This window comes from Anopheles arabiensis, chromosome 2 (genome assembly GCF_016920715.1).
Source record: "Anopheles arabiensis isolate DONGOLA chromosome 2, AaraD3, whole genome shotgun sequence".
Classification (NCBI taxonomy): Eukaryota; Metazoa; Arthropoda; class Insecta; order Diptera; family Culicidae; genus Anopheles; species Anopheles arabiensis.
The window spans coordinates 46,915,244-47,022,029 of NC_053517.1; the positions used below are offsets into that span (position 1 = coordinate 46,915,244).

At 46.9% G+C, this 106,786-nt stretch overlaps 2 protein-coding genes across 10 annotated transcripts; one reads left to right on the forward strand and one right to left on the reverse strand.

Moving 5' to 3' along the window:
* Positions 1–14,133: 14,133 nt before the first annotated feature.
* On the reverse strand, positions 14,134–103,306 carry LOC120896982. Of its 9 annotated transcripts, none has more exons than XM_040301542.1 (7): positions 103,252–103,306; positions 97,782–97,987; positions 94,839–96,283; positions 58,014–58,058; positions 25,575–25,709; positions 21,935–23,207; positions 14,134–16,493 (listed from the first exon to the last, which is right to left on the reverse strand). In XM_040301542.1, exons 3-6 carry the CDS (start codon positions 95,362–95,364, stop codon positions 22,006–22,008), a joined length of 1,908 nt encoding a protein of 635 aa, XP_040157476.1. In that variant the 5' UTR covers positions 95,365–96,283; positions 97,782–97,987; positions 103,252–103,306; the 3' UTR covers positions 14,134–16,493; positions 21,935–22,005. The 9 variants fall into 9 exon arrangements, with proteins under 9 accessions (XP_040157476.1, XP_040157471.1, XP_040157473.1 ...); XM_040301537.1 differs by lacking the exon at positions 103,252–103,306 and adding an exon at positions 102,634–102,762; XM_040301539.1 differs by lacking the exon at positions 103,252–103,306 and adding an exon at positions 102,617–102,760.
* On the forward strand, positions 39,515–42,736 carry LOC120896981 (aminopeptidase N-like). The gene is given in 5 exon segments (XM_040301535.1): positions 39,515–40,025; positions 40,027–40,275; positions 40,348–40,650; positions 40,741–42,391; positions 42,479–42,736. Coding segments are annotated over 5 exon segments (2,820 nt in total). The 5' UTR covers positions 39,515–39,594; the 3' UTR covers positions 42,665–42,736.
* Positions 103,307–106,786: the final 3,480 nt, after the last annotated feature.

Consider the following 106,786-nt stretch of genomic DNA (forward strand, 5'->3'; position numbering starts at 1 on the left):
CCTAATGCCGGTTCCCTCCCCCTGGTTCAACTGTAGCGCAAATGCATTTGCACACCGGTCGCTTTGAATACGATTGCAACTGAGCACGGAGCCCGACCACGTCAAGGGAGATGCAGTGCAGCCGGGAGACAGCGAAATAACCGCGCACCGGCTGAGACAGTGAAATTATTCATCTCCCTCGTTCGCGGGCCGCTCGTTGGCTGGGCCGGCCGATGACCGATTGCCGTCGAAATGCAAATGGCTTAAAATGTATCTACATTAGAATTAGATATTATTAGGCTGTCATGTCACCGATGCGATACGGCTGATTATTTTCCTTTCTGCAATCTGACCTCGCGCCATCGCAACGCGGTGAACTGCGTTGCGGATCATTGTGCACGGCCATCCGGCGCGTCTTTTCGAGGAAGTTTAGATCAAAGGGTCTGCAAGGAAGCAGCAGTCTGTTGAGTGTCCGAGGATGGAAATTCAGGATAGGATGGTGCAATTACAAAAAACAGCCCTTTTGAGGGGTTGGCTACAGAGGATTTTTCCATCGTTCGGTAGATGAGCCTGCTGACCTTGACGGTTGCATTCGGTTAAATCTGGAAGTGAAACAGTATTGCTACCGGTATGTCATTACACCCTTGAATAAGAGATTTGTAAGCTTAAATGTGTGCGTATGTAGTGGAACAAAACAGTACGAAGTTAGACGACAGGAAGATATCATGAGGATTAATATCATAGGAATAGACTATTGGTTAATCGAAATCTTGTACACCTGGTATTTAGACACATGTACATTTAAATACTACTACAAGAAATTTACAGTATTGTATCTTCTTGAAACCGAGCAAAAGCCGATTTGTTATTTATGTGCTTTGTAACTTCATAACTTAAATAATTGAAGCATACATAATTGATGGGTTTTTAGGTATCTCAAAACCAGGATGTAAAAGTAACATAGTCAATACATAGGTAGTTCTTTAAACATAGATTTCAAGTATAACACATTTATTACGCATTTATGATTTAGTGCTCTATACTCCTTTTTCTGGTGTGAATTGGTTTCTGATGAACAGTGATGGTCTATTACATGAATACGTCGGAGATTCTTTCAAAAACCAAATGGGTTCGAATCTCCGTTTTTCCTTTTAAAAACTCACCTTCCGATTGCGACAAGCATTCGTTACGTGTAGGTGGTTATGTCAAGAAGAAGATTCATTGATGTTGAAAATGATTTTAATATTTATTCTTTTTTAGTTCTAAACCGCTGTAGGCAGCATTTGCAAAAAATAGTGACTTTTGAATCTCTGTTTGTTGGTACGTGCTGTTTAAAATAAGTCTCTCTACACTATATTTGAACCATGTTATATGTGCTTCAAAATTGAAAGAATCAGAGGTTTTCAATCAAAGAATTCAAAGAAATACATCTTTTTACATTGACTTCGCATGATTTTACACCCAATAGCTTAGCAAAATAATTGTTAAAAACGCAACCAAAGCTTAACTAAAAAAAGACAGTCAAATGTCACACCAATTACATATTATAGTCTCAAAACAAAAGTGTAGTAGAAGCTTTTATATGTTAACAAACTAACTGACACAAACTTTCACACCAAACCGGCGACGGGAAGCTCACTGCCGTTGATCACAATATGTCCCGAAGGTGAAGCGTTCGAAGCGACATGACAGTGTGAGCCGCACCAATCAACAGAGATGTGACGGCCAACATCACTATCACACCTGTGTAAGCCGCCCCGGGAGGCCACCTCATGTGTGTCGCGACGCAGACACAAATAATCCATAAATCATCCATCTGCCTTTGTCGCTGACAGGGCGGCCGCTCCGGCCGGTCTGTGCCGCACGATCGCCCGGAACGATCCCGGGACAACGAAACACGCTCTCTTACCGTGTACCCGGGGACGAGTGATGGTGATTTCACTTTCAAGAGCCTTTCTGCTGACGACATTTCTTCGATTGGCATAGTGTGTAGCAAATCTAAACAAAATACAAAAAAAAAAACACATAAAAATACAAAAGACAACCTAAACGATCGATCGCCGGAATTTGCATCGCGCCGTGCTGGATCAAATGTTAGGAGACAAGGTTTCCTCGATCACTGATCGGCCGACACGAGTCGAATGCTAATTTGATTTTGATTATTGGAAGATAATTTATTTCTCATTCTTTCGCAGGCCCATCGCCGGTCGATTTAAATCGTGTGAATCGGCCTGTCCCCTGTCGACAAGACGAAATCGAAGATCAGCAATCGGTGAGCGATGTTCGAAGAACTGAGGCAGCATGTCGTTCACCCTTGGCAAGATGGGTTGAATGGACGCCAGAGAAATGCGAATTGGCTTCTTCAGAGTGAAGTTTGTTTTTATAAAAAATATAAAAACGAACAATTCTACAAGTATTCAGATGTAGTAAATTAAATTTTCGTTCCCTTTCGTGCGCGAGAATAGAAAAAGGATGCCAAAACCGAATACAACCGACAATACGGTATTAAACAACAACAAAAAGTGCTGCTCCTGTTCGGTTTACAGTTCGAAAACAGGTGGAAATATAATGAAAAATACAAAACCGATATTTGCCCTGTCGCTGCACACTGAACTGCAGTTTCACTCAAAGGGATGACACTTTACCTAACCGTTTTCATATTGTGGACAATCGAAATTCACGCGACCACTATTCAAACGACGGGACAGAATTGAATGCAATTGTTTTGCACGCTTGTAACGCTGCAGCACCGTTTGCAATTTGTATGTAAAACTGATAATACAATTTTTCACTTTTCCCTTTGAATCGAACGTTCCGGGAAGGTGGGATGAAAACATAAAAAAACGGAAATGCAAAGAACACTCCAATAACTACAAACGTCGGGCGAGAAATGAAAACAAAACGACAGGAAAAATAGAACAAAAATGCGCGTAATACAAGCCACGAGCGGTTTGTTTTTCGGGGCAGGAGGAACAAAATAAAAAACAAAATCAAATAAAAACAACAGCAGCTACAGCAAACCGAACGAGTGACACAGTTTGCGCCGGTACGAGTGACTCACGTGCACACGTGGCACGAAGGCCGGGCGCTGTGTGAATATGGATCCAATCAAACATTTATAAATTATTAATTTATTCAATTTTCCGTTTCCCTGCATCATCGGGAACTGATGAAAAGCTTTGTTGGTGACATTGGGCTGCCGCCCGAAACCCCGAGCGCCGCCAGATTGAGCGCCGGTTAACGCCGCGGGCCACGCCGTTCGCCGTGTCCGTTGTTTATGTAAATGGACAAGTCTCTGGGGAGCGTAGGGAAGGAAAACTCTCAACATACGTAAAATACACATGCAAACACACACACACACATGCACAAACGGGCATGTCCATCGGATTCTCGCCGAAACTAGCCGGCGGCCAAAATCTGCCCCTGATGCGACGACCGGTGGCGTTTACGCACTCGAGAGCTCACGGAATGCCCTCACACCAGAGCAGACAGTGGAACGCATTGTACACGCAGCATATGTGGATCTTATAGGGCCGATGGATGTGATTGTTTTCGGTGCGAGTGCATCGTGGTGCAACCTTCAGATGTTCTTTTGATACGGACGCACTCGTTTTGCTGGGGCCGCCGTCGACGTAGAATCGAGAACATCCCACACACGGTGGGTCCGTTTTGATCGGTCGACCTACGACTGGGAAATCGAATTATTTCTTGCATGCGGGGCAAATGCGTCCGTTAGGGTACCGCGCGTGAAATGCGGGTTTGAAGTTTTAATCAAATTATTCAAATGCTCGAAATGCATTTTTCGAAGTGTGTACTGTTCAAAAGAATGCTGTACCAATGTCTTGATCCTGCTGCTGACGGCTGGCTGCGGCGAGTGGACACAATTCGATTAGATTGTGCATGCAGTTGAGTTTGATGGTGCTTGATGTTTTCTTTTTCTCTTTTCGTTATGGAAACATCAACAGTGTAGGGAAACAGTGTGTAATTCCATTCCATCCCATTTGCTGCACCGTACACATCTCATCTGTTCTCGCTTAGAAGTTGAGAGCTACTACTCGAGGGACTGTAGGGAATTGAGTGATGCAAGGTTGATTAAATGAATATGGAGGAAAACTGGTTAGTTTTGGTAGTACATTGGCTTACCTGGACATTCCTTTTTAGAAGTTAAGACATGAGTGTGGGTAAAAAGAGAACAATAATGTTGGTTTACGACAGTGTTTGCATTTTGACAACTATATTTGCTTTTAAATTTTCTGTAATTGATTTGGAATTAGGCACTTAAGGTAAATTTTCTTAAATGGTAATATTAACCAATTCAGTGATTTCCCCGAGTAAGACTCTGACTGTGCTTTTGTTCTTCGTTTCGATTCAATCGTCGCGTGGGGGGGAGGGTGATAAAAACAATGATAATACACATTTTGCACATAATCTTTTAAGTAAAGCAACAGATTACAGAAAGGGCCAAATTATTTTTTTTAACTTTATGCTATAATTTCAATATAAGTTTATGAATTTTCTAAAAATCGTGGGACTGTCAATGGGTTAATTTATTAAAGATCAGTGAAGGCATGAAATGTATTAATTCAATTGCTAGTGTCCGCCCAAGGCTTAACTTTATTTCATTTATATTAAATAAGGAGAAGAAGGAATGAAAAGAAGAAAGAGAAGAAGAATAATTTATCATTAGTCTAATAATCATCTATATATTGTAATGAGTTTCATGAAATAATAAAAAAAAATATGTATAAAAAGGAGAGCCATTTAGATAATCAATTAAGGCAGACACAAACGCTGCATGTTGTAAAATGTATTATAGCAGGTTTTTACAAAGAGATTAGTTACATAACCAAAATAAATAGTTCAATTATACAAACATAAAAGCGATACAATTGTATCCGATCAATCTTATTGTTCTATTGTCATCTCGAATCAATTCAACGAGGTGGGAAAATGAATTGCAATGTGAACTTTTTCGTACAAATCAACACAAATAAAAACATTAGTTGACGTCAAGATGACGTCAATATCAATAATAGAATAAGTCTGCAAATAATGTATTATTCGGACAAGTTTTATTATCATTTAATATGTTGTAGTCTGCTTTTTTCATGTTTAGTTATACTAATACTGAGGATGATGTATTTCTGAGGTCGTTTCTAATCCGAAAAGCTAAAATGGCAAAAAATGAAACAATGAGCTTCATTTTCATTAAATAATCGTTGATGTAACCTTAAATTTAATGCACTTCGTGATTCATAACTATTAGTCGATGGTTGTACTTGCGTGTGAGTTTGTGTAGTAAATATTATTTAAACAGCATGTAGTGCATTCAGCTCGTGCACACACATATGCACTCACAACTATCTAAAGCACCACTAAAATTGATGATGTCTGTACAATTAAAACTTATCATTTGCCTGCCCATTTGTAACATTGTGCCTGCCGCAGCGTTATGTCCACGCAATAGTTTGAGTGTATTTTTATTTCACAAAATTACCGGCATTACGAAGGGTCGTAAATTTTGTCTCATTTTCCACTGGCAGAAGTGTGCGTTCGGCTTCCGAGAATAAAATCTTCGTCGCCGTATAATGACCACCGACAAATATTGCAATTATAAATGTGAACGCAAAACAAAGACAGAAATGGAATACTTTCAGCTCAAAGCATGCGTTTTTCCACCATCACCACCTCGAACCGTTTTCCCGAAACCACCTGTTCTGTTTGCAAGCTGCGCCCGGCAAGATGCTCTCTCAAGATAGTCGGCTGCATTTATTATTATTTAAATTAGCCTAATAAAAGTGTGCAAATAACTGTGGCCGGTGTGGCGAAAAGCTCACTCGCTGGCCACTACCACCCGGGACCGGGACCGCAGGCATACGAAAGGCAAAAGATCCGCCGCTTTTCAACGGTCAACGGACGCGTTGCCGGGCGGCGGTAGGTGTACACCCCATTACCGGACGCCGTAGGACCCTTTCAAGCGCGGTGCGAAGCAATAAAAGTTCCTCCAGCCTTCGGCTCATTCAGCATTCGACAAGTTTTATTGGCAATTTCTGCCGGCAACTTCTTGGTTCACCAAGCAGCGCTCCCCCATCGGTGGCCACCGAGCCGATTCGCTGCTAGGAGCGGAGCAGAAGCGGTACATTTCCGTTGCTGATTATCATTCAATTAAGCAGGGAATCGTACGCGCTTGTTTGCTTGCCCAAGGTGCGGCCAAATGCAACTGCACTTTTGCGGCCTGGCGTCGAGGTATGGGGGACTCGCTCGCGTACTCGACACGCACGGACAGTGTTGATTGATTTCTTCGGCGTTGTAGTGTATGGAGCGCGTAGAGCGCTGCGGGAGGTGTTACAATGTAAATAACAAAACTGCTCAAGTGATGTGACAGAGGCACACAGCCGAACAAACATACAAACAAACAAACAAAAAATGGGATTACACACCGCGACGGCAAGTAAACACACAGTGGCTTACAGTAGCGCAGAGTGAGAGTGAGAGAGAGCGACCAGCAAACAATTGCGCATTCTTTGCGCCGATTCCAACCGATCCCAGGCACAAAACACTTCTAACAGTGCCTTCCTTCCCACCAGACAGTAACATTAATCCGCTTAAAGGCTTCGAATCCTTCGCTAAATCCTTCCACAATCCCTGCCAAACAATGGGCAACGAAGCCGACAAATCGACTCTGAACTGCTGGGTGGCGGTCCTGTATGTTTGGTCCTGCAGCATCACCAGGATAACAAAATACGTGTGGAGAGCTGCCAGCACCTTGGTCGAATTTGTGGCGATGATGCTATCGGTTTGAAACAATTCAATCGGAATCGTTTTGCACATCTCTTTCCAACGGATACCGCTCGCTTGACATGGAGACAATCCCGCTCGTCCGCGTCGTTCGTTTGGAGGATAAAAATTGATACACCATTGAAGGGTTCTGGTGGACAGTGTTTTGGGTATTACCTCGTTCGTGAGCGTTTTTTTTGTATCGTTCCAATCAACCAAGCAACGGTGGTGTAACTGTTGGTTTGGTCTTCCTGTTTCGAATTTCCAGACCGAAACAGAATCTGGTACAGCAAACGAAAGGGAGAATAAAAAAATCCACCGTACAAGCCACAGGCGCCACCGATTTGTGCAATGTAAATGAAGAGGATAAGCGAACATTGAGAAGCAGCTGCATTTCAAAAAGTCATAAATATAATTGGTATGTTGATGATTTATGAATCGTTTCATTTTCATCTGTAAACTAACTCTGAAAAACTTATTCGTAAAGCTGTTTACTGTCTTTTGAATATGATTTGTGTAAAGGCCGTTTCAACTAAATCTGATCGCTCTAATTAAGTAATATTTATCCTCAGGTTGCGCTATTAATACAGACCAAGAAGAGTTGACCAGTACCTAAGTCGAACTTATTGGTTTTTAGCCAACATATAGCTTATTTTTGTGTGTTCTTTAGATGGTAGGAATTATTTGATTTTACTACTAGATTTGACCACTAGATTAATTGTTTGATAAAAATCTGACTGATTATAGAAATTTTTAACCTTTTTGAATGGTTTATACTAACCAATAGTGAAATTATATAGACCAATAGTGAAATTATTTTACATTTGACATTTGATGTATCAAATCAGTACAATTTTCTCAAAGAACATGTTTAGAATACCGCTTATCTCCAAATTTGCCTATAGGAGATATCGTGTATCTCGAGGACTACCTGGTCGAAACAAATTTGTATTTAGCTTTAGTGAATATCCAGGAAATGTATTAAACAAATCTTATAAGTCTACAAAACATAAAATATCAAGTAAAATATTATAGTTTGTTTATTTAAAATCCAGTAATAGAGCACACAAGCCTTGGCTTACCCCGTTTAAAATAAACTTAAATTGTATACAGCCACCAATGGCCATATAACAAGGACAGGAATAAACAAACTGGTGTCTATATTAATGACTTATTCCAGAAAGATCTTTAGATTGGTCTAGATTAGCCATTAACGAATTTTTTGAAGTATTTACACCGGCATTCACAATCTCATGACAGCTACTCGGTATTCTTGCAAAATTCCCCTAGTCGATTGCAACACTCCGCTATATGATTGCAAACTTCCACAGCTTGTAAGCAACATTCCCCTACTGATTTGCAACATTCCTCTAAGTGATTGAACTATTCCCTTATATGATTCGAAACCCTGTAATGTACCTTTTAAGCTGCAAGGTTTGTTTATGTCAAAACATTTAATGGAATGTGTTTATAAAATTTAATTTTCCCTGCTAATTTCTAAGTATAGGAGACATTGTCTGGTTATTTGCAGGTTATTTGCGTGTAGCATTTATATGCATTTCAAATGGAAAGCAAGCAGCAGCTATTCTATACATTTTTTGTTGCTCTTTTCAAATGCTGCTCGTTCAAGTATAGTGTTCTTAGCATATTACCTGCAAACATTCAATAGCAAAATGTGTAGCTCACGTGAACATAGCAAATCAGGATATGCGATCATGGTTCAAGATTTTTATTTAAATAATTCATTGCAAGACTAGTATGACTGAAAAATCTGTTAGTTTACTTGTAAAGTAGTACAATACAAACCGAAACCAAACGTATCACTCAACAAAATAAACATCCCATTTGATATGACCAAACTTGAATTAAAGGAAAATGTAAACAACATTTACTCACGACTTAATAAACACGGAATATTTTGATCAAAGGTAAAAGGTACAAACAAATGGATAATAAATCCATTTGCCGTAACATTATGACCAATTCCACCCATCAATCGCTGTAACACTGTCCACTGTGAGCCGATGGACGACCACAGCCGCGAATGGGCCAATGGTTTGGCATTTGTCCATCCAATTGTTACCAAACCATTTCGGCATAAACAGAATCCGCGAAACCAATGGCTGGGGATGAGGATGGACCAGCTAGGACGGTGGATCCTGCCGGAATCCCGGAATCCCACCACAAAGGATACGTTGATTATGTTGGTCAGCATTCGCCGCCGGCGCACACCCACCGATCCAGGCCGGGAGCATGTGTTGTTGTTGATATTGTTGTTGGGATTGGACGGACGAGTCGAGCGCCAGCGACTTTCCGGTCCGGTCGCATAATGCCGTTCATAAACAATTGAAATATAATTATTTGGATTGGATTTAGTTAGTACTACATTTTGTGGCCAGCCCAGTGCCCGCCGTGTTAGTTTCTGATGGCTCAGGCGGCTGTGTGGTTTGTTGTTTTTTCGCCCCTGATGACGACGGGCGTGGATGTGATTTTTGTTTCTCTCTCTGTGTGGGTGTGTTTTTTTTGTCGCACTGCATGCCGGTGTGATGTTGTCGCTGATGGGCGTCCAGTTTTACAGTTCACTTTCGAGCACCATCTGTCATCGGGTGCTTCCAGTTCCGGCGCTTGATACTTCCCTGCAGGATCCCTTCCCGCGGCACCTGGACCTGACAGCTCCCAATCCCGACCCCCACGGCCATATGTTGAACTAAGCGACGGTTGGGAAGGGAGGAAAGAGAGTATGATGGACCGTGGAACGGGTTTCCGTTCGTTCCGGCGCGGTGGCGCTCGAGTGGAAGTAAGTGATTTTTTGTCCCCGACCCGAACTCCAACTGCAACTGCAACATTGGAACCAAACCAAACGCTCGTCCGGATGCGTTAGACCGTGCACCGAGTAGCCCCGCGGGATCCAGCCACGATAGCGCACGATAGGAGCAGGAGCAGCACAGTTGCACGCCAAAAACAAAACAAAAAAACAACAACAACATGTATATATTTAAACCGTGCAATTCCAACTGCGATTGTGCGTTTGGTGTGTGGTGGGAGGCCGGAACGGCGGCTCTTGTCATCCCCAGCATCCAGGACTCTGGGTGCATTTTTTGCCGCTGTTGCTGTTGTTGGCGTTCGTGTCCCCTCCGTTCTGTTCGTTCGCTGTGAGAACGGATGACATTGAATTGGAGTTGCGGCGACTTCCAAACCGGACTGGATCACGAGGCGAGGCCGCCCAGTGGGTGCATAAATTGTAGGTAGATTGTTTATCGCGCATCGAGTGACAATGACAATCACAACATAATTACGGCTACACACAAACACGGACTCGCACACACTACTGGCACCCCGTACGGATGTGCTGTCGCAGAGAGGATTCCGTTCGAATAATTAAACACAAATATTGGAAGCGTTTAAGAGAGAGAGCGAGCGTAAAAAAGTAAAAGACTGCACTGGCCCGCACCGGAAGATGAGTCGACGGGTAACAAAAATCGGCGGTGATGGGTGCTGCAGCTTGCCCGTTGATGGACATGGCCCGCCAGGTCCGCAGGTCGAGATGTGGGCAAAGGATGATGAAGATTGAACGCGCTTCACACCTTTTCCATTCCCGTCAAACACCCGGCGAAAAGTATTGAAATGTAGAATAAGACAAAAAAATGGGAGTGTAATGTACGGTCGCTTCTGTCATTTTATTTCGAATTGCTGGACAGTTGGTGGGACAAGGTGCAAGGTGCATAATAGCTTGTTTCAATGTTCCAGTTCCCCTTTTCCGAAGTTTTTGCATATTTGCCAGTACACACCATTTGATGATCCGCTTTCCCTGGCGTACATCAAATCACCCGAGGACATCGGATTATGTTCTCCCGTCCAGTTCACGATTGTGGTGTTCGCTCCCAACCCACTCTAGTCAGTTTTGTCGCACAAGAGTAATTATAAAACAATTTAAGGCAAACTACAAACACTCACACCCACACACACACACGTATATACTACAAAATGAAACACAAATAATGTAATCTATTTTCCACCGAGCCGGGATGATCCGGGTTTGCTTTTTTGTTGCACCGCCTTCTTCTTCTTGTTCCTCTCCGGGGAATGCATTTTGCTGCAGCTCCCCCTTTTTCGCCCTGCCCGGTGCTCAGTACAGTGGGGTGGGAGATAGAGATGATTGGGTGCATCAGCAGAAATAATGCAGTAGCAAATAGAACGCTAACGGAGCGGAAGCAGACAAGCAGGCGTGAGCGACGGCAATGAATCAGCTATCGGGAAGATAAATGTTATTTAAGAATTTGAATAAAATCGATTGGAATATGATATCTCACCTCTTTCTCACTCGCTCTCCATCCCCCTCGAGCTCAATTCAGACCGTGACCGTTTGATCGGAGTTTTTGTAGTTGCCGTTGTGTTTGCCAATGTTTAATTTTGCCGGTGCCGATCAATGACGATTATTGTGTGCGCGCTGGTTGTGGGCGAAACTTAATAGCAGCCGCGTGGATAATGTAGCGTTTCTGGTCTCTCTGCACCCCGGGCATCCCTGCTTCAAGTGATTAGCCCTTGCTGATTGGAGCTGCGTTTGCCGAGGCGATGTCGGTTGATGATGGCGTGCCGGTAATCCCTGCAATTGATGTCGATCGGTTGTGTCGAGTCGGGCAAGCCAAAATCGCTCCAGCCGGTCCGCGTTACATCGTGTGCGATCAACGTCGGGTATGTATGGATTGTTGAACGGTTGATTAGCGAGATTTGCCGAGCGAGAACACGTACGAATCATGGTAATGTTGTGTAGGACCGGGGGCAAAGGGTGCGCAAAATCAAAATTATCGTACATCAAAAACATGGCGTAATTTATGTATTCATCAACGGCATGTAATGGATGTAATGTTATTTTTTGAAAAAATGTTAGCGTGTAGAGTGTAATTAAAAATCAATTTTCAAGTGGTTTAATGCATGAGCTTGGCGTTTAACTTGAAAAATAGCTGTAATTTTTTAATTAGACAGAATAATCAAAATATACCTTTCTGAAATCAATAATGTACCGTGTGGTATGTGATGAAGAAACAAAAAATTGCAATAGCATAAAATGTATTATATTCTTCAATGTTCAGTCATGAATTTAAACACTATTGACCATCATGCTACGAGCTAACCAATCTGCATATGAGCATTTGAGATACAAACCTAGAACCAACGCGATTCTCACGCGGGAATTCAGCTACTGTACCATGGATAGATAGACACTGTTAAAACGAAGTAGCTAGAAGAACAATTTATTCTATGATAAAAGTACACACATACCCTTGGATATCCCAGTATCCGTGAATTGTTCAGGAGCTAAGTTGTTATTTTATGAAAAATAAAACGGTAATTAGTAACCTATAAACTTCATTGAAATTTCTAAACAATTGTACAGATTTTAATACAAGGGAGATGTTTTACCACTGAAATGTACTTATTGAATGAAATTTATGTAGCTGAAACATAACATCCTCTTTGTTCGCTATCTGCAATAAAATGTAAGTAACATGCGATTGTAAGAATATTTTTGCACACTTGCACACCTAGCAACGAAAACTAAACTCTAGCATCTTAGTGCACAACACTGGTGAAGCATTTTGCAGACAGTTTTCAATGATATCGCTCGTCAAACGTTTTCTCGCCACTATCAACCTGTCTCGCAGCACGTTCCCGTGCAAGAGATCTTATCACGACCCGCTCTTGCAAAGGAATAGGGTGAAACGTAATGAAATTTTCCTTCCAAAAACTTCCCTCAAAAGAAGGTTTAAAATTTACCCCATAGCCCGCACAGCCAACCAACGTCGCTTGGAAAATGAGCTTCACTATTGTTCGGTCAGGCAAGGGACCGCACGGTTAGCAATTGCTTCTTGGCGCTTCACTGTTTCGTTCTGTAGCCGGTTAGTTGCCGACTCCTTTAACCCATCCTTGATGAGCTGCATGTTTATGTTTGCTCCGGCTTTGCGCCCTGGCACAATCGATTGCTGGAGTTTCTTATCGTATCGATGCTTCCCATTTCACAGCACCCACACACATGCTCACGTTTGCGACGGTTCGTGCCTGAGCCACGCTCTCGGTACCGTGCTGCATGATTACGGGGTTTCCACGGCACGAAGGACAGACTCCAATTGAGAGAGAAATAAAAAAAAGAAAACTTCCCGAAGTATGAAAGCATCAAGCCCGCGTTCGCTGGCATCTTTCGGTGAAGCGTACAATGCACAGTTTTGTTTTCCACCGTACCGCTTGTCGCATTTTATGGCAATTTTCCCCGTACAGTGCAAAGTGAAGATTCGTTCTCGCGCCACGGATATGCAGCATCACGATCTCAGCATCATGATTGCCTGTACTTCTGGTAGTACTTTGCACACAACGACGCAAGGGTGAGAGAAGACAAAACGGGGTAGAAAACCACCTATTTTCTACCTTGCAGAGGACCGTTTCAGAAAGGTAGAGGGCCAAGGACCGATTACCGGGTATGGAGACTGGATGGAACCGCATCAGCACGACTCATCTCCGCCACCATTCCGGTTCATATCCTTGCACAGTACAATGCGACCGGCTCAAACTGTGGCTCATCCAGCTGGGAAGAAGAAATCGCGTCTACGAACGGTGAAACCATTGAAAACTCTTCTCCTCCGCTTTGCTAAACTAGTCAACCTAATTTTGCCATCCTCACAGCGTCCTTACTCCGATGGAAAAGGGAAAAGTGCATCACCCTATTCGAGTCCCGCTGCCAGGATTGATAAAACTATGCCTCAATACCGACGACCGTAATTAAATGTTGTTTGGATGGCAAAGTTCAGACTGATCCGATGAAATCAAAGAGAGAGAGAGAGAGAGAGAGAGAGAGAGAAAGGCGGTGGGGAGACAGAGAAATTGACGCAGCGTTGCGTTCAGCTACTTATTTCTTGAACTTCACCACCATCTGGTTGTTGGTGGTAAAAATAACTAAATAAACACATCGTTTCGGACGCATACATTGGCGAGCAAAGCGACTCGAAATACAGCACGCACGACGGAGTTCAGTAATAATATTAATAATTTATTTATGTTTGTTTGTTTGTTTGTTTGTTTGTTTGTTTGCTTTGTTCCACTTTATTTCTCTTTTACCGGAGGTTGTTTCCCTCAAACTTACAGCAGTAAAACAGCGTTTTGCGGCGTTTGACGAATCAAAGATACTTTTCCTTGGGTCTTGCTCTGAAATTTTCTTCTTGCTATTTTGCACATGCTACACTTGACGTTTAGCATGTGTGTTTTCGTTAGCTGTGCTGCCCATCGCTTCCATTAATCACGTTCTACTTACTTCATCTTTTGTTAAAACATTATTCGCAGCACACGTTTCGTCATCAATAGATGGTGTACTGGAGCCGGATAAGGGTGTTTTTTTGTTATTTTGATTCTTAACTGTTGCTGTTGCATTTGCATTTACACGCCTCGTCTCATTACTCCGTCATCAGCGGACGGGACGTTTTTTCATTTTATTTTGATATTGAACCGGGTAAAATGTACATATCGTGTTGTGACTCTATGCTATGTACACCTTTGCTGTAACTGTTTTCTGTTGGCTGTAACTGTTTTTTGTTCTCCCCTTTGTTGAGATAATTATGTATGGTACACGTGCATTTCTAGCTTTTGATTTAAGTTTAACGTTTTGTTTCTTGTTTCTTTCTTTGACTGTCCTTCTTGTTGGAGTAATATTTTACAAGACATGGTTTGTGCAAAGCGAAATGTTAAGGTTTTTATTCTCTCAGAAAGAGCTGACTGCACACCAGTATATATGCACATTGTTGTTTTTTCTTTATACTCAGAAATAAACATACATTCACGCGGCACCACTGATGTTACGGTTGTGTTAAAAAAAGTCTCTCGAACAGCGTATCAATAGACATTGCCAGTTCTATGTAATTTGATCTATTTGTTTTCAAGCTGGATGACGAACATGCATCAAATGGTTTGCTTGTTCTACTTTTTCTACATTATAGTACAGCTTGCAACAGTGTGTGAAATGTGAAGGACTAATGAAGGTTTGATGAGTGGAGAAAATGGGATTACATTGTATTTCGCTGCGTAAAATATAGCTCTCAGCTGTATATCTGCCTTGTAGTTACATTAGGTTTTCTCTTCGCTTTTCAATTGGAACATTACACCCTTGCTTCTACAACTGTCTTCTGCCTGTACAACACCTTTTCCATTTCGTGCACATTCGAGGGGCCGGGCGCAGGAACTCCTTGGGGGTTTATTTGTTTCGTAAAGGTGGACCTGTTTTTTAATGTTTAAATTCGACTGCAGGATGGCTAAAGCATTTTGACTTCCAACCCCTAACCGTACCCCCTTTGCTCATCTGCCCTGCCCCTGTAATTATCTTCCAATCTCGTTCCTGACACTGCTGCTGAACATAACGATAAACGAATCTCTCTACAGACTAACTTAGCGAACTAGAACCAATCAAACTTAGCGCAAACTAAACCATTCGTTAACTTGTACGATCGTGTGCAGCTGTGTGTGCGGGTGCGCACATAAAACAAAAGCAATATAATTACTTTTTTTGTAAAACGAAAGAGCAAGAAAAAAAGGCACCGAAACGAGAGTACAGCAACATGGGATATCGCTCCAAGTGGCGGGGTCTATCATCCCGCCCCCGGATCACGGGACACGAGCACGGCGATCTACTACAAGCTACAAATTGAACAAATATGCAGTACTGCGCACGTATCACAATTCAATTTTTTACTAGCCATAACACAATCGCTCGCCGTTGTAACAGATTTGCCTTCGAATTTCTTAATCTCTTTCCGTCATCTTCCATGGGAGATGAACATCTGAATTTCCTGCCTTCCATTCGCACACGAGAGAAAAACGCAGACATAACAAGAAGGTGATCTGCTTTCCCAACTTCGCAATTCCGGTGTGTCTGCCTTTCTGCCAATGAGTTTCTGTTTGCTTTTTTTTTGAGATTTTGGTTCCAAGTGATCGAACCATGCTACACACAACACACACCCGTTTACTATTTTCATTACGTTTTACACTATTAAAAACAGGTTCGAATTTTGGTGGGAAATTGGGCGCCAAGTAAAGAACGCGCGCCATTCGTTTCGATGAAGGTTTGGTTTTAGCTTTTTTTCCAACAGCAATGATCGTAACGGGGCGTTACTCACAGAAAATGGGAAACCGTTCGCCACACACATAATCACATACGATCACACACACATACACGCTCACATTGATTGATTTGACATACAACGAGCCGTGTGCGTACTGTTTCGTTTTGTTCGGTTTGCCTTGTTTTGTTCCTACCGTTTAGCTGTGTTTTTGTTTTCCAAACAAAAAAATCTAATATTTATCCTGTACACAACATTTTGTATCACAGTGTAGACCTTCGTTGCACGATCGAAAAATATCAATAATCATGTTTTCTGTTCGACAGGGGTTTCTTTCCCTTCCCGCTGTTCACTTGCGCCTCCGGCAATGATTTTGTTGTTTCATTTGCTTCTAGTTTGTTCTACCGCAAAGGGCGAAGGTAATTTAACGCTTAGATAGCACTTACGAGGGTGGGAGTTTCTCCAGTGCAACCCGCCGTTGACGAGTGGGTTGGATTTTTGTTTTGTTTCCGGGTGCGCCTTTTGTGCGCATCGATAAGGAACGAAAGCTGGATCTCTTGCAAAGCTCCAGTAGCAACAGCTGGGGACGACTAGGTAGCATCTTTCGGGCTTGCAGATGATTGATGTGAAATTCCAATCGATCTGTTTTGAAGAAACGAAAAATAATTGAAAAAGGTTAATTGGTATGATGATGAAAATGCAAATTATTTGAAACACTCGAAATAAAACTACAATTTAGAGGGAACGGCTTAATGTAACTTTGCGATCTAGTGATGTTTGATCTGATGATGATTTTTTCTGAGATTTTTTGATTTTTTCTAAGTTGATATCTAATTTTAAAATAATTCTTATGATATACAAGGTAAGTCTGTATTCATGCGTCAGATTTATATATTTCCAATATTCACGTTAAATATCCACCTCAAATTTCTAACGTTCAACATTAAGTTTTGGGAGTGTTTACAATACTAGACCATGTGATGTGCTGTTCAACTATCAGTTCATACAGCAACGTTGTTACTACATACATAGATTGACATCTTTTCTGGTCATAGTTGCTTCAAACATTACATGAAAACATTAGAAATATTTTTTCTTCGGGATATATTTAGGGTCGGAGCTGTATAAATCTTGTGAAAACATTGGGACTGATTTTCATTGCAAAGTAGATCACATTCTCGTAATATTTGCGTAGTGCATAAGCTGTATCATTTCACGTCTTTTAATATTAATTTGGACAATAGGTTTAATAATATGAGTTCTGCGCATAGTTGTATAGATCATAATCTTTATACATCTTGTAGCATCTTTAATCATCTTTTAAAATGGATAAAAAAATTATTGCATAATACCTTTCATAGTACTGAACGATATCCATCACAATGATTAAGGTATGAGGTTTGTGTAAGTCTGTGTGTTGAAGGACTGCAAACTAAATTTACAGCCAGATAAACCAGACGCATATAGTTATCGTTTTTTTGTTTTGTTTTCTGGGTTTGTCATATCATCAAGCACAATGCACAAAACCGCTCGAACAAAGGAACGAAACTGCTGAAACAACACACCGGCCCAGAAGAGAGACCTCACAGCCAGTTGAGGCAATAAAAAAAGCAATTCCCACAAATGGAAACCCATAAAATTATCTCTGAAAACTAGTAAAATTCACTAGCCCGTAATGGCCGATCAGTACCGGAACCGGTTCCATTACCTTCTGCCCTGCGCACCGTTGCAACCGTTGTTCGGCCACGATGGAACGGTGTGTCTTTGGCTAAAATCCATCTATGGCGTCTTTTCATCGGCACCACCGCGGTAACAAACGCCGGCGAAGAAGTTGATCCCACCCCACACAGTGTGCAACATTAGTGGAGTTTGATGCGCCAACTGCCAGCTCGCATCGCTCGCATTCCGTGTTTCATGCCGGTTATGTGTATGTGAGAGCTGTAGAAAAACCGCAACTACACCACGGCATCGCGCACCCGCCGTGCTGCAGTGCGAAACATTTCGCACAACGTCCGAAAAGGCAGGACGCTTCACAGCTCGTCACCGCGAGTCTAACAATAATCATGAGTTGATCGCCCGGAAATGCTCCGGGTTTGTCTTGTAACAGTTTCGCAGTCTGGCTCGCAAATGATTGCCCCCCTCCAACTTCCCTCCCCCCTAAGAACAACTAGGAACTTTTGCCAGGCGTAGTTTTTTAATGCGTTTTTCATTATACAAAGTAGCTTGTAAATTATCTGCTCACAGATGTCCTCCAACTTTTATTGCTTCGGCGCTGCGGCCACAATGTTGCTCCACGACGTTTGCCGTTGCAAGTGGTAGCGTAGTACGGCATGCTGCTCTACCTCTAATCGCGTCATGACGGTAGTGCGGAGTGCAGATCCGTTTGCCAAACCGCTACCAGGGCGGCCGGTTCCCGTTCGCTGCGGATTATCGTAAAATACCGCCGACGATACTGATTGGAGACATATCGGATCTTCCAAGAACAGGTAGAAGGCTAAGATGAGCGGTGGACTGCGTCCGTTATCGTGCTCCATGCGACAACTTGCACCCCAAGTGCACTTGCACTCTCAGCTGGAAACTATGCCATGTCGGTGGTGGAAAAATTTAGCATAAAAATTAGCAAAATGCACCCTGCGTGCGTGTCTGTTTCGGTCAGCAAAACGCGTCCGGGACGGTTCGGATCGGGCCCCGGTCTACTACAAGTGCATCACGAGTGGCAGCCGTTGCGCCGTACGCAGTGTGTGTTTGCGGGATCTGCTCTTTTGCAGAAGGTATGCTGGCAAAGATATTTACGACCTAGTTTACGACCGTTGTAAAGTTGCATTTAGCGCGTCTTGTAAGACGCTTTTTCTCGCCACCATTCTATGGCCTGCCAGTCAGTCAAGTCAGTCAGGCGAGCTGTTATTCTAGTTGCGCTCTCTCTCTCTCTCACTCTCTCGCGCTATCCCTATCTTTCTCCCACACATTGTATCTCACCTCATACAGCTCCTCCTTGCCAAAACGCAACGCACGGATTGTCGTCTACGATGTTGGTCCACACGGTGCACCTTGGCGTTGGTCTTGTCCCGGGCCCGAGGAGTATCGATCATCAAAAGATGCAAAAGATTCACGATAAGCGCAGGGAACGTGTTTGAAACCCTGGAGGTGGTTGGTGGGTATGTCTTCTCTGCCTCTCCTGGCACAGAGCACCACTCGCAAAGCATCTCCCCACGAAGGGCAGTAAAATGGAAAATTATTATTGCCTGGAATATATATTAGTTCCTAATGTATTGAGCGACCTCGCGAACTGGTCGAAGATGTGCGCCATGCGGTCCGGCACTGTGCAAGGAGTGCGGCAGAGAGGGGTTTACTTTTGTGTAGCCGTTTGCTGCGGCTGCGGCGTTACCTTTCGCTGCGGCCTCGATATATAATACCGTTTTACGAGGAGTCGTTAAATCCCTGTGTGCAACTTCCCCGGCGGTTGCATCACGAACTTCGAACAAAACACCACCGCCGTCAGCGCATAATGCATTCCCGGTGTGCCGTGGAAACACGTGAGAGTGTAGGATGGTTTCATTGCAGAAGGCAAAACAACACTCGTTGATGATTCGGTGAAACGTTACGATCAGCGCAAAGATGCACATTAGAGGCTCTTTAAACCTATATTAAAGAAAGAGTTTCCGATATTGCTGTACCTGCGGCTAGCAAGCAGAAGGAATGCAAATGAATTCGATTCGAGCACTAGCAGGAGGATACTAAAATTAATTTCTAATCGGTAAATAATAGATAGTTTTTTATCTTCTCTGTGCAATTAGACCATAAAATTAGAGAGATATTGACGTTGATTTTCAATGCGAGCTATGTCGTACATTTACTAGAACTAGGTTCGGAAATTAATTATTGTTTGTGAGCGACGAAAGTCAGGGGCACTCAATAAACAAATAAGTAGATAAAATACTAGAAACATCAAACGTTCTAAGCGTTTCTGCTTAAAGCTTTGAAATACTGATTAAAATACTTCAAAGAACAGAATGACTTTTTCATTTGTTGGAAGTATGTATTAAATTCAGTACTAAATATTTACAATATAATTAGGCATAATGAATAGCTCCTAGAGCTACCTGTCAAAATGATCGGCCTAGTAAATCTAGCATTTAAGCTTGCTTTCATCGGATGATAGCTTACAGTCAAGCGAACAAACGAGCCCTAATCAAACAATTCGTTTCAAAGTGTGCCACACAAAATTAGCTACCACGGAAGCGGAATGCAAAAATCACGTTATTTACCGATCGGCACACCCGGGGCCGACTGTACTGCCCATAGCGCCCCATAACTGACCGGCTGCCATTAATGATACATCAGTGGATAACGAATGGAGTAAATTTATTCATAACTTGTTCGCCGCCCGGTTTGCTACAAAACCTTTCGTCAACAATCCGCGTCCGTGCACGATGTATACGGCAGAATTGGCACGAAACGCCTTTCTTCTGCTGATCACTCTGCCGGGATGTTGCTGTCGTTGGGCATGGAACGGGTGGTCAGTGGTGCAGGGGGCGGCGAGCGCTGGCATCCGAACTGCATACTGCACCGTGCCAGATTAAACAAACGGTCGCCCGGCCACATACACGCAGCCACGCACAAACAGCGACGGAGTTAAGCAGGCGAATAAAAATAGCCACCAAAGTGCGAATGCCGAGTGTCAAACCGATCGCATCTCGTAATACGCGCATAGTTTGTCGTTCGATACTTCTGGCTACCCCGCTGACAGAGACCCTTTCTCTCGGCCCGTCTCTCTTTTTCTCGTGCAATATGCATATTTACAATGCATGTGCATAGACTGCTAAAGTTGCACATCGCCAAAGTGCCGAAATTGGACGACTGGTTGCCGGCTGCCGGTGGGTGGCAGGGTCGCGAGATCAGACGGGAGGTTTGTTTTGATTTGTTTATTTCCGCCTGACGAATGCAGGGGTCTCCAGGTTGTTTCACTCGTGTCACTGCAGCTCCCGCTCGCTTTATGTCCCTACGTCGAGCGCGGAATGGTCCGGGAGTATTTGGCACGCCACCCTTTACCATTATTACATTGATTGCTGCCGGTGGGTTTGAGGTGCACCGGGGGGGTAGGTCGGACAATGAGGGTACCCCACCGGGGAATACGTTGCATATTTTGTGTATAAATTTTGAATAATCGAAACAGCTCGATTCTTTCTATCGATTTGTTTTTTTTGTTGTTTTGTGTTCGTTTGTTGGTTGCTCCAGAGCGCCATTTTCAAACAACACCACCTGCCTGACTGACTGGGTGCAGTGTGCAATTCGGTGTGTGTCGGTGCAAATCAACATTTGCCGTAAAAAGGTCCCCCCGAAGGCAATGGCGACCAAAGCGGCAGTGGAGTGAAAAATAGGCATTGGAAATCAGGCACGCTCGGAAAAACGGGCGACACAACGCGTTGCATTAGCCAACCTTCGGCCACGACCGCTCACCGCTATTTGCACCACAGTGTCCATCGTCCGTCCATACTCCGTCACACACACACACACGTGCATGCACCCATATTTGTGTGTGATTAAAAATAAATATAAATAGGAAATAAATTATTTGCTTCGCGACCCGCATGGATTATTTTTATTTAGAATTTTGCAGCACATCGGCTCTGGTAGGGGGCAATGAGGGTGAGCGTAAGGTGCAGAGTTTCCAGTATCCAGTTCGATGGAGTGTGCCCGTTTTTTTCGTTTGTTTGCTTCCTCCTGCCCATATCAATAACTAAACGTTGATTTGGCCATGAATGATTTATTTAATGCCGAGCGATACCAAGCGATGATCGATACTGGCAGAAGTAAAGCAGCCCCCAGGGTGGCAGCGGAACCAATGTTGACGACAACATATTGGCGTTTTTCCTCTAATAACGTCCCCAGCCCGCGGAAACAGTGTGAAGATCAAAGAATGTCCGAAGGCCATTTGCTTCATTCCATTTTGTCGCGATGATTCGTGCTACCGTCCCTTGTCTGTTGTGTCTGTTAAAGTGACCAAAAGGGCTGTAAATTTGCATCCCCACTGGCCTACTGTCTAATCTACCCATCCTACCCTACCGCATACTGCCCACACTTACCTTTTTGTACAGCGGTACACTGCACTGTCCGCGGTACGCTGCAGCAAACAGCGAGTGGACGCAGTGTGGATCTAATGGATGGTAGCAATGGAAGCCTGCTGGGCGGTGAGCGAATTTTCCACCGCACTCGCGTAGAAAAATGCACCCTTCGGTGGCGTAAGCCGGTTGCTGCCCGGCGAAGACGACGACGTCGGTTCCTTTGGTTCGGCCAATCCCTGCTGCTGCTGCTGCTGCTGCTGCTGCTGCTGCTCCTTCCGATAGAAGTGCTCGACGTGGGGCAGCTGCAGCGGCGGCTGGTACCCGAGAAAGTGCGTGTGGAACATGGGCACTGTCGTGGACTCGCTGCTAACGGACGGATACAGACTGGACGGCAGGAGCTGGGCCGGGAAGGGCGTCGAGTAGAGCGTCCGGTTGACCGCCTCCAGCCCGGGCAGCAGCAGCGGCAGGGCAAAGTTGTTCGGCTCGATCCCGCTGTACTTGTACATCGGAAACGTCAGCCCGTTCGGTTTCTTCAGCAGATCGAGCCGCTCGAAGGTGCTCTTCGGCAGCGAGTACGGAATGCGCGGCTCCTTCTCCTTCTCGTAGCCCGTCGGCTCCTCGCCCGACGCCTCGCTGTCCTTGAGCGCGAAGCACTTTTTACTCCGCCGCACCGACTCCAGGTACGCTTCGTAGGGCTGGGCCGGGGTCGGCTCGTCCCGCTCGTCGTGGGGTGATGCTTTCCGTGCGGCATGCAAATCTTCCGCCTCCCCCCGGGGCGGGCTGAAGGTGCGCGTCTTTTTGCTGGCCGCTTCGACCAAGCTCTCGTACACGGACACCGACACCACCGGCTCGTCGTCCGGGGCGGGCGATCGACTCTGGGCGGCCGCCATGTGGCTCCCGATGTGCTCGGCCGGGAGGGTGTGGTACCGTTTCGAGTGGCTGCGGCCCCTGCTACCGGTGCTCTGGGCCGTCCGCCCGTGCCCCCGCACCACCGAGGCACTGTCGTCGAACGCGCTGCAGTCACCGTCGTCCCGATCGCAGCCGGTGCTGCTGCTGCTGGCGGATGGTTTGAATTTGGTGTCAAGGTTCAGGGCCCGATCGTCGGCCCGGGGAGTTTCGGCCTGGCGCGAGCAGGACCGGGACCGCGACAGCGAGCTGGACCTCGACCGAATAGTGGAGTTGGTGCGGGTCACCGAGATGTTCTCGTCCTCGTCGTCGTCCTCCGTCAGCCGGTCGCTGTTCGGATCGAGCGATGACTTCACCAGCGCTTCGTAGGTCTTAATGTGTCGTTTACCTTTTTGGGGGTTACAAGGGGCGGTGCAAAAGAGAGAGAGAAAGAGAGAAAGGGGGGGTGGGATAAAAAGAAAGCGGAAAATCGATTAGCAAAGTTCGCATTCAGCCCTCGTCGGACGGCGTTATGGTGGCGACCGTGACTCGCTCAAAGGCCGTCTTACCATACCTTCTGCACAGATTGATTGATTGTAGAGTGGAGTGGAAAGTGGTCTGCTCTAGATCAGCACCGCGCAAACGGTAGTGATGTAGCGCAAGGATTTTTCTTTTTGATTGATGTATGTGTGTACGCAGTATTCTCGCATTTCCCCGCCCCCGGGATTATTGGAAATTCCCATTTTGGCTAAACAACTGTGTTACGGAAAACAAACAACGAACATTTCTACTGCTCTTTTGTACTCTCGATCTCGATCTATTTCTCTCTCGCCGTCTCTTTCTCTTTTTTTTGCTAATAACACACACGCACGCACAATTGCACACCATCGGTACAGGCTGTTGGTTTTGATTGGAGAAGGTGACGATGGCATGTGGGTCGCGCCCGTCAGAAGGGTCGCCTCAGATCACCCTACGGTGGCGCGGACAAAGGTTCATTTTTAATAAAGTTGTGGCACGATAACGATGACGATGTTGACTCAGGTATTGGTTGAACGATGGTTGGAAGGTTGATTGGTGACGAAACTAGACTAAACTATTCGCTACTAGTGGAACACAGGTTGCTCTCCTCCGCCTTCTACTTTTGCTTCATTTTCATTTTCATTTTCATTATGCACTCTATTACTCCTTCGCTTTTCAGCACACGCAACTGCTGCTGTTTCTCGCTAAACCTAACACACACACACACACTTGGACGCCCAATGCACGCTTTCGACACTTCGAAGGGCATCCTTCTCTCAGAGCAACGCCGGAGCTACTACAGTGGAGCCCGGACTGTTTTGCAGGGGCATGAGCCGAGCCGGTGCATCCCTGGACGGGGTAGTTCCAGAGGGGTAGTGTTGGAGTGGACACACTGTGTGGCGGCCATTCGCGCTTTACACCGTCGGCGCCCGATCTCACAAGTATAGCTACACGTGGCAGCCCCAGAAGGGCTGCAGGTCAAAGTTGTCCTCAAACCGTATGTACACTGTATGTGCCGGGGTTTTCGGGGTTTTCGACGCAATTACGTACCCGCCGGGGCGTGGGCCACATAGAAAAGAACGCAAAGAACAAGAAATATACAGATGATACAAAAGGGGTGTGATTCATTTTGTCGATTGGTTTTTGTTTGGTTTGTTGGTTTGGTTGCAGAGATTGCATGGGAGAAAGCGGGCTTGTGGCAGTACGAATACCCACGATCGGCGGAACGCTACGCAAGTACGCGCGAAGCCGTGCGTCCAGAGCGTTCGAGGAGCAGCGACCACCGGCTCTAGGATCTACTATGTACAAACATGCTGCAGTGTTTTCTGTGTGTGTACAGGCCGTTTCTTGAACGGGACGACCACTGTTTTGTTTTTGCTGCTCCGATTTAACACTAGAAATTCCCCGCCCTCCCCCCGAGACGCCGGACGCACCGCACCAGTGCAGCTAGGCTGCCAACCCATTCTGCTGCCCTTCTATACCGTGGTGCGGCTCTCTCGCTCCACTCCTTAAACACTAGTTTGAACTTATCGGCATCAGTTGCGCACGCGGCTTGATTTAAAATAGCACAGAACTATTGAATTCGTTTCACCAAACACACATACACACACACCCACATACAAAGATACGGACAGTTACAGTGGTGCGGAAAGTTTATCATCCACTCTGACGGGTGGTATTGCGCAACTCCACGCCATCAAACATGTTCAGATTATGCAATCGTGAGTATTCGTTGACCACCGCTTGACCTGTGTTAAACATAAATGAATGGAAAGGTAAGGCTTTGAAGGTCACTGCTGCTGGCTGACGGAATTCACAATTTTGTTTTTGATTTTGTATTTTTTTTATATCGAATTTTGAAGTCAGTGAACGTGGCATAACACCATATGCCGCTACCTTCAAGATGCAGATACTCCTAACTTCTCGTGTCTGAGCTAGCTAACTTAACCTGTTGGATTGAACGACATTTCAATGAGAACAGTATAAATAAACTAGCCCCAGACGATCAAAACATTCTTGGGAGTTGAGACGACAATGTTAAACACTAATACGCAGGTAACTTAAGATCATCTTATCCTAGGAAAAATTGCCTTCATCTGAAACCTTTCCTTAACAGCTGCATCATGAGGTAGAGTCTCTCGCAAAAAAGAACACGTTTTTGCTACACCCTGTGACCACTGGACCCGGTGCTAGGCACAGTAGATGTCTGACACGGTGATGAAAGTGATGTCGAACGACACCATCATCGCCAGCTTACCTTCGTCGATCCGCTGGTGTGCTTTTTGTACATCGCCATCGGCGCTCTTCAGTATGACGTACATCAAGGGCATCATCTCCCACGGGTAGCCGAGTTTCTCCAACAGCCATTGGGCTCGCTTCACTAGCTCGTCGTCTGAAACGGGGCGGAAAAGGCAGAGAAAGCATTAAATACATTTGTTTTCCTGGCGGGGGACAATAAAAAAAACTTCTGCATCTGATTTTCCAGTTCGAGAACGGGCTCTCGGGCTTTAGAAAATAGGTTCTTTTCAATGCCACGTTCCACAATCCCACTTCCCACCTACTGCTGTGGAAAGCGTTTCTTCTTCAGCCCAGCAGCACACGCTCACGAGTGATTGCAATCTTATCGCTCGTGGCAAAGACAAGACCCTGTCCCCTCTCCTTTAGCTCATTATGTGCGTCTTATCGAAGGTGTCAATCGTGGCAGCGAATGAGAACACACGATGTTCATTAGGATCGTTTTTGTGTTTGATTTTTTCCCACCATCTCCAGGCGTTTCCAATCATTCCTGAAGATCGTAGCATCAGCAACAGCAGCCAGAAACGAACTGGACTACGCGCCCTGACCACTCGGTGAAAAATGACTTTCCCATCAGTGCGCGCACAATAACATTCTGCGATCCGTGAGTCCCAAGACTGAACGGCTCAAACCGCTGTACCGTTCCGTACCACGTTGCCACTCCAGCCCCGATCTCGAGGTGTAGGAAATTCGAACCGTTGAAGTTATTTTTTCAAAACAAGACACTATAATAAATATTCCATAATCAATCACAACGCATAACGGACGTCCCTCCGAGAGTGCCGGCGGGAGCTCCGAAGCTCCGAAGGTGTCTCCCTTTTGCATGACCCTGCCCGACTAGCTTCCTTGCTTCCAGACGGGCTTATAGTAGCCACGCACCACCACACAAAGCTTACGGAAGATTTATTTTATATTTGCACTATTATCATCATCATCATCAACAACAACAGCAGCAACAGCAGCAGAAGCAACATCGTCTTCGTCATCGTTACTGGCACTGGAATAGAACCGCTGTATCGACTTCAATGCCCGAGGGCAACCTTAAGCCAGCTCTTTCACTCCTTCTCTCATTCCCATCCTCTACCTTGCCCTCTGAGGTTGCTCGTTTGCATGCGCGCACACACCGGGGCAAAATTGCGCTGCATCCAGCTAGTTTGCGAGTGCAGCCATTCTGACACTTTGAAAAGTCACTTCAGTCATGCTAATCTCGTGCTTAATTTAGCTTCAATCTTCGCGGAGAAGTTGAGCACACTATCTTTGCATTGCCGTCTTCACAGTGATGCTTCTTCTTGCACAGTTTGCGCTCATCTCCCCTGCCTGCTAAACACAAGCGCACGCGCCCGTTTGTCATTTGATCACGGTGGAAATAAGCGTCCTCCTTTGGCCCCGGCTGGAGGGTGGATTTTGTGCGATTTCGCGTCATCCGTCGACTGGAAATGGGTATTGCATCAGAGCTGTCAAAGTGTCAATCCACCGGTAGAGCCACCATCACCGCCGTCTCCCCGAGATTGTGCCGAGGTGGATCCTCCGAAAAGCAAATCCTAGCGAGACGCGCGCGCATGAACTAGTCAATAGATCATTGTCGATCTTCCTCTATCTATTTCTGGCATTTTCAGTTCGCCGTGGGTTGTAGTAAAAGGGCATCACTTGAAGCGCTTTGTCGATGACACGAAGCTGGCTGCTCCAGTACCGGAGAGAATGGGAATACCAGAATAGTAACTTGCAAGCAGCGGCACGCATCGACCGATCGATGATCATGACAAAACGATCGGTGCTAGCTGTGAAGAATTAAATGCAATATTTTGTGCATGTTTTGCATCGATCGTGAAAAATTACGTATCATTATTCTTCGGGTTGAAGGGCCCTTGGTTTCGCTAGTTCCAACCAACTGTTGAATATTCAATCTTTTTTTTATTTGCAAAAAAAAGTTCCTTTCTGCAATTCTGTGCGTAAAATTAATCTGCGTAATTGTAGTTTCTCAATGTTATGATGCTATTTGTGGTGAACACATTTCCCAGACATGAATCACCTGAAATTCCATTCACCTTCACAATACACATTCATTGTTTGTGCTTATCAATTTCGTGTCCTTGCAATTCCTGGACGTACTACATTGCCCGCTCAAGCTCATAATCCATCGATTATGAACTTATTCTTGATCGCCATGTTAACGCACGCTTCGCAATTATAAACCAACTTGGACCAATCGTTTGTTTGTACAGTTATGGCTCGTGTTTCGTGTCCATCCATGCTGCAACATCTCGATTCGCGGATGCGTTGCACATTTGCCAAGCGGGCAACCACAACATATCAACAAGCGGGCCAGAACAAACACACAAATGCACTGGCAGACGATAGTATCGATCGCGGAACAGACCTGCACAGAACGGCGGTTTCAGTCCTGTTTGCCACTGCCGGGCCCAGGCCCGCGATAAATTGAATAATTGAGCAATATTTTATTCATCCAGACTAAACAAACCATAATCGAGCAAACGATCGGCGTGCGCTACTGGAATGCTTCGGTGCAGAATGCACCTTTCCAATGCGAGCGCAACAACCAACCCATTCCCGCCCACTGCATGACTAAGCAAGGCTAGAGAATCGCGTACATCGCGACCTTCAACGTATTAGGCACGGGCACTCCACACCAACAGCTTCGTCCCGCTAGCAAAAGATGAATTTTCGATTCATCCCCACCGAAACACACACACACATAAACCCACACACACATTTCCGGAGCTGATTTTACGATCCGCGCCTGTGTAATGGGAAATGATTGTAGACGATAAATCATACTTTCATAGTATGCGGTACCGGTAGCGGCAAAACCGATCTGCCACCCGCTAAAGGCGCAGCAGCAGCAATTTGTACCAGTCGCCGATGCGGAAGAATCCATCGAAACCGGCGGTGTTGCAAATAAACTTGCTAATTGATGTTGATTGCTTTCGATTGCCTCAACGCCCCCGGAGCGGTGCGCGTGTGTGCATCTGGTTTCGGTGCAGCTGAAATCCGAGCTTCCGATGCACCGAGCTCCACACGGCGGGTGCCGAAAGGGCACGAGGATGCTTATTGCAGCGTGCATACTTCTTACCTTCTTACCAGCAGCATACTTATCCTTTTTTTGCCTACAATAACGCAAATAACGCTACCCCCGAGATAAGATCCCTCCTCCGATGCAGCCCGCCGCGCCGTACCACATTCGTAGGGGAACTAATTTAAATAATCGCCCGGTTTCTCCTTTTAGCTGTCACCTCGTTCGCTTAATCTCAGATAAGACCGGTGCTGGTTGGTCGTTTTCGCGAACGCACGTGGCGCGATCGAAGCCACCCAACGCTGACGTTCATACCCCTGCACAACCCCCATCCCTACTGCAACTCCACAGCCGCAAGACTGCAACTGCATCCGGCTAACGAATCAATCGGATCGTTTATCACAAGCCGTGCTCGATTGATTCAATTATTTTTATTTAAGTTTGGTGCACGACTTGCTTAGGTACGCTTCATGTTTGGCGCGTATGCGGACATGACCTTGCGTGAGGTAACATGGTTGTTACCGTACATGGGAGGAGAGTCGCTGCACCGTGTACAATGTCCGATTCATAGTCGGGCAGGATTAAATTTATGGGCGGCATTAATAAGTATATGACCCGTCAAGATGTTAATCAATCTTTTCGGTGGGGCTGGTGGGAAGTATGGAGCGCCATAGGAGCGACATGACAAGTAAATAGAGGTGCGCAATGCCATACAGGTTGAAATGTTACTTTCAAGGCAAACGTAATCCAATGAGTAAAACAATCAGTCGACTGATTAAACTGCACATAAAGATACATTCAATTCAAACGTAAACCAATATGCCGTTTGAATGAAACTTTAATAAATCGGAAAAATATGGTGTGATTCTACTGTCCTATAAAAAATCATAAAAAGCTTTTGGCATCTGCTTGTTTCAACATTGAAACATGGCGTTAGTTAGTTAGCTAACACATAATTTCTTTATGACATTTTTTGCGTTATCAGGAAATTTCAACAACAATAAGAAGTGCAGTCATTTTATTGCAATAATAGTTTTATTCACATAACTTAAAATAACAGATTATATAAAAATAAATACTTATTTGTGGGTTTGTTTTCATTGAAGTAAAAAAAAAAAAATAAAACAATGTTGTAACACACAAGTAGTAACAAACAAGTTTATAAAGCATTGAAACAAGTTTGATGATTTAACATCTTTCTATTTATCTTTTTTGCTATTTTTTAAAGTAATTATATATAAGTATAAATAGTAAATCCCAAGATAATAAAAAGGACTAACATCACTACATGACTAAATCTCTTTTAGTGCTCTTGGTGAGTGATGAGGATTTCTTTTATTTGGTACTACCAACAAAGCGCGCTATTTAACGACTTGTTCCAACATAAATCCGCCGTGTAAAAAACGATCTTGACTACGTTGTTCATTCGATGAGCAGATCCTACATAAAGCTTCTACTGCTCCTATTTTCTTCAGCCCTTTTCCCAGCTCAGATACCAACTCAGATTGTACCCGTTTATCGTCCGTTGTTTTTTTCCTCCTAACCTTTCGGTGCTATGCAGCCTTCCGGTGACTTGTCTTTATGTGCTTTTATGCTATTGTGCGATTCTACCAACGGGCATTAATCGAGAGCAACGTTTTCCGGATAGCTGACTGCCTTTGGACGAGGTACTCGTCATCGCTGCGCAAGCAAAAACGCCCCATTCGAAACGCAAACGTTCTTTTCGTTTGCCCGAATGCTCCATTGCTAATCTCACCCGAAAGCGCTCAGAGCGTGTCTGAATTATTCGCGCTAACATAAACATCCTTGTTTCCTACGAACGTGCTGCTCTCCCAAGTATGTACCGCTAAATGGTTCTTTTCCTGTCGTATCCGCGCATTGCAGTCCTTCTTTCCATGGTAAGGTTTAGGAAACAGGCGAAAAAAATAGTCTTTCCGTTGATAGAGAAAGCTCTTCTTTTTCGGTTTAGACATACGTGGCGAAAAGCAGCACTAAAACATGTTTTCCCCCAGAGCCGAATGGTATGTCGGTGTGTGCTTCATCGTTTGAAGAAACCCTTCGCCGTTGGTAGATAGTTGCTGCTTCTTCAAACAAGCAGCGAAATCGTTTGTTGATTCCCTCGGAAAAGCGGCCTCCTCTCCGCTCCCGAACTGATGGTGAAATTTTCCGACACACATTTTCGGGCTTGCTGCTTCTTCCGCCTGCTTTTTGCGGAGTGCTCCGATGTAACATCGTGCTGCAACGCCCAAACTTACCGCCGAAGGGATGCACAAGATACCGTACCGGATGCACTGGGACAGAGTGAGAGTGAAACGTTCGCAGCAGTTTCGCCGGAGCATAAAACCGCGACGACACCGACGATGACGACGGTCGAGGGTGTTCGGCTTTCGGTGGCACAACATAACGAGATGCTGTATCTACACACACACACACAGTTCGACCGATGTGCCAGGAGACGTCCACATCCACCGGTTGGCGCAGAAATGTAGATAGAGGAACCACGTGCTCGGTCGGAATTTGTGCCGCAGCCAGTGGTGGCAAAGCCGCACGTGCAAAAAGGTGTGTGGAACGGCTGCAACGCGCTAGAGCGAGTCGGAGACCTATGCTCGCGCGCCACCCATCAGAGCGGGAGCAACAGAACGACCGACGAACGCAACCAATGGTAGGGTTGACTCCGCCTCTGTCTTATGTTTCGCACGCGCTCTTCCCGTCTCGCTCTGGCGGCCCAAAACATGCTCATGGGGCGCAACATCGAAACATGCTCACCAACACCAACCGCCCCCCCCGTAAATCTTTTCGCTATGCGCTTCGAGTGCATAGCTAGTGCTGGGCGCGCGCGGGAGGGTTTGTTGGCGTCGAAGTTTGCTCCCTCGAGTTTGCTCTTTCTATCCGTTACTTGCTTTGATGCTCGCCACGCCGAGCATTGTTGATTTATATGTTTATTTTTTTACAAGCACATCTAGTCGCGCGCACTAGCACAGGTTGGTGTAGATCCAGCCCAACTAGACAACGTCGTGCTCGTGACGGTGGAGTTTCAGCGATTCGAGCGATCGCACCGGTCTCGAGCATGGGGTGGTTTCTTTTGTTTTATACGAAATGGTTTCCATCTTCTGGAGTGCCCACACACCCATTACACACTATTACAGCAGCCCGAGCCAATCGAAAGCCTCGAGCAATATTGAGGGGATCTGGAAAATTCACCCCAACACCGACCATTACACCCATATCGCGATGGAAAAGTGTGCAAGGGTCTCTCGTATACTATGCCCGCTCTGTGTGGGAAGAATAGGGCTTTTCTTGTACGGGTGTTCTCACACTCGCTGTTGAGAATCGGCACGAAGCATGGGGAGAAAGGGCAACACAACGAATCATGCCACTCGGGTGTGCAGAAGGTATATAATAACTAGTTTTATGATTAGGTAAAAGCATAACACTACTACTACTGACGGTGCTGCGGGTAATGTAATAATAGCGGTAAAACACCGCATTAAACTATTTCTTCTTCTTTTCACGTAATTATGTGGCAGCATTGAATTGATTTTAATGTAGGGAAGGATGGAAGCTAGCTGTACTTTACGCCAGAAGCATAATGTTATGATTCTATTTATTTAAATTTCTACATTTAAATGTATTAAGCACAAACTACGCAAATGTAAATTGTATCTATCTTATTAGTGTGGGGATGAACAATTTCCAACTGGCCAACAACAAGTAAAGTTCTAAATTAGAAAATCACATCAATGTGTGTGTTTCTTTTAAAATTAAACTATCATGCAACATTAGACTTTAATATCATAAATAAATGTATTGTTATTGAACACTTTACTCTTTTTCAGCTTGGCGTTCTGTGACTGATTGGAACACTTACAAAACATAGTTAATTTTACATAGAAGGATGTTGAACACATTTACTCGAGCTTTTAAAAACCAGCTTTTGCTGAAACCGGAATTTGCATGCGACAAGCTATTGCATGCGTAATTATTTGTTGAATTACTGCTAGCGAATTGCTTGTCGCAGCTATACAAAATTATATTGAAAAGGAACATGTACGAATGAGTTAAAAAAATACTTTCCACACTTCCGAAATAAAACTTCGTTCGGCATAATGAAGCAATAAATGCGATTGGTCGTGTCGCGGACCACATGAGACCGTTCCATTGACAATGCAGCATCATAAATGAGGATTGTTGGACACCACCAAGACATGCGTTGGAAACATTCCTCTGCTCGTCCCGGCCCTTTGGCCACTTTATTTTATTTTGATTTACAGCAACTCAGTCAAACGAAACCTTGACGGAACAACAAATCGCATACACGAGTTTATGACACTTCCCATGCCTCAACGGTAAAAGGGAAGGATGAAAAAAGGCATGTGTGCAAAACTCATATCCGCTGATTCAATTTCCATCGACTAGCATGCCCAGACCAGTCTGCCTGTGTGTGTCTTACAACACCCCTTTCGCATCGTCCCGGTTCTTGTTCTACAGCTAATTGGATCATAAAAGCTACAAAACCGCAATTTTGTATCCGGACTCTTCGTTTTCCCTCAGCCTGTGCGTGTGTGTTTGTGCATGCAGTGGCGCAGTTATTTTACCAATTCGTTACTAGCTTGGTGTTTTTGCACAACAAATCTTCACAACCATGATTCACGAAGAAAAGGGAACCGAAACCGATCTTGGGCGCGGTTCCTTGCTCGCCAAAGCGGCTCGCAATTGCGTTTGCACGCCACTTCACGAGCAATTGTAAAATAAAATAACGAAATAAAACTGATGACGAAAGCGATACAGAAATTATCGCAGCAGCACACAAACACACACACACACTCTGACGATAGTTCTGGTGCAATGCTTTTATTTGTTGAAAATGAACGTTATTAGAGTGAGTCTCCGCTGGGGTACAATTGTGCAAAGCTTCCCCATTCTCCAAAGACACCCGTTCCTTTCGACTGGAAGGAAATATAAAAATAACAATAGCACCAAAGGCATACACACACACCCTGAGCCATGTCTTGTCGGCGCCCAGTGTGTCGGTGCACGGCTGGGGAACGGAAAGCCATATAACATTATAACAAATTACGAACGTCTCTCAGCCGGCCTCGGCTTATGCTACGCTAAAATGTAATAAAAATCATATTATAATTTACGATCCTTGCGCGCCCGGCCGCTGGCACCGGTGTCCCTTTCCCTGCGCCGATCGGTTCGTGGTTTCGCGTTTAACGAGTGGATTTTCGATGCCATCAGCGACGGATGGGCGAGCGACCGCGCGGAAAAGGGAACCAGTGGAGTGAGGTTTTATGACAGGCTGGACCTCTTTTGGAATTGAAATTCACTCACGCTTACGCTCATTTGCACGCGTTCGCTGCACAGAGCGAAGAAATGTGTTCGAAACCTGACAGATCGCACAGCAATTGGCACAACGAAGGGAGGTATTTAAAAAATGTAAAATAAAAACTAAAACCCCACCCCGTGTTGCCCGTGTTCCGCGCCGAACACGCTGTGGCCAATTGGTCCAAGTACAACTACACGTCGTTACGCCGTACCATTAGACGCTTTTATTGCATTTTGTAACGATTTGCTTCAAATGCAAAACTAACCCCGCTGAAGAGCAGCTGAAGAAACACCCTCTTTCTCGTTAACGAGCAAGTAAAACCCATTCTCGACCGGGCACGCTATGAATATGTGTTTCAAGCGATTTCAATTTGTTTTTAAAGCCTTCACATGTCGTTGGGATGAATTGTGCGATCTGGCGGACATACACACGCATGCAAGCAAAGGTGTCTTTAAAGCGCGGTTCCACTTCACTAATCATATGCATCGTCAACTGCTGGACGTATTGGTTACATTGTCGTTTAAACGGAGCAAGACCACCGCCGTCATCACCACCACCGTGTAGTAGATCACACTTGTGATGGGCCACTGCATTTGATGTGCGTTTGCTATCCTCCCAAAAAAAAAACAACTCCCGATGACGTTGACGACGACAAATGCGAGTTTCCAATTCATTTCACTGACCGTCTTTGTAGATTTATGACGCATTCAAACATCTTTATCGTTCCCGGTGTCTGCGCTTTCGATTCCGTTTTTCGTGCTTCCGTGTTCCGGTGCAGATTTGCACCGACCTTCGCCAGCACAATGCGCTGGACGGCGGCGCCAAAACTCTACTGGAAGACATCAATCCACTGCAATGCTGCGAAGACGTGCCCCGCACCGTCCACCGTTCGAGATGGGGTGCGCAGTTATGTTGGACGTGCGGTTCGTTACGCGATTTGCTTTTCGCTCGATTCCTGCTGGTTTGCCTGGTGTGCCTTTTGTCAGTTCCATCGTTTCATAAACAAAGTCGTAAAAATTTACCAAATCAGCCAAAATTTAAAACTCATCAAAAACATGCAAGCCAAGGTTCGTTGGTTCGCAACCGCTGCTCGCTGGGAAGATGCATCTTACCGGGAGGATGTCTACATTGCACTAGCGTACTGGTCGGAGTGTGGAAAAAACACACACACACACATGAAGGCCCTCCCAAACAATGATTTGACCATCCTAAGTCGTACACGAACTTGGCTTTTTGTCAGTCAGTGCTTTCTTAAAATGCCACCAAAGAGCATGCAGACAAACAGGGAAAGGAAGCATCAAAACTTATTAGTTTCCATCACAAACTACACACACACACACACATAAATCAAACAGGCGAAACAACAGTGGTTTCGAAGACGAAGAACAGAGGCAACGACTCGCATCTCGAAAACGCTAACGAGCGCCGCGCAATCCGTTCCACAGCAAAGTGGTTGAGCGAGGAAAATGAGAAAAACTTTTCCAAGCTCGTAAAACCAAACATGTTTTACTGCCCCCGGGGGCAGCGCCGTGCTCGCGCTCGGCCACGGATGATGATTCACGGATTAGTTTTGGGACGAACCGCTGTTCAATCTTTCAGCCCGCCAGTCTCTCTCCGCCACCGTGCTAGACAGTGACGTGACCTCCGAGGGGAATCTACGTGTAACTTTCGGGCGGGCTGGTGAGAACCGCACCGAAACCGTACCGAATTTTCGGAGAGGTCGTAAAAACTGAAAATGCGCATATTTTCCAGCAGCGTTTTTCGACAAGCACACACACACACATACATATTTCGATTGAGTGAAACTTATTTCCTTGGCATTATGTGTGAGGTAGTTGTGTTGAGATCACGTGCATCAGATGAGTCAAAGCATCTTGAAAACGTCGTTTCTTCCTTCCTGAAGATGATGACTGGTTTTGCAAGCGATTCAATAAAAGTACTAAAAAAATAATAAATATTGCCCGTTCTACTTCACAAAAATCCGCTCAGTTCATTTAAATACGAAACATATCAAAGCTTTTTTTTGTTCCTTGTCAAGGCTGTACGAGCTTCCGGTGCCGGTGAGTTGAAAATTGAATTAAAGTTTTACGGCAACTTACCACTGCAGCTACAATGTGACACAAAATGGGGCTCGTGTCAGCCTCAGTACCATTGCTAAATAAATCAGATTATCATTTGAATCCATTCCGATGGGAACCAACCGACCTTTCCTGCCGTCCCGCACACGCACCACATCCGCAGTAAAAAACAAACCGGGAAAAGGGCATCGTCCGAAAGCAATCACAAATAAATAAACTACAAATTACCACGTCACCACGCAAATTTCCGATTAACGGCTAATGAATCTGGCCCTTCCGTAATGGTTGTGAAAATAGGAGCGCATCATTGAAAAACCAGAATGCCATCACACACAGGGACAGACACGCACACAAATGATTCACATTTTATGCTGCGGGGTCGTTACTTCAAACCGAGCGCCAACCGTATCGGCCATTGAACCAATTCTGAACTTACAAAACTGAAAAAGCGTACGCATGCATGCAGTGTGGAACGAAAATAAAAAAAAAAGATCACTCACTGACATTTTAATCGCGTTTTATTTCGTGTTTTTATTTTTTGTTTTCACTTGCATTTTAATCGCCTGCGTAAAGACAAGCCCGCGGATCATTCCCCCAGCGGAGGTAGAGATAAAAAACGACTGCGTGAGGATCGGTGGAAAATTGATTTTTAATAGTCCTACTGTTTGGAGCGATCAGCGCACTCTGGCTGGGCTGGGGCGCACTGCTACAAGCCAGGAAACACACGCTCGCACACGCGACGCACGGTTTTATTGGCAAAGCCGGCAGTCGGCCGGTGACGACGGAAAGAAATTAAACAAAACGGCCCGTCGTTGCCGACATTAATGCCACATTCTTGCCGACAGTTAGTTGCAGCGCCACCAACGGAGTGTTTTGCCCTTATTATCACGATGCACTAATCGGAGGGCTCATAACGACGGCCTGCGATGCAGCAGGCAAAACATTAAGCGAAATCGATGCCACCGATATCCTTATCCATCGCTTGCGGTCACCCCTTCTCCCTCCCTTAACGGTCGATCTTTTGGCGAAGGCTCGATCGGGCCAGCCAGTGCTGCCACTATTGAGTGCAAACGACATTTTAGGAGGAGAGTTTAATGACTGCCCCGCCGAAGGAGCCACAGCTGTCGACTCGTAAAAGCAGAAACATTCCACCATTTAGCTGATGCACCTTTCGGGTTTCGCAAATACGCACTGTGGTCAAATATGAACCATACCTCCTCCTCGGCATCCCTTCATCTGCACCGCGCCATACCTTCTCCAATGCACGTGAGAAGAGCCGAGGACAGATCCCATAATATTTTAACGATCGATTTTAACGACCCGAACCGCTCGTAGCAAAACAGCCCGGGTAAGCCTGCGGATGGGGGCGTGCCGGGCTATTCGATCGATGAATCAGGACGTTAGTAAGTGCAGTTTACGCTTCAAAGCTGCACTTATGAGTGTGCCTGATCGCTGCGCAGAAACTAGACTGCCCAGAGCTATGCCTATTTTGTAACGCTTTTATGGCAGACCTTCACTGTCGTCCGATTGCAAGGTACTCATTAATATGGCTACATTTTTGCACTACAAATTACGATCATAGAGAGCTTAGTGGGATGTCTGTTTTATGGCTGCTGCGTGACATCATCAGTTTAATAGAGAGGTTACAGGGTGTGACAGACACCATTTTGTTTGTTATTTTGTCATAAAATAAACTAGAAAGCTTCGAGTTCGGCACACAACCGGGTCGAACGAGCATTCAAGCGCAATTGCAACGCTGGAAGTAAACTTTACCCCGTCAGCTGTAAACAGTATTTATTGCAAAAATGTTTGGTTCCTTTTTTTTGCACATTTATTGCGGACACGCTCTTCGTTGCGCTCTTTTCGCGCTTAAATCGTACTTTGAGAGCCACCATTTTGTTACTAATCTGAATTATAAATACACTTCTGCCTATTCCTGGGCCTCGTTAATGCAACACACCGTAAACGCGGCACCAGCGATCCACCATCAGCCGCCCTCCCTTAGTCCGGGTTTGTGCAGCGGACTGTAACGAAAACCAGCGCACTACGCCATTATTTCTATCTCAAGCGTGTAAAAAGCTCACACAGCTCGGCTAACGGCGGGCTCTGCTTGGCTGGAATTAAATGTATAAAGGAGCTGGAAAAAAGAGGGATTGGCCTGCGGGGTTTGTGCGCGTACTTTGCTCGCAATTGCATTTTTCATCACATCAAACACACACAAACACGCGCGCGCACACATTCCACCCACCCGAAGCCGACATGGCACAACCTGATCCCGCTCGGAGCGAATGCAAACTTTGCTTCACGTGTAAAAACTGTCTAACCATTTTAGACACATAACATTATCTCCCACTCTCCCCAAAAGCTGGCCCGGGAGGGTGTGACTAATTTTCGCAGGCGCTTTGGTTTTTGTGCAAACCGACTGCTGTTTGGCCAACGAGCCAAACACATTAATTTCGCCCTTTCTCTTTTGGGTTGCCGTATCGCCGTACACATGCCCACAAAGAGCCCTCCACGCTGGCTTAGATGGAACGTTCCTTTCTCGGGCACGGTTTCTCGTTCCCACCTTATGCTGGGGTTGTTACATCTTGGCCCGAAACGACCCACCTCGCATATAACGGGGCAACAACGCGTGAGCAATCGCAACTCCACCTTCGGTACATAAGGTTTCGTGAAGTACGCAAGCATTCGTGCTCTATCTGTGATATTAATTATTTCCTCCTACCCTAGTATTACATCTGCAGAGTCTAAGTGGTACGAACTACGAAAGAGCGAGAGAGGTGTTATGGCACACACCGTACGAAAGAAGATGTCTCTAGGCAGACGTTTTAACATTTTATTGCATGTTGTTTACTTAGCACAACTGGACAGATTGATTACTTGCGTAGCGTTATTTAACGCTAGTATATGGGATATGTTGTATGCACAAATTCAGTTTTGCTTTTTTAACGTTCAAATATTGTACTAAGCTACTGAGCTACTAAGCTACTATCCTTTATACAGTGGTATAGCACCAATCTATGTACGGAATAAATAATGATTCACAATCAACCAAATTCAATCATGACTGCGCAATTAAACGGTCAAAAATGTAGAAAAAAGGCCCACGTCAATAAGATGTTCAATCGTTCTTAGACGGCATTGGTATAGATGAGATGCGAATTATCAAACATCAAATATAAATCACACAAGTCATTGAGTAAACGTCGGTAATTCCCAACGAATTTACTCACTAGCGAGCGATAAGCGATTAAGGCCGATTAGCTCGTGTTCGGCAGTTAATACACTCAATCGACTTCTTATCTCAATCCAAACGAGCCCCGCTTGCGATACAAAGGTATGTATAATTCAATTGCTCAGGTGAGAAATTGCTTTTCCTAAAGCATTTGCCCCACACCTCGGTTATCGGGGGGAACGTACACGAGCAACCGCTTGTGGTCGATATGGCCGTAAAACAATCCGAAACTGTTGCGATTACGGATATTGGAGTCGACATTTCGCACCGGAGATTTCAGTCCCAAAATCAACTTTCAAGTTTGTAGACATGCGGCTACATTTGCTGTGCGGTGTTTTTCTAATCGGGCTGCACTCTGCAGCCATTGCGGCGCATCCGAAGGTGCAGCATAGCGAGCGGAAACTGAACACGCTCGATCCGGTCAGCCTGCAGGAAGTGGCAGCGCAGGAGCTACGGTACCGACTGCCGAGCTACATCGTGCCGACGCACTACAAGCTGTACCTGGAGACGCAGGTGCACACCGGAAACCGATCGTACAGTGGCAGTGTGGACATACATCTGGACATCCGGCAGCAGGCCAAAACCATCTACGTGCATCAGCGCGGACTGCGCATTACCTCCAACGAGCTGTACGCGTCCAATCCCAACACGAACCTCACGTTTCTGGAAACTCTGCGCTATACCGAGGATGCGGAGCGCGAGTTTGCCGTGTTCGCGATCCGCCGTGCGCTTGCACCGGCCCTCGTACGTTTTGCACCTCGATTTCGAGGGTGAGCTGCGCGTCGATGACGATGGCTTTTACCTCAGCTCGTATCTCGATGCGAACGGTACGCGGAAATATGTAGCATCGACGCAGTTCCAGGCGATTAGTGCGCGCGCCGCCTTCCCCTGTCTGGACGAGCCGGCCCTGAAGGCTACGGTGGAGTTGGGGATTAAACATCATCCCAGCTATAAGGCCGTATCGAACATGCCGATCTTTGCCGAAGCCGGGTATGGCGATTGTCGAGTGCTCTGACGTTGCGAGGTGTGTTTGTGACAAATAGCTTTCGATTGCAATTTCAGTGATCTGGACGGCAACGTTGTTACGTACTTTGAAACTACTCCGCGCATGTCGATCTATCTGTTGGCTTTCCTGGTGTCGGACTTCTTGTACACCGAGAACGAGGCGGCTGCCCAGCGCGTCTATGCTCGCCCCAACGCGATCAACCAAACGCTGTATGCATTAGAAGCAGGCGTTCGCATAATGGACGCGCTGGACGAGCACATCGGTCTACCCTATCGCTCCTACATGCCCAAGGTGGATCAGGTGGCACTTACCCAATTTTCTGCCGGTGCCATGGAAAACTGGGGACTGTGCAAATATCGGTGAGTGTGTGTGTGTGTGTGTGCGGTGAATCATTTCATTTGTCAACGCTACTCTCTGGTAACATTTGCGCCCATTTCCTGCTTGTACAGTGAAGAGGTCCTCCTGTTCGAGCCGGGCGTTACGACGTATCGAGCGCAAACGACCATCACCACAATCATCGCGCACGAGTACGTGCACCAGTGGTTCGGCAACGTTATCACCAACGAGTGGTGGAGCTATCTCTGGCTTAACGAGGGCTTCGCGACGCTGTACGAGTTCCTGGGGGCCGATATGGCTTATCCGGAGCGCCAGTATCGGGACCTGTTCAACGTTCAGGTGGTGCAGCGTGTTCTCATCACAGACGCCGCGGAAAGCACGCGCCCGATGACTTTCAGCCGCGGCGCAACGTTTAATGCCATCCTCAGCCTGTTCGACAACGTGGCGTACTCCAAGGGTGGCTCGGTACTTCAGATGTTCCGGCTGCTGCTGCCGGATGCCGCCTGGCGGCAGATGTTGCGCACGTACGTGCAGGGCAACGAGTTCGGCACGGTCAACACGGATAACTTCGTGGCCGCACTGACGGAAGCGTTCGACGGTGTCGTATCGCTGCCCGAGGGGACCGATGTGGAGCGGTTTGTTCATAGCTGGGTCAATCAAGCCGGCTATCCCGTGCTGGAAGTTCGCCGCTCATACCGTGGAGAGATGATCCTCTCGCAGGACCGATTCTACGGTAACAAGATAGTTAATAATGATTTCACGGTTTGGGTAATACCGTACACGATGATGGAGCAGGGCGATGCGCAGGACGCTCTGTTCGAGTGGCAGTGGATGACTTCGAAAGCGGTACGTGTACCGTCCAGCACACCGAACGACGAGTGGATTTTGGTCAACGTCAACCAGACGGGATTCTATCGCGTCAACTATGATCCCTCGAACTGGTACATGCTGATTCGGACACTGCTCGAGGACACGGCGGCCATTCCAATGCACAGTCGGGCGCAGCTGATCGACGATTCCTTCCATTTGGCTCGCTCAAATCGGCTCGATCTGGAGATTGCGCTCGAGCTGCTCGGCTACGTGCGCCATGAACGGGAGTATCCTCCCTGGGAAGCGGCTAATCGGGTTCTCAGCTACTTCCACGGTCGAATGCGCGGTCAGCCCGATTACATTCTCTATGAGCTGTTTGTCGACACACTGATTGGCGATGTGTTTGTAACGCTGGACATCACAACGGTGGCACCGGACGAGAGACTGCTGGAGAAGTATCTCCGACAGGTAATCTCCAGCTGGGCCTGCCGAATGGAAATAGAAAGCTGCCTGACGGCGACCCGCGACGCACTGGAACGGGAAGTGTTCGACGCGGAACCTGTACACCCGGACGTTTCGGCGGTGGTGTACTGTTACGGTTTGCGAACCGCGCCAACGGTCGCCTTCCAGTATCTGTTCGGCAAGCTGCTGGGTTCGGACAACCGAGGTGAACGGCAACTGCTGATCAATGCACTGGGATGTGCCAACGATACGGAGCAGCTGAGCTCGTACCTGCTGGCTGCCATCGGTGGCGAGCTGCAGGTGAACTTCAACGCCGAGGAACGGCTATCCATTCTACAGTCCGTCCTCAGCAGCCGCCAAGGGGTGGACGCGCTGATCGAATTCCTCACCGAGAACTACACGTACGTCGTGAGTCTGCTCGGTCCTAACGCGCTGGCCAGTTTGGTGCAATCGATCGCCACCAGCACCAATACGCTCGACGAGGAACAGATGGTAAGCATACAATGGAACGAGGCCGCACACCGCAACTGCAGCATGTTTGAAATGTCTTTAACACCCGCCTTCTTGTACTGTTTTTAGCTGATTGCATTACTAGAGCAATTGAACTCGGTACTTCCTGCTAGTGTCAGTGCAAGCGCTCGCACTACGGCGTCCATCAACCTAGCATGGCCATCCACTCGGGAGGGTCTTTTGCTACGCTACTTCCTGGAGCGTTACAATTTCCAACCTGTACAATCGGACACCGTGCTGCAGCCCGACGCGTGATCTATTGAAATTCCCTCTCCATCTAAGAATAAAGCGGTTTGCACTAGCAAGGCAAAGTGTTTGTCAGACAGATCGTGCAGTGCGTGTTGCTCGAGTCGTAACGTTATCCATACGAATTAGGAGCGTATGCCGACTGGGCGCACGAAGCATCATAGGGCGCGAGCGCGCGAAACGACATTCTGACACGTAGCGGCAGCACCAGTAGCACCGGTCCGCTCTAGATAAAGTGATACTACCCGCTGGGCTGGGGTGCGCTGATTGGGTATCGCGTCTGGAGGAGACATATTTGCACCGGAGCTGTTTATGGCACGTTGTTGTTATTTCTATCTTGCTCCGAACCTTCTTTTTGGTTCCATTTAGGCTTCACAGGCACACCCGACCAACTACCTAGCACACGGTAAACTAGCGCCTGGTCAACCCAACCACCCAACTGGCACAACTCAGCGCATATCAACTGAGCGTACTGAGCATCCATCGTACCAGCTGTGGCCGTGTCGCTGACGTACTGGGCCGCGCACGCTCGGCACACGGCCACGGGTCAGCCGTGTTGCTGCAAACATACGTGCCCCAGTGTCGTTTTGCTGTTCCGGAAGATTCAACGATGCATGCAAGTGGCGCTCCGTGTGCGGGACTTATCAGCGCGATTATTGCAGCATGTTGATCTGAATTTGACCGAATAACCCTGAAGCCCTTTGTCAGTTGGGACGCGTTTTGCTAAACATAACCTTCGCCGCTGCACACAGTAGGAGTGTGTGTGTGACGTAGGGATTACTACCACACAGTCACACTGCCGCACAACAAAGTCACCCTTGAGAAAACGGCATCCTCAGCAGCGCGTTTCAGCAATCAGTTCAGCTCACATAAAGTAGCCGAAGAAAAAACTACAACATTCTACCAAAGATGGCGCATTATTTCACAGCTTGAGCCAATCAAAAGCACACACACAAACGAGTGTTAATCGATTTGGCTCAATCAACCGGAAGCTACTTGTGTGAAGAGCTTTCCATTCATTCCCCAAACGCGTTGCCATATTCAATTTTGAAACCATTATGCACTTTTCATCGCAGCGGACGGTAGACGGTGGGGCCCCGGTGGCGGCAGCAACACTCGATCCGCTATAAAATCGCACCTTTTATTTGCGCACATATTAACAGTAATTATGCCGTTACATGATTTTCCGACCGAACCGGACGGCTGGGAAAAACAAAAAGGCAACAAAAGCAAAATGATAAAAAAGCAAAGAAAATTAAAGACACGGATCACACACGGATCAGAGAGCGAAACTCAGTACTGATCCGGCTGGTACTGGAGGTTATGTACTGTGCTGGTTATGCCGTGTTTATCACTTGGTTGATTTTTTTTTGTTTCGTTCCGTTCCAATGCTTGCCAACGCCGCCGCAGTTCAAGTGCACATCAAAGCGATGATGGCGATCGTAGCCCGAACAACGGTCAGGTTTGGTGGTTAAATTGTATCGCCTGTCCTTCCGGGGACAGGGGTATGCCAGGCCGATGCTACCGAGCATTCCGGTGTCCCGCATTATTGTGACCATTAATGATGAAGCGAATGTCCCAATCGCGGGCGGGTATTGATTTATAATTAGCTTGCACACAATCTAACCGCAGATATAATTATGATTTATTTGTAATTATTTCCAGTTTTAATTTCAATTTTAATTAAATTGAATTTTATTATTTGCCCACCGCCGACCACCACCGCGGGCATGCTCCGAGATTCACATACACGGATATGCACACATTCGTCATAATACGGCCGGAAAAACACATCCATCCATTTGCCGATTTCCCTGCTGAAAATTAGCCCGTTCGGACTCTCGGCGCGGAATCGTTGGGTAAGGGTGAGGTCGATTGTTCGAACCACGTTCGAAATTTCATGTCAATCCCGGCGGAGTGCGCCTACCGTTCGCCGTCCTACGCTACGGTGTTGATTGAGGTGGCGAGTTAACATTTGTCGCACGCGCTTGTCAGCCGGACGCGTACGGCACGCCAAAGCCCGTGTTTGCAGTACGCGAAACCTGGCAAAACACGTGAAGTGTTTATTGGATGCATACATCAACACCTACCGGCCGGAGTTGCACAGTAATTTTCCATGCCCGCACGGGGACGACTACAAATTCAGACCAAGGTGTGAAAAATATGGAAAGTGTGAGTGTGGAGACTAGCTAGACGGGTCCCGATAATGTGCTGCTGGAACACATTTGACTGATATTTGAAATTTTCGCTAGATAGGAGAGAGAGCATGCCAGACTACATACATACACACACAAATTCGATACACGGTCGGTGTATTGATCACTTCATCGATGCTAAAACATCAAAGGGAGACTGCTCGCCTAACGAATTGCATCGGTCAGCACAAAGTATGCTTCTTCTGCCGGAGGTACGATATTGCCGACCAATTCCTAATGAATTCTACCGATTGGCATGTAACCAGTGTAACACTCCAGCTATGCTTGATTATGTTCTTCGCTGATGAATTAATGTAATTATTGTTGCCTTACTTTGTGTCTACATACTTTTTAACGTCGATCAATGGTATAGTTGGATTGCAGCGCGTTTTTGTTGCTGTCTAGAATTTGAAGAACATTGTTCGTTCATCCAACGACGCGACATTGAATCCGAATCTTTGTTTGAAAGAATCAATGCTTCCTGCTCGATAGTTATGCGGCTTATAAACAATTTAATACATTGTAAACACACGCAATCGCTAGTTACCAAAATTTCTAAACAGCTCTCTACTGCTCGCAACAAAGTATTTATTTCCATTAATTGGTTTCTTTTTCCACGATTCGTCATTAAATTATTTTGCTTCTGAGCTGGGAGTGTTGTGGGCCCTTCCAGCTCAAAACGCTCCGTCCGTGAAAGGAGCGCAGTCATCATAACAATTATGCTCTCTGTTTGCTTTGCATATACTGCCCGCCACAACATGTCCAACAAGCACATGCCCAAAACGAATTGCGCACTAGCGTAGAACGGGTAATCGTAAATTTTAAGAACAACAAATACCCTATCCTTGCTGGCATGACATTTACGACACCTCACACACACACACACTCCACCGCCTTTGGTTTGACGAGTTGACACTTCCTGTGCACACACATTCCTTGGGAAGAGTGTCTTGGGCGTCTTCGGGCAGGACAAAACGCACAGACGAGCATTAATAGAAAAACGTTGCGCATAGTGTTGCGCCACTAAATCGATTACACATTTTCTCCGCGCACACACGCAACATTGTAAGAGCCTGTGTACACGCGGCCGTACAGATCTCGCTGGGCAAACCAAGAGACAAGTACCCGCGAGGCAAGGACACGCCCGAAGGAGATTAAAGATATTTCGTTCTGGGCGTTGTTCCCGGTGCCCTGGAAGTGGAACGCGCGTTTCGCGTAAGTGTTTAAATGGTTTGCAGCTGTGGGAACCGAACCAGCAACGAACCAGCAGCGGCAAGGGAGAGAGAGAAAGCCGAAGAAAAGGGAAACGAGGGTAAAGTGTCGAAATGATTGTTTCTTCGCGGGTGACAATTCTTGTGCGCACAGCTTAGACTGTAAACATTCAAATTTGTACTTCCAGCGCACAAGTTCCATTCACGAATGGGGTGCTGCAAACGAACAGCTCTACATTGTTGCAATCGTAAATTTCAATACGTTTCCTGTCGGCCGAGCAGTGCTTATAATATAATAAGTTGCAGCAAAACATAACAAAGTGTTTAATTTAGCAGAGCTAGCCGTGGCCCGTTCTCCCGCCAGTGCCGGCCAAGAGGCTTTATTTATTTGATTTAAGTTTTCTTTTTTCTTGTTGGTTTTACCTCCAACGCCAACCAAAATCAAAACAAAGAGAGCTGACACATTTTTGGATCGCGTTGTTTGGCGATTTAGTAAACGTGGCGCAAAAATTCGACCACCGAAAATGGGAGAGTTTGCGCGAAAAAACAACACGAACTGGCTCTATCACTCGAAACGTCATCCTTTAATACATTTTGCATAAATTTGTGACAGTCCATCTGTACAGGGACGTTCGCCACTCCCGTCCCACACATTCAATATCGCACACCAACTCTTCCGATCGAAACGGAATCAAAATCATCAAACGACTGTTTTGTTTCACGCTAACCATTCTTGCTCGCCGTATCGCAGCCATTCTGGGGAATCGGAAATGCAACGTTCAAGGCACATGATGACACCCTTGGCAAGTGCACGCTCCGACACCAACTCCCCCAAATAATGCCACCCCGGTCTCTCTCCCTCTCTGTGTTGGCCATGTACCAGTGAGTGCAAATGGGCACCGATTACGATGGACAAGCGAAGCAGTACCCTCCCCCATGGGTGGCCAATTTCCTTGTGCCGATGCTGTTTCCCCACGCCAAACACCGCGGCAATGGATAGCAAATCGCTGGGCAGAGGAAAACCAGCCGTCGATCGTCGAATATGTAAATTTACTTTGCCGAATCGTATTTGCTGCTACTGCTGCTGCTGTTCTGTGCTCTTCGTTTCATGCCTTCATTCTTTCCAACTCTTTTTGCTTTTTTTTTTGGCCTGCGCTACGTGCTAACAACAATCCATTTCCTTTCCATACGGCGTTTGGAACGGAAAGAAAAACAAAACCGCCCCGGCATTCTGGGGTAGTTCAAACGGTTCAAACGGTGCAATTCCACCCGGAAGTAAATCCATTCACAGAATCGAAATTGAACATCCGCCGACAGGTACGGTGGTGGTAGGTAACTCACTCATACGTACACACGGCCGCCTACCCATCGGCCTCGAGCGGTTTGGCATAACATATCGTTCACGCAATGGTAAGGTGGAGGAGAATAACACGTTTTCGTACAATGTGCATGTTTTGTTTCCTTTTTTTTACCCCCATGGGAGTGTTTTTCTGTTGCATTTTTTTTTTCTTTTTTGATAACTTTTTTGCTTTCCGTCATCTTTTTTTTGCACATTGTTTTTGATTGTCTCTCTGTTTCTTCTGTTGGGGAAGGGTTCGTTTTTAATTGATGGATTTAAAAACCGTTTCAAGGGGTTTTACTGCCATTTGCGGGACAGCTATGTCGCGAATTGATGACACGTTGGAATTATGTTTGACACAGTGTTTGTACACATTTTTTCATACATTTTCAACAGCTGCTTAATGGTGTAATAGTAATAATAAAAATATTCAAGCTGTAAGATTTTGTTTTCCTGTACTGCAGTCAACTCAGTTGGTTTTTTTGAGCGATACATCTTGAATTAACTACTTGTCCTTCTTGTTCTTTGGATTAACACTTTTTCTTCTTGTTCTTTGGATTAACAAGCGTAGTTGATCAAGACATGCCTAAGCAACTAGAGGGTTTAATCATCAGCAATGGATTGATGTACCTTTTATGTCATATGGGGCCTACACCTGGATGGAACATTTTGTTATTTCGTCCGTTATATCGACTTTACTACAGGACCATACCCAAACAGTTGTACTGTGTTAGTAGTATCTAGCTTTCATTCGCATTGTTTTTTTGTTTTATTCTTCTAGTTGGCTAGTGAAATATTTTTTGTTAAGATGGGTTGTTGTTTCGTCACACAAAAAAAACTTTTAATTGTTAGCTGAGGATTGAATGCAACAAATTAAGTGTATTGTTTAAATCATTAAATTTTTTGTAATCAGTACGAATTGCCCATGACGTATCGGTACGTTAAACAGTCATTTCAAATCAATTTGTCACACTGCTAACTCACCTCCCCCTTCGAACATTCACACCTTGTTGTGTTTATAGGCGCTAATGGCAGCGCGCAGGTTCTTGTAGAGGCAACCACAGCTCGATTTGGTGCATCGCACCAAATGCATCCCTTGGCGGTACAATATTTGGTTTTGCCACTTTGCAACTCGCGCACTCATACCCGAAGCAACATCATCATCCTTGTCCACACTCACCCTTATCACTCCATTACTCCTAACTTTCCAATGCGCGACCCAAACTGCCCCGGGACACAAGTTCGCGGCCACGCTGGATGCAATGCGTTCGATTAGCACTTTTTCTGTCCGACCGCGAACGACTGTCTGAATTGTAGTCCAAAATGAACATCACTACGCTGCCTCTCCTCCGTGGAGTGTGTGACGCCGTCCCATCCCCAGCGCAAAACCCACTAATGACCAGCGACCTCCTCCCTGCGTTTGCTCACCGTGCAAGTGTCGATAACTGTCACTCCACTGTCTCTGCGCCTCCCATCAGGAACCCGTCAGGTTGATCGGCGGGAGGGGAGGACGACGCAAGGGTCAAACAAAAAGGGAACGGAAAAAGCGGTAATTTGCAGCGCCATTGTAGGGTCCGCGGTCTCGGCACAAATTTCGTGCGGCCGAAGATCTCATTAGGCTTTTTTGCTCGAGGAGAACATTGTTTAGCAGCGGATCTAATTAATTTGGAAATAAACTGCATTTGTACTTTACCCGCAAGGCCGGGGGCACGAGGAAACGCGCGGCATTGTTGCATTTACGCTGCACTTGATGCACTGAGGCAAGAGAAAGGTTGACCGAACCGGCGCGCCCGACCGATCAATTGTATCTTCAATGTAGAAGGCAATGCCAACCGATAAATCATTGCCAACGTGTTTTTGTGTCCCCCGCCTACCATATTCTTTTGTACAATTTGGTTGTGCTGAACACGGCAAGCACTCTAGAGGTCAAGCCTTCGCGTGGAGTTAGTGGGTATGTAGCCGGTTCCTCGATTGAGCCGTAAGCAACGTTTTATCACAGTCTTCGCAGGTTAATTCGGCAAGCGGTAGCCATCAGCATAAAGCATCCACGATAAGTACGATTCACATTTAGTGATTTATCAAAGAAAAAAAAGATGCACTCCTTTACACTGTAGTCCCGAAGTTGGATGCAATGTTTACTGTGGGAGGGGGGAATTTATTACCATGCAATATTTTCTCCCGATGCACCTTGCCGAGGCTATAACGGAAAGCGAAAGAATCATTTCCCTCCTTGATTGCGCTCTTGCCGCAAAACTGTATTAATTGTTACCGGCTTTATCCTTTTAACACCTACCAGCGTTGGTATCGATGATTAATCAGTGTGTAGAAACGCCCGAAAATGGGCGGATTGCAAGTGTAAAGCTTTTTTCCAACGTTACGTGAAGCAATGGGTAGAACATGATAATTAAACATCAACAGTTTGTGGAAAAAAAAACTATAGCCTGATTTGAGTTGTAAGACAGATATTGTGGTCGTGTACACAATTTCCCTTCCAAAGTTTGACATGCTCTACAAAATGGAAGGTCACACTATGAAATAGAGACATTTCTGTAGCGATCTACACTTTCTACAGTTTACATGCGCTTGACATTTGAGTTTGTAAACTCTCCACCCAGGCCGTACTCGCACCAGCACGATAGAGGTTTAACTTCCATCACGTGAGGATGAATAATTCATAATGTGGCGCACTTGTGTGTCACCCGACACCCGCCTGCCTGCCTGATCCTGATTCTTGCTTGTTCCAGCTTTATTAGCATTACGGCTTCGATTGCACGCGCTCCAATCGCAAACAGCAACAGAAGATAAATCATCAAACAATGTGGACACACACCACCAGCTTCAGCTTGATCCTCGCACACTTTATCCCGCTTTTTAAATTGACCCAAACCCTTGGCCTGCTCTTGCGACCCTACTACGAGGCCAACCCGGGTAAGAATCTCTCGGTGCCGAAGAATCGTGCAGCAGTTTTCGTCCTCACCTCTTGGATAAACACACACACTCACACACGTTCTAAGGAGAAAACGATGAAACCCCTGAACCGGTCCAGTTTTGGTGCTGAAGCACCCTTTCAGCCTTAGCCACCGCCCACCCGGCAAAAGAGTTCAATGAAACATTCATGTGTTGCCGTCCGTGACTGAGCGACTTTTTCTTATGCTACCGGGGCCCCAGCTACACCAGCCTGGTAATCATCGGAGGAAGCGGAAGTAAGTAGCCGGCAGCCCGCTTCTCAAACAGCCGGCACCATAAATTGTTCTGCTAAAGCGATCTGCACATGCGAACACTTCATAGACGCGCGATCGTGTGCTACTGGGAGGGCGGCGTGCTACTGCGCTTGATCAACAACATTGGTTACATTGGCCGAGGACGAAGGGGAGCAGTTCCGAGTTCTGAGATTAATGTGGTACAGAGCTCCCCGCGCGTATGTAAATCTCGCACTAATGGTAAGTAAAGAAACGCTGCTGCAAGGGTCACATCTCCGAAACGGTCGAGCGGCAATGGTACGATGGTTACCAAACAACTGTGCCCCGAGTTCTGCGCCCCCCTCCACCCCATGTAAACGTTAATAATAAAATAGAATGAAATATTAATTTCATTACCAGTAGCCCGAAAATGATGGTGTGGTGTGAAAATTATACGACGAGCTTTCTTAATTAGTTTAATTTTAATTAAGTGCTCACTAGTGCACTCGCCCTGCCGTTGATGATGGGTAAAAGGGGAGGCGGTGAAAAAAAGAGGCTCGCCCCAACGCTGGAAGCTCGCCTCAGCTGTGTTCAACGTGGAAGGTTCAACGCGTTCATAAAGAACAACGCAACACAAGCGCATCCACGGCAACTCGGCATCCATGGAGCATAGCCGTCTCCGACGCCGGGGAAATGCTTCGAGGCGATGCGTTTTACCTACACTCGGCGAGGTGGCAGAGAGGTGGTAGCTGAAATGATCGTATTGGTAGCCTGGAAGCCTGTAATTTCTCGTTGATTGCACCGCTCGCTACAGAGCGAATGCTTGGACGTTTGCTGCACTTACGCTCCAATAAGAGTGGGAAGCGGGTCTGAGCCCTGAAGGGGAAAGTCGGTTAAAATGGTGTATAGGCGTATTGTTCGGTTTGTTATTGTTGAAATTACAACATGGTGGATCGATTCCCAACACCGCACAGCAAATGTCTCAAGTTTGGATGGTTTTTTTTATTGCATTGACAGGAAGGAACGTATTTGATGTCTAAAATCAACTACATATAACTTGGCTTGTAAGTTATGTGCATGATGACAAATTTGATAGATAACTTATGAACCGTTATTTTCAAACCATTCTCAAAGCAATACTTCACTATCATCGCACTGTAAATTTTGGACCGTTTCTTTATTTAACCAGACACTCAAACAGTGCCTGATGTTGTGCACGATATTTACATTTGTTTGTTGCTTGTTTTACAACCCCAAAGCCTGTTGTGCCGAGCCGAAAAATAAGCCGACAGGCTCTCGGCAGTCTTTTGATCGCAGCAAACCGCACTCACAGAGAACCTTGCGCACACCACCAGACAGTGCGTTCGGTGGTATCTCTGGTGGACGTTCATCTCCATCAGCCAATGCTCACCGGTCCATATCTTGCACGATGCAGCTGAATGCAAATCATTTCGGCTTGCTCCTCGAGACAGCTGTGCCATCCCCTCGGTGGGATGGCGCCCTGGCAACTCTTTATTCGTCCTCGTGTCATGGCCTTTTGTTCTGTGCGATTTTTCATCGCTCGTCTATCATCTCCGTACGATTACTTCCAGCAACGGTTGATGTATGCATCACGAATGGCAGTGCGGCAGATAAAATGTGCTATACCCACCTCTTGAACCGAGGCCACATACAACCAACACGCTCCCGAAGGAATCTCCGAAACGTACTTGAGAGTTTCGGCAGTCTGGACCAGGAGCTGAGCGGTTGCTTGCTTCCCAAAGAAGTGGCGTACCTCTCGATGCAGCGAAGGTACACACTAACCTTGTTCGTTCTTCGGTCGACCACATTTAGGAAATTGTTTTGCCGAATCCCAGTGCAGCACAGTAGCACGGGCAGCTGCCCTCAACACACTGGGAGGCGGGCGTTATATGTACCGTGTCTTTTCCTCCTCCGGCTCAACAATTGCCCCAAAACTGCCGGAGCTGCCGAAGGCCAGACGGGACCGCAAGTGTGAGCATTAAACAGCGCTCAGATGAGAACTTTCTTTGCACTACATGCTTTATGACAGCTCCAGCACGGTACAAAACGACGAGTGGAGCGCAGCGAGAATGAAGAATGTGTGTTCCGTTTGTTTGGTCGCTTGTTTATGTGTCCCCACGGGGGCTTCAGAAATCGACTGTGCCGAGCCGGAAAATTGCCGGTGCGGAACGGACCCGTTTCGTCTTTTCTGATGAGTGATTAACATTGTGCCTTGTTGCATTCTATTCCGGAAAGGAGCAACACGAGGGAGAATTGCTACCTACAATCGCCTCACTAAAGCACATACACCGCGAGCCGCCGTCAATCCGGATGTCCGAATTGGAGCCAAATGATAGCACCAGCATCATCTAGACATGCTCCTTTCTACTCGTGCCTTTTTGGTATCCGTACCTTTTTAGATACACTGTCCAACTACTGCTACTGTTAAGATTTACGACCCAAGATAGCAACGCAAACTTGGAAGAAAGGAGATCCCAGACGAGGAAACCTCCGTTTTTATGGATTCGGTTACGCCGATGGCGAGAGCTTAATGTTTCAAAATCTGCACTGTCCTGTGCTGTACGGAAAGGACTTTCCACCGCCGAGTGCGAACGAAGCAGATCCAGTTTCTCAGTAGTGGTTTGATCCTGTGTGTGCCCGTCACGCCGAACACGGGTACAATTAATACACGCTTGGGTGCAATTTAATTAACTTGTCCAAACAGTACGCTCTACAACCGCTGTATTATGTTTCACCTGTACTGTGAGTTGCATACTTTTTTCCAGGAACTGTTTTTACGGATCAAAAATGCACAGTCTTGCAAAAATGCCTGTTTTCTATTTGTGTCCTTTATAATAAATCATAAATAAATAATTAATTAATAAATAATAAGGATACTCGGAGCAAAATCGTCATAGGGTCAATATTTGCAAATTTACATGTTTATTGGAACAGTCTAGAAAACAGTCTTATCAAATAAAGTATACACATCCAGACACATGAGACACTTGTTATTATCTTGGTTGTCTTTTTACCATTACCATTTGGCAATAGTTACGGAAATAATTGTGATCATCTTCTTCTCATTTGGCGTTTGCTTTAACCATAAATCGGATTGACTATCAACGATTTGTTTATTTACTCAAAGAAGGATAGTTTAAAGTAAGATATGACGGACAAGTTGCTATAATCTTTTCAAGCCAAGTAAACAACGCTAAGGTGCTTTTCAACATTGTTCAATCGTAGCAAAACATTTGCTTTCGCCAATATTAACATTCGTCTATATTACCCGGGCTCGTCGGGCATCAGAATTCTTTGATTCTGAATCTATTCAAATTAAATTATTTTGAAATTGTTTTAATTGGTTTCGATCTTGAGTTATAATAAATGAGAAATTTTCTAGCAATCTATACACGTTATTGACAACTAAATTCGCATTATTGTTGTAAGTGAAAACAAAAACAAATTGATAAACTCTATTGAGCAAATGTATCAGCTTAGAGGAGTCAATTGTTTAGTTACAAATGAACAATGTTCAGAAACGCATAAGTATTTCAGTTGGACGCCAATTGTTTACCTACAGTTGAACAACGTTCTAAAGCAGCTTTACATAATTTACTTGGGCTCGAAACCGGTGTAAGTGATTGACAACTGATCTGACGGGATCGGCCGATTACCATTTGGCTTCACATCATTAGAAAAAATATAATTAAGGCAACTTGCAATTTTGTCTGACAGTTTTTAAACTGATTTTGTTTGTAAACGAGTGCAGTTCATGTTGTACCATGAATCTAGAGTTAAAGCACCGATTTTTGTTGAATTATTATTCAACGATTTTGAAGATAATTAATGATTTATCAAAAGAGCAAAATTATTCCCATGACCATTATGCCCCATGTTTCCTTATGAGCCCAGCGTGTTCCATGATTGAAGACTGCACCACCAACAGGCAAACAGTTAGGGGCCCGTTCGCTAATCATTACTGTGCGTTTGAAAATCGCTTCGGTAACCGGATCTAACACTTGCTTCACTCCATCTTTCTTGAAGAACCACCACCATCGCCATCATCATCATCATCATGATCCTCTTTTCTCAAAGTAACGACAAACTGGTTCGTTTTGCGTTGTGTCATCAAACGATACAGTTAATTTCAGAAGACATCGCATTCACGTAGGTTTGTGTGCGTTTGCACCTTCTGCCAAATACCGGCATCTTCTTGTGTCCCTAACATGGCCAACGTTATTTGCCACGACGACCATGCCAGCCATACCACAGCTCATTTCCACTTAACACTGTCTTACCGGTCTCCGCCGTCCGGTCGGTCGTGCCCGCATGACGGGGCTGCAGCCGCAATTGGGGTTTGTCTAGACGCGCTACGCGTGAAATTCCATTTACAAAGCTCACACCATCAGTCGCTCCATCGCAACGATCCGCCACAGGTGCATCACCATCACCAGGTTTAACGGTGGTGTGGCTTTGTTGCAACCAGCAAGCAAACAAATCAGTGCGCATCCAGGGGCCCGGTTTGCAGCAGCTCGGTGCAAGAAAAATCAATCAAACACCAAACGGGACGGTTGGGAATGTATTGCAGCTCATCTCCCAACATCAATCATCTCATGCAGTTGGTTTTATTGGGATGCAACTCGGCTTCGTGAATGCAAATGGCCGCTGCTCACTCAAACGCCTCCAGAACACTCAAACACGTTTGTTTGATAAAGAAATATCGCCATCACCGCAGACACACACGCACCGGTTTATTCAGGTTCGTTTAATGGAGTTGACAATGATCGAACGCAACAAATGTACCTTCGAACGGTTTTTCCTTCCCATGCCCATCATGATCGGGGGCTCGTGCGTTTTACGCACTGGGACACACAATCGCATTGTTACAACAAATGTTGCAATGTTAATCATGTTGTAGGAAGAAAACCTGTCCCCTGTGCGGCACGAAAACTGTGGCATTATTTTCAACCGGCAATTATGGGCTAGAAAAAGAAAAAGGGGGTGCATGCCTTCAATTTCCACCGAAGCTAGCCGATGCGGAAACAAGAAACGAGTCTCCTATTCGTGTTCCCTGTTGCCCCTACGGGTGAGACAACTTCCAGCTCAAACTAAGCTGGATGCAACCCATTTTTAAAACAACCAAAGGAAATAGATTGTGCGGGCTTCAAGCCACGATTTTCTGCTTGTCCTGCGTACGGCAACCCTTTTGCGCCATCTGCCCCAGGCTGACATCCCCCGCACACGATCGGCTACAATGTAGAGAAAAATCAGGCTCACAATCAAAAAAGCTGGACGAGGCAGGAGATTTATTTTATTTTATTAGTAGTATTGCAATCGGGTTTTTTATTTTACTCACTCATTTTCTCACCCATCGTGATCCGCCGGATCCCCCCACCGCCAGCTTTTGGGGGCAGAACGGTTGACAGACAGCGAGGAATATTGATTCCTGAAAATCAAGTACTTCCACCATTCGTGACCTCTTCGCTCTCCTTGCCTGTATCATTTGATCATTGCACTGCACACGCATCGTTCTCCCCCTACATCACTGTACCTACCCAAACCTCGTGCCTGCACCCCTTCTCGACACTCCACCGATTAAAAAAGGAAACCAACTTCCCGGAGGTGAATGAGGGAACCTCGCGCGTGCCCCCATGATGCAGTTGCATGTTGGGGTTGAGTGACAGTGACATTGACATGAATTGGTGTTATTTCCCCCGGTCCCTGCCGCCCTGCCCAGCCCGCAAGGCCCCGAGGAAAGGAGCGCCCTTGTTCCTCCCCCATTCCCAGTGCTTGCTTGGATAAAGAGTTTTGTCCAGGCCCTGGGCGACCAGTTTTACATCGGCCTCCGAGTTTCTTCCTTTTTTCGTACTGTGCGATTGTAGTCGTGTTCTTGTTCGAGGTCCCTTCCTCCCCTTCACACTCTTTACGCTCGCCTTATCTCCATACGGCCGCGAGAGCGCGCCGAATTCGCCGCTGTTACCGCTGATCCCCCTTGACGGGTCATCGCAACCACCGCCCGGGGAGCAACAAAAAAAGCAAATACGAGCAAAAAAGTAAATTGTTTATTTTGATCCGTAATGAACTGTTCTGATGGGGCCCAAGTAAATTGTTTGCAAATTAGCCATCAAGCGCACTGTCATAACGCTCTCTTTTTCACTCTCGCGATCCCATTGCGCACTCCTTTCTTTTTGGAAGTAAAATCAAGCGTTCGAGATTTTCTTTGCGATCAATTTTCATTTAAAAAAAATCGCGTATTGCATTTAATGCAAAGAATGCATGCCGAACATTTCCACGCGCAACACATCGAAGCGAGCGCATTATGTCGCAAAAGTAGCGTCGTGCTTTTCACCCCAGCACCCGTTTGATCTTCGTGATCTCCAATCATCACATCGCACAGCGAAACGATTAACACCCTTTTTTGCCCTTTCGGTGGTCAAAGGCGAGGGTAGAGGCGGAAGCATGTGTGTTTGAGGCAGTTTCTCATGGCGGACACGCTCTCGGTGTTTGTACCTTTGTACAAACACAGCGCTCGTATCCGCCGAGTATCAGCGCAAAGAAACATCGGTTTTGCAAATATTTTATCGTTCTGCTTATGTCCACCACCGGGTCCCCCTGCTTACACACCCGGTGTATAATGCAACAGTATTTGCGCTGGTATCTGTCGTCTAGAAAAATGCTCAACAGGGCGACAAAGGTGCGCGAAAAGCCGCTGCTCCCACCGCCGCCGCCGCGATATGCATGCGACAAACATGAGTCTCGCGCGCGCCTCAGCTCAATGCCCACAATTGTGTGGCGGTCGCCTTAAGAACGGGGCATTTTATACGTTTTCGTACAAATGCCACCAGCGGCAGACAGATAGGAGAATTATGTACTCGAAGCGATTTGGGACAATTTCGATCGGTTGGTGAATGTGGCGATAAATAACAATATTGTCCAATTGCCATACCGACATTATTTCTGTGTATGTGTGCTTGTGATGTTAACTGTGTTACATCTCGAAAAAGGGAAGCCGGTAGTACCTCATGTCCACTGGCTTAGAAATACGCTTAGCCTAGCGCATAAGGTCAAAGAAAGCAAACGCCCACAAGATTTAAGCGTCCGAGCGCGGTAAGGTGAGAAAAAGGTGACGCATTGTGTTCGCCGATATTTATAACATGCAGCCTGCAATGTGGTCTATAGCAGATTGCATCGGGCAAGAACATACATCATTCCATAAAGTATGAGCTGTAAATGCACATTTTTCAAATGACGTCCTATTTGCTTGCAAAGAACTACATGTTGGGTTCAGTTGGTTTAAGATTTTTTAATATCGGCTGTAACATAACGTGTTAGCAAATATTCAAACGTACACTGTGAAGCACTACATGTTTGCTACAACACCGTTGTACCGCTTTGAAATATATTATTTCCTTTTTTATTATATTTACTTACCAGGTAGGAGATTTACAGGTTCTGGTGAAACGCACGAGTGAGTAGCTGAAAAGGAGAGCAAATAAATAAAAAAGATTAACATCAATTAACTGATTACAATGTAAATGTTAACATGTCGCAAAACCACGTGTTATAAACTCAAAAATCGTACGCAAAACGCATCGTTGAAGAAACGTTTAAACATCAGTGAAAGAAGAACAGAACGCTCGCAACAACAGACGTGTGGTAAAGCTAGCAGAGGTGAAGTGGGTAACCGGGGGTGCTGAAACTACAAGAAGGCTCGCCGAAAACGGTTACCCCTTTCCTGCATCTCGCTGCAGTTTGCACACAGCCTGGCTGCACAACACCCGGCCGTGGTCACGACCGATTGTTCACCTCGGAGCTCTCACACACACACCCACCTTTTATCCTGGCCATTCCCGCGTACCCCCCCCCCCCCTCAAAACCCCACCCCAGGCGGCCGTTCAATACAACCCCGACGCGAAACTTTATTTTTACATCTACCATTTACGTGTCCGTGTAACGGGAGACGAGACGCGAGGCCCGAACACGCCAGTAACCGAGCCAGCCAGCACAGTTGGCACTAGCTTCGGGTTGCAACTATTTACCCAAAGAATGTTATTTACTTTTCAACATCCACCCAAGCGGCACAATCGTCGCGAGTCATTCGGCGCGTCGCAATGAATTGATCTTCTCGAGTAAACGCGTTTGTGTAAGTAGTGTTTTTTATACAAACACACACACACACACACACTGTAATTTGTAAAAAAAAAAAACACGCGTACACAGTGAGTGTACCATATCACACAACTACATCCATGGGTTGTTGCATTTTTTACACGTGCATTTTGTCCAATGCACGGTTCAACCCCACTGTGTTGGTATAAGTGTGCATGTGTGTGGCTGGTTGAAAAGGAGAAAGAGGGTGCGGGAGGGGCAAGCGATGCAGTTCCGTCCATTTTCCGCCACTTGGCATGAACTCAGGAAGTGCTCTATATTTAGTCTCGCGACGATTCGAGTCGCGATTACCTTTTACAGTGGCAAACCGGCTCACCATTAGCTGACCAATAACACCACCAACCGCATCGGTCCTCGGCTACAATCATCCAACACACGCATCTTTCTTCTTTTTCTTCATTTTCTTCTTCTTCTTTTGCTCCAGAATGCCGTGCGACAAAGACAAAGACCGAAAACTGCAGCCTGTGCAGCCGGCACATTCTTATCAGCTTGCCTCGCGCGCCCTTCTTACCGGTGCATCGGCACCCGCCTGCGTCACTTGCCTCGCCCATGCTTGGACCTTCAGATTCTCCCCCGAACTGCAGCAATGAACACCAGATACTACTCCCCGCCCGACCATCAACCGCCGCCCATCCGATTGGGAAGGTGAGCCGCGATCACGAAACCAGCACGCGCCGCCACCCAAACCCGAGCTACATTTTATCTTCCCCTAGCAGCCGGTCTCAGGCCACACCACACACCACAATGTTTGCGTCGCGCGACAACCTCCACGGCATCATCGATTCTTCGCTCGCGCGCGCGCTCAGGCTCACGCTGGTAACCCAATGCCGCGGGAACGGGGGAGAGCTGCCCCACCACACGGCCACTTCCCGGCCGCATAGTGCACCGATTCATTCTGCACGTTAAACAATTACGCAAGTGTAGTGTAGTAGCTGCAGTAGCTTCTATCAATAGGATTCTTTGCGCGTCCCTTCCTCCGACTCTCGCGAAGGGTGATTGCGCAGGGAATTGGCTTCTTCTTTTCCTCTTGATTGACCTTCAAACTCGAACTAGAGAACAGTGAAAACGGGGGAAATTGGTGGTGGAAATTTAACAATTTTATTTATTTAAAAAAACTCAACCTTCCAACGAAAGTTTATGCCCACATTACTGTTCCAAAGTGATTGTGATCATCTTTCGGACCGCCGGCCAGCCACTGAGTTGGAAAATTAGCTAGTCACATGCCGCCCGCCCAGATCCAGAACGCGCCCCGGCCAAGAATCATACACGCGCCGCACAATTTACGCCTTTCTCGCCGGTGCGAGCTGGTGTTGGTGCACGCGCCATTTAGCTGCAGCGTTGCACATTCCACCCTTCCCTCCCTGCTCCGTTGGCTCTATCGCTCCAGCGGCGAGCTAACGATGGGTTGCCTCCCGTCCGGTTGATTGCATCATCACTTCTCGTACGCTCGGATCTCTCGAACTGGCGGTGCAGCGGGAGAGGGAGCAGAGCAGCACAGTTGTAAAAGTGGCTGCAAAATAAAATGCGGCACACACGGACACCGCTCGGACCCGGTTATGGCCACCGGACAGGCCAGTGCGAACAAGTGCTTCCGTAAGTGCAATTTATGATTCAATCGGCTTCACCCGGGGGCCCGAGTGTGATCGACTGTGACATTACACAGGGTACACACACGCGTGAAATGTGTTTCTTTTCACTCACCTCCCAGCAGGAGACGGTACTAGGCGAACCATCATCGTCTACTGTCACAATCCTGTGGCTGTGTGTGTGTGTGCGCACGATTCTCCAGACAGCGATGGAGGTACAGGGCAAGGAGGAAGCAGGAATGTGAGAACAAATCGTCTTTCTTTACAGTGGGACATTCAGGGTGAGAAGAGACGAGAGGGATAGGGAGTGGTCTTGGACCACGAGACGAGATGCAATAGAACGGGGATGGGTGGCTTGTTTTGCTTTTACATTCTCCCATTACAACGCCCTCTCCTTCCCAGGGGCCACCAGGCAGCGTGCAAAGAAAACAAACAGACACACTCACACACACCCGCACCCGAGCTGCAGAACCAACAATTGCAAGTTTGCATCGGCACTTCTTGCCGGCGTTTTGTTTTTCTACATTCCGCTGCGCTGCTCCCAGTGCAGGAAATGGAATCTAACCACTAATATTGCAAATGTATTGCCACTCACATCGAGCCCCACACCATCACACCCATACACGGGAACCAATCATACCGCCCCTCCCTCCTGGGGTGTGTGCGGAGGGTTCGATTTCTAATTTTATGCACATTTTCTTCACGAACTGCAAACGGGCAAGGCGACGAGGGGGCTAGGCGAAAGCGGACTGGCAAAGGGATGGAGACGATCCGTCAAGAGTGTGGCCCGTCCGATCAGCATCCGATGATGATGATGATGATGATGATGATTTTCAACCCTTATATCAAGCACGGTAAAGGTAGCGATCGTCACCAAAACTCCACTGCGTCATTGGCACGGCGGGCAATGCAGGCCGGAGCAGCAACGAGGCAATGAGACGACAAGTGCATCTCCCACTTGAAGCTGCGCTGTGTGCAAGTGTAAATTAATTTACCTTCTCCCCCGCCCCACCACCACCACCCACACGCCAACAAAAACGGCGGAACAAACGAGACACCGCACCAGACGTGTGGTCACGCCTGGTGCGGCGGCAGGAGACTCAATCTGGTTGAAGTGGATGATTTATGGCTGGGAAAGTAGCCGCGCGCTCGAAGGGAGATGGGTGCCTGGTCGCACTGGTCTCGCGTTACTGATGAGTGTGCGTTTGGTTCGGGTTTTTTGTTGGTGTTGTTGTTGTTGTTGGTGCTTTTTACAGCATTGGCGGAATGCCTTCTCTGGCTTTTTTACTCTTTCGCTGCCGTCTTGTTGCAAGTGTCTATTGCGGGGCAGTAAAAAAGGGCGCAAAATTTGCGACGTTTCGTTACGATAAAGACATCCATTTCTTTCGTTTGCTCGCGGCCTTTCTGCGATCTACGGGCCAATGCCGTAAAGCATTCCGGGCTTTCAATCTTAAGTGCTAATGACAATTACTGCAATGTGTGAAACTAGAAAAATGCTCAACGCCGGATCATGAGTCAAAGTGGTTCTCCGAGGGTCAATATCAAACCCTTGAGCGAAGATGGTTAGGTTTGATAAATGATTCTTCTTTGCATTGCCTTTGCAACTGGAGGTACTTAATGCCAAACAAACTCTCGGTGCTACGACCTCCACCCCGTGAGCGACTTGCCGCATGGATGGATGAGCACATATTCTCCCAACAATCCACGGCTGGACAAACACACACACACACACACACACACACACACACACACACACACACACACACACACACACACACACACACACACACACACACACACACACGAAACAGTCAACATCCGTTCTGAATCCAATTTTCAGGACAGCCAGACACACACTCACTCCGCGAAGGCTCTAGACAAGCGGAAGCCCCACATTAGAACGCAACGCAGCGTCGACCCGTTACTGCTGACGCTGACCCTGTGTTGTTCCCTCCTGTGTCTATGTGGATCCATCGTTCGCGGGTCTGCCGGTGGAAAACATGCAGTAAAGTTTTGATCCAAACCGCTTTTTGTGTTTTGGAACTCCGCGGCGCCGGGTATTCGCCCTCTCGAACCACTTCCTTCCTGTGGTGATGATACTCCCTGGCCTACACTAGCAACGCACATTTGTCTGGATACCCGCGATAGCCCGCGCAGCAGCGAATGCGCGACGATGCACTTCCACTAGAGCGAATCTGTGTCGACAGTTGCGGCGACATGTCATGCACATTCCAGCGGGAAAACGCGAGAAAAATAAAGTTACACACACACACACACGCGTGAATATATCAACATCACTGGTTATTGTCGAACTGGTTGGTTCGAGCGAAAACACTGCCAGAAATGGCACCAAAACGCTGGCTCATCCAAGGGGTCAGTGTCGGGATAAATATCGGTGAAACGTTTCAACATTGAACTTCCCACCCACACTCACATACACTTGTGCTAGTAGCAGGAACTAGCAGGCGCTGCCACTGCTATTTGTTGGAGGATGTAGGGCCTCGAATTCGGCCACCGTGGGCAACTTTGGCACCACTAGACCACCTCTCTGTCCCTGCAGAAATAGAAACAATGTGAGCGGATGCGGTCTTTTTTGTCAGTTAGTCGAGGAGATGCAGAGCTCCTGCTTCAAAACAGCAGAGAAGTAGTGGTGGTCGTAGCAGTTTTCGGTTCGAAAGTTTGCAACACACAAACACCTCGCCACAGAGCAGTCGCTGCCCGTGACTTGCGTTCGCCCTATCCGTCCGGGGAGTGGGTTTTAGGAGAACCCGAAGCTAGTGGAATGTTGAAACAATGGCCACACACATCTCCACCGACCTAGGTCAACGATTGTTACAATTGAGCAACCGTGGCACCAGTCCTCTCGGACAATGCCACCACCGGCGACCTACGTCGTCCACTCCCAGCGGAGTACGCTTAATTTGACTAAATTATGCTCGCTATTGAGGTGCAAATGTGCACGAGGACGCTTTTCCTCCCGGTCCCGATCGAATGAATTGTGCCCCGGCGTGGATCTGCGTGCTGTTCCTTCCTCTCCCTGACAGCATAATCATAGGACGACGTTCTGTTTCTTCAGCGTGTATGCCAAGAGACGGAAACTTGCCTACAAATTGAGGGGCGAAAGGATTCTTAAGGGGCGAGTTGCAGTTACAACATTGTTTGCCGTGTGCTCCGGAGTGACCAGTCGCGCATGCACGTGTAAAACCCCTGTCGAGTGTGCAGCAGTGCAGCCGCAAGGGTTGCCATTCCCAGGAGCTGTCAAAAACTTCCCCCGAAGTGTCTGTCACACTTCGTATTGTTACACACATTACCCTGCGAGGGGAGAGCTGGAATGAATCCTTACAAATTGGTCCGGGTTTTTTGGTTGTTGTATTTATTCTATTCTTGAGTAATTGTCTTGCAACAGAGCAAGTAAATGCCTCATTACCCTTTCGATAAGCTGCACGTTTGACACCTTTGCTGGCACAGCTCCAGCTCTCCGCTCCAAGTACCGCCAGGTATGATGTCGCATGTTTCACCCGCTGCCGGCCAAAGCGATGTCAGCCAAAGCGAACACTCGTAAACACCAATCTTTATTAACGCTTGACATGCAACATTTTTGCATCGATCTGCGTGCAAATCAGATTCAAAGATTGCAACGTGCATTCTCCCGCTTCCCAGTCCGTTCGTGTGGACGTGGTCTGTCTGTCTGTGCAGCTTCATCTACGCTTTACGCCAGCTTCCAGCTCGTTACCGTGACGCCTCCACCGCAGCTAACCCAATTTTATGCGTTCCCGTTTGTTTTGGCCGCTCTCCTGCCTGTGCCGTTTCAGCGCGCTGCATGTCAAAACGTACCGATAGTTTACGACACTGTGACGCGGTACTATTACGCCTAAAAATTAAGCAGTGTAACTACGCAAATGGTAACAATCCAACGCGAACGGGGGAAACAATTTAACGTCGATTATTGGGGAAGCTTGGGCTTCTATCGATACAATCGATTCCCGACTCCCGTGCGAGCTGCCTGAACTTGTCAGACTTTTAGCTCCCGTCGGCCGGGTGGGGTGTTGGCGTGGGTGGTTGCTGTACTGCTCCTTCGCAACAGTGCCACATAGTGCTACCACATAGTAGGGCACAGCACAGGAAGGAAAAAACGAGTACGAAGGACTGCCACCGTCGTCGCTGTACGCTGAAGGTGGGCCTCCGCGCTTAATTAGAAGCGGAACGCAAGAGCCCGAGACTTGTCAGTCGCGGGGTTGGGATAGGGTAGTTGTCGTCTTTGGCCGCTTGTCGCCGTCGCTGTCTGCGCTCTGTTTAGTGCGGCTAGGTTTGTGAGTGTGTGTGTTGTGTTGTACAGCCGAACTGCTCTTCCAGTTGGCGTATTTTATTTTATTTTTCGCGAGCGCGCGTTTATCGCCAACAAGGGTCGGGCACGGTGGAAGATGGCTTTACGAAACCCCGGGTAGCAGCAAACAGCTGAACATTCAACTGTCACTTATCGTTATTTCGCATGCTCTTTAGCGATGCAGCGAGCGACCGTGTGTGTGTGTGCGGGGGAGGGGTAAGACAACCAAATCCAGCATGTGATTGGGAAAAAGCGGCAATGCAGCAATGAAGGAAAGGAGAGCAACCAGTCGCCTGTACATGTACCATTTAAAAAGCAAAGCGCATTTTTGTAGTGCAAAATTTAAATTCATCAATACACTTAGTCACCGTTGGCGGCTAGATTTCCGGGTGGAATGTACGGGGACGGGGGCACAAAACCAAAGTCACCACCCAATGTGTTCCGGGGTGCCGTCGCTGCTGCTGCTTTGCATTGCTTTGAGCGAACGGGGACTGCACCAACACAAACTAATCTTTGCAACATAAACACAGCCGTGCCACGCGTCTGTGTGTGTGTGTGTGCGTGTCACTGGCTGCATGGGGAGGCAATCTATTCCAGACACGAGCTACACGTACACGTTATGTTTACATAGCAAATCCCAAGTCGAGGTCACTCGCGGCAAAGAAAATGCAGGGCAAAAATCGCCAGCTGATAACACAATTGCACTCGGACCTACCAGACCATGGCGTTAGAGCAGCGCGTATGTGTGTTTGCGGCCAAAATCGAGTGCGACTAGAAATCTGACATTCGTAGCAGTATTGCACAACGCAAGCAAAGGAAGAACAAAAAAAGCAAACTCAAACACCATGAGTACAATGTAAACCACACAACCCACACTCATGCACAGACGACGATGCGCTTGCGGAAGAGTTGTGCGTTCATGGCACCACCAGGGTGAAGAGGAACACTAATGAACAAGCACGTCTATGTGCAAGGGAGGGTGTTGAGACCGGAGGAATTGAAGGGGGTTGGCAAAAACTGAAAGGCTACCCCCGGAGTGGCGAGTGACCAGAATAGAGGACACCCGTGTATCAAAGGCGATAAGATTAGTGTGCAGTGCGCGTCACAATGCCTGGGCCTGGGAGGAATTCAATGCCACCCACCGTTGCACCGCTTAGAAACGCACATACACCGCGGCAGTTTTGCGATGTGATTGAGCACGATTAAGACGGCGTTATCAGCGAAAGTCACAGCGCGCGTCGTCTTCAAACAGTCGAACGTCAAACCGCATCATACCCGTGACCAGGGCAGCACGAAATGATCGACTTGGGCTCGGATACCCTCTGACTAATTAATGCGACGTTAAACGCTTATCGTAACAGCCACCCAAACCGGCCACCCGGGCCACTCCACATTTCTTAATCATTTCTTTTATCGCGAACAATATATGCAAATTTACCAATGTCAACGATTTTCACAGCTCCACTATTGCCGGTCCCTGCCCCGTCAGCCGTCTGCTCGCCCTCGCTTCGTTAATTAATGCATCGCAAACGGTAACACGAGCGTTTAACAGCCCGACAGCTTACAGCGAGAGATAGCTAGCGTCAAGCCTGGCCTCGAAACTGCAGCAACAGGGTGTATCTAGCAGGAATGGTCTTGCCTGTTTGGTACTGCTGCTGCTGCTGCTCCACTGTAGATCGATTCAGTACGAATCAGTTGCATACGGCTAACCTGCACAACACTTAATCCTATCCATTTGCAAAGCCACCGGCAGGCAATAAACGCTCTGGTGTCTATTTTTCGAACCTTCTGCAACAGCAACAACGGACACCATCGTTTGACGGGGATTTTATTTTTTTCCTGGGATTGTTTTTTCTTTTTTTTTCTCACTCACTCGTTTTTCCTTACTTTTCTCCGGGAGGTTTACACACAGCTGTCACCCCATGACCCCACGGGGCCACGAGGAACAGGACGGGGGTTGAAATTAGAAGGATTCTTCGTTATTCGATTTTGCCTTTCATTTGCAGTCCCGAGCCGGCCGGCCAGTGTCTGGTTCTTCTATATTGTATGCAATTGTGTCGTTACACCTGGGACATTGCATGTTGGCTGCGGTCGATACTACCACAGCCACGGCCACAGGCAGGCGAGCGATTTTAAGTCAATCAATAACTCTCATACATAATTTATGCTACGAATATCAACCCTTGGGGTAGTCTTTAAAGCAAGGACAGACTAAGCCTATAGCTATACAAATTGTTTGTGCAATATCAAACTGCAACGACAGCAAAACACATAGATGAATCTATCACTCACATTACAGCTGAACGTAAGAAAATCGTTAAAAAATCGTCATATAAAAATAACAACAATATATTTTTTAAGTATGTAGATTGCAAAGGACACTGAATATTTCTGTTATGATTGAATGTGATTTATATGATTTTCTGTTAATTATAAATTGACTATAAATGGGTTTATGTTTTGAAATATTGTATACGTTACTTTTAAATTTTAGCTTCCATAGGTGGATTAATTATTCTTAGACTAATTTAAAGCTATTGGCTAGTATTTTTCCTTACAACACTCATTTTCCTAATAGTGTTTTTGATATTACGGATACATTATTTGCACAAAAAAAGATATGCAATCGTCACGGTGAACGGTGAAAGGTTACAGCAATAAATGTGAAATAATTTCAACACATCAAACACATCCATCCGCACAAAACATCCATGCAGATACACAAAGAACACAAACAAGAATCAGCTTCAAAAATCACATTTGGATGAAACACCATAAATAATTAAAAAATAGGTCACCTTCAATCCGAATGCAGGAAACGAAGACGCTGTGAAGATGCTGCCATCAAACCCTTTTGATGTTGGCCGCATCGAAGCCATTGAGACATTGAGAATGATGGGGCAAAACAACTGACTCGCAAAAAGCGACACCAAAAGCACCCCGTCAGGCGCCTATTCGTCACGGCTGCTACTGCTGCTGCTGTTGCCGACTATTGTGGCAAATATTCGACCGACAGATTAGCACACACATAAGATCCTCCTCCTTCACGCCCAAGGTAGATCCAGGCGCAGCACACCCTTGTTCTCGCCCGAGGACAATAGTCATAATCGTGCGATGCACCAAGGATCGTTCACACACGCTGCTCTCAGTGACGCTCGACCGGTGGGAGGGCGCAAAGGAAATTAATTATATAATTCACACAATGCATCCAGACAGCTCAATAGGACGATGTAGCCAGCGGTCCCTAGAGCCGGCCTATCGGCCCGATCGCACCCAATCCAGACGCGATAGCCGTGTGTTTCGATCTCGACCCCCACCGTTGATTGATTCTGCATTAATAGTGGATGCACTACCACACTACCGGTCCTATCCCCCCTCCTGGGAAGGACCCGTTCCGTTCTGAGGAGGGCGAAACGATGACGAAGATGATTACGGTTGAGTGTGCAGTGCATCATTGACCATCGCCGTGACTTAAGCGAACAGCCTTCACACGAAGATTGCTAAAGAAGGCACTACAACATCAACCACAACAACAAAAAACCCACGAGCCGAGAGAAAGATCGTTCATTTGTCGATTTTATTGGATCCCTCTCAGTGAGCCTTTGTTTTGCGCATCGCCGGCTCGCCAGCGGCCCCCTCGAGCCGCAATTCGCGGTTGAAATCAATTTTTAAAGAAGCTGCCTGTACCGCCGCCAGACAGTGCGCCTACAGTTGCCTCTGCAGCGGCTGGCAACACCCCGAACAACAGCCAACTGAGCTGAGCTGCTGCGCTCAGGTGAGACAATGGTCGTACCATACACACACACCACCCCTGTACCTCCGACCACACGACGCGACGATTCTTCGACAGTCGTTGATCGATTTGTGGCGATTTGAAACGGTCCTCTCCAGCCGCCATCCAAATGGTTCCCTTCGCCCCGAGGGGAAGGAGGGACTGATGCACCACCGAGTGGCCTCAAGTGGTACCTTCATAGTTTCGTTCGCCTCGCCTAACCGTTTTTTTGCTCTTCCGTACGAGTGAGCGCCCCAAGTTGGGTTCGTCACACGATCAATCTTCAGAATTGTTTTCCTTAGTTGCAATCTCTTCGGTACGCGAGCTCTTCATCGGCCCCCATTGCCGGTTCAGCTTCATTATCTACCGGCAGCTTGTGCTTTCCCTTTCGCCCGTGTCTTCGCTTCGGACAGGGAACACCGGTATCGAGCACACCGTGAGATGGCCCCCAGTGATCTGCTCGTGAGTTTGGACATCGTCCAATTTATGCATTTCTCGAGGTCGTTCGGGAGCACGGCTACGCCCAAACCACCGGATTTTTCGTTTTTTTGCTTTCGATCGCCCTGGTCATAACTTTAGCAGATCATAAATGACGCGATCACTTCAGTAATGATGATAATGATGTTGGGAACTCGTCGCACACCGTTTCCCGTCTCTTCGCCCCTTGTCGATCGAACTTCCCGGGTCGTTTTGAGTGTTGTTTTTGTCTGTTTTCGTCTTTTGTCTTTGGCGTTTCTCTGGACCGATATGCCGATGCTTGTTTAATGCTGGAAGAATCGATCATTTTCTTCCGCTTCCGTTATAAAGCAACAGATGAGAGCGAGTAGATTGAAATTAGGAAAGATATGAATACACTCAATCAAAACAGATCAATTCCATATTCTTTTGTGAAGCAAATTATGAGTAAATGAGAGTTGCGAAAGAGAAAAAAACAGAGTTCTTGTCCATCACCAGGTCATCTTCTCAGAGCGCAAGTACAGAGTTGATTGGCAATATGCTTCAAGATTCTGCTACAATACGCTAAACTCTGGACTATCAAGTTGTTTTTGATCCTTGAGCCTGGTTATATCTCCATCAGTTATCCCCGTCAGTGCACGTTTTAAAACGTTCTCGTATGCACCAAAGCACTATTGGTGCGCTATTGGTAGCTGTTTAAGACAGGTAGCAATGGAACGAAAAAAAGGTAAAACATCTGCATAAGCATACTTCTTCGAGAACTTCCAGAGCCTCTCTTCTATCTAGGGCATGTTTGAAACAAATAGCCGTGCAACTTTCTTCAACCACCTTCGACCCCCATGCCAGAACCAGAGCCTTTGCCTCGAAAGAAACCATCCAAGAAGCAGTGCCGACTTCGCACGGAAGCCGTTCCTTAAGCAGATCCTTTGGAGGCGTAGTAGTACGCGTGTTTTTGACAACGGATTCGCAGCACGTATTGACGTAGAAAATAAGTGGGTACAAGACACGCGCTTTGATGCCGTTGCGTTTGTTGCGCCAGTATCGACTGGAAAATTGGCTACAAAACGAAACGCTACGGTGCAGTAGAATACTCAAATCGCCTTCCACCCCGTGCGCTCCCAACAAACTTTGGATTATATCGTCATTGCGTCGAAAAATGCGTATTTTTGGAACTGCCCAAACAAGCAGTTTGCGTACATCGTGCCTCCGTAAAAGGACCGCGGGGCACCGTGTTGTTATAGGAATGCATATATCTGGAAGGGAAACCGTGTGCAATTTGATATTCACGCAACTGTGATGACATTGAGCCATTGAGCTAGGTCCCACCCGGTCGGTTCCTGGTGGCGCAGATTGCTACTGCGAGAGCTGCAATGAATGCAATTATTTCACGTCACTCATCCATTCAATCAATGAATCGAAATGACTTCCCATTTATAAAGAAGCGCTCAGTTGGTACTCAGTGGTGTAGGTGTTATAGCATGTGTGCGCAAGGCCTGGAGAAGGGCAGCTCTACGACTAGGTCAGTGCAGATGCAGCATTGTACTCTAGTTACCGCAAATACATTCTGCAACGCGCCAAACACACACACGCACAACAAATAGCATGATCGAGCTAACGTGCAGCACATTTTTAAAGCTGCCATTATTAATTGACTTCGGCGGGCGAAGGTTCTTAACAGGATGCAAAAACTATCAAGCGAATTCTCAAAACACGACATTAACTTAAACAAAAGCCAGACCTTGAAGCCGAACTAATTCACCAAACCAAACAACAATGTGCAAACCGCAACCGCATATTCGCTCCAAAGCTACATTCGCATTTGCCCTGTGCTGCGTGTACAGGGGGACTGTACTCGATTATTCGTTTTCCTCCAACCGGCAGCCTAACCGCCCGTTAACATAACGTCAATTGTATTATTTAAAAACACATAAAAATACAACAGTCATGATTTTCTCATCTTCGACACATCATAAAGTTATCAGCTTTTCCCCGGGTGAGCCACGCCCAGAGCCCGCATTCCGATACGTCCGGGGCGTCTGGTACACGGACCGAGAGCCCGTGGTGGCGTGAAGCAATCATGTCTCTTCTCCCCGTGCCCTTCCCGTGCCCAATCCGTGCGGTCCGTGCACAGGCTGGCCGTGGTCTGTCGGCTTCGCTTAATGCTGCGCGAAATGCCTGCAAGCGCAAAGCGCATTTGGATGTTGGTGTTCCTGCTTTTCTCCGTATTTCCTCCCCTTTCCCTTTGGCTTGGCCACCACCACCAGTACCACCACCATACTCACACTATGCAATTACCAGGTTGATATAGCGGAAAGATGCAAGCGAGCCTGGCTGCATGTGAATGCTTACCGACGACTTTGGTGGGTCCTTCCAGTTTTGAAAGGACGGTGACAGCAACGGGTAGCAGGAGGGATGGCGAAAAATAAAACACGGCGAATAAAAACGTACAACTCGAGAAAACAATATCATTTCCCTCGGTTTGCCTCGGTACCCGGTAATAATCGAAAATTATCCATCTCGATTTGCTCGATTTGATGCTACCACAACATACCCGCCGACCTCACGAAAGAACATCACACTCTGGAGGCATCCATCCAGCGTGTCCCCCCGTCCTGTCTGCTTGCTGCGTTGACTGATAGTCGGCCGGAATGGCTTTACCTCACCAGCACCGGGACACACATCTTGCACCGCGCGCATGGACTGATTGCGTTTTGGAGCCCCAACCTCCAACCGATCATTATGATTGCAGACAGCCCTGCAGAACCGACCCGTAATGATGTCTAAAGGATGCCCCGTTTGTTTGGGCTGTTGTGCTCCACAGCTGGGTTGTTCTCTTTCACTTAACTACTCAAGCACTTTAACAAGTGTGGAAAAGATTTGTAAATTTCCGTGTTGCGTGAATAAATCATCTAAGCAGAAGTTCTCACATTGAAATATTGTTCTCATTGACCAATGTCTAATAAATATTGACGAATAACGTAATATCTTAGGCAAGGATGTACTTCATGGCTACACGATATCTAAATATAACAATGAAACATAAGGTTAACCATCTTCAAACTTTTCAAAAAATAGAAAGCGTTTCAAGAGATCTTCAGCTAATTGAACAGAAAGCTACTTTTCTCGCTTTGGAATGCTTGCGCACGACAAGGTCACGGAATTGTTCTTCGCGCATGCGTAATACCAATGCACTTAGTAACGATGCAACCTCATCCAAACCACCGGAAAACTGTTCCAGAGGACACAGCTGATTAAACTGGACAGGGCGGGCGGCGTTTATATCTTTTATTTACCTCGCCTGCCGTCCATCAAGCCGTTCTTTCCGATGGGGCGCGTGCTGGTGCAACGCTGCTGAAACAATGTCGTACGGGTCGCGATAAAGCGTGCCACAAATTATATCTTTAAGCGCAGAACCACACACATACACACGGCCAGTCACAAGATAAAACCTTTTCTGCGTGTCCAAGACGGCCCGCCGCTCACACCGCTTGATGAAAAGATGCGAAATCATTGCCATAACGCACCGCGCGCACCGCAGCAATGGGCTGCAACTTACTTGCCACCGGTAATAAATCCAACACAGACAGCAACCGGGGGATAAGTTAAGCTTACTGGCATTGTGGCGTTACGGCTAGAGAAAGGTGGGAGCAAGAACAGGGCTAACACAAGCACATACATAACCCATTATCATTGTGCTGCAAACCGCGAAAAAGAGCTACCCCAGCGATCTGATTTCCTTTTCCTGTGTGTCTGTGTATGGTTTGCCTTTTGTCTTTAAATCTCCGGTTGCACCAGCGCTCGAGAGATGTGGTGAGATCCGAAGAAAATGGGATGCAGACGGGTGTGCGAAGATTTGCTCCAGCTCGGTGCCGCGTTCGCCACATCCCTCCCATCCTCGCTCGGAGCCGGTGGGTGCGAGAGAAGAGATGATAATTACAATCATAAATTTTTATTTTACGACATGCATTCAACAGTTGCGGCATTCGGCCGCACGCGCGGTGCCGGCTTATTGTGTGTGAACCTGGCCTGGCTGGAAGGGGGACCGAGCGGTGCGCGTTTTGTTTGTCTGCTTATGTTTGCTCGCGGGTTTGGCAGCCAAACAGCCGGACGCCGGATGAGGCAAACGTCGCTGAGCCCCCAGTGCCACCCGGTGCCGTGGCCCGATGCTAGCAGAAGAGGTCGTAACAGCGGCGACTGCGCCACTTCCTTCATCACCACACGCTGGGGCTTTGCAATTGGATGAGTTATGTACCTGGGATGCGCGATCAACGATCGACGATTGATCGGTTTGTGGAAGCAACAACTGGAACCTATCGCAGCCAGAACACACTGCCGCTCACTGATCAAAGCAAAGGTCTCACGGGGCCGCAGCAAAGTGTGAGCCAGTCAACGGAATCTATCAATTTGTTAGGGTAATGATAAATAAAGCCACCCCATAACCATTAGCACAAATTATACGTTATAACACCATTCCGGCCACCCCTCCGTTGCCGCGATGAATGAAGCGATCATCAAGGTGTGTGTGTGTGTGTGTGTGAACACTAAAATCGTACCGATCGGTAGCAGAATGAACGAAAGCAAAAATGGCCCATTCGCATTTTAATTTGCCTATTTTCTCTCTCAAGCGGGACGTTATGATGTGCCATAGTTGCAGGTTTACGCTATCATTTGGAGATTGTGGCAAAAAAGGAACGCATAACAACAACAACCCCCTTGGAGTTTGTTATTTATCAACGCTAACGTTGGTTGTGTCTCGCACCGATGCTCTGCGAATCTAGAGGAAGCTGGCGAGCGAGGAGAAAAGGAAGGAAAAAACGTCTAATCGGTCCTTAATCAGAACGCATCATTAAAGCAAGCCAAAATCGTGCCATCGCATCATCGAAAGAAAGGAAAGAACATAAATTAGGGACAAACGAACAAACAAGCTGCTTTCAAGGTTTTTGTTTCACTTTTTTGATAACGGGGCCAATCAAAACTGGGCGGGAACTTTACTCTTTCTGAAAAGCTCTACAGTTGCTGATGGTATGTTTTTTCTGAAACATAGAAAAATGTGTTTCCTCGTTGAAGTTTTGCTTTCTATAGAATCAGTTCATAGCATTAAATGCTTCTGTATGTTAAAAACCGTTTTGTTCAACAGAAATACCTAACATTATATTATAAAAATTCTTATTTACGAAGAAGAGTCTTAACAGTTGAAACAAAAACCTGCTACACCTCTTCAAACACTCAAACCCAAGTAAACAAGCAGCATTAATGCGATCCCTACGAGCATTATCGTCTGGTGCCGCTGTTACACCAAAACGCCATGCCTAACGCCTAACTCAATCTCGTCTAAGTGTCATACGATATCTTGCCTTTCCCGCTTGCTCTAACAGCGACGAACCGGACGGGCCTTTTGCGTCCTTCGGGTACGCGAGAAGCGCCACGACTGACTTTCGGGCCTGCACTCAGCAACAATCTTGCATTTTCACCGATTTTCCACATCGCATGCGTCCAAAGCGCTCACCCACATGCACAAACGCCCGTGTGTTCCGTGTCGGTACGCTTGGCTTTGTGTGCGGCGGCATACAACACACATCCTTTCGCTGTGTGCAGCCGAGTCGACAGAACCAACAGCTGAGAGAAAAACTGGCCTCCCTTTCTTGGCCGAGGTTTTCCCCTCCTTTCGCCGGTATGCATTTTCACTGCCCCACACTCCCCCGTGACAAGTGTATGCGGGTGGCGCGCGATAATTTTCAACCGATAGAAAGAGAGAGAGAGAGAGAAACAGAGAAAGAGAAAAAGTGAGAAAGAGAGAACTTTCCACTTACTTACACAGTCAACCGTACACGAGACGGCTCAACCTACACAGCGCGACCTGCACCACACACCAAGGACACGTCTCTCTCTCGACTCCTTCCTTGTCTCGCCAAATCCTTTAGCCCGTCTGCACATTGCACCCTTCCCTCCCAACCCACCTACCCTTTCGGCCACAAAATCAGCCCGGTTAGCAACAATGTTGCGGCCACTGGCTGAACAGCGTCAGGCCGAATCGCGCGCGCGGAAACGTAACCTAACCCCGCGCACATACACACACACACAGCGCCCCGGCCCCCGGAGTGGAAAACGCGTTTGCCGTGCCGCGTCATAACAACGGCTCGTACCCAAACAAACAGCTTCGTGCGCCATGCGACTCAACGCAGGAAAGGGAAACAAGGGGGAGGGCTGTGTTGCAGTGCACGAGGAAAAACCCGGCACGAATCGTCGTAGCCACATGTTTTCCCAACTGCTTGCTTCGGTGCGGCCCGTGTATGGGTGAGCCGGCACGAACGTCGACGACGACGTCGACAACGCAACGATGACAAACACGCTGTGCACGCACACATCGAACGGCATCGGCCCCACATGGCCCATCTGGCTGGCATCGGTTAACGGTGTAAACCGATTTCCCACATCCGAGACACTTTTCCGAGACTCCCTTCCGTCTCTCTATCTCGCTTTCTCTCCCTCCCTCTCTCTCTCTCTCATAGCCCACTTTTCCGCGAGCTTCCAGGGGGTGGTGCGCGTCGGTTGCCTCTATTTTTTTCCCCGACCGCCCCATCCACCCCAAGACGTGTGGGTGGCGGATCGTTGTGGACGGAAGCGTTGACAATTGTCCTTGAACTTGACGCTGATGTATGCCCCGTTCCGATTTACCACCGCCGCCCAATGGGTTGGGGCAATAGTGAGGGGAAGGTAGGTAGGGACTGTGCGCCGAAGTGGAGCTGTTGCTATATCGATGGAGAATTTTCCGGTTTCCTTTCTGCTGGAGAGCTCTCGTTGACATTTTTTGTTCCGTTACTGCGAGACCGTTCACACACACACACAGGCATCGAGCTGCACGATGACTCCGACGCGGCAACTCGGCACACCGGAAAATAGGAACATTTTTTTTTAGTTGCTTTTCTGCAGTTGTTTTGCGTGTACACGTGAAAGGATCCTGGAGCTGTTCTGTCTTTTTTCTTTCTTTTTTAACCCGTTCCGAGCCCATCGCTGTTTGTGTGTTTTTGTGTACGGCTTTTGTGATTTTCGCTCTTATGCACCCAGCCAACCTGATTCTGCTCATTAGCTTCCGTCAAGTGGAATGAAGTAGTAACGCTGTGGGACCGCACATTCACCAGGGAAAACATACACCCCCGCTATTACTTTGGTCGAGCGCGGCCTGTCCCCCTGCGCACCTTCAGCTCCTGCTCTTCCTGCACGCAATCGTTGCACAATTGCACACAATCCTGTGCATTCGCCTTTGCGAGCATGAAACCGCCGCCACTGTGCAGTAATTTTACCGCTCGTTGATCCGTCCCGGTCGCAGCAACAACAACCAACCTGGCAGGACAGGGCAGGTGATGCATTATATCATCGAGCGCAATCCGTGAAGGACTAAGCAGCGCTACTGGCCCTACCAGCTGGAAGTAACTGCAAAACGAGGACTTACTGCGGCGTCCCGAACGCAAACATGTGCGCAGCCACCACTCATTAGTGCACTTCTTTATGCAACAGGATCGCGTGAGAACGTGAGAAGAAAAAAAGGCTTTCACCATAGTGCCATCGTGCCTGTCCGCCCTGCGGGAATGAGATGTCACCGGGGCTATTAGTCAAACAGCATTGACAGTGGGGAATTTACATGCCACACGATGGTTAATCGGAGGAATGATTCCGGGAAAACAATTTCTTTTGCTGCTAACCTGCATCAATCAGGGCTGGAGATCAGATTTCTAGATGCCAGCTTTGGACTAAATTGACCTTGTGAAAAGGAAATGAGTTCAATAACATCGTTCGTGGGTGATACATATTTTATGCCCTTGTCTGTAGAGGCCTTTCAGGATCTGGCCGACCCTGTATGTGTAGTTAAGGGATCCAGAATAAAGCCTGTTTTAATGCACCCCTGTCGCTGGACATTGGGCCTGTCGAAGTCATGATTTGATGCATCTACCGGGCATCTACTGCCATCGTTCGAAAGCAATAACACTAATAACTTCATATTGTGTTTCTACATTAACCCCTCTCTCTCTTTATGTCTTTATCCCTCCCGTTCTGTGCTGAAACAAAATCGGCCCAACCGCCTAACGAGAACACATTTACAGATGACCGAAACCTTGCTACCAGCCTGCAGAGTCTCGTTGCCCGAGGCCCGCGTTTTTGCCCCGAGAGGGAACGAGGGAGAATATTAATTAAAATTTGCATATTTAAAAATGAATTCTTTAACATTAATATTTCACATCGCCACTTTTCTGTCCGACGAGCTGCGCGACTGAGGGCCCGACTGAGGCAATGCTGAGATCATTTGTAAGAGAGCAAATATGAGAGATGGCTGACTGACGCCGCGCTGGAGGTATCGGAGGCAATTTCTCGTCCCGTGCAAGATGATGTCGTGCGGATCGAAATCAGTTTGCCGCCTGGTTAAGCTGAGCTGAAGCCATTTCGGGGTTGTTTGTCTGTGGAGTTAATAATGTATTATGCTTAAAATGCATCAATCCACATACAACCGGAAGGGTGGGTGGACAAAAGAGTGACCAGTACTGGCAAGTTGTTTACCTTTACTCTTCGACAGAAGCTTGCCAAGGAGTTGTTTAGCCATTTTTCCTAAAATTTGTTGCATTGAAATGGCATTCAATCAGATTTATGTTCTTCTGCTTATTCCAGCAGCCACCGGCGGAACACGATGGTGGGGCAAATTGTATTGCAGCCGGTTGGTCGGAAAAATCACGAGGCGGATGAGACCAATTAGCCGGTCGCACGGTTCGCTTGTCCGCGTTTCCGGGACGTCATAAAACTGGGCAACAGAAACAAACAGTCCACACCAGCACAGGATAAAGTTTATGTAGCGAAAAATTCCAAACCTCTTCTCAATTTTCGATCCACACGCCACCACCATGGCAGCGCGGTGCCAACGTGTGCGACTGTTACACTGTAAATGAAACAAGGAAGAGCTTTCCTTCTACCGAACTCGAAATTTACGACCATCCAATTTCTTTTCCCAGGCAGCAGCTGCAGCAGCATTCGAGCATTTTCTTTCCTTCCCTTTGCGTAAGCGACAAATGTGCGTCAGAGAGTGTCTCTGTGTGTGTGTGTGAGCGCTGGTAGTTGTGATTGTTGTGCATCAAAAGCATTGTTTTTAGCTCGTGTGTTCGTGTTTTATTTGTCTGTTTTTTTGTAAAAGCTGAGCGCATCTATACATGGCAAACCCGAGTCGTTCGAAAACAAAAACAACCTGCCACGGGAAACATGCGGAAATAGGAGGAAGAAGAGAAAAAAAGCGGTCCAGTGACAAGGGAACGTCGAACAAAAGCATGACAAAATGCAGCACGGCGCACAACGAAAAGCAGCGGAAAAGCTCTCTAATCATAAAACGAGCATGAAGGGGGAGAGAGAAACAAAAAATGAAACCAACCTAGATTGATCCCCTCGGTCTGCATAGAAGGGATTGATTGTGGTGCATCATCACTGGCATGAGACTCTGTGTGTGTGCCGGCTTCCTCCCGACCTCGGCAAGACGCAGGCAGCAGACGCACCGGAGACGAAAAGCAGGACTCGCGCGCGCAGTGCACATTGTTCTGGGCGACTTTACATTTGTTTTTGTCCTTCCTTTGCATCCATCTCGTGGTACGTGGTGGTGGCTGGATGGCTTGATGCTTCTGGTTGGTTCGATGAAAATGTATGAGCTGCCAGGATCTGTAACAACGCGGAGCGGCACGGGTGGCGCTCCGAGTTTTCCCATGCTCAAATCAACTCCAATGTGCGGCGCGTTCTTCAAGATCCAGCCCCGGGAATGCATCAAGAAATATTTCCCTGCATTTTACGATTATTGCCGTTCTTGAAATTGATGTTCATTATCTCCAGCCAGCCACCGGAAATGTGGAACCGGGCAACCGAAACCGACAGCCAGGGCAGCAATGCCGAAGGTCATCAAACGTGGCCAGTAAAACCTCCACCGAAGACATTTCGCAATGTCCTGCGAAATCCAACACAGGACCGTATGTGTGTGTATGTAAGTGCAAGGATGAGTTTTATTCGCACTGATCCTTGGCCATTACTTTCATCGTTGTCCTCTGGCAACTTCAAATCCAACGGACCACCAACCTCCCACCACGCCCCCGCCCCCCATCTAACCTACATAGTGCTGCGCTCACTGTCCTCAGCAAAATGACTCCCTGGAGTAAACGTGTCTAAGGCCGGCCTGCGTCTGATAAAACGAAGAAAAACTGCGTCTCGCTTTCGATGCATATCGTTTCCGTCAATCAGTTTCTAATTGTCCTAGGTCAGTGTCATGGTCGCCCCCAACCTCTTGTTCTTTCTCACTCCCACCCAACACACACACACACACACATTTGTTATCGTTTCCGCGAGAATGCTTACTGGCGACGCATCGCACACAACATGAGCTCCCGAAACCCAAACCGCTTCTGGTGATTCGTTTCCCAAGGGCAGAAAAATACGCAGCAACAGCAGCGTTGGACATGTAGTGGAGAGCAAAGTGAACCAAAACCACCCACCAGCCAACCATCCCAATGTGTATGTGTGTATGTGCGACTGTTTCCGAGGTTTGTTCTCACTTCGAGTGTGAAATTGATTTGAAACTGGAAACGTGCACGTGTCTATCATTTCATTATGAAGGCGTGCGTTTTTTTTTTCTCCTGTTCCGATCTTTTTCTGTCCAAACAAATCCACCACACCGGCGGACTGGCCGTCCCGTCAGCTCCGTAGAACTCCGTTGCTGGCAGGCTCTGGCTTCGCCTGTTTGTTCGCCAACGACGATACGACGATTCGTACGAGCACTTTTGCGTTTTTCTGTAACCGTCGGACGGTTTTTTTCCTTCCTTTCCATCCATTTCCTTGTTTTCCCATCCATTTAACCAGTCAGCCACACTTTCACACTACATTGCATTTCCACTCTCACCCCTCCTCTCCCTTCCTCCCAAACATTTCCCTTTCTCTTTCGATGTGTGTGTGTGTTTGTTGGTCTCTAGACTGGAGCGTTAGTTTTTCCATTGCATCAAAACGGACCTCTAACAAGCATATCGATTACGATATGGGCTTTCCCGCGAACAACACATACACGCATACACCCAAGAGTGAGTGACGATAAGCCTCTCCACATCCCGCTTCCCACCGCACCCTCTTTTCCACATACGCCGTCGAGCGTCACAGTAGGAAGCAATTGTGAAACGCTTTTCCATTCGCGACGCCGACGAGAGAGAAGTTTTTCCAACTGATTCAGGCATGAAAACGATCGGATGCATCGGTCGACGCGGTAGGGCAGTGCGGATGCAACCATGAGGAGAAATTGGAGGAGGGTTTGTTATTTGATAAGGCAATTTTCTGCGCTTGTGCTAGCACTGCCCTACCGCCCGTCCCGATTTTGTGGCCCCCTCTATGCCAAGCCATGCATCGCTGAATGCATCAAGGTCACTCGATTACACACACATATGGGTGGTCGGGGGATGTTATTTAAATGAAAATATTACAATCTGTTTCGCCTGTGTGCTGTGTGGAGATTGCGATTAACATGAAATGCATAAAAGGTTTATGCTGTGCACAATTTTATATCTAAATCTAAATCTCAAATATGACTTGAACTTTGAAGTGATTATCTGAACAGCATCTTGCAGAAGATTTCAGGTTATCTGATACAATTACAGGCAAATTTGATGGATTGTCTGTAACATTGGTGAACACAAATATGTCAAAGTGCCTTTTAAAAATTACTCATATTGAAAACTTCAAATAAAAAGGAACTATTCCACACAAGGCACGCAATATTTACGTTCTTCCTTAGCAAGTTTTGCATTTGATGTTTATATTGTGCAAATATTTTAAGTTTACATCTCATTTAAAAAAATACAATCGATCATTACAGAAGACTTTTTGCAAACAAATAGTAACGCGCCCTTATTAATAATTAAGATCAAGCAAAACATTGCAAGACAAGCGAACACCAACAGTAAACACTACGCAGCTGCTGCAGAGCATTCCGACGAGCATTGTTCCTATTTGTTTTAGGCTCATTAAAAGTAAGTAAACCTTACACGATCAGGAATCGGGATAAGATCGTGGCGTGCTAATACCTTGTCTCGCTGCACTGTGAGATCAATACAAAAGACGGCGGCGGCGGCGGCGGCGACGAAAGTTTCTATTGATTTTGCCATCGCTAATTTAAAGTAAACTCGTCAGACGACACCATCGCTGTGTCTGGAGCCGTTAATGAGCCGTGTTACAGTGACACACGAAACAACAGCACCATCACCGCCACTGCAGCAGCGTCCATGCATCATAAAGTTCTGTGGAGTGTTTGTTTTCTTGCTCTTCTTCCTTGACTCGCATCACCAAAGTTCAAGGGGCGTTGAAAAACGACTTGACCAACCTTGGCGTTAATATGCGCTGCACGCACTCGATACCACCGAATTCTATCGACTGCAACCGAACTCACGCAGTGTTAAGGCAACATTCCTCTTGCATACCTTACGATCGATGTGTGTGTGTGTATTTATGTGGGGAGGAAAACGATCTCCTTCAACATAGGGCCGTAATGCGCAACACACGATAAAAAACGGGCAAATTATGCCCGGTGCCAGTCTGCGCTCATCATGATTCTGTTGCGCTTCCGATCACAAGCCCTTCCTTGTCCCTTGACCCTTCCTGTTTGCGGTCCTTGACACACACACACTCCATGTGAGAAGGGTTCGAACAGTTTGGGGCATTTAAAACCCAATTGTGAACATAGCACACAGTACTGCAAACTTTCGCACAATGCCTCGCAGCCGTTTTGCCTGAGAAACTTTTTACTGTGAAACCATCGCCACCATCACCTTGTGAACATAATGAGCTGTGGAGGATGGCAAAATACCATCCATTGAGGATGAATGTGCATTTTTATATCCAACTAAATTATATACCGTTGATCCATGTGATCATGTGCAATGTGTTTGTATTCAAATATAATTCCACATCCTCGCTTTTCTGTTCATCCTCCAACTGTTTCACAATTTTAATAATGGAAACGCTTCAATAAACCGTTTAACGACAGCAACCACACATACAAAAAATACTTAACTTTGATGTGTTCAATCCTTCATTGCCCTTTCTCTAGGCAAGCTCGAGCCGTAATTTGAGCCGAATCTATTTCTAGCACAACAGTCCTGTGCCCACTCAAAAGAGTAAAGCGAGCCCCATGCTCCATCGCCAACCAGCTCTCCATTTACTTAAGATGGCTTCCGATGATGCATCGGTAAGCCAACTGAACTTGACCCGCACCGGCATCGGTCCTATCCGTCGTCCAACAAGGGCGATAGAGTCGCGATTCTGCCCTGCTTCCGTGCCCCGACTGCGACATGGCCCACCGTGCTCTAGTTCTATGAAGCTGCCGTTGCCTTGGCTGCATAGAAACCGATTTACTCAAAACCATCTCCGCTTGCTCAAAATTCATGCTCCCCGTCCGACGCTACACCATGCTCTGCACACATTCACGTTCTGCTGCGCGCAGGGGAAAAGACGCCACAAATGAGGCATTTTACATCCACCGCCATGCGCGCCTTTCTCTTGAACGCTGTGTGTGTTTTTTTTATTCTGTTTCGCGAGCGACTGAGCGACTGAAATGTTTACCCAAACCTCTGGCCGATCCTCAAACTGCTGCTTACAAGAAATAAAATACTCCGCACAACATTGATCATGCATCACGATTGGTAAATACAACAATCGCCCCGAGAGGTTACCTTCCAGTGGTTGCCGCGCTTGCATCCCGCAGCCTTCGAGCCGGTCTGTGTGACGGTGGTGGCGATGCCGGCGGCAGAGGTGGCGCACATCGAGAAACCCGCGCTCCCTGCATGTATGCAACAGGAACTGCCGGGCAGCTCTCGCCGGCGCAAGAAATGAATCAATGCGCAAAAAATGGAAAGAAACAGGTTTATTAGCTTTACCGTTTTTGAGGTTCTCCTCCCTTCTGGTCTGGCACAATAGCCACAGCGTTTTGCTGCCCGTTCGGTCGCAACACACTGTTAACGTCTGTGTGTATGTGTGTGCGATTTTTTGTGCATCTTGCAATTTCTTCTGTCAGCTAACCTAGACGGTTTGTGCTCTGCTTCGGGTTCGAGCAAACAGAAGCTGGTAGGAAAACGTTCCGAGCCCTACGAAAGACACCGTCAGTTCCGTTCCAATGCTTCTGGCTGAGATCTAAAGCGTTCAGCTGGAATTATGGGCCTCCCAGTTTAAGGGAGGCCTTTGGTATTTTTTTCGTAGATGCTCCGATACACAGGGAGGAGAACGTGACACTGGTCGTTTTTTGACGCAATGTTTGTTGGTGGCACTGGAGTAAAAGCTTTGCAAAAGGTTAATGACATTAACGATGAGGTTTTATCGATGGATTGGAAGTTAAATTTGGCCGAGGTTATGGTCTGAAGACATGAGCGTGGCCTTTCAATCATTGGTCTGTTGCCTGTTCCTCTACATGCCAGGTGAGAGTTAACGACTTTGACTAAGATATTTAGGGTGTAGTAGTGGTTTTGAAGACCATATCAATACATCGACCTTAGCTAGAGACCAATATGACTTAACCTGGAGGTCGAATATCTTATGGAACTAACGCTAGAATTTAATCTTTGCTTAAATGAAGTTTTGAAACTGTCCAATTTGATGCCAATGTTCTGTTCGTTTCTGTGATGAAACTGAATGACTCTCTATGACTTCCTTATTCCAGGAACGATGCAGAAACGTGCACACGGGAGGACAGTCAGAATAGGTATCGGACTTTTTCTAGCCTTGCAGGACTCGGCCCAAAACAGCCTTAAGGACAAGATAATGTAGAATGGTCATTGAGGATAACTCAATGCTACATCTTTCGAATATATGTGCTATATCAAAATGCCAACTCATTTTAAACTCTCTGCTTTCTGCATAAAACCGACACACCGCACGAAAAACGCTGAGGTTACCGACATAACTTTGGAATGATTCCAATAATTTCTCGCAACATACACCCTGGATCACGCACGCAACACGTGAACACACATTTCCCATCTTTGCAGTCCTGCGCTCGGTTCGGTTTGAAAAGTGATCCGTTTTTACCTCGGCTTATTTTCTTCCCCGATAATCTAACCAAACGTTAAACCGAATTATACTGATTATTGGCCGTGGGCATGTTGTGGCTCAGGCGACGGCGACGCAGCGGACGTACGGAACGCACGGACGCACTTGTAAAACACGCGATCGTCAGCGACGACACCCGGGGACGCGCGTGTGTGTCACGGAAACCTCGATTGCAGAGCCACGGGATGATTGATTGCCCATGCTTAATGCATCTTGTTCGCTGCAGCAAGCATCCTTCCACATTCCCGTCGACATAATTGGCCGGCCGATTATGAGCTCAGACGCGGGCGCTGTCCACTCCTTCGACGACCATTTAAGTGCACTTTGCGCGAAGCAGAAGATCCGTCCACCACGTGTCTGCAGCTGATCATACCGGAACGGCTACATTTTGCAGTGCAGAAATTGCAGTTAATAGCTAAAAACCCGAACACATACACACAAACCGGAGCGCATTACAAACAAACAAAATGGAAACTAATTTTAAACATGTACTTTTAGCGCCACTTTTGACGTTTCGCAATGCAACGGCAGCCACGTCAATGTCAGATGCAGCTGTACGAAGATATTGCTCGCTTTCCAGAATTTCGCGAGACGTCCCATTTATCAACTGTCTCATCACAGGTGATGCAATTATGTTTAATTCATTATCCCTTATCATCAAGATGCTTGTGATTGTTTCTTCAACCAAGTTACAAAAATACTCTTCGCGCCTGCTTCGGTCAGCTTATCGGCGCCCTCGCATTACGGACAACGCCAATGGTGAAATCGCTCATGTCGGTAAATAATCCCTTCCAGTGTGACCAAGCCGTTCAGCCCGCTTAAGATGCCTGTCTCGATCGACAATCGTAACATTGAACGTGACCTTAATCCCGTCGCACGGTATCCGCACGTCGTTGTTTATTTTATAAATCGTAAGCACCACTGCTTGCGCTCCCAACCATTCTCAGACAAGCTCGTCTCTCCGTTTGGTTTCGGTGGTACATTTTCAGGGTCCTGATGCCCCAAACCAGAATTTAAAAATATATACACATACACACACACATACACAAGACCTATCGCGGGACAGCCTCACTTGATGAGGGTATGCCGTGACGTTCGAGAAATACGCGCACGAACTCTCGAGTGCGTACCCGCCGAAAGCCCTATCTGCCGGCCCAACAGCACACTTCATTTGGACACACAAACGAAATGAATCAAAAAAGAATCAAAAAGTAACTAAATCAACCGCAGGCTGAACACGGCCATCTCAACATTGTTGACCGATTCCGCAAACGATTCCGCTTCAGTGGCGTAACAGCAGCATCCGTATCCCGTTCGACTTCCCATCCGGTTTCCTGCCCGGCCCAACACCCACCAACCCCCTCCTGCCTGACACTTCATATTGCCTCTGTTTCTCTAGCTCTTCTTCCATTGCCACCTTTTTCGATTTGAGGCAGCATTGACAGAACTACCCCAGGACGCACACACACTCTTTCTCTCTCTATCTCTCTAAAGTGAAGTAGTGCACAGTGTGGAGCCTCGAATCTTTTGCTGTTTTGTTTGTTGCACGCTGCACAGGAGGAGCCGGTTTCTGGCTGCTCCCGCGTCTCAAGGTTTTCTCGCCCAGCAGCCTTTCCCTGGAGAGGATCAGACGAAGGAAGAGAAGTGTCAAGAGTGTCGGAGAGCGAAACTAGTCCTCAAGGAGGACACGATGGAGTAGGGATCGGTCACCAACCTCTCCCCATATTCGCCCCATCGCCGACTGTCTGGCCCACGTCAAACGGGGCCCTAACCTACAATGAGCCTCCCGCCCTGCCAGGAACCAGAGCCGGGCGGCAGAAAACAGCAAGTCGAATAAAACATAAAACGCGAAATGAAATAGATCAGACAGCATACAATTATGCTCGATTTTCGACGCAGCCCGTGAGACGTGCTGCTCGCTTTCATACCGGAGAGCCGTCGTAACTCTGCCGACTGCAAAAAAGCGCGGCAAAATGTGTGGCAACATTGCGTCCCGTGCTCGCGGAGGACGATCGCTATGGCTTCTACGGCGAAGGCCCTCCTCCGATTCTCAACCTAGCGCAAAACCCATTTTGACAGAGCTGCTCGGGCAGAAGCTGCAACTACGACGACAACCGGCACTACGCTTCCTCACCCCCCGTTCACATCAACGCACTCAATTCTATCCCGTGAAGAGTGATGCCTTTGGGGCACTACTTACACGTCACTCCACGGCAATGCCAGGCCGCGAAGCCTTGTCTATCAAGCAAGACGGCGTGTGTATGCTGTACCGCTCTCAGCCTGTCTGCGCTGCCTGTTGAACATCCAACATAAAGCATGTGCGGTGGTAAGTAAAAGTAAAAAGGAATCTAAACCACTGCACCACAGGCTCAGCCGCGTGCCGGTGTGCTTCCTTGCACGATAAGACAGTTGTTATTGCTTCCTAAATGTCTACCCAGCCCCCCCCAAACCCGATCGAAGACAGTCGATGAAATGCAATAACGTTTGTCGAGATTTATGCTCCACTCACGGCGCACTTGCGAGCAGCGAGATGAATGCAGCCATTGAGAGGGTCTCGCGCGACGGTCAACGGTAGTGCGGCAAGGCGCACCCGTATTCTATTCTGCTGTCATGTCGGTGTGAAATGAATCGAATCACGTGGCAACCTAAACTTGTTTACGCACTCCTAGATATGGCGATTGCGCGATCAAGTACCGTTCTGCCCGCAGATGCCATGCTGTGTAGCCGATTATCGCAAAAGATTTATTAAATCAAGATACCTTTTACGAAAGAATAATCAAAACGAAGAAAAGAAATAAATCTTGCATGCTTATACTGCATTCATAATGGTAGCTTCAATGGTTCAAGAAGCTTTAAGCTAGTTTAACGACACAACGGAACAATTAAACGTTAGGATACACAGGATAAGCATAACAAGCAGGTTTAGCAGTCACAAAATGTGATTGATAATTCAAACGTAAATTATGACATCCGAAAATAGACTCTGTCCATAGCTTGGTTAAAGTACGTCTAGTCTGTTTTATAGAAACAGGAAACATTTACCTTGTTGCGGCATTGTGCCCTTGTGCAACATATTGAAAGCATTCGTATGTTGCGCAGAGTTGTCTAACTGAAATCTAATTAGCATGTAAAAGCTCCAGACCAAAGGCTCAAAGTGGGCAATGCTCAACTGTCCCTGGATGGCTGGTGCAAACCAATTCTGCGCCCAATGTCAAGTGCAATTGTGAAATTGTCCCATCATAACCGGTTCCTGTCGTCCCGCCTGTGTTTAATTGAAACATTATTATGAGTGTTATTGTTTCCGTTCAGGACGCGCGATGGACGGTGGACGAACCAGCGCCCAATCGGCAACTCGGTCCCCTGAGACAGCCTTTCAACCTTTACATACCCGTGTTTGTTTGTGTGTGCTAGACTTGATTCTCCCCGCAAAACCACCGCTATCTAGCACATAAACTTTGCCTACTAACTGCCTGCTCGATGGCGAAAGCTGCACGACGGTGTTGCAGCCTGCAAACGGACCAGCTGGTAGAATATTAGTACTCCTGCTCAGAGACCTCAGACCTCAGTGCAATGGATGGAATCAATTTAATTGTAAATTTGTAGTTAATTTATTTTATTTCACCTTAACGCACGTCCCACTCGGGCACGCTCTGCCGTGCAACCGGTACGGGTGGATCTTTTAAGTTCAATTTTCGCATGGCACTTGTTTCATGTTTTTATTCGTACGGTCAAAAGAATGTGAAATAATGCACCATCGCCACCAGTTGCACTTTTCCGAGCGATCTCGTTTTTGTGCGTCCGTGCTTTTTGAACTGTTGCTGTGGCAGTTTTTTCGGTCCGTTTTGTTTCGGCCACTCCTCTCACAACACTCCCGATGGGCAAAAGGAACCTCACGAAATGCACCGGCAGGAGACAGCTGCACCGTTAAAACGTAAATAAATACATTCCACCTCGCGCGGTTTGTGTGTGCAATTGGCCCCACATCCGACCACATCCGAGCGAAAATGGCAAAATACGGCGGACCGCGCGTGTGTTCGTCCAGTTCCCGGCGTCCAGGCAGGCAGCGGAAGAAATTTCATATTTCCGAAAGAAAAGAAGCACACAAAAAAGAACCACTTCTTCACACCATACCGTTGCAATCGCGCAAACCGTGTGTCCAGCACCGGGACGGCCAACCGAGAACCGACTGAACCGAACGGACACGACAGATACGCACGCGGAAGTGCCGCAGACAAATAACGCACACGCGTTGATTAAGTACGACGTGACGCGATGCTCATATTCGCCCCCAAGGGCTGCCACGGTGGCCCGGGTGGTCTCCGGCGACGAATATGAATGTATCAATCATCATCGCTGCCCCTATTCTCCCGTTGCCCGTCCCTCCCACCAGGGGCCATCCCATCTATTGCGGTTCGTTGGAGGTGTGTGACTTTAACATCTTTGCATTGTCGCATGGTGTGCTTTGTTTTTGCTGCACTCTCTGCATTGCACTTTTTTGCTGCATTCGAGCATGCAAGCTGACCACTGATGCACATGTGGCACAGGCAGCGGGGTGCATGGTGGGTGGGTGGGTTGCTTGGTTGGTTAAAATTGAAAGAACAAGAGCGAACAGAACAGCGCTCCCGGAGGATAATCGATCGCTTTAGCAATGGCGCGCGCGCACACACGTCACACGTAACGAACCGGAAAGCGCAACACACACACACACACACACACATCTGTCGTGCAAACTGCACATTTTATGCGCTTGTGAGAGAAAGAGAGGAAGAACAGTGCGCACGAGAGTGCACGGCGCACGGAAAAGGTTAGTACGACAGGGGTGCAAGTGCACCCAAGCTGCTCAAGAAGTGCGCACATTGCTCCGCGATTGGCATCGGCGGGGACAGCGGGGGCGGGCCGCAATACGGCTTAGCGTACCGACGGGCTGTGCGGAATTAGACGAAAATAGACATTTGGCCGCGCAACAGTGTTGCCGCTCTCGCGGCCGGCTCGTGGTGCTAAATTTAGGCGGGTGGCGGCGCAACTCGCGCATTATTTTCGGTTTCCACCCGTATGAGGGAATCGAAGTCGGCGGCCGAACGGCGAAATCAACCGAGAACAACGGGGCGAAAAGCGAGCAAAGTGTCCGCGGGGTGTGTGGACGATGCAAAAGTGCACAGCGCGGATTGCACATCTCTAATCGGTGGTCCCAACCCTGCTTCTCGTTAGCTGTCGAACGTGTGTGTGTGTGTGTGCTGGCTTCCCGATTGAAGCTGCCAAAATAAAGGCCGTGTGCGCGCGCCAGCTTGCGTGATGAGGAAGTGAACGCGCAGCAGCTTCTACGATAGACTATCTCAAGACTCACCCCTGTTCGGCAGGGTTTTGCGGTTCAGTTCTCAAAGGTAAAAGCCCATTAACAAGCCATTTGCTGTCCAAAGCCCCCCGCTCTTCGGCCGAACACACGCACAACAACCAAACAGCGCAAAACGCATCGCGGAATGGAAATTATCTCGTGTCACCAGATGTAATCTGCTGTCGCGCGCGCACCCGGAAAGAACCAGTTTGGTGTGCCGGTGTGTGTTCCCCGTTTTCCCACAGGCCTTTTCTGTCGGTGTGCTGGTTTTCCACATGCCAAGCCTTTGTTGCCGGTAAAGACAAATTTCTTTGATTTGCATACAATAATCAAATTATTCAAATACGCTTTTAATTGCACCGCGTGGCGCGGGGAAAGGATCGCACCCGGGCGCGCGCGCCTTAATGAACAGGATCTAAATTACGTTTTAATTTGTAAAGCAGCGCTGATTGCATAAGCACCTGGGGCGAGGGGATGGATTCGCGGAAAAACGTTCTCCGCACAGAGAGGAAAAGGATGCGCCATTGAGCAAGTTTTAGAAATTGCTAGCCGACCCCAAGGTACAAGACGAGAAGGGGTCACACACATTCATAGACACAATCAAACGTGTGACAGGGAAAGTGAAAACCTGTCGAGGACTCTGCTCCGGAAATGCAGACCCCGGTGACTTTGGCCAGGAAGAAGAATGGCGCACCGATCATGTGCGCAAGGAACTATTAATAATTTTCTAATTAGCTGAAATTCCACACGTCACACCGGCGACCCGTGTGCGCGGTCTGCTCCAAAACGCAAGCCTCCACCATCGCTATGCACTTTGGGCGCTGCCGCGATCGGTGTGCGGTGCGCGTAAAAGATGATCTTTGCCGTAGTGCAAGTGTGTGTGTGTGTGTTTGTGTGCATTTTTTGCGCTTTGTCCACATGGTATCCGTCATAGATGTCTCACTCATGACTCGCCCGCAGAAAGGCGCATTTGCAATCTATTGGTAGGGCCGCGTGCTCGCTAATGGGATGTACGAGCGAGTGCGCTCTCTGCAGCGCAGGAAAGGGAGCAGCAGTAAATGTGAAATATCTTTTAAAATATCACTCACTCACGGTCGAACACTGTAACCATTTTTCGCATGGGGCGAAAAACCATTCGACAGGAGGGGAAAAACTGAAATGCTTGCGTGCCTCTACCACTCGTCAGGCGAGGACGAAAGTGTTCATCAAAAGTCCCTGCTAGCCGCTGCTCTGTTTTACTTGAGGTGTCAATGTACGGCACAAAAGCATGACGACGGCGGCCTTACAAGAAGAAGCAGTAACCGCCAGGTTTGACCTTTGATTTGGGGTGTTTCGACGACGAGTTTTGGGCTCCTTCAGATGTGCGCCTTGCGGCAGTGATAGTCCTCATGCGCAGGAAGTTGTTGTTTAGTGCGGAAGTTTGGAGGGCAGAGCACGGCGGTTCCCTCAACCGGAAACAACACAACAATCGGATTAAACACGCTCTTTGTCTGTTTCTTTTTTTTTTGTAGCACCCTTGTCGCTAAGCCAACCCTCCGCTTTTCTCAAACAGCCAGTTTGCCGTCATTCTTTTCCCCTTCTTGATTAACCAAAAAAAAAAACGAAGATCGCAAGAGAAATAAAGGGTAACGACGCCTTGACAAAGCTACTCACTCTGACCACAATACCGCTCGGAGCGACTCGGCGCTCTCTAGCCGGCCATTCGTCTTCATCGCACCGTGAAATGAGCTTCTACGGACGCCAAAAAATCTGTCGTCAAGATCTGTGGCGCACACCACCACCACCAGCGAGATCTCTATCGGTGCTTCGGTAGTAAATGACTCAATCAACACCATCGCCGCTCGGAGCCGTCAGGAGCTGCGCGCGAGTGGCCGAAAAGCCATCGCCAAAAAGTAGAGACAAGAGGGCCCTTGTCCGACTGTGTCGAGGATTTATGTGCGCAGTAACCGGACCCATCAAACACGTAAGCACACACACACACACACACACACACACACACACACACACACACACACACACACACACACACACACACACATACCGCGTACCGAGGTGCATGCGCTCGATTTTGGAGCGAAGAGAAATGGGATCGAATCACCTTTTCCAGCGCGACCTGATGCTGGAAACACACAAAAAAATGTGTGCAAAAATTCAAACCGGTTACAGGGCGATCGTACGCGCGCAAAAACCTCTGCAACATTGGCCAGCATACACTCACACACACACAAACAGCAACATGGTACACATACCATACCTCCCGTCGTTTCGATGCAGTGACATTTGATAGTGCAGCCCTCCACCTTTCGACATGTGACCAGCGACCAGATACGGCGACGGTCAAAGTCGTTACCTGTTTGGGGGACCCCATCCGCCCAACCCCACCACACCTTATAAGTGCCAAAAACAAAATCAAAACAAAAGCAACGGCCGCCATGCCGTCAGGTCCGTCACCCCATCATAAACGCGCATTTAAGACATTACGGTACGGTTGTTTGCTGATGTGCTCCTTCGACGCCGCCTAATGAGCTGTAAGATACATAATGCTGCTTAATAAGTAGTTGAAGCAGACTACCGGATGATTCGGGCGATCTTTTCACGATCGCAACGAAAATTGCACTCATTGCGCCAGAGCGAGCTGGTGTGCAAAGCCGGCCAGCAAAGCCAGGGACATTCGATGGACCGACTGCGGCAGTCGAACAATGTGCAAGCGGGTCCGGGTCACACGCAGCTCCCTGCTTTGCCTGGAAAGAACTCCACCGCGAACTCCTCCTCCCATGATTGGTAGGCTATTCTGAGCGGGCGCATGATTAACGATGAACGTTGGCGGTCGCAATCAATCAAATACCTTCAAAAGCCTTACACAGCCAGCTAGCAAACGTTCTTCCTTCGCGAAACCTGTTCTAGCAAATGCACACCGCACCGCACTGTCCTGCTGGCGACACATTCTGCAACATTCCGCAAATTCGTACCTACGCCCAGCCACACACACACAGCCAGAAGCTGAAGCGAACGGGTTTGCTAGACCCCTGTGCGGGCGCGCGCGATTCGCGCCAAAGCTTCTAATGACAGTTTTAACATGCCGCACCGGGAATGTGTTTTAGAGGGGATGAAAACAATAATAACAAGCCAAAGATGAGCTTCCATAGGCGGGTTTGGTGCTGACCGGACCCGTGTTGGCATGTTGGTAGCTGGGGCCAAACGGCATTTCTTAGCGATGTTAAGACTCTAGATGTTTTATGTAGGCAATATCGTTAAAAATTTAAATTTACAAGGCATATTTAGTGTTGTGAGGTTTTCAATGATCACATTTACAACACAAAATGTAAGATCTTTCTCCGAGCCTTTTGAATCTTCTGGGAAAGTATTTTGCACATTTATAGACATATATTTCCCAATAGAATACTTCTTCAGCTCTCCTTTCAGCAAACCTTCAGTAATTGCTAATAATTTTACATTTCAAAAAACAGCTCAACACAAATCTAATGCAATCTCACAGCCCAAGAATGTAAATCAAATGTTCAACTTGCTCATTTCGTTCTGTTTCCTCTGAAAAATAATCAATAACAAAGCAAAAACGTCTCTTACGTGGTCATTCAGTAACCTACCCTACCCACACTCCTGCGTTCCCTCCGTGCGCTCAGTAAGGTCAACTAATCGTCCTCTCGTGCAGGAAGAAAACATTGCCCCGCCGCCAAAGCCCCACCGTTCGCAGGCGGCGAGGAAAAGCGTGGAATTGCGTGCAAACTTTTATTTAGCATATACGGGCAACGCTTAATCTTTGACTACACACATTCAACCGATAGTAGGGAGTGCTGACTGCAGCTTCCTTTGGCATGATGGCGGCGATAGAGGAAAGGAAGGAAAGGGAGAGTGGGTTGGGGGAAATAGAGAGAAGCCAGCCGGCAGGAAAAGATATAACAAGTAATAATTGCACAAGTGGCAAAGTTAAGAGCAATTTGGCGATAACCGTTCCAACAACGGCAGCCACCGCCACCCGGCACACGAGCTCGAAAAGTATTTTCTTTTTCCGAATACATACCAATCGTCCAAGGAAGCGACACGACATTTTTCCCCGGGTACCCTGTGTGCGTGTATATGAGGTGTGTTCCACGCAGTTGTACAAATAGGAGCAAATGAAAAGTTTGTCCCTTTGCGTTTTATCGCGCACAGGACCCCTGAAGAACGTCTGCCTTGCACACCAGACATTCCGTACCTAGAAAAACAAGATCCAACTACAGCCGGAACCTTATTGTTTACCAAAGTCCACTACAAAATATCGCTTTTACGTGTTTTTGCTATCACCGATCCGTTCAAACCGAACCGGGGCGAAGAAGCATACGCATACGCCAGTGACCGTTTGCCATTATTTGTAGTACCAGGGCACCGAAACACCTTCGTCGCCAAACCAATGCGTCCGACAGCATGGCGGTACATCATCGGCCCCATAACGAGGTGTGTCTGAATTCTGATCAATTTCGTCTCACTCCGGACCTGGGCGCACTTAAACGGTTCTGCATGCAGGCGAAAGGATACGCGTCTTGCTAAAGAATGTACCAATGGGGGATGATGCATAAGAAACAAGCATTGTCCAAGCGTGCAAACAAGTAAAACAAACGAACACAGTGCAAGACAAAGAGAGGGAAAAGAGGGAAAAAGAGAGAGAGGGACGGGCTCCATCGCCACCGTTCGAAAAGAAGTAGATAATTAAATAATATAATTATGGTAATACGATGCGAAAAAAGAATCGGACGAGCTGGAGCAAGCAGCAGTGGTGTGAGAGGGAGTACAAAAGAAGCAGAAAAAAGCAGAGCCCCCAACAACGAAACGAAGGGTGATGGGTGAAACACATACGAAGTGAGACGTAAACGCTAAACACAAGGTACACCAGGCCACCAGGGTAATCGTCGAGGTAACGTGTGGTGGAAGTACGCACAAAAAGAGTGTGTGGCGTCCATTCCAAGGCATTCGTAACCTCCTCTCTGGAGCCTAGCGCAGTGCTCCACCGAACTCCCGACACTGTCCTCGCGACGGGAACTACAATCTAACGAAGTGGCAGGTGAGCGAAAATGTTTGCAGAGATCCCGGAAGGTAGGCTTAGCGAGGCAACGTAGACCAAACAGCATTAAAACCGGTCCCCTCCCGGGATTGCACGGATTTCCGACCGTTGTCTGAGTGCAGCCGTTCCTCGTGCGTACCGTGCTGGGATGCTCCAATTTGAGGCAGTGCCTAAGCGCACCAATAAAATGTAGCACAGGCCCAATCCGTGGGAACTGGAGGATCTCTGGTGCGCAATCTGAGCATTAAAGATGCGCTCACTTTGGAGATGATCCACTTTGCGTGATGTTGGAGCAAATCATAGTCTTGCAAGTGTTTTCGGTGCATGATTCGAACCATTCGAAGAAACTCTATGCGAGCCTCAGTTTTTATCCCAATGGTAAATATGTATGAAAAAGTGTGTTAAATCCTCAACAGACTGGAGTAGTTGTAAAAAAAAGAAGAAATGAAGACGCATGATCGTACTTACCTCCCATATGCTGCGGCTCGGGCACGTGGTGCGGTACGCCCGGCGACCGTCGGTGTATCGTCAGTGGCACGCTGGAGGTCCCCGGTGCGGACGCCATCGATCCGGTGGAGGAGTCGCAATCGAACGATCTCGGCTGAGAATTATGAATCATATTATGCTTCAGGTCTTTCAGCTCTGATAGCTTTGGTATGTGAATGTTAGCTACCGGCTCGGGAGGTACCTCGCCCTCGTTCAGTGCCCGCTGCTCGTCCTGGGTCTGGGCGCGCCGCAGCGCCGTCTGCAGGGCCATCACGCGCTGCCGCTCGGCCGTCAGGCAGCACTTCTCGCACTGGCAGGCGCGATACTTGCAGTACCGCTTGTGGCCCTTCAGCCCGATCTTCAGCCCGTGGTTGCGGCAACGGGCGCAGTTCGGCGGCGTCCGCGGGTTCAGCGAGTTGTTGCACGAGCTGGCCGCACCGTTGCCGTCCGTGCGCGAATCGTACCCGGAGTCGGACATTGCTTCCGTCCAGCGGTCCTGTGACACCATTCAAGATGCACCACACGCCCGTGTGGTTCCGCGTATGCCTTCCAAACAAGCTCTACGTCTACGTCAACCCTGCGACACCCCTCCTCAACTTGCGCTTCTCCTGCTAGCCTTACTTTCTTCTCGTTCACAGCACCTCTCTGACTACGCCTTGCCTATATATCAATCAAACTGTTGCGTTCGAGAGCCAATTCCGACTCTTAATGCTGGGTTATCTATGCCGCCGAATGCACCTGGATGTATCGGTTGGCCTCTCGATATAGGAGGAAAAAACACGACACCGCTGCGATTACACGATTCGATCGCTTCGGCTTACGGTACGTTATGTTATTACTGTTTCGCGCGGCGTATTTCACGGTCCCAAGTAGCTTGTGTGTCTCTACCTCTCGACTAATGCTTTCCCTGCTGCACCCCACACAAGCGCAACAACAAACTGGCCAAACTCTCACACCCTACCGCCTCGTCAGCGAGCTTCCTTTTAGCACCTTCGAAGAGGACACACCGTTGTCATTCCCACCAAGCACCGACCACACAATGTACAGATTGGACGAACCGACAGTTGTGGACGTATTGTGACTCCGACTCTCAACATCTGGAAGCTTGGTCAAACGTTACACTTGCCGGCGCTACATCGAGCTCGCGCAAATCGTTGGCCGTGGTGCGTTGCGGCATTGTCCCTCCGGGTTTTTTTTAAAAGGTGGTACGAGCACGAGCAAAAGTAAGCTCCTCGCTACTGTGTTTCTTTACTATGTAATCGCAAAAAAGCAGATTTGTCGGGACATGGAGTTTATCTTAAAATATTTAAAGATTTCTGTGTTGTTTTTGCTGCGAAAATACAATGTGTTTTCCACTCGGGTACGATCGTTCTCGGGCTGTCGGTATTGGTTGGTCGAGGAAGCGATGGTGCTAGGGTTTGGTAGATCTGCAATCAAACGTACCGGAAGAACCATTTAGAATTTGTATAGCCTTTATTGTTGTCATACTAAACACAATTCATAAAGATGATGTAGGCGTTCCAACGTAATATTACTATACACATTACAATAAATCTAAACACCCAATGACCAGATGACAGTAAAATAATAAACATGATAATTAATATAAGTGCGAGCATTGAAGTCTGGCAATTCATCATAAAAAAATTTTTTTTTAATAGCAATATGGTCGTTCCTTGTAATAAAAAACCAATGAAATTTGATATGGACATAGCTGTTTTATAATTTAAGGTCACACTAGATCTTCGCTCACCATAAAACATTTTAAACAAGCCTTGCTATATGAAAGCTACTAAAATCACATCTTCACAAATATTTTATTTGTTTCGATCAAGTGTCATTAGAATTCGATCGAAGGGATCATATACATCATTTAATATAATTTAATACTATGACAAAAAAATGTGAAGAAAACAAAATACACAGGCCATGTTTCTTGCATTTTTTATGGTGTTAAAATTCAGAATTACATAATTTTGTATTGTTCGCAAAAGTTTATATGTATCTAACAAATGTTAAAAAGCATATTTTTGTTGATATATCTTTGAAATATATATAACTGCAATGACAAAGAACCGCAATTGCTTGTTGCTGCAGCCAATCACCTGCACAGGGGTATTTTTTAAGATCTCATATTTTAATTGAAGTAATTGACTATTTTGGCTGATTATGATCTTGTCCATTTAACATCTTATTTAAGACATGATATACATTATTTTCATTTCCTGTAATATTTCAATACATTGGAATATTTAAAATTAGCATTTTTTCACTTCTGCTATGATGACCAAAGCATAGCACCATTGAAAATAATGAAAATTGTGTTATTGAATATTTCAGTTTATGTATGCTGGATAAAGCTTATTTGACATTCCAAAAGCATTGAAACCAAATTAACAGAATGGTTATGGAAAACAAAACGGCAAAAAGACATTCCCATAAAATTTATAACACATTTATATATTTAGACAATAATAAAATTATCAATACATTTAACTAGTGTAGCAGCAACACACAAAATGCATAAAATTCAATCATTGTGGAATATTTTTTTCCTTGAAAACAATCTAATCAAATTCTATTGCAATCAATGAAAGCAATGTGTATTACAATCCTAGACAAACGTTGGAGTTAGTCAACGTCTTGTAAAAAATTGTATCTTGATAGTCAACGTTACGAAAAGCAAAAAAAAAAAAGGTACAAAATTTCATGCCTGGAAAAAATAAATATTTTAGTTTTCGTCATTTCAGTTATCTGCTGCACATTTAGTTTATTGTTTTATAAAATTTGTTGCAACATTTTACATTAAAAAAAACTAGCAATCAGTAAATGACTAATGATTTCCCTGGAAAATATACAAATTTTACAGCGACACGGCCTGACTGTCCTTAGGAGGATTACAAAAAAGTTTGCGTATCTACTTACCAAATATATATTTTTGAAGCACTCCTTTTCATAAATTTCTTAAATCTGCTATCTTTACATTAATTGGACAACCATCACTGCACAATCACATAAAACACACACGATCACACTAATTTTGTTACTGAATGAGCGGGTATCTCATATCTTCTTGCTCGCCAGGCAAGTACTACACGCACACGCACAATCTTAATCTCATTCCCAGCACACTGTTAACGACAACAAAAATACACCATCACAATCACTGATAATTTTTTTTCTTCACAATTGATTTTCCAGTTTCAACAAACCCCTTCAACACACACACGAGATAGATAAAAATTGCATTCCGTCCACGCGGGTTTCACTGCAACGGGCGCAGGGCCAGAGGATTGTGACTCGCTCCAATCCGCACATCACACATCACAACGCAACGCGGAGTGTTTATTTTCTACCCATTTAATTCTACACTTTTCGCGCCTCTATATGCGGTCAGTCGAATATCTGTGCCGTGTCTTCACCGCCCTTCACTTATCGCAATTTCCCCAAGCGGTGGTGAATATTTACTTTTCTATCGGCCGCATGCGTGTATGTGTGTTTGTTGGGGATGCAGGCGTTTTTTCACGCTTTTTGACTTGGAACTGTGTCGCGTACCGCCTGCGAGTTGTGCGTTTGGAGGCTGCCGCCGAAAGCGTTATCAGCTGGCGTAAACTACACGTGTGCGCGTTGGCCGCACTCTTCCTCACACTATCAAAACTGGCAGTTTTTTTTTTTGCAGTCCGATACTGACTGGGCCGCTGCTACCGATTGGGCGGCTGTATTTTGTCAAGCGCCGTCAACGAGTTTTATTGGGAGCTGATTTAACCACACGCGCACGGCAATCTCTATTTACGCACGGCCGTTCAGGATTATTGGGCGGCCCCTTTCTCAGCCAAGCCGTCACCGCTAAGGCTATCTTCTCACACACGGCACAGCTCACCGATCCGAACGTAAAGTTTCCGGGTTTTAGCAGAGAAATCCTGTCCAACACACTAAAGTTCTCGTTCGCTTCAACTAGCGCGTTTACAAACGTTTTCTTTTCCGTTGCGTTCGCCGTGGCTGTTTGCTTCTCCGACACGCGCGTTACTGACACTGGGACATTGGACGCAATTTCCTTAGTAGGCGATCGTCGACATAGCAACGATGTACACTTTTACCGGCGGCCCACTGCACTGCCGCACGTACCACACGCACTGCCCGAACGGATGCTCGAATGTCGACTGCACGCTTCTGCTGCGCTTCACACACAGAGAAAGAGCGAGCGCGGTTTGGGTGCCTTTCGAAGTCGACGGCGGACAGCACAGGAGTGTTGTATGTGTTCCCGACGCTCGTCCGTGGCCAGCTACGGTCGTCTCGGTTGTAGCGCGCGATGCGATGCGATGGGAACGATGCTGCGGAACAAACTGCAGTTCGCCAAGTGCATCGCCGACACGCAATGCAACAGAGTTGAGGCGAAGTCAATCGTCCGTCTCGCTCGCGCGCCACCGTTCGCCGTCCGTCTCGCTCGCGCGCCCGTACACACATACACTCGCAACGCGTCGCGTCGGCCCCATACCCGCAACGGGGAACGCTGTCCGCGCGGGTCGGCTGCCGCTCGTCTCCGTCGTAGGGCGGGCAGGGTGAGCAGTGGCGGCTGTTTGCTAACGCTGCGATGGTATGTGTGAACGAACTGCTGCCCTTTTGATCGAGCTTTGGCAAACATTTTCGCACAAACCCAATGTGCCCCCCTCATTGCATTGGCAGCGAACCCTGCATCTTCTCGGCTGCTTTTACACACACTCTCTCACACACACACACACAAGCATGCGCGCACTGTACGCGATGGAGACGACCGAGCACGTGTATGCATGTACGATCGTGCTCCCCACTAACGCACACACACACTGACACATTTTGCACCCCCAATTTGTCGTCTCTTTCCCACTCTCGCTTACTCGCACTCACACCAGGACACGTATTGTACACACACACTGTTGCACTTAGCACGGATAGAGTGTGTACTTTTCTCTTTTCTTTTTGCAAAGGGCAGTCAATGTGGGATGGGGTCGCCCCGATGGTGATACGAGGCGTTTACAATCATTCAGACAAGGGTTGAACTATCAATGTGTGTGTCCGGGGGCGTGTGTGTGTGTGTTATGTGCCTCGGTGAACATTAGTAGAAATAAACGGTGAGACAAGTGGACCGCTCAAGGATCAAATTTCGCACGATTCGAAGGATCTCAGGAAGGAATGGAAAAATGGTGTTAAAACTGGTGTTAGTACAATAGAATACAATACAATAAACGGATCCTGAGCGAAGTGTTAACCTATATTTAACAAGCAATGAAATGAAATGTACGAACATGATAGGAAGTTATGTAAAGGAATAAAACAGAGTGTAATTGCGTACTTTGTACAATCGAAATGATTTTAAATTTTTCGGTTTGCGAGTACCGTACATAGATTTTAATGCCACATTTTTACCCTTTTGTATAGTCCAGAATTGAACTGCTATGCAACAAGTTAACGGCTGTTACAAACTGTTGCCACATATTCAAATAATGAATGAGCAAAACATAATTCTTCAAAATAAGATAAAAAAATCTCTCCAAAGAATATTTGCAGGAAAATAATAAATAATGCTATTATGTTAAATCAATTTATAATCAATAGTTATAATAGTTTGTATAAATATACAAAAGAGTAAGACTGTAAACAACAAAGTCAAAGCGAGCGAAATGACGATGAAAGAGGTTAACATGCTCGTAACAAAAAATAATTTCATTTTCGATTCTTTCCTTCGAACAATCATTGATTAAATCATTCGTTACAATCACTACACCGACAAATGTACAACTAGAAGAGATGCCAAACAGCCCTAGCAACAGTGAGAAATGCAATAAATTAAGCTGATGGAAATGACAGTCTGCTAGTGTTTTTTATCAGCTCTGATCGTCACACTACTCGTTCGATAAATAATCGACACTATCCAACATAATTGCATCTTTCTCTCCAGACTGATAACTTCATCGTAGGTATAACGAACATGATTTTTGCACACCACTCTGCAGTGCAATCGGCGCTGAGCTGCTCGAACCTTATCACTGCGACACACAGATAACATGAAGCGCAACAACACCAACAAAAAAACGCACGTGTCTCACGTTTGATAAATGTACCGACCGTCCGGCAACCCCCGCCCACACACGATCGCTCGCACACACCGATATTCACCAGCCCGCAGAACCCCACGCAATGCCACGCAAAATGCAACAATATTTGGCGGCAAGCCTCTGCCTCCCACACACACACACACTCTCCCCTCTCTCTCTCTCTCTGTTTCTCTCACACACAGATACACAATGCGCTCCACCGAGCGGCGCTCCGTGCGCGCAAAACCCTTTGGGGTGGAACTTTCCGAAAAACATATGTTTTGTTGTTTTGATTTTCGTACACCGACGGCGCCACCACAACAACACCGAACAGCGCCCTAACAAGCCGTCAAAACGAAAACGCGAAAACGAACCGACACTGCCCAGCGAGCCGCCGCCGCCGCCGCCTGCTAGCAAACACTTCGTCGCGTTATGCTTTTTTTATGCTCACACATAGACGCACACACACACCAGTGACAAACACGCATACAAACACGCTGGGCGCAAAAGATGAAGGCAAAAAAGACGGCCAAACGCAAACGCTACCATGACAACACGCGGCTCTCCGAACCGAAGGCAGCGAAAAACGGGGAAATGGTAGCATTAGAGCAGTTGGATGGGCTGTAGGCGAAGTTTGCGGAAGGGGGAGGGGCGGGGGGGTGATTGAGGTGGGTTGGAGCAATGGGGGGGAGAAAGAAATACCAGTGCGTGTGAGAGAGAGAGGATGGATGTGCATCGACGCAAAAAGGGGTAACGATGCAAAAAGGGAGGAAGGGGGGAGGGAGAGGGCGTGCGAAGGGAGAGGCACAGTGCGGTGCTGTCGGTGGGAAGCAAAACAGGTAATGAAAACGGAGCAACATTGTTGCATTAATTATAAGGAGCGGGTTCGTTGTGTGCGTGAAGGTGGCGCGCGACGCATACACACCATCGAAGAGCCGTCTGCGCCCCATGGAGCTGATTCGCCCGAGTGGATGTGTGTGTGTGAGAGAGAGAGAGTGTGAGAGAAGTTGATCGTAGGAGAGGAGGGGAAAGGTGTGTGCGGTTTCGATGCACACTTTTTATTATTGAACGACCGAAGCGAAAACGTCTTGGATGCACACACCGCGCGCTGCAGCGGATGCAACGACGCCAATGGAGCACTCCCCCTTCCTCCCCCTTCCTACTCTCATCCACCCCCCCCCCTCGCTACGACAGTCTCATTACCATTACACCGCTCTTCCCCTTCACACGTGTGTGTCCTCGGCATTTGACGGCTCGAGTGGCTCGACCCGTCTCGACTCCACAAAAAAGGGAACAGAACGAACGGCAGGTGTGTGTGTGTGTGTGTTTGTGTGTATTGGGAAGTGCAAAACCGGCAGTACATTCAAATACAATTGCATCGTTGAATAATCAAATTCGCACTGTAAAATTGAATGTTTTTTTTTGCGCACATTACGTTCGTATTCTTTCACTGCCCTTTACCACTCACGACGACACATCTCTGTGTGTGTGTGTGTCGATTGTTTGTTGTTGTTGTTGTAGCTGTTTTGTTTTGTTCCCGGCACTTCTTGGCACAGTCCGATTTCGCGCACTTTGTCAACTTTGGTATACGCACTTGTAGAACCTTTGCTTAAAACACCCGCACAACGCTTTTGTTTTCACTGCACCTTTGCACACATTGTGCATTCTTGAGGACCTTTTTTGCGCTACCTTTACCGTCGTCTCACCGTTAAAGCACAAGATCCGTGCTGCTGTTGTGCGCTTCGTTACACCCGCCCCAGTAGTAAACGGCAACTGCCAACGAGCGATGGTCAAATGTTGCCTCCTCGATTAAAGACCAGATTGCGATTGCGAAGCGGCGAGTACGCGGAACTGCACTGATAAATGTGCATTTACGCAAACACACTCACACACACACACACATACATTTCGCACAAACACACGCGCACGGCCCTTTTCAGCTCGCACACATCGATGAGCACGCTGCCCCACCGGAGCGGACGGTTCGGTAGGCTGGGGCAGTAGGGCTGGGAAAGGAAAGTTGTTGTAGGTCAGCACACACATCGCAACGGTCTGGTCCGGCGGAGTGTGCAACAAGTTTTTGATTTTTCCACCCTTCCCTGCCCACCCCTCTAACGCTCTATCCCCACAACCACACACACACACACAGGCGCGTTAGATTCTCACCCTGCCCAATACGGGAGAGTAGAGAATTTTTCAGCACGGCCGGTCAGACACAAAATCTCGGCTCGGCTAATCTTGGCATCCCTCGCGCATGGGTCGGAGCGAAGATAAGACGGCGTTTTGTTTTTTTTGTTTTTGTGTGCGAAACACGACGAACGTACCCTAACGCGAACGTTCGGAGAGGAGCGAAGCGCACGAGACACTGGTGCGGGGACGTCTTTACCGTACTAAGGGTTCGGTTTTGTTTAAAAAAAAAGACTGCGCCACAACACAACGTCCCTGCAATACATTCACAACATTGTTACTGAGACTGTGCTGTAGCTAGAGACTGTCGTACGGCTTGAGTTTCTTTTTCAAACACGTGCATGTTGTACAGTGCGCGATTGGGTGGTTATTTGCTCGGGATGCATGTTTGAGTGTTGTGCTTCCGGGAGCAGCCAGAAAGCGGTTTTCCAAAGGCCAAGAAAGGTTGTTTCCCAACGCAGCACAATATGGGCGATAGAGTGTTCGTCGCACGGTTCCATATGCTAGAGCGCAGCCTTACGCGCTCGCTTGTTGTGTATGCGTGAGGCAAGGGTCCCAAGTAACAATATGCGCGTCAAACCGATGGCATTAGGAAGCGATCTGTACGCTTTCGTTAGGATGGTTGGTTGTTATTTGCAAAAAAAAAACATTATTTAAAGCTGTTTTTATTTAATTTATTCAAAAGGAAGAGGTGTGAATATAAACCAAAAAGAAATTGAATATAATTTTAAAACTAAATTAAAATTATTGCAATACGAATTAATAACAAGAAAAATACTCCTACAAACAAGCTCTACTCACGTTTCATTCTTATTCTTATTATTATTATTATTATTATTATTATTATTATTATTATTATTATTATTATTATTATTATTATTATTATTATTATTTTTATTATTATTATTATTATTATTATTATTATTATTATTATTATTATTATTATTATTTTTATTATTATTATTATTATTATTATTATTATTATTATTATTATTATTATTATTATTATTTATTATTATTGTTATTATTATTTATTATTATTATTATTATTATTATTATTATTATTATTATTATTATTATTATTATTATTATTATTAATATTATTATTTATAACGGTCAAGGTCTGTCTGCACTAGAAGTGTTCCAAATGAACCAGAACCGTACGGATCAGTTCACGTGAAAAAAATAAATAAACCGGATCACAAGAGATGAACGCTAAGGTTCTTTTAATGCATCAACATACAAAAAATCATGAAAATGAGTGCAAACATTAAAGATCATTTTGAAATAACGAACAGAAAAACGTTTCAACACTCGCCAATTTAGAACAAAAAAAAACAAGAAATTGTCGATTTTAAACTGTTTGTGTGAATCGCTTTCTACGGTCAAATGATATATTGTCAATATTGGTACAGACATTTTTGGCATTTTATATTTTATCACTAATTCAAATTTAATCGGCCGTAGCTCTACTTATCTCAGTTAACTATAACAAAACTTCTAAATTTGACGAAAAATAAAAGATTTCCAATAATTTTATTAGAAACATTGCAAAAACTGATTGAAATTATAACGATATTTTGATTCACATTCCGGACAGTTTCGACTTTGGACGAAATTTCGACAATTATCTTGACTTTTACACACATACACTACATCTTTTTTTGCTTACTTGCTTATCCGGCGCTACAACCGCTTTGCGGTCTTGGCCTGCCTCCGAAGTGGAGTGTCCGAAACCGCTCACGGTCTCGCGCCTTCGTCTGCCAGTCCGTTATCCCGGCCTTAATGGCGGACGCCTCCACGCCATCTTGCCACCTCAATTTGGACCTACCACGCCTCCTCTGTCCTTGTGGACGGCCTAAAAAGACTTTACGGGCTGGGTCGTCCGTTTCCATGCGTATAACATGGCCAGCCCACCGGAGCCTGGCGAGCTTTACAGGGTTTCCCACGATTTATTGGTCAGTTCCCATGATTTATTGGTGCGTTCCCACGATTTTTTGGTCGTATCCTATAGATTTTTGGTTCGTTCCCATATTTTATTGGTATTTTCCAATTGGATATCAATACAATTGGACCAAAAAATTCTGGGAAACGACCAAAAAATCGTGGGAACGCACCAAAAAAATATGGGAACCCACCAAAAATTGATGGGAACCAACCAATAAATCGTGGGAAACCCTGTATACGCTGTACGACAGTGAGGTCGCCGTACATCTCGTATAGCTCGTCATTATAGCGGCTCCTCCATTGTCCTTCCACGCATACGGGGCCAAGTATCCTTCTGATCATCTTCCTCTCGAACGCGGCTAAGAGGGCTTCGTCAGATTTGGACAGTGTCCATGTCTCAGAGGCGTATGTGAGTATTGGTACTATATAGGTACTATATAGTCCCAGCTTCGTCCGTCGCGACAGGTTCTTTGAGGTGAACTGCTTTTTCAGGCTGTAGTATGACCGGTTGGCAGCCAGCATCCTTGCGTGCAACTCAGCTTCCATGCTATTGTCGTTGCTGACCTTTGATCCCAGATAGGTGAATTGTGGGACGACTTCAAAAGTGCGTTCACCTATCTGTACATCACGCCTACGTAGATTCTGATTATTTATTGGTAGGTCCGCTGATGTTGCCACCATCAGTTTGGTCTTTGCCTCGTTTATCTGCAATTCGAGGTTCTCTGCCGCCTGCTCGATCCCTTGGTAGGCTTCTGCTACATAGGAGAGCCGCAGACCAACGATGTCTATATCATCAGCGTATGCCAGGATCTGGGAACCAGGATTGACTTATAGAAGATGGTTCCCGTAGTCCCCACCCTCGAGTCGCGGATGGCCCTCTCTAGCGCCAAGTTGAATAGGAGACAGGCAAGCCCGTCACCCTGGCGCAGACCCTTGGTGGTAGCAAAAGGTCCTGAGAGTTTTCCATCCACTCCCACCTGGCATGTGACGTTGGTCATAGTCATTCTAACTAGCCTTATCAGTTTGGCCGGGATTCCAAAAGAGCTCATAGCGTCATACAGTTTTACCCTGGCTATGCTATCATATGCGGCTTTGAAGTCAATGAGGAGATGGTATGTGTCGTGTCTGTATTCAGGCATCTTCTCCAAGATCTGCCGCATGGCGAAGATCTGATCAGTGGTAGATTTTCCGTTTCGGAATCCTCTTTGATAGTTTCCTACTATCTCTTCGACGTGCGGGACAAGGCGATCCTGAAGGATCAGGGAGAATATTTTATAGGCAGTATTCAACACCGTAATACCCCTGTAGTTGTTGCAGTCCAACCTGTCTCCCTTCTTGTATATGGGGTAGATGATGCCGAGATTCCAATCACAAGGCATCGATTCGCTATCCCACACCTCAGTAACAATTTGATGAATCTCGTTTTCTAGTCGTGCACCTCCATTCTTGACCAGTTCGGCTGCAATTCCGTCGGTTCCGGGTGCCTTGTTATTTTTCAGCCGACGGATAGCCTTTCGTGTTTCTTCTATGCTAGGTGGCAGTAGCATGACATTATCTGCTAGTGGCACTTCTAGCTGTTCGCTAAATTGGTCATTGAGTAATTCATCAAAGTACTGAGCCCACCGCGAGAGGACCTCTGGCTGGTTACTGACCAGATCTCCATCCTTGTTGCGACAGCAGGTTACCTTAGGTACAACGTTGTTTCGGTGACCTGCTATCGCTTGG

Excerpts from the sequence above, each read along its gene's own strand:
- LOC120896982 (XM_040301542.1), bottom strand. The coding sequence starts at position 95,364 with ATGGTGTCACAGGACCGCTGGACGGAAGCAATGTCCGACTCCGGGTAC. Across the intron at positions 58,059-94,838 it reads CGAGCCGCAGCATATGGGAG|CTACTCACTCGTGCGTTTCA; the intron begins GTAAGTACGATC and ends TCTCCTTTTCAG. Across the intron at positions 23,208-25,574 it reads ACACCAGCGGATCGACGAAG|GTAAACGACACATTAAGACC; the intron begins GTAAGCTGGCGA and ends ACCCCCAAAAAG.